General features: G+C 45.4%; 3 protein-coding genes and 2 long non-coding RNA genes across 14 annotated transcripts; 4 read left to right on the top strand and 1 right to left on the bottom strand.

Annotated features, from left to right (window-relative positions):
• Positions 1-547: 547 nt before the first annotated feature.
• Positions 548-79,341, bottom strand: NCKAP1L (NCK associated protein 1 like). 4 transcript variants are annotated; one of them, XM_081851685.1, is made up of 31 exons: positions 79,189-79,341; positions 64,530-64,640; positions 63,022-63,114; positions 60,530-60,586; positions 57,039-57,181; positions 55,976-56,066; positions 53,861-53,998; positions 52,700-52,748; positions 52,138-52,294; positions 51,044-51,100; positions 49,787-49,883; positions 48,252-48,361; positions 47,061-47,193; positions 45,539-45,620; positions 44,434-44,492; positions 41,609-41,754; positions 39,570-39,702; positions 38,630-38,749; positions 34,142-34,281; positions 32,341-32,472; positions 30,785-31,003; positions 30,208-30,338; positions 28,639-28,736; positions 27,626-27,719; positions 27,127-27,209; positions 26,829-26,909; positions 17,570-17,663; positions 11,967-12,083; positions 11,162-11,271; positions 7,260-7,349; positions 548-1,877 (listed from the first exon to the last, which is right to left on the bottom strand). In XM_081851685.1, the coding sequence occupies exons 2-31, from the start codon at positions 64,632-64,634 to the stop codon at positions 1,752-1,754; spliced, it is 3,285 nt and encodes a 1,094-aa protein (XP_081707811.1). In that variant the 5' UTR covers positions 64,635-64,640; positions 79,189-79,341; the 3' UTR covers positions 548-1,751. The 4 variants fall into 4 exon arrangements, with proteins under 4 accessions (XP_081707811.1, XP_081707812.1, XP_081707810.1 ...); XM_081851686.1 differs by lacking the exon at positions 79,189-79,341 and adding an exon at positions 78,176-78,294; XM_081851684.1 differs by lacking the exon at positions 79,189-79,341 and adding an exon at positions 68,523-68,839.
• Positions 47,053-49,109, top strand: LOC309336247. The gene is made up of 2 exons (XR_014153931.1): positions 47,053-47,189; positions 48,662-49,109. It is a non-coding gene; the product is annotated as an uncharacterized lncRNA (long non-coding RNA).
• Positions 49,862-52,259, top strand: LOC309336266. The gene is made up of 3 exons (XR_014153962.1): positions 49,862-49,991; positions 51,321-51,495; positions 52,129-52,259. It is a non-coding gene; the product is annotated as an uncharacterized lncRNA (long non-coding RNA).
• On the top strand, positions 53,980-96,520 carry LOC309336223 (gametocyte-specific factor 1-like). 6 transcript variants are annotated; one of them, XM_081851871.1, is made up of 8 exons: positions 53,980-54,122; positions 57,905-58,028; positions 83,268-83,394; positions 85,004-85,130; positions 86,399-86,485; positions 87,768-87,810; positions 95,751-95,805; positions 96,297-96,520. In XM_081851871.1, exons 1-7 carry the CDS (start codon positions 54,029-54,031, stop codon positions 95,770-95,772), a joined length of 624 nt encoding a protein of 207 aa, XP_081707997.1. In that variant the 5' UTR covers positions 53,980-54,028; the 3' UTR covers positions 95,773-95,805; positions 96,297-96,520. The 6 variants fall into 6 exon arrangements, with proteins under 6 accessions (XP_081707997.1, XP_081708002.1, XP_081708000.1 ...); XM_081851873.1 differs by having other exon boundaries at positions 53,994-54,223; XM_081851872.1 differs by lacking the exon at positions 53,980-54,122 and adding an exon at positions 54,715-54,787.
• An 11,113-nt stretch (positions 96,521-107,633) lies between these two features.
• LOC309336227 (gametocyte-specific factor 1-like) lies at positions 107,634-124,860 on the top strand. Of its 2 annotated transcripts, XR_014153927.1 has the most exons (10): positions 107,634-107,762; positions 108,715-108,785; positions 111,138-111,213; positions 112,225-112,325; positions 115,331-115,457; positions 116,234-116,317; positions 116,637-116,700; positions 120,327-120,421; positions 122,869-122,992; positions 124,466-124,860. XR_014153927.1 is itself a non-coding variant. In XM_081851887.1 (9 exons), the coding sequence occupies exons 2-9, from the start codon at positions 108,774-108,776 to the stop codon at positions 124,477-124,479; spliced, it is 573 nt and encodes a 190-aa protein (XP_081708013.1). In that variant the 5' UTR covers positions 107,636-107,762; positions 108,715-108,773; the 3' UTR covers positions 124,480-124,860. The 2 variants fall into 2 exon arrangements, 1 of the variants encoding a protein (XP_081708013.1); XM_081851887.1 differs by lacking the exon at positions 122,869-122,992 and having other exon boundaries at positions 107,636-107,762.
• The last annotated feature ends 18,167 nt before the right edge of the window (positions 124,861-143,027 follow it).

The raw sequence follows: 143,027 nt of genomic DNA on the forward strand, positions 1-143,027 counted from the left end.
CACTGAGGATGTAGAATCATAGAACTGTAGAGTTGGAAGGGACCACGAGGGTCATCTAGTCCAACCCCCTGCAATGCAGGAATCCTTTGCCAAACGTGGGGTTCAAACCCACAACTCTGAGAATAAGAGTCTCATTTTCTACCAACTGAGCTAACCCAGCCATTGTGTTCAGCTGCCAGTAAGTCATACATACTAAGTTTTAAAAATTATATGCTAGTAGTCGTTACAAATAGCTGGCAAAATGAGTTGCATAGTTCATTATGCATTCTGTAAAAAAAAGTACTTGTTTCTTTGTCTTAAAAAAGCTGTTAACAATATCAGCACCTGTGTGTTCTCAAGGTGAGCGTGAGTCCCACTGCACAAGCCAACCTCATTCTGTGCACACAAGCTCAGTCGAATCCCACCCTTCACTTCCCCCCTCTTTGTTAGCTTTCCCCTTTTTCTTGTTAAATGTGCAAATAAAACATTAAAAAGGGATTTGTCATAAACTGTTTACATGTAAAGCACAATGAAGCACTGAGAAAACAGAGCAAGTGAGATAAATTGGTTCCATTAAAAGTATTTATTATTTCTTAAAACCAAGTGACTTTAAATGCATTTTCATATTTGAAAATGTCCAAAGGAAAAAATAAAGTCATATATGATAAAGGTATTTCAGAAAAAAAGATACAAAAGGGTTTAGACAAGGACCATTAGTTTATTTTTGCCCAAAAGAATCAGGCTGGACTTGATGAGCAAGGACTCTTCCAACTCAAAGGCTCAATGATTCTAAGTTATACAACTCTCTCACACCGCTGCCACCTGGTCTGGCGATAAGGAGAGTGGAGCCACTTTTTGCCTCACCCTGCAGGGCTCAGCATGGCACCTGAAAAACGCAGGCCTTACCTATCAGCCACACTTCTCCTGGTGGGGCTGCTTATTTGGCTCCATCTCACCTCATTGCCACTGAATGGTCCCCATGAAAAGCAAGTGTGCAGCAGAAGAAGAGTATTTTCCAGCTTTCACAAAGCTGCAATTCCCAGGATTTTTCATAAGGAAGGCATGACAGGAAAGCCAGCTTAAATTTCTGGCATGTGTATGTCTCAAGACATTTTTGAGGAGTTGTTGTTGTTATTGTTTATTGACATAGAGCTACTGAAGTTTGTGACACTTTGCAGAATGTAAGCTTTAATTTATGTTTTAAAGTTGCTTTTCTGCTGCTAAGGAGCTTACAATCTAAATTTTGACAGGAGGAAGACAGAAGCAAGAGGAAGATAGGAAGAATGTGAGCAGATATCTTTACTTAGGCTTTGTTGCAGGGGCAACTACTAAGCCAAAAGTGATGGCATGGGCAGTCCTGGGTTAAATGGGATCTCAACACTGGCAAATGAAATGTGGCATATTTTTAATAAAACCATGAAAGCCGCAAATGGCAGAGCCTGTGGCATCTCTGGCGCTAATAAGCAGCCTGACAGGGGCTGGCAACTGTCATGGAAGTGGCATACAAAATTAGCATGTTGCTGCCCACTGCTCAGCTTTGTGAACAAGCAATTATCTAAGCCAAAGCAAGCTCACCAGCAGCTCTTTTGCAGAAACATCTAGAAGTTCGACACTCTTGCCATTAGATCGTAATTTAAGGCACGTAAGAGAAGCACCAATTCTAACTATCCTCTGCTACCCTGCTTATCTTTTCTAATGTAGTTCTGCATTTATGTGGTGGTAGGGAGCTGCAGCTTGTGACCTTCTGAGTTATCAGTGAAGGGAAAAGGTTGTCAATGTGTAGGAAGCCGGCTCAAGGCTGAGCTCCTGGAGATCTCTCGGTAGGCATTGCGCAGCAGCACGTAAGGGAAGCAGGTCTCCAGCATATCAGTGGTCAAGAAGGACGACTCCTCCACAAGCTGAAAAAGAGGCAGGGAAAATGTGTAGGTGGTTACCTCCGACTGCCAGCTCGCTTAAGGGCCACGGCATGATGCATACTGGGTGCAGAAAATATCCAGATTCTGTACCCCAAAATATATTTTGGATGTTGCCTAATGACAAAGGGTGCTCATCAATGGTTCCTCTTCATCCTGGAGAAGAGTGACTAGTGGGTGCCACAGGGTTCTGTCTTGGGTCCGGTCTTATTCAACATCTTTATCAACGACTTGGATGATGGACTCAAGGGCATCCTAATCAAATTTGCAGATGACACCAAACTGGGAGGGGTGGCTAACACCCCAGAGGACAGGATCACACTTCAAAACGACCTTGAGAGATTAGAGAACTGGGCCAAAACAAACAAGATGAATTTTAATAGGGAGAAATGTAAAGTATTGCACTTGGGCAAAAAAAAAATGAGAGGCACAAATACAAGATGGGTGACACCTGGCTTGAGAGCAGTACATGTGAAAAGGATCTAGGAGTCTTGGTTGACCACAAACTTGACATGAGCCAACAGTGTGACGCGGCAGCTAAAAAAGCCAATGCAATTCTGGGCTGCATCAATAGGAGTATTGCATCTAGATCAAGGGAAGTAATAGTGCCACTGTATTCTGCTCTGGTCAGACCTCACCTGGAGTACTGTGTCCAGTTCTGGGCACCACAGTTCAAGAAGGACACTGACAAACTGGAACGTGTCCAGAGGAGGGCAACCAAAATGGTCAAAGGCCTGGAAACGATGCCTTATGAGGAACGGCTAAGGGAGCTGGGCATGTTTAGCCTGGAGAAGAGGAGGTTAAGGGGTGATATGATAGCCATGTTCAAATATATAAAAGGATGTCACATAGAGGAGGGAGAAAGGTTGTTTTCTACTGCTCCAGAGAAGCGGACACGGAGCAATGGTTCCAAACTACAAGAAAAAAGATTCCACCTAAACATTAGGAAGAACTTCCTGACAGTAAGAGCTGTTCGACAGTGGAATTTGCTGCCAAGGAGTGTGGTGGAGTCTCCTTCTTTGGAGGTCTTTAAGCAGAGGCTTGACAACCATATGTCAGGAGTGCTCTGATGGTGTTTCCTGCTTGGCAGGGGGTTGGACTCGATGGCCCTTGTGGTCTCTTCCAACTCTATGATTCTATGATTCTATGATTCTATGATACCACCCCAGCCCACCCCAGAGAGCAGAAGGCAGTTTAAAGGAGGGCTTGTGATATGCACACTCTTCCTGTTTTCATGTTTGCTGAACAGGTTTTGGCAGTTTTTAAAAACATGGTATCAAAACCTGTTTCACCTCAGAGTTGACACAGCAGGGCAAAAAATGTAGCAAAAGGGAAATGAAACCTGTGTCAAACCACTTTCAACAGTCCTAAAAACCATGGTAAACTCTGCAGTCTTGCTGTGTTATGATATCTGTTTCTATGACAATTCCACAGGTCCAATGGAAAAACCCCGGAGCCTTGGCTGGGGGCTGGCCAGCTGACATACTGCAGCTTGACACCAAGGAGGCAGGTTTCTGAGAGAGGCAAAGTGGGTGGGGAGAGACATCACGTCCCATGATGTGACCACACGTTTCTTCTGACGCACTTTCTTCTCTCCTTGTACAGATTACACTACTGGTTTATCAGAGGAAAAAGAGGTAAGAGTGTATATACACCACAAGCAGAAAGTCCTCTTTCAAACCTGCCTTCAACTCTGGAGAGAGGGGAAACCACCATAATATGATCTGCCTTTAGCCCAGGATGTTCAGGTTCTGAATTCCAAATAAATAACACAATGTTTACATTCCCACCTCTCACTGATATTACAAAAAAAGGTGCTCTTCGTTTGGACAGAATGTCAAACCTCAGGTCTGGCTGCTTTGAGAATCTGGAGTGGTAAGTTGCAACCTCTCAACTCCTTGTGATAGGTAGAGAACAGAAAATCAGGGGACGTAGAGAGCCCTTTGCATGTGGGAATAAAGCAATGAAGGTATCAGATAACTAGAAGTGCTCATACAGGTCAGATCATCTAACTCCACACCTCAAGGCATCCTGATCGAGGCCTGTCTGGCCTTTTTGTGAAAAGCCAAAACCTTCCATGGCAGGCAGATACGTATTGCAATAGCTATCTGCCTGCGATGGGAGGTTGGGGAATCTGTTTTCCCTGGAGCTTTTCACAAAAAGGCCAAGCAGGCTTGTGCTCTGTGGAATCACTTCCCCCACTTTGAACAGGTCAGAAGCTGGAACACCACTGACCTGCATTTCCAACACATCCCAGCTATCAGCCAAGAGCCGCATCCCCCCCCCCCCATCCTGCTAGCAAGCCCAAAGGCAGCAAGGTTCTGCCTAAGCCAGTGTCAGAGGAGCAGCCACCCCAGCCCTCCAATTGGGACAGAGAGTGAACGCCATGCTGGCCAGCTCCTTCGCAAGCTCCAGATTGAAACATTTGCATTTAAATTGCTTTGCCGCAAAAGCTGTTCGCCTGGCGAATATCAATCCCTCCGGGGAATCCAGGCACTCCCTAGCTGAGACGTCTCCTACCATCAGTAGAAGAATCAATAACCATCTCCTGCTGCCACGGGAGCTCCTAATGGAGATGCATCACCTGCGCTGCTTCAGGTACCAGTGTGTCCTCTTGCTTCTACAGATTGGATCTCTTCACCTGGCCTGAAAGCACTAGGCTCTCTCCTCACTGGAGGCTCCCCTTCAAAGGACTACATCTGTGCTGCCAGTTTGCAACAAAAAGCCAACACCACTGGCCTTCGCAAAATGAACGGGCCCACCTGTTCTCCGCAAAATCTTGAGGGTCCTACATCTATCAGCCACTTTCAAAACTGCACCCCACCCATGCCACATGGCTTGGCTCCCTTGCTTGAGCCATGGCAGTTGGCAAACTAGCAAGGCATATATTGGATCTGCTCCTTCACCTCCACCATGGTCCTCATCCAGCTGTAGCCTCAGCTTGCCCCCTCTGCTTGGAGGAGTCTGGCTTCCAGTGTCCAAGAGAATATTACCAGGCATACATTGCCTCACCTACACCTGAGCACGCCAGATAGGTTACCTACAGCATAGTCCTTCTCCGCAGTCTCCGCTATATAACCAGGGCCTTCACCTTTCCATCGCCCCTCCTGAGCAGCAGACTTGTCTATCTATTTCTTTAAAATGTAGTTTGGAGCGTTGTGCAAAAGAGAAGGAAATATAGAAGAAAAAGGAACAGAAAGTTTGCACCAAGGAGGCTTAATGTTCCCACTAGATAGTTATAACAGGATGTGTTGTAAGCATTATGGAGGCAAGGCTGGCTCAGAAGACACTTTGCACATGCACATAAGCAAGAGAGGTGGAAATCATGGGGCTCCATAATGAGAGAAAGAAGCATATTTCAAACATTGAGGCTAAATCCAGAGTAGGTATCATGATTTCTGCTTGTGGATGTTAAAATCTTGTGTGTGTCATCCTCCTCATTTATGTGTCATTTAATATGTTTTAAAACCCTACTTATAACGCAGTTTAATTTTGTCCTTTTATCAAAACAGCTCTGTCCCTAGCCAGCCTTGGAAGCATGGCAAGCCCTGATCTGCTGCCTCTTTGCAAAGCAGCTCCTCCTCATAGGCTGGAGAAGGGAGCCTAGAGGAAGGACAGTCTGACTTTCCTGCTTCTGGGGCCCCATTTATGCATCCGGACAAATTCCTGCAGACTGATAAAATAAGCTTCAATCAAGAAAATACTTATCTTCCACCCCTCAAAGCAGCAAAGCACGGTGATGACATGTCGCTTTGCTACTGAAGAGCCAGCCAGCTTGAGGGGGGCAGAAAAAGCAGGGGAGCCAGGAGCAAGGGAGAGATGGAGAAGCCGCTGTTTCTGCCAGACCATTATTATTTTATTTTTAAAGCAGGGTGGCAGTTGTTTTTTAAGGCGAAGGGTGTGAGGGGAAAGGGGACACACAGACACACACCTCAGGGGAAAGCAGGAAAATAAAGGGGACGGAAGGAGAGGGCAAGTGGGGGACGAGGGTGGGGGGTATGGACAGGACCCCCCTCCCCAGAAGCGGATCCTGGAGCCTGACCTGCAGCTACTGTAAATCAAAGCCCTTCCAATATTGAAACATCAATCCCACATTGGCCAACACCTTAAGACACAAGTGAGCAGCAAATCCGGGGGGGGGGGGGCGGAGAGGAAGGGAGACAGGCAGACAGACAGACGGGGGGGGGAGGGAGGGAGGGAGGTGAGCAGCAAGATGGAAGGATGCGAGGGCAGGCAGCAAACCTGGACAGGAGAGGCGGTGGCAGCTGAAGGCCCAATAGCCAACCTGACAGCTGGCAAAGACACACACACACACACACACACACACACACACACACACACATATATATATGGAGAGAGAGTTTCTACCTAGAAAAAAAGGTGCTGTACTGTGTACTGTTGTGTATCACCAGAAAAAAAGCACAGGCACCAATGTCTATAAAGCATTTTTTAAACATGAAGTGTTTAAAAATAAAGCTATTATTGTTTTTTGCAACATTCACTGATAATTAATTCCATTTTAAAGGTAGAGAAGGAGAGGACTGAGGTGTTGTCAGGGCGGGACTATGAAGCAGAATGAGCAAGAACACACACACACCAAAAAATTTCGCATGTTGATTCCTATATGGAAAGATGCAAGGATTTGAAGCTGCTGCAGGCCCTTCAATCCAGGACCCAAGGATTGCCAGGTGGGCATTCAGGTGGTTTGCTCCTACCCACCTCCAGCCAAAGGAGGGAACTCTGGGGCCATTTCTAAAGAGCTTTAAGTGTTGTGCAGAAATTAAAAACCAAGGCTGTTAGTACCCATTGGCTCACAATGTAAGGGACACAATTCAGAAGGGAAAAGGAAGGAGGGAGAGGGAAAATAGGACAGAGTGGGCTAGCTGATGCTCCCTGATCCTTATAATAGTTTCTAGATCATCATCAGGCTTTGCTTGCTTGTCCAACAAGTCTGTGCTCTTTGAAGCTTCTGTTGCTGGACATACACCTGCCTTACTTTGAACTCTAAAGGAGCTGGAACTGAAAAATTATATATGAGTATTCTCATAGGAGGCCCTCTTTTTTCTCATATGAGTGCAATTCAGAGGCAGGGGCGGAGCGGTGTGGGAGCAGGGCTAGTCGCCCACGCGGTGAGCTTCCCTAGCCGCCTGCTGCCCACACGGGGAGGGGCGCCGCTAGCCACCCGCGGCTGCATCGTCCCTAGCGGCCCGCCACCTGCACAGCGAGTGGGGGGGGTAATGCGGCGATGTCACCCACCCTCACGGCTGATACCCAGTGCGCACCGCACCCCCCGCACCTGCCTTCCTCCGCCAGTGTTCAGAGGAAGCCCCCCTCCTGTTCAAACTCCTTCCCCTATAGGATACTGACCAAGTGCATGAGGAGTGAAATGGATTCCCTGTTCTTGGTTTTCAGCCGGTCAGCTTCTTGTCCCAGCTGTAAGAGGCTAACAGAGGCCAGCTAGGAAGACAGGAAAAAGACAATAAAAGCCAAGTCAAACCGCCTGTGGTCAACAGCAGCTAGAGATGGAAAATCTTTCCAGTTTGCATCTGCACTGCAATCACTTTAAAGATTTTTTTTTTACTGATGTTTGCTGCCCTGGGCTCCTTTGGGAGGAAGAGTGGCATATAATACATATAATACATAAATAATACATAATAAATTTAACGGGTACAATTAATCAGAGTTTTACTTGTAGGTTGAAGAAGCATACTGGTGAAATTGGGGAAGTCTCCAGGCTTTGTGCCCTTCCAACAACCCTTGCTTAAACAAAGGAATATAGGGTCCAAAGGAAGAAATGTTTGTGTTCTCTAACATAAGCTAGCACAGTTGCAGGCAACCACTTTTTAAAAAAAATTATTTTAATGAAAAGCAGTGGGGGAGGCTGCATTCAAAAAAGAGGAAGACCAAAGGTATTGAGATTAGATGCTTAACCCCTGGAGCCATTTTTTTCTGCTCAAAATTGCCTTCCTCAATCTGTTTTTCTCCCCACTAGGAAAAAAGTTAATTCCACGTGTGGTAAAGCAACTTGGGAGAGAGCATGGGCACAGCCAGAATTTGTGTTAGGGTGGGAGCAGGACTTTTCGGGGGGGGGCAGAACCCACGTAACTGGTCAATTAGTTAAGTATTTCTATTGTTTTACTTGATGGGGGGCAGCTGCTAGTAGCATGCTTAGCTTTGCAAAGGTCCCTCCCTCCTCTACAGCCAGCATGAAAACACAGGCCGCTAGCCTTCTAAGCAAGTAAAAAGAGTGGGTGCTTACTCCTAGCCAAGGGGGTTGGTGGGTGAGGCATGGATCACTCCGTTCTGCCTCTGAGAGCACATTGGGCTTTCCATGCTTCTGGTGGTGGAAGAGACTTTTCTTCCTCCACAGCTAAGATGGAAACCAAACAGTCTGGCAGAGCTGAAATGGAGTGGACCTGTCTTCTGCCAGCCCTCTCTCTTGCCTGCATGCAATTCTGGGTCACCTATGACTACCAGATGAGTTGTTAAATACAGGGCTGATTTAAAAAACAGATTTAAAACAAACAGCAGTCAAATGCAGCAACCAAAGAGGGTCAAGGTGCATATGCCTCCCCATCCCACCAGATGTGATTAAAATAATGAAAATGGCTTTTCTTTCTTTAAAACAAAGAACCCTTTAAAAAAAACCCACTGTATTACATGCCAAACAGAAACTGCCGTTTTCCTTTAGAATCTTCATAAAAGCACCTTTCTTTTGTGCAATATGTAAATTTAATCAGCTCAAGTTAAAAGCTAGGGTATCTTTAATTGGTTCACAATCTCAGCAGGAGCACATCTAATTCTATATGCCAGAGCTAGTTGCAAAAAGAACATATCTTCCAGGTATTTTTTTGCCATTCCTGTTCTGATAGATCTCCTACACAACAGGCAGAAATTCAAACAGTGAAATGCTTCTCCATCTTTTCACCTCCAGGCCATGGGAAAAGCTATCCTTGTTGAATTTCTGCTTGCTGGGGGAGAGGGGAGGCGACATTATCCAGGTGCCAGTCCACTAACTTCCAATGCACCAGACTGCCTACTATGGGATTTCTGCTGAAATGAGCTGAAAGGAAACGTTTCACCTGGTGTGATGGTGCCGGAAACATGAACTGCCATTGCAGCTAATCAACAGATAAATCATACCAACTCCTACAGGCCAGAAATAAGAAAGTGATCATGCTTAGCAGTCCCTCTATCCATCACCCACAGCCAGCGGGATTGACTCTTCTCATACTGCCAGCCATGGGATAATACAGTTGCGTGATACACGAGCAGCCTTAAATGTTAGCAGGAAGAAAGCTATCTGTTGGCATCTGCAAGGCCTTGGGATCCATCCCCAATGGAGCACACAGGCAGTTAAAGTCCTTGGAGGAGCCAGCAGTAAATTGCAATCATATTCAATCTGGCGTCTCAGTGCTCCTGGGAGCAATGTATGTGTTGTCTGCCAACTCTGGAAAAATCCTAAGTAGATAATTTGGTCACACCTGTGAATTCGCAGACTGCTTTTTCCCTTTTTCCTTTTGCACCAAGTGGCAGCCCAGATTATGGGCATTCTCTGTTTCTGGCCAATAGGAGGCAAGAGGCTTGAGACCCTCCTTGCAAGGATAAGAAGGCAACAAGCTTTGTGTCTGGCTGTGGCGATGCCCAAGTGGGGTTTCCAGCAGGCCAAAGAGGAAGCGGAGAATGGTCTGTCAAGACCCCAGCAGATGTGACAGGTGAGTAGCAATGGATTTTCAGACACACACACCACAATCAGACCCATATGTAACATGTCCATGGTGACCACACTGGAAGAATACTGTATAATTAAAATCAACCAGGAGACTTCAGATCTGCCCACCATGTATAAGTCCACATAGTCTCAGTGTTGTTTCAGCAAATGAAAATGAAATTAAAAAGAAACTGCTTCTCAGTAATCAACAACTCCTCACTAGCAAGCAAAACTTCAATTTTCAGTAGGCTGAACAGCAAAAGCAAGGAAATATTTTTGTCTTATTATTAGGGCATTGAAAAAGACAGGTGGGGGGATCATCTAGTATACCACCTGTACCACTAATGCAGCATATTTAGCTGAATGGCACATTCCTGAGCATTTGTTCAGAACAGCAGAAGGCATCTGTTGCAAATGCTCCCCTTATCAGGACTCTCAAAAACCAGGCAAGCAACATTTTTATCATGCAGTCCCAGGGTGAGTGCTTTTCAAAGCCTGATAAAAAAGAGACAGATCTTACAGTATGAAAGAAATCCTTGCATCTGATTTTTAAGTTTAGTTCACATGACACAGAGTTCCAGCTTGCACAGGAGCATGCCGCTGGAGAGGAAGACGGCAGCTTTTGTTAATAACAGCAAACAGGCAATGATATAACACATTCAGATGTTCAGTGTTCAAAGCATTTCACCTGTATTCTTAATATTATTATTATATTATTATTATTATTATTATTATTATTATTATTATTATTAATCCTTACAACAGCGCTGTGAGGTAGTCCAGTATGAATAAAGGTAGAGGTAAAGGGACCCCTGACCATTAGGTCCAGTCGTGACCGACTCTGGGGTTGCGGCACTCATCTCGCTTTATTGGCCGAGGGAGCCGGCGTACAGCTTCCGGGTCATGTGACCAGCATGACTAAGCCGCTTCTGTCGAACCAGAGCAGCGCACAGAAACGCCGTTTACCTTCCCGCCAGAGTGGTACCTATTTATCTACTTGCACTTTGACGTGCTTTCGAACTGCTAGGTTGGCAGGAGCAGGGACCGAGCAACTGGAGCTCACCCCGTTGCAGGGATTCGAACCGCTGACCTTCTGATCGGCAAGTCCTAGGCTCTGTGGTTTAACCCACAGCACCACCCGCGTGCCAGTATTGCCCCTTTAATACTGCAGATGAGAATGCTGAGACTTGTTTAAGACTGCAATCTCATATCCACTTCCCTGGGAGTGTGTGCCATTGAGCACAATGGGCCTTACTTCTGTGTAGACATGTTATAGGATGGTACTGCAAAGGAGTCTGCAATTAAGCTGAGACTCGAATCAGAAGCTTGTAACATAGTCCATTCTTTTAACTGTTATGCTACACAAGCTTCTCTCCAGGCTTACTACTTTTGTCTTTGTTTATACAGCACGTCTCATAATTACAAGCAGTATTATACTGATCAAGGTTGAAGGGTTTGTCTGTGGACAGATAACCCCACCTATGCTGGGCCCCCAAAGCTCTACATGGTGGTGTTCAATGCATGTTATCGCCCAGAGAAAATCAAGAGCTTCACTTACCATCAGGAATTCCTTGAGATGAGTCTCAATGTTCTTGTTGTAGATTGTAAAGAGGGCAGCCGATACTTGGATGATGGCTTTGGCTAGGCAGTGGATGTTGTTGATGAAGCCTATGCGCACACACGGGGGGGGGGGGAGAAACTTACACCAATTCCAAACTTTTTGAGCAGCTAAATGGACCTGGAGACTGGCACTTGTCTATGGAGGTAAGTGCTAGCCTTGCCCCTCTCAGTTAAACACTGCCTTGAAGGTGGACACACAACAGAATGGACTGATGCAAACCAGATCCCTTTTCTCCCTGTTACATTCAGGTCTCCACCTCTCCCACTTTCCTGTGTGGCTCCTATTAAATGTTCCTGGTACCTATGCTTTTGAAACATCAGTCTGGGCTGCTATAAACTGTAGTGTGTGGAGCTATCTTTAAAGATGTTCCAGAAACTTAAAGTGGTGCAAAATGCAGCCGTGCTGGCTGCTTGGAGCTGTGGCCCAGAGCCGTCTGAAGTTCACTTGTGGGCTACCCCTGCATTAGGATGAGGGACTTCCTGCCCTGCCCTTTTATCTTGCATAGCCTTATCCTGAGTTCTTCTTTGTGATGAAATGCTGGCCTCCATAGAGATGCAGACAATGATAGCATTATATCGCAAATCACTAAGCAAAAGGAGGTGCTGATCAGGAAGCTATCACCGCCTGCAGTCGCTGTGACTAATACTTGGCAGGCATCTCTGGCTTGCAGATTTTCCATGAGTGAGTGGATCAATACTGGAGGTTTGGGGAGGGAGTTGTAAGCCTGCACCTTGCTTCTTACCGTCTATCTCGGTGGTGTAGACTGAGGAAGGGTCCGTGGCCAGCAGCGGCAGAGACACGGCTATGAAGACCAGCAGCAAGCAGGCAGCCTTGTAGTCCTCCTCTGTGGAAGAGCTGTCTATCAGGGAGGCAAAAGGAATGATGTATAGGAAGAGATTTCAGTAATAAGCCTGATTTACACTGTTGGTTCCTCTCTCCCCCCAGCTTGGCTGCTCAACAGACTTGACAAAAAAAAAAAAAAAACCTAGCAGAAAAAAGGGTGGTGGTTTTTTAGAATTGCAGCAGCTGTGACAGGCCAATAAATTATCTGACGGATGGAGCTGGTGAGCTGAACAGAACTGACACGGCTTGGCTCCGCTTGAATCGACACGTGTGTGTCGGTGAGACATAGAAGAAGAAACTAAGAGAAAAAGTTCAGCACTGGCAGTGGTGTGTGGGTGTGGGTGTGTGCAGGGACTCTGGACTACTGCACCTTAGACAGCCAGGCGCTCCCAGCAGCATGGACCATTGAGCGTCTGCGTCTGACTTGCTTGGATTCAGAGCCTAAGAAACGCCAGCTCACCCCTCTTCCAGCCAGGGAGGATCAGGACAGCACCACTCTTTGACAGCAGCCCTCTTGCATGGAGAGAAGCCTGGGCTGGTGGGGCAGGAGTGGCGGGGGGAGATATGGTACAACAATTGCCCTGGAAATGTAGCCAGTGACTAAGAGGTAGACTAGCTGCAGCCACAGAACTATGGCCTCCCAAGGCAGCAAGAAAAATAGTAAGCAAGATTTTTGAGAGGCTGGCCAGCCTTGTGAAAAACCTCTTTTACCAAGACAGGTTCTACAGAAGAGAGATTCAGGCCAAGGTTAGAAATGCGCCCCCTCCTGGCATCTCTATTCAGCCCTCCAGACTCTCCCCCAGCCCCGCCCCTCCCACCAGTCCTCCTTGAGTACTTTTGCCTTCTTGGAATGGCTCCTTGAGCTGTGAAAATGCTTCTCCCTTGCCTGGATGGAGAGATGTTCCTATCTGTGGACTCTGCCTTTTCCCTGGCTGCAAAAAGCTGCAGGTCATATCCACTACTAATCCCACTTTTGATTGTAGCCCCACTCATAGCATGCCTGCAGCTCTCAAAAGGATTCAGACAAGGAAATGTGCCCCCCAGCCTGGTCCTAGAGCATGTTAGGGGATAGCACAGGCTCAGTTTGAGGCCAGCACTGCAGGGAGGCAATTGCTTGGTTGGTTTTGCCCCAGCTAAAAACAAAACTCTGGAACAGACTCCCATGAGAGGTGGGGACTCTCTTTCCTTGAAGGTTTTTAAGCAGGGGTTGAATGGACATCTGTCATGGATGATCTAGTTGAGATTCCTGCATCGCAGGGGGTTGAACTAGATGATCTCAGGGTCCCTTCCAACTCTACAATTCTATGATCCTTAGTGATTGTAGATGCAAAGCTGGGAAGAGAAGAGGAGTGAAAGCAGAAACTACAAGCAACCAAAGACTGGAGTTGAGAGTGATGATACTTCCGGGTTAGCGCCTCCGGCAATGGCGGAATTCTCCTGATCGGGAGGAACTTGCTCCGTGGAATTCAGGGTCTGGCCGCCACGGCGAAGGCGGAGACCCACAAAAAATCGCAGGCGGGAGAAGCCTGTGAACGTGGGATTTGGCTGGCACCTTTTGCGCCTCCCCTACTCGCGGGGAGACCCGGGTTCGGGGATCTGGAGCGATGTGGGGTGAGTGGCGCGGTGCTTCGAATTGACTGCTTCTTTCACGGAGTGAAGCCGCATTGCTGTTGCCGGAGAGCGCTGACTTTTTCCTGTGGACAATTTGATTCTAAACAACTACCCATGAGTAGAACGGAAAATTGGATTTTTAAACGTCTTAATTTGGCACCGAAACAGGGAGGTTTCAAACAGGAAGTCCTGTTTGAAAATCTATTTGTAAATAGACTGAAGCAAAGAATTTGCAAGCTAAAGTCTTGGAAAGTCCTATGTAAAGGATTAAACTTCCATCGGCTTAAATCGTTAAACCCCCCTTGGAGGCAGGAGAAGAGGGGGGAAATTTGGGGTCGCGTAAGCCTGCAGGAGAGAGTGAAGAAAGTTGGATCACCACCGCTCTAAACCTGGAAATGGACTGCTAGTAAGACTGACGTTTTTGGGAAAGTTCATTGACTGTGACAGTTAGTTAAATAAGAGAAATACATTGCTTTCATTGTCTCCTTCTGCGTTTAAAAAGGAGTAAAAGTAGCTGAAAATTGAAACTAATTTTACTGCTTGAACTGTGCTTAAAAGGATTGATACAAACAGAAATTGTTTCCCTCTAGAGGGAGCCTTTGAAATTGTTACAAGAGTTGGGCTGGTGGAATCTCCAGCTGCAAGAGAAAACCGTGAGATTGACCTTGGATTCCTTGAGAATGTCAACAGAAGAAGCCTTAGTGATTGCACTATGCAAGATAAGTGAGTCACTGGAACAGCTCCACAAGAAGACGGATGTGATGAATATTAAAATTGATATTTTGGGACAAAAAGTGACTAATTTGGGACAAAAAGTGAACATCTACACAGAAACTATTCAGGAACCAATACAGGAATCTACTTTGACATGCCAAATGGTGGAGAAAGCGAGGGAGAAAGTTGTGGTTGTTGAACCTAAAGTAATACAAGTGGAGAGGGAGAGCGCTCCAGCCTTACAGAGGCAATTTGATGATTACAAGTTGTTGCCCTCTATGACTGAATTCAGAGAAAGTCAGATTGGAACACTGCTTGGACTGGAGAAGGAAAGTTGGATAGATCACCTGATGCAGGGATTTACTGACCTTTGGGATCTGGACCTGGGTCAGGAGGAAATTGGAGTTGTGGGGACCTGCAGATTTGGAGGGACTTTGAAACACGTCCTGAAATATCTTTTGGATTTTAGTTTTAACCACGGAGATGTGGATGACATGTCGAGAAGGAATAAAAACATTGTTAGGTTGGAGCTCCCCCGAAACCTACTCTTCAGCATCAAAGAAAGGAAATTAAGAACAAGATCAGCAGAAGACAAAGTAAAGTGCATGTATAAATACGAAGAAGACTTGCAGAAGGGACCTGGAAAAGAGTTAAGAGCCTCGGACAGAAGAGCACCAGGTTGATGGACTATATGGAATTGACGGAAATGACTGGCAGAATCCGAGACCAGGGAGAAGAGACGGTGGAAGAAGATTGGAAAAAGTTTAAAGTTTATTTATAGAAATAGGGTAAAATTAATGAGTGTTTGAAAAATGTTGGAATGAAATTATATGGCCTTAGTAGAAGTGTTATAAGGAGTTAAGCATAAATAAGTATTATAGTTTTTATGGAAATAAGGTTAAAATAAGTTAAGATATTTACATGACAGAAAATAGTGAAAGATGGAAAGGATTTGCTGAAACAATTAATAGAAGTGGAATACAAAAAGGGAGGTGAGAGGAAGTCGATGAAACAAGGGAATGAAAGATAAGGCATTGAAATGGTATGATGTATGTTTTTAAATTGTTTTTGTTCTGTTTTGTTTAGTTTAATGCGTTAATGTTGTGTGGTGTATTGTTTATATATTGTTTTGTTTTGTTTTGTTTTTTCTTTCTTTTGTTTTTTTCTTTTTTCTCCTTTTCTTTTTCTTCTTGTTTGTAAGGTTTAAAAGTAATAAATATATTTTTTTTAATAAAAAAAAAGACTGGAGTTGAGAGTGAACTAAAGAATGGAAGCCTCAAACCCCCATGATCTCAAGTCCCTGTGTCAGTTAAAACAGGGAGATTAAGCTACTGCCGTTCTTTGCTTTGCCATCATGCTGGGAAGAAACACAGCGGCATTCTGATGCATGAAAAATGGCACTGGTTTAGACAAGAAAGTTATGGGGCAGGGGCTGGAGAAATTTTTTAAGTCTCAGGTACCAACAAGAGTCTCAAAAGGGTAGAGAGGGAAGGGCTAGACTGGGGCACATGGGCCACTATTATTGCTGCTGCCAATACAACCCCAGCAAACCTATGACTGGCTAGCTGTGCTCTAGTGCTCCTAGGGCTCTGGCAATCTGCACCGGTGAAGGTGGTGAGGTGGCAAACTTGTTTGTTTATTCCTGCATTCATATTCCCACCTTTTCTCCAACGAGCTCAAGGTGTCTTAGATGGCTCTCTCCCTCTCCATTCTATCCTCACAACAACCCGCTTACAAGCTGGGAACAGGTCCAAGGTTACCCAATGAGCTTCATGGCCAAGTGGGTATTTGAACACTGGTCTCCCAAGTCCTTGTCTGAGCTCCACTCTGGGTTTCTGTGTCTCTTGTCCATGTTGTGGTAAAGGAAGAAGAAACGGTTGCCCTGAAGGGAATGGAGCACAGGATATCTCATCAGAGAAGCTCAGGAAAGGACCACACTTCACCTGCAGAAGGTCTCGAGTTCAATACCTGGCATCTCTAAGTAAGTCTGGCAAAGACTTTGGTCTGAAACCCGGAGGCCCCTGCACAATGACTGCAGACAGCACTGAGCTAGACAGGCTAATGGTCTGACTCAGTATAAGACGGCTTCCTCTGATTCTGGTCTGCTATTTTAAGAGAAGGACAGACTTCTAGGTTCCAGAAGAGGAGCTTTAGCTACTACAGTCACTTGGGATTATTCAAGGCCTCAATGCCTTTAGGAGGACAATGTCACACACAGATACCATCTGCCAAAACCAGGGCTGAGACACTTATTTGGCCCAGTGGGCCAGATTCTCCCACCTTCACCTCATAGGCCAATTTTGATAGATGGGCAGGGCCACCCACCTGTCAATTACCCAATAGGCCAACCAGATTCCCCACCCCTGGGTTTTGGCAGGTGGTACCAGCGTGATGTTATCCTTGTGTAGGCCTTGAGTAATCCCAGGCACTAGGTCACTGGGGAGAGAGCGGCTAAGCAAGAATGAGCTTCCTGTGCATCAGCTGACACACAGTGAGTTCAATCCTGCTTTGCCCAACTGCATCTCTGCCTGCTGCATACTAGACATCACATATGATATTAGGCGTTGGGCAGGTTGGCGTGGTTTGGAGGAAATGGCCTGGCAGGCCACAGCCCACCCTAGGCCTAAACTATCTGGATTTCGTGTCCAATGTGAAGAAAAGGAAGCAGCAGCACAGAGAAGCAAAGCTCTGGAGGAAGACAAATTGCATCAATTGTGTCTGTGGCCTGAAGCTATTAAATACATGAGTGTTTTCCAGGTAGGGGGATAGCATTCAGCCCACTGGTGAGATGCAGGTGTGCAAATGGCTGTGCATATGTACTGGAAGATCAAAAGCTTGCCACTGCCAACTGGGAAAGGCACAAAGCAAAATTCAGGAACGCTGAGATTCTTGGCTGAAGCCTGGGAGTGGGCCTTTTAAAACACAAACAAACCCGTGACAGCATCCAAGCAGTGACAGCCTCCTAGAGACAGAGTTAAATATTTATCAGTGCTGAGATGATGTACCACCTGGCAAGATTCCCTGTGCAGCTCCTTTGAAAGCAGAGCTTTCCTGATACCAGGAATGCTTGCCTTCTGGGATCTCTTGCCTGGTAGATAAAGGGAAGACATTTCACAGCCCTACAGCTCAGTCTTATTGCAACAGTACATGGAAACATGGGCAAGCCTTGGCTCTTACCTTTCTTGAGGCTGGAAAGGGCGGATACTAAGGCTGGGTCAATGTCGCAAGGGACCCCTGCAGCTGTGGCTAGTTCAAAGATGCTCAAGGTCACCTAAAGAGAAGGATGAAAGGGCAGAACCAGGTGTTAGTAATGCTGCTGCTGGGCCTTGGTCTCTTGGTCTCACCGCAACATATCAGACCTGGTTGGCACATGCACACAAAAAAAAAAAAATTAGGCTTGAATTTAATTAATTTTATAATGAATGATTTTAGAGTGTCGTTTGTGCTGTACATTTGTACTGTTTTATTGTTGTTAGCCGCCCTGAGCCCGGCTTCGGCTGGGGAGGGTGGGATATAAATAAAAATAAAATTTAAAAAAAGGTGGTAGGATTCTGCAGGTGGGGAATATAACCTTTTACTGCTCTCCATGTTTTATAAAACAAAACTGTGCACTTAAAAAAAGGAGGCAGCACACATAATGGAGAAAGGGTAGTACAGTGGTACCTCGGGTTACAGACGCTTCAGGTTACAGACTCCGCTAACCCAGAAATAGTACCTTGGGTTAAGAACTTTGCTTCAGGATGAGAACAAAAATCGTGCGGCAGCGGGAGGCCCCATTAGTTAAAGTGGTGTCTCAGGTTAAGACCAGTTTCAGGTTAAGAACGGACCTCTGGAACGAATTAAGTTCTAAACCTGAGGTACCACTGTACTGTACTTTCCTGCTATACTAGTTTACTAAGGAGGGCAAACAAAAAATCTTACAGGAGGACTCATGCAAGAGACAAAGCTAGCTAAGACATGGCATTTCACCTAATTTCAAGCTGAAAAAACACTGCACTAACAGAATTTCAGATATGGTAAATACATTACATAAGACATGCGAGGCCCATCAGGACATTTGCTCCATCCTGCTGCCTCAATGGCATATACAGACATGGAGACAATTCCTACTAAGCCCAGAAGTACCCAGCATAAACAACCAAATCAGGGCTTCTAGAATGGGAACACCAAGTAATATCATGTGTCAGGAATCAGTCCCACTGAGAAGAATCAAACGAACTGTGGAGCAAGGAAACACAAGTCCTGGTTTATTAATGGGGTCGGGGGAGGGAAACCTCTTAGGGACCCGCAGTTTTGAGCCTAGCTACTATGCTCCCTTTTATTTACCCATGTATTTATTTGATTTGGTCCTTCACAATGGTCAGCTGCTTTTCCAACCATAAAGCTGTTCAAGGCAGAACACAGATCCACAATAAAACAATAGTACAATATGAGCAAAACCATAAAGGATCATCTTAAGAAAAATCGTACCCAATATGAATAGCACTGGCAGCTGAAAAGCTGTCCCAAGAGTTCAAAATCTAAGTAAGTATCCATTCAAGGGCTGAGAAACTCCCCAGGATCAGGCACAGGCAAGCCTTCTTCGAGGACTCCTTACAAAGTTGGGGTGTCACCACTGAGAATGCTACACGCTGAGTCGCAGATAGCATAACCTCTTAAAGAGAAGAGACCTAGAGTGTCTGTATTATGGAGTGGTTCATAAAAGAGGAGATGCTCCTTGTGTTATTCTGGGCCTGGGCCATTTGGGACTTTTCTTTTGAAGTGTGCCTATGTATGCATATGCAATATTGCAAGGAAAAATGGCGTCTGGGATCCAGCAGTCACCGCAAGTACCAGGGACAAGAGTAAAAAGAATAAGCAGAGGCCTCGAACAGTGGTCAGAGAAGGCTGCCAGGTGCAATCTTGTCCAGAAGGCACTTAATTTAGGGTCCTCCAATTCCTTGCACTAGGCAAATGTGCTGACATAAAAATCTAGCTGAGAAAAATGCTAGGGAAGCGGGCATGATGACACTCCCTTCCTCCCACACTAGGATCTTTTTGACAGCTCTTCACCCCTATCATGCTTCCCTGGATCTGAGCAGTCAGAGAAATCTCCCTCATGTTCCCTCTCCCTGGCAGCAGCAGCAGCAGCAATGAATACGATCGATATGAAAGCTGGGGAACTGACACTCAAATCACAAGAGACATGAAACGAGACAACCGAAGGCTTAGGTCCTTGATTTCACTACAATCTCCGAATCCCCCTTTCAGGAATTTTAATTCACCTTCCTGAAACAACCTTTACTCCCTTTGCCATCTCTAGCACATCTCTACTGTTCACTGAAAAACCCTGCTCTCTCTCCTTTCCTGTGAATCATTTTCTTTGGCTTGTAAGTCCTCTGGGCATGGAGGTGGGATGCATCAACAACACCTACTGCACCACTGGCACAAAGGGAACTGCTAGACTGGTGTTTTTAGGCAAGTGTATCCTGCAATATGTTCTTCGCACAGTAATAGTGCACCAGTGGTGGATTGGTTTTGCTTTATTATCTGTTCTAAGGTGCTTCCCCAATGCTACCACATCATGGCTGTCTTCAGCAGCTATAGCAGCACAGCAAGGGGGGGGGGGAGAGAATGTTTGTGGTATGAAAAGTTACACGATTTCAGCAGGAAGTTACAGGATATGCTCTAGTTAGAAATTAAGCAGTATGACGGCTCCAAAACTTTTGCAGATGTGAATAGTATTCTGCTGAGTTATTTGGCTGGTGAGTCTCTGCATGTTTTACGGCAGGCACACTGACATAATGTAACATGCAATGCAGCGTGCTTCATGCAGAAGCCCTCAAGTGTGTAAACCCAAGTTGCATGACCTCCTTTCTATAAGGAGGAAGAACCATGTGAATCAGTCCTCTGTGTGTATCGGTTGATGCATGGCAGGCACACTTCACGTGTGGAGACAGGGGAGGTGGGGCCCATGACTGCTCCTGTATCACATAAATTGGGCCACAGTACTAGCCCTGTAAACTTATGAAATGGAATTGCATTTCTAGCTGCTTCCAGAAGAGAGGGAGTTGTGGGGAAAGAGAGAAGAGAAATTAACTAAATGTGAAAGGCTTCTGCAGATTTCATGTAAGTTGGCACAGTAGGCAGTTGGGGGTTGGAAAAAGTTTTAAAACATTTATAGTTGTTAAAAGCAGAAGCGACCAGCTACCGCTGCCTCGAGCCCACTCTTGTGCGCTATCTGAAGCATCTCAATGAAACACACTTCTCATCTTGATTCAAGAGGCTGTGAATGACAGAGCACGCACCCCCCTCCTTGGGCAGCCTGTGCCAATTAATCACCCTTGTGGTTAAACATTGCAACTTATTTCTAAATATTTTTCTAACTCTTAATTCCTGGCTGTTGCTTCACATTCTGTCTTCTCCAGCTAGTGAAAGATCAGAGAACTCTGCCAAGTGAAAAGGAAACTCACTGACAAGGCTTGAAAACAAGTCTATCTGGGTGTCCCTCCATCTTCCTGGAAGACAAATTTCTGGGGAGCAAGGCTAGCCCTACACAGCAGGGTTACAAAATGTGCGACTGGCCAAGTCCTTCTAGCCACATTTGGTTTTGGAATCAGCCAAACAAAATGGGGACTGAGAAAGGAGAGACACTGTCTCCTTCCTGCTGGGCACTATAAATCAGACCTTTGCAAGCTCCAGTTCCATATAGATGCTCAGTGGCCGATTTCCTGCATTGGCCTCAGTGTTCCGATCTCATGCATATGCAGCAGGCATCCCCATTCCCCAAAGCACATGCTGCATGGCTTGGCCTGATCTGTCACTTTTCACCTATGTGTGGCAGGAAATGTGTCCTGAGGGCATGGCAAATTAACAACAGCAAAAACAATCTGCATAGTGTCCGTGCCATTACCCTCCCTGCTGGTCCATCTCAATGCTATTTGTATACAAATAGCACGCGCACGCACACGTAAGCAACCAGAAGGCCTTACATGGGCAGATCTCCCACTGATCATTCCCCAACCCCCAGCTCCTCCCACCAAAAAGTAGCTTGGGCTCCCTTCCAATTTGATCCAGAGCCCATTTGAGTGAACTTGCCTGTTCCTACTTCTTCTTAAGGCCTGGCAAGGCAAAGGGGAGAGCACCCATGTCTTTGCTCCCAAAGGCATTTGCTTGTGTGGATGGTGATGAGGAATTAAGAGAGATGTGTGAAACAGCACCACCTAGTGACACCAGGATAAGCCAGGAAATACTCCTTTAAGATGCACACAAACGGCTTTTAAAAAGCTCTGTGGGACGTGGCCTTTTTCATTAGTGCAACAGTTGAGACTCTGCTGCCATTGCTTTTTCTTTATCAAAAAAGGTAGAGGAGGGAAGGAACATTAGAAAAAGCTTACTCTTCAAAGGGAAAGAGAAACCTACAGTGCCAGCTCTGCCCACCTCCCCTGGAGAAATGCTGCTTTGAAAGAAACCCAGAGAAGAGCTGATGTCTCTAAGCAGTTGAAAAGAGGACGGTGGCAGCAGAACTGCAGGGAAGCTAAGCAGGGCTGCATGTAGCTATGCAACAAGGGCAGCAGTTCCTTTCAGCTGGATTCCTGCACTCAGCCAGCGAAGCCTGCCTTGGGGACACCTGAGGCTGCCACAGCAGCAAGGATACAGCCTCCCGGAAGCCTCAGATGATGCTGATGTGGCACCACCACTACGGAGCTGGTCCTTGTCAGTAACAGCAAAACACACACACACCTCTAAGTTCAAGCAGCATAGCCGTTGCCAAGTAGTACATTCTAAATTTAGGCAGTTGCAGGCTGCCCGAAGTCAGCAGGTGTGCAGAACTGCAAGTTCCAAAAAACCCTCTTTCGATTCCAGCACAAACACAAAACATGCAATAGAAATCAGACACCCTCGTGCATGTGGTGCTGTATTTGGGTAATGGAACTTTGTGCAGGCTCTTGTGAGAAGAATTTGTAAAGGAGGAAGGAGCTATGTACTGGACAGTAGGAATAATAGAAGTTAAAAAGTGGGCAGGGGGCGACAAAAGCAAGATACCCCAAAAGTCCCCTAGGCTAGATACAACAGTGGGATGCCTATTCTCTGAGAAGGTAGCCCTCAAGATCAAGCCCACCTGAAGTAACACCCCTTTGGAATGGAAGCCCTTGCATGCATACATACACGTGTGAGCACATGTATGGTTCCTACAGGTCAGTTACTTAGGGGTAAGGAAAGAGGTAATATCTTATTTAAAATTCCTTTGCACAGCCCCGGACTGAGTCTTGGCATTAGAAGCAATGTTTTTTAATCTAAACACAGCACACTGCAGATCTTGCAAAGAGAGAGAGCTCGCATCTGTAGATACATAATCGTGATGACCAAGCTGTGGCTTGTGCATGTGCAGGAGTGATTAAGAACCACAGAAAATTAATCACTTTGTGTTTGTCCTTTTCCTGGAGCTTTTCACATCACCAGTGCTTGAACTTGGGGTGTGTGCGTGTATTAATGAAGTCCCTTTGCCTCCCTCCCTCCAGTTTTAGCCAAATCATGCCCTCCCAAGGGGGGCTAAGACTCCATTGCCCCGCTCTCCCAATTCAAGTACTGCACAGCAGCACACAGGTTCTCCACTTCCCCATTCTTTCCAGTCACTTGGCCATGTCCTTCTCACACTAGTCAGCTTGGAATCAGTGGAGGCTTACCACCAAGCCACCCCCCAGCCTGTAACACTTGGCCCTGGTCTTGCATAAAGGGCCTTCCATGTCTGCTGGAACCAACTCCTAAGGAAACAACCTGATCCTGATTCTGGTTTCCCACAAGCCTGTGTCTCTCTTGTTCTGGATGGCTCCAGACAGAGACTGATCGGTGCCCCCGCCGTCATTCTGCTCAGGAGAGATGTTCACCATCTCTCTGATACAATCCAAAATACCATTTCCCTGCAAGTGGCTGGGGATGCAAATCAGTCTTCTCTATTCATCCACAGGGCCTCACCACTAATAATAGTTGTAATTAACTTTCAGGCTGCATTGCAGGGCGGGGGGGGGGGAGGGGGAGGGAGTTGGGTAGGTAGAGAGCCCTAACTGCCCTGCATAGGAACTCATCAGCCTCCTCATGGACATTCTCCACACACATCCTGGCCTCACTATTGCTCTTGTTGAGGTAGCTTAATGATAATAATAATAATAATAATAATAATAATAATAATAATAATAATAATAATATTTTATTTATACCCCACCATTCCTGTTTCAGAAAACCAGGCTCAGGGCGGCTAACAACAAATTTAAAACACTTAATTGTGATACAACAAAAAACAGCATAAAATACAGTATAAAAGCATGAATAACAATAAATTCAAAGTTCAAAAATCAATTTAGGGGAAAATCCATCCAATAAAAATCAGGTGATCACCAGGGCTAGCCGGCTAAATTAGTCCTATTTGGGCCAGCAAGGAAGCCAGGAGAGAATTAGCTGTGGGATCCCAGAGCGGGTAATCTTCATTAAAAGGGGAGGGGGAGGGAAGGGGGGGGAATAAAAGATCAGGCTAAATTCAAATTGAAAGCCAGGCAGAATAGCTCTGTCTTACAGGCCCTGTGGAAGGAGATTAAATCCTGCAGGGCCCTAGTTTCATGGGATAGAGCACTCCACCAGGTCGGAGCCATCACTGAGAAGGCCCTGGCCCTGGTGGAGGATAATCTGACTTTCTTAGGGCCCGGGACCTCTAAACTATAGTTATTCATGGACCTTAGGGACAGGGATGGCACAGGAGCCAAATACTCTGGTGAACAGATGCCCCTAGTGGCAGGACCCAGAACAAACGTCATATTCAATGCAGGCAGGCAGGTGTGTTTGTGGAATTCATTAAGTTCAGCAATTCCACAGTAGGGGAATTCAAACTGCCAGAACTCCTGGCATGGTCATCTGTACACCGAGACACAAGGCAGCAAGAGAAATCTGGGTATAAAGTTCGTAAGCAAATGATTAAGAAGTAGTTTTCAACCATACCGTTGCTTTTCTGCATCCAGCGCCTCCATAAAACATGAGCTGCATGGCCTTTAGCAGGAGCATGCAGGAGCATGCATGCTAGAGTCCAAATCTCATCCTTCTGAGCCCACATGACCAACGGCCAGGGTTGATGGGAAATGCTGTCCAACAACATCTAGAGGAGCACAGGTGAGGCTCCCCACTCCAGCTTTAGTACATACTTCAATGCTCCTTGCGATTTCCAGAGGTTCCAATTACCTCTAGAATTTCATGAAGCAGCCCAGATAAAGCTACCCATGAAATTTTCACCCATGAAAGGAACTGCAGTTTTGCAACCTGGATTGCCCTAAACCTAGGCCTTTTACTCAGTCCTTGTTTTCCTGGAGCTGTATCCAACCAACTTATACTCTGAGTAGACCCACCTGTTAGTCATGCCCATTAATTTCAATTGGTTTACTCAAGCACAGTTTGCACTGATCAAAGGAAATCCAACCTTGGTAAATGTTGTGCTCCTTGACCTTCCCACCCCCCCCCCTTGGAGAAACAGGGCAAGTTCAACAATGAGAGCTGCAGTCCAAAGCATCCTGAAGGCACCCGGTTTGTGAAGCCTTATACAGCTCCTATTGTTGTAAACTGGCTCATAGACAACACCACTGTCATCAAATTATAGCAGGTATCAGGCAGAGAGAGAGACCTCTGCCTGTGGCCTTCAAGAGTCAGAGACGACAATCCTGGACTAGGATTGACAAGCATTGGCATATGACACTCACCTATGTTCCTTTGTTCCACTTGCACCTTGCAACTGCTAGAAGCATAATAACAGCAGAACCAGCCAGAAGGGAGCATACTGGCTATTCTTGCAGCCCCAACCCTGCAGCCAGGCCGCAAGCAGACCAATTTGCTCATCCGACACCCAAAGACCTCCACAAGTACCCCTGCTCTGCAGTGGGGTGGAGGGGTCTGCAACTGACGTATCACACACCAAGATGACACTCTCTGCGGGAGCCTCTCAAGGTTGCAACCTCAATGCCATGACGCAATCAACCATGAATGAGATGCTTAAGTCAGGACATGTCAAAGGATACTCCGCACCATGGGAGATCAGAGCTTCTAGGAGGGGAGGACAACCAGTCCCCACAGTGGCATATAGATAAATGAAATGGAACACCCTTGCCTCAAATGAAGATACACCCTTGCCTCAAATGAAGACAGAGGAGGACTCAAACAGTTTGACTAATGCAGAGAGATGAGCTTATGTCCTCTGCTCCCCAACCCCTCCCTACTATTTGCAGCAATGGCTTTCAATGTAAACTGTTCAGCCATGCAGAGTATGTGGAACTGGAATGATGGCACAGCATGAATCCTAAACCTTGAGCCTTCAGAACTGGGCTGAAATTATCTAAGGCAATGGATCCACCGGACTCCTGTGCAGGGCCTCCAATGGAATCATATTAGGTCACCCAAGCTTAATTGGCAAGCTCCACACCATAGCGCTTCCCAGTGCCATTCACTTCATGCCAACATTATTACATTTTGATTAGGAGGCCTGTAACGCTGTGCCACTTTTTAAACAAATTACAATTCACACTCTACCCCTTTTTATTGAGGAGGAGGAGGAGGGAGGTGTCACAGACCAAGGAAGAAAGTCTGGGGACTCAGCATAATTTAGGAACTTCCATCATTTTGTAACTAGAGCACATTTAAGTTTGTAAGGAAAGAGGGATGCAGCTGGAGATCATGCAGAGCAGCCCAGCTGTACCTTAGTTGTGTGCTTTAGCACATGTGCCAGGCAGGAAAATAGAATGTTACGTCTGTCTCTTTATCAAGTCTGTTTTGGCAGCAAGCAGCTTTTCCCATCATACTCAGCAATGACTTCACTTCATTTAGTCTTTCAATCCTCAAATTAATTTTCGCTGCCCCTTCTTAGATTGGGAAGGGGGAGCTTCAGACCCCAACTGTGGCTCCCGAAGCCTCTTTATCTGGCTCTCGGGACACTCCTGAGGCCACACCCCTTATCAGCCCTCTTCTGCATCTTCCTTGGGTGTTTATGCCTGGCTAGAATGTGTCCTCAAACTCTGATCATGCTTCTTGCTTGCCTGGGTGGAGGATAGAGAGGAATGGGCGACTGTGCATAGACACAAGCCTCCCCAAAAGTGGTAAAAAAATACATTTATTGTTCCACTGCCATGTGGGCCCCAGATGGCTGACCAAAAAGGGATGCAGTCCTAGGGGTGATAATGGTTCCCTACCTCCACCCAGGATAATGCCACATGTGAACCCACCATCTGAACACCGTTTGGGGCCAGGTAGAGGCTGAAGAGAAACAGTTTAGACATGCTAAGCCCGGGAATGTGGGATTCAAAGAACCAAGGCTACTGTCACAGTAGCATTCAGGAAGCACGCAGGAGAACTGACTCACCTGGCAGAAGCTAAGTTATATAACAGACTCTTCCCAGGCATTTTTAATACCAAATAGAGTTAAATTCACCTTTATGTCCATGTCAGGATCGACAAATTCCTTCAGGCACTCGATGGGGCCCATCAGAAAAGGGCAGTGATTGGTGAACACCTGCCAAGAGTCAGAATGCAAGAAGTGATGCAACAGAAAAGTGCTGATTCTTCTTGCTTGCTATAATGCTGTATTGCCTGCCCTTCCCATAAGTCCTGCTGCATAAAACCATTATACTTTATCATCCAGCATGATCAAAAGGAAATCAAGGAGCAGGAATGAATGCTTTTGCTCTGGGTGTGGCTGGGAATACATACACAGATTTGCGATCACTCACCTCTTGAAGGCCCTCTTGTGCCAGGGACCTGAACCACAGAATCTCCCCAATTATGGTCATCCTCTTCAGAACATTTTCGGCGGCTGTGGAGAGCACATGGTTATTGGTCCCAATTGTCTAGCAGCCACAGAATTCCTGGATGTGCATAACTTGCTTGGTTAATTCTATGGAAAACAGTGCAGTCCAACCCACTTTAGGACAGAAACCCCAGTAGGGAGGTGTAATGTGGTTTCATTATTTGGATCTTTGAGCAGGCATTCTTACAGCGCTACATCTTCTGGAGTGTTTTCTGAACTTTGCTGAGTTATACAAACCTACATTCATGAGAATTCCTTTGCCTATTTGCAATGGCTTTTTAAAAATCACTGCTCACAAGCAGCAAAGGACTATTTCAGCTATTGCTTCACTCCAAATTTAGCCATTCAGGTGGCTGTGTGGTGGCTTCTGGAGCAGAGAACAGAAGAACTGAGGCCGTGCGTAACCTTTGCCTGTCACCTACCAGTTAGGCGGGGTAGCAGTGCGGCCATCTGATCTGGCTGGTAGAAGTTAGATCGGATCTGAACCAGTACATCCATATTCTCTGTGACTAGTTTCTAAAAAGAAGAAAATAAAGTTCTATCATACCGACTTTGAAAACTGGCCATACAGATGATGTCCTGACAGGGCAGCTCAGCACCAACCATGGTCCTGATGTTGTGCATGAGTTCAAGAAATACCCCACCACCCCACACTAAGGTGGTGGTGAGAGGTGGCAAGAGAGGGTGGAAGGGGAAGGAGATAGGGGCTGAGCCCAAGGGGCCAACCATGAAGGAACAGCAACCCAGTCAGAGAGGCGATGGACACCTGTGTCTTCCCTGGCTGTCAACCCACAGGGAAGGAACTTGATGCTGCCACCCTTGTGGCCCCAAACACTCCCCAGACAAGAGAAGGGACTATGGTCTGCTTGGCTGTAAAGGCCCACTCACAGGAAACAGGAAATGGGTGTGGCTATACAAGAGAATGACATGCTGAGGAAGAAGGATCTCCAGAGCTTGTTTCAGAGTCAGAAACTAGGATGAGAAGGCACATGGTTGATAGACAACATAGTTGATAGACAACTTTCTGAGGCCTTGAGCAATTGGTTGACAACAAAGGATAGCCTTGAGTGTTCAACTGAGTGGTGCCTGATGCACCACCCTGAACACCAGGATTGTACTCTCATCAGTGGGTGACCAACTCCCTCAACCCTGTGGATCAGTCGCACAGAACTCAGCGGCAGCACAGCAAACAGCAAATCAGTTGGTTCCACTGATGCATGTGAATCAACAAAGGCACAGACATACGGAATATCCTTTTGACAAAAGCAGTCCAGCTCCAACCTGCCCATTCCTTCCCACAAAGCACAAGGACATTTATAACACTCAGATGCTCTGTTTTAATCAGTACCCCTGAACCACTGTTCACACGATATGGCAGAGCTGAGTTGCAGGACAGCAAATTGCAGCAAGCTCCCTTCTCCTCCTGGCCTCCTACCTTCAGCTCCACCATCTGTGAGGTGATGTGCCACATGAGGTTATCACTTAGGAACTTCATTCCGTAGGGCCCAAGGAGTTCTGCCAGGGCTCGCATCTCTGCAGAGGGAGGAAAAGGTAACAGCATACTTTGCAGACTAGCAGCAGGCACAGTGTGACCAATTCTTTATTGCTGTTCCCTGTGGATGTCTGCCAAGTGCTGGTTCCTCTCTTAGAATCATAGAATCATAGAGTTGGAAGAGACCACAAGGGCCATCGAGTCCAACCCCCTGCCAAGCAGGAAACACCATCAGAGCACTCCTGACATATGGTTGTCAAGCCTCTGCTTAAAGACCTCCAAAGAAGGAGACTCCACCACACTCCTTGGCAGCAAATTCCACTGTCAAACAGCTCTTACTGTCAGGAAGTTCTTCCTAATGTTTAGGTGGAATCTTCTTTCTTGTAGTTTGGATCCAATGCTCCGTGTCCGCTTCTCTGGAGCAGCAGAAAACAACCTTTCTCCCTCCTCTATATGACATCCTTTTATATATTTGAACATGGCTATCATATCACCCCTTAACCTCCTCTTCTCCAGGCTTAAACATGCCCTCCTCTGGACACGTTCCAGTTTGTCAGTGTCCTTCTTGAACTGTGGTGCCCAGAACTGGACACAGTACTCCAGGTGAGGTCTGACCAGAGCAGAATCCAGTGGCACTATTACTTCCCTTGATCTAGATGCTATACTCCTATTGATGCAGCCCAGAATTGCATTGGCTTTTTTAGCTGCCGCGTCACACTGTTGGCTCATGTCAGGTTTGATTATGCAGGCAGCAACAGAGGCCTACACCAGCTAGACAAACTGAGAGGCCTTGCCCACCTTTCTCTGCATTGTGCAGGACATCTCAAGCTCTCATTGGCTCCTCTAAGCCCCGTCTTCCGTTTGGCTGAACACTCCTTTCAGGACAGGTCAAATCCTAACCATGAATATTTTGGCAGCCAGATAAGGATTACTCTCTGCTTCCTCCAACTTCCTGAGCTCCAGCTTCTATACTCCTTTACTTGCTTCTCCACACCTTACTATGGATTGCTTCTTCAGTTTTAAACATCCACTATAATCCACATGACTGTTTGCCCAAGATAATAAAATGGGCTTGCTAATGGATTTTGTGACTTCTACTGAGTAGCAAAGTCACAGAACCATACAATTGGAGGGGCACTCATAGACAGTTCAGTCCATCCACTGTCACAATGCAGGAATGCACAATGCAAGAGCATCATAAACAGATGCCTGTCCAAAGGAGCAAGGGAGAGCCTACCACCAATGGTTCCACTGTCAAACAGCTCTTACCATTAAGGTTTTTCCTAAAGTAACATTAGTCCTGATGGCTGGGGCGGGAAAGAACAAGTCTTTGCTATGTGACAGGCACTTGGGTATTTGAAGAGTGAGATCATGACCCCACCCCTCTCCATTCCTGGACGAATAACCACTCATCGTGGCATCACTGTGGTCAGTCTTGTTGCCAAATTCAGCTCAAGAACCACTACTGCAACTAAGCCTTGGGTGCTCCAGACTGTGTGTGTGAGCACCTACCTGAAACATCAGAAAACTCTTCAGCACTGAAGGTCTGTTCCCCTTCTTTGGGTATACTGACAAAGGTCTGCATTGATGGGGAAAGGACAATGGAGCCCATGCTGGCTTGGCGCAATAGTGACTCCAGGTACCTGGGAGTGACAGCAAAGGAAACATGATATAATTTAGCTCAACAAAATGCTGCTGGAGGAGTCAGCTGATTAGGAGGTGGGGGAGGGGAGCCATGCCTATGGGAAAACCTCCTTAAACAGGACTTTGGCCCAGAGTAACAACTACCTGACACCTACCTGCCTCTCTTACTACTGCTACTGACCTTCTTTCAAAGGAGAGAGACAGAGATGACAGAGTTGAGCCATATCTGCTGAGCCTTTGTTTCCATATGGATGAGTGAGGCTGCTCAGTGCTTAGGGAAAGCTCTCTGCGTATACTTAGGAGAACTCTCTTCATTAATATCTGAAATATTGGCATTTAAAGCAGATTCAGGGGCTCGTCCTGGGGGGTCTTGAAACAAATTATATTCTGCCTACTATGACAGTATAATGCCCCAACCAGCCCCTCCATTTTCCCAGCCACATACCAGTTGGTATAGAGTGTGGTGAGGGTCTGTTCCCCACTTGCATCCAGGGGCTGGGTCTGCTGCAGAAGCACGTTGCGGAGGAGGCGCCCAGTATCCAGACCTATGCGATGCATCAGTGAAACCAGGAAAGTGGTATAGGCCTGCACACCTGCCAACGCTTCTGAGGGACGTGCCAGTTCTGGGGAGCTTGGGTTTGGCTTTGCCAGCCGCACCAGAGACCTGGGGGTGGGGATGTGAATGGTTATTGGATGTGCATTGGCCAAAAGAAAAAAGCACCCAAACACCACAGCCCCTACACAGTTGGCAGCTTGATGTTCATCCCTCTGCCTACCTCTCAAGCTAAAGTTTCCCAATATGTAGTGGTATCTTGAATAGCTTGTTTTCTTAATGAGCACTGAGGATCAGGTGATGTTCCAGGCAAGGAAGACAGGTCATATCTACTTGGATGTTTGGGACTGAAATCCGTGCTCTACTGGCAGCAGCGGGGGGTGAGGTAGATGGCAGCACGAGAAAAACATAAATGTAGCCAGTGAAGGAGACACAAGCCTGAGTTTTCCAGCTGGCTGCCAAGAAGCAGCCATGGGGAGAACTGCAAGGACTGAATGCTGTTGCTTTGGGGGAAATAGTGGTCCTTTGAAAATTAGCAAAGTTTGAGCATCTGCTCCCCATTGCTCACTAATGAGCCCAGCCCAGCTCCTGTCAGGGTGATGAGAATATCAAGTGCTTCGCTGTGATCCTGCCAGCTCTGTTCTGGGACTTTAATCTTTGCAGCAATCACTTGATTTGCTGACTGCTCTTTCTCCATACAGTTAGCCATAAGCACTTTGCCACAAAGAATGACGAAACAAAAATTAAAATATGAAAACACCTACAATACATTGTTACCCATAATATTTCCACAAAGACAAATCAAAAGAGCTTCACAACAGATACATGCTTCTTTAAAAAAGCCCTCACTATCAAAATAACTGTGTCATTACTAAGGGGAAGAGAGCAACCTAGTAGGTGTTGGTAACTGAATGGGCATTTTAAAAGAGCAGAAGACAGTCCCCAGAGGAAACACCCTTTGGCTTAGATGGTAAATGGCAAAAATTCTCGCCTCCGGCATGGCAGTCAAAGCCTGCTGTCAGAACCTGCTGCAAAACCTAACCTCAACAGCTTTGCCGATTAAGTTAAGTTTTGCTAAATACGAGGTCAGCTAGCTCAAATTGTGAAATCTACCAGCACATGTTCAGGAGATGCAGTCACCAGGTCTGAAGCACTAAGCCAACAGAAGCAAGTGCATGGGACAGAGGACAGCAGCAGCACTTTGGGGGCAGCCAACTTAATTACACATCAGTGTAATTACACTTCAGTGTAATTAAGCAAGACTCAAGTGTTCATATCTAACAAATCCACCCCACTGCCACCTTCCTGCCTCTCCCACATAATCGGCACTACTGAGCAAAAGCTGTAGCACATGCACCATAGCTGTGTACTTCTATGGCTTCTCTCGAGAACAGACCGATAATCAATAGAGACACATCACTTCCTGCTGCGCCCCTCACGTCCTGTACCTGCTAAGGCGTGTCTCCAGCTGGCTGCTGAGGTACTCTGCTGGAGTCACGGTGTGCTCAAAGACAGCAAAACTGGTCACGTTGTTCAGGCTCCAGCAGATCTCAGTCAGCGTCAGGTGCAGCTTGTCCAGACTGGAAGTGGGGGTGGGGAGAAGATGATAGTGGGTTAGAGCAATTGATACCGACTGCCTGGTTTGCAGGAGGCAGAGAAGTACTGGCCAGGCGAGAACCTCATCAGTCCAATTCCAGAAGCACTTCGCAGCCAAGGACAGAAGGAGGGGCAGTAGGATACACTGTCTTCCCATCCCCTGCTCTTCTTATCATGTCTGTTTACACACACACACAATATACATATGAAAATGCAACCTATTATAACCAAAATGCCCTATCTCTGGTCAAACAGGCCCAATTATATTGAATATTCAACATGTAGCAAGTCATTTAAAGCATAAAATGCCATTAGTTTATCGATCACCCACTCTCCCAAGCCTGCACTCCACCCCAAAAACACAGAGTGTAGCTGGTTTGGGTCCTCCCATTCATTCCGTCCTCTGGTTCCCTAAGGACACCAGAATCACATCTTGCTGCCACCATTCTAGTTCTCCCTTCAGGGAAGCACCCCACCCCACAAATACACATTAGGAACAATGGATGTTCGCAGTGTCAGACTCACTGCTGGGAAAATTGGAGCTCATTCATTCCACCTCTGACTGGCAAGTCTCTAGTTCAAGAGACCCTGCAATGGCACCACCCTGCAGTGTTTTGTGGGAGAATATTCCAGTTTTTTTGGGTGGGGGGCAGGATAGCTATAGGCAAGCTTTCTGCCATGGGCAGGGGAAACATTGTCCACCTCTGGCTGCTTTAGCCTTATTTACAACTAAAGGGCAAAATAAGACGTGACTGATCTTCTGACTTTAAAACAAACTTCAAAAAGAAGCTGGGGTGGGGGCCAGGAATGCTCCAATTTTGATTGGAGCAGCAGTTTTGGAGGGCCCCTCCCACATGCCCTGCATAGGAAAGTGGGCAGGAAGGAACTAGGGATGTCATCCTTTCACCCTGGGTGGAAACAGTAGCCTAATTTGCAGAGTCCTGCAACAACCCATTTGAGGATCCCTCCTCCACTGCAGAAAAATAACCCTTCCCCCTGTACTGTTTTCCTGACCAAGCTTCGCCTCTCCAAAGCTGCTATTAGCCCTGCTGGGCAGGAAATACATATACCATATTATGCCTGTCTTATTTCTGAAATTATGAATAGCTTCGGGTCAGCGAGCAATTTCAGCCAGGGAAAAATGGTGGGAAGTTTAAACATCCCCTCTCTTGCAGCCATTGCTTCAATAAAAAAATGGAACTGCCATGACTGCTTTTTAAGTTAAAACTCCAGAACGCAAGGAGATGTGAGAGCATGCACCTTCCACACATTTGTTTTGACCCGCCCCCTAGTTGGAGCCATAGAAACACCTTGCAAAACACCTAGGATTAATGGCATTTTCCATGCTAACCACCAGACAGATCTTTGCATGCTTGACTGGTGGGGTGGTATCATTTTAAGTGCACCCTCGGTCCTGTTTTAACCGTATGGCAGTGTTTCTCAAACTTGGGTCTCTAGCTGTTGTTGGACTAGAACTCTCATCCTCCCTAGCTAGCAGGACCAGTGGTTAGGGATGATGGAAGTTGTAGTCCAACAACAGTTGGAGACCCAAGTTTGAGAAACACTGCCGTAAGGCTTCAATCGTGCTGGTATGAAGAAGTTTAAGCATTAACGTTGCCCATGACGTGCTGCATGGGTTCATTGTGGCCTTACTTGGTGACCAGGCTGCGGTCTTTCCGGTGGCTCTCTGCACCAGGCTTGTCCCTCTCTGGCTCTCCCTTCTTGGATGATGCTTTTTGGGTCCTCTTGTTCCGAGCTTTGCTGATGGTGGCAGCACAGTGCTTGGGTAAGAGCTGGGAGACATAAAAGAGGCGAGGGGGTTATGTGTGGGTGGGTGTATTAAGAAAGGGTCTGCTGCAAATCACAAGGTGTGTTGAACCAAAGGGGAAATGTTCTGGAAGGCCTGCAAACACCATCTTGGTAGTCAAGATGACCCCCAAAATAATTGATAGTTGCTGAAATAATGAGCTTGTCTATATTTACATTTTCTTGCTTTGATATATGCCAATTGGCTTGCTTTGATGCTGTGCTTATCTTTGGCCTTGCTTGGGATGCTGGGCTCTAAGCCGAGAATGGGGAGAAGCTTTGGATAGCTGTCATCTATGGCAGTCAAAACAAAACAAATTCCTTCCAGTAGCACCTTAAAGACCAACTAAGTCAGTTCTTGGTATGAGCTTTCGTGTGCATGCACACTTCTTCAGATACACTGAAACAGAAGTTTCCAGACCCTTCTATATACTAGCTACTATGGATGTGGAATCTCTGTATACCAACATCCCACACAACGATGGTTTACAAGCTATAAGGAACACCATTTCAGATAAAACCACAGCGGACTTTGCCACCAAACTCTGCCAATTTGTCCTTACCCACAACAACTTCAAATTCGGTGATGACCTGTTCCTTCAGATCAGCGGCACAGCAATGGGCACCCGCATGGCCCCACAGTATGCCAACATCTTCATGGCAGATTTAGAACAACGTTTCCTAAACTCCTACCCACTCAAACCTCTCTTGTACCTGCGATACATTGACGATATTTTTATCATCTGGACACATGGTCAACAGACCCTGGACACCTTCCACCAGAAATTCAATGATTTTCACCCCACAATCAACCTAACAATGAATCAATCTATGCAAGAAATACATTTTTTGGACACTACTATAAAAATACAGGATGGGCACATAGACACCACCTTATACCGTAAACCAACTGACCGACAAACATATCTACATGCCTCTAGCTACCATCCCAAACATACCAAACAGTCCATTGTATATAGCCAGGCACTACGTTACAGCCGCATCTGTTCCAATTCTACAGACAGAGACTCTCACCTAAGAGATCTACAGCAAACCTTTTTAGAACTAAAATATCCAACAGATGAAGTTAGACAACAGATCAACAGAGCCAGACTGATACCCAGAGAGAACTTGCTGCAAGACAGACCCAAAAAAGAAAATAACAGAACACCACTAGTCATCACACACAGCTCCCAAGTTAAAACAGTACAACGCATCATCAGAGATCTACAACCTCTCCTGGACAATGACAGTTCTCTTTCTCAAGCTCTGGGAGGAAGACCTTTCCTTGCCTACAGACAGCCACCCAGTCTTAAACAACTCCTAACCCACAATAATACTACAACCAGACCTAACACGGACACTGGCACCAGAGCCTGCAATAAACCCAGATGCCAACTTTGCTGCCACATACACCCGGACAACACCATTACTGGCCCCAACAACATCACACATACCATCTCGGGACTATTTAATTGCTCATCGTCTAACATTGTGTATGCCATAAAATGCCAACAGTGTCCTTCAGCTCTCTATATTGGACAAACAGGCCAGACCTTACGCCAAAGAATAAACGGACATAAATCGGACATCAGGAATCACAAGACAGAGACAAAACAAAACAAATTCCTTCCAGTAGCACCTTAAAGACCAACTAAGTCAGTTCTTGGTATAAGAACTTATAACTTAGTTGGTCTTTAAGTATAACTTAGTTGGTCTTTAAGGTGCTACTGGAAGGAATTTGTTTTGTTTTGACTATGGCAGACCAACACGGCTACCTATCTGTAACTGGAACACAAGACAGAGAAACCAGTAGGAGAACATTTCAATCTCCCAGGACATTCTATACAAGATCTCAAAGTAGCTGTTTTACTACAAAGGAATTTCAGAAATAGACTGGAAAGAGAAGCTGCTGAATTACAACTTATCACCAAACTCAAAACCATGGAGAAACCTGGTCTGAACAAAGACCTTGGATTCTTATCTCATTATACATGACAAAGCCATTTTTCACCTTTTCACCCCTTGCTTTTTCCTGTAAGACCTATTGCAGTCGTTAAGAGTCGTCAACAGGCTCATCACAGCTATCTGCCAATCACCCATTCCCACCACCCTTCTGAGTAATACCCCTCCCCACCTTCTCACTATATAGAAGGGTCTGGAAACTTCTGTTTCAGTGTATCTGAAGAAGTGTGCATGCACACGAAAGCTCATACCAAGAACTGACTTAGTTGGTCTTTAAGGTGCTACTGGAAGGAATTTGTTTTGTTTTGACTATGGCAGACCAACACGGCTACCTATCTGTAACTGGATCTATGGCAGTGTTTCCCAACCTTGGGCCTCCAGCTGTTTTTGGACTACAACTCCCATCATCCCTAGCTAGCAAGACCAGTGGTCAGGGATGATGGGAATTGTAGTTCAAAAACAGCTGGAGGCCCAAGGTTGGGAAACACTGATCTATGGCCTCACCAGCCATGTGTGATGGGAGGTTCTGGGGAAACTGACATATGCTGCTTTGCGCAAAAGGCCTGTTTGCTTGGGCGCAGACATGTCATGAGGACCTCTCACTGTTGTGGTGCCCCTCTCATGTCTGTAAAGCCAGTGAGGCCCTGCACGCTGTGTTATAAGTTTACATCTTTCCTTAATAAAGTGCTAGAACTGGCTATTCTGGCATTCTAGGCATCCATTTTTGGTAACCCTGCACCAAATCACTTGCACAAGGCTTCCTTGGGGTCTGTGGTTCAGAACACAAGGGTAGCGGGGTCAGGTGGGGGCGGAGAAAAATTATTCCCTGGGGAAACCTTGCTTCAACAGCCAGGCATGGTCCCTGGTTACCAGGAATCTGGACAAGGCAGATATTCTGATAAATCCTTTGCAGACTCCTCACTCCGGCTGCCCCCTTTTCTGCATTCTGCCTACAGCCACAGTGAACTCCTCTTGCATGTGGGAGTGTTCGCTCAGTGCCAGAGAAGTGTGCAGTTTTTGCTCCTTCCCAAACTATCCAAGACTTAACAGGAGCCACTGAGAACTGAGTGAACCTCTTTCATCATAGCTACACAGCCTCATTGGCATAACTTCACCCTGGGTTCCATTCCATTAAAAGTGTGGAGGATCTCATTGCCTGGGAGAGTGCTGTCTGCTGCACTGACAGAAGATGGAAGCACTTTCCCAGAGAGAAGATGTCATCTGTCACAGGGCTTGTGCAGCTCTTTCCGATATTTTGATTTACAGTGGTACCTCGGGTTACATACATTTCAGGTTACAGACTCCGCAAACCCAGAAATAGTACCTTGGGTTAAGAACTTTGCTTCAGGATGAGAACAGAAATCGTGCTCCAGCAGCGCGGCGGCAGCAGGAGGCCCCATTAGCTAAAGTGGTGCTTCAGGTTAAGAACAGTTTCAGGTTAAGAACGGACCTCTGGAACAAATTAAGCACGTAACCAGAGGTACCACTGTACCCTGACATTATTGAATTGGATTAATTGTTTTAATGAATTTGTTGCTGTTGTTGTTTGCTTCGTTCATATGCAACTGTGTTTGATAATACAGTGATTGCAATGTTATGATGATTATCGTGAGCCACTCTGAGCTCAACATTTGTTATTGGAAAAGTGGAATATCAAATCAAATCCTATCATTCCTTTGTCCTGCCCAACAGACTGCAACCAGGATTGTAAGATTTTAACTCTGCTTTTGATGCTTATTTGAATGTGTTCTAGAAAAGATTGGATTATCAACCTGCTATGCCAGTAAGATTCTTTGCACATCAATGCTCAATCTGCAGATCAGCCAAGAACAAAATACACAACACAGGCCTCATGCAGAGAGGAAGAACAACCAGATTCATCAAGCCAACAATCCATGCAGTTTTTTTGTTTTTATCTGCTCTCATATGATTTTTATACCATTTTATTGTAGTTTTGCCTCTTTATGAGACATTGGATTTTACTGTGAGCTGCATTGGGTGGGAAATAAATGTAACACAATAATAAAACAGGAGGATTCAAACTTGTCATTCAAAGTGCAAGATATCTTCAAGTTTCCAAATCAGATTTTATCTACCTGGGTTTCCCTCTTTCATTCCATTTTGGCCAACCATCATTTCTGAGTTCAACATGCCCAGGAAATGTCTGGCAAGCTGAATTAGTCATACATTCTGCCCGATCTTCCCCTGTCCCCTGCCCCATATGCTCCAATCACAGAATAGTGATTGCGCTATCCTATGCTGCACAGAACTCCACTAGGATACTGCCACTTTCCCCACTCTCTTCATGCCAGTCCCAGATCTGCCTCCAATGCCCATTGCCCAGCGTCCACAAAGGAGTTGGCTTCCTACCTGCTCACTCAGGTTGCGCTGTTCAGCAGAGGCATCCAGGATACAAGTGCAAGCCTGTTTAGCCATCTCTTCCAGGAAGTTGTTGCACAGACCCAAGGCACAGCTCTGCAGATGAGGATACTGAACCAGGAAATGAAAGAAGTGCCTGAGATCTACAAGGGAGCTTTAGGTGCCATGCTTGCTGCAAGTCTCTGCTGGCTGCCCCTCTCAGAGGCCGTGAGTGGGCACTTTCCTTGTTCATTGTCACAAGACAGGGTTAAAAGAATGGGGCTCCAAAGGCCTGCTGTCACTGTAGCCTCCAGGAGAGCAAAGCTCTCTGTCCACCGACAGTGGGATTTATTCTTGAGTAAAGTGAGCATAAATCTGCAGGCCTACCAGCTTAATCCTATGCATTTTTTAATCCAAAGAAAGGTCTGCCGTGTTCAGTAAGGCTTACTTCCTAGAAAGTTGCAGCTTAAATTAAACAAAAGTAAGGGTGGAATTCAGCGTCACACAATTATGATCCTTCCGTCTGCAAAAGCATTTTGGCTTGCCAGATGGAACAATTTCCCCTCCCCTCCCCATGCTATTTGGGGGTTCTCCTGACCCTCTGGAGGAAATGTGAGAGTCCCATTGCTTTCATGGGAGTCCTTGTACTAGTACACCAGGTTACTTGAATCTGGCCCTGTATTTTCAAACCCACACAGAATAAATTATTCAAATAATAAGCTTCATTTACATAAATGAATACAGTGGACAAAGTTCTGCTTTTCTGGTTATCTTGGTGCAGGATTTGACATTTGTATCTCAAAGTAGACCCGGCTCTGACTACAAGGCAGAGGCATGAAAGCCGAACTCATATAAGCCCAGTAAGGGCACTCTCAATGATTTGACACTTGGCGTCTTTGCTCTTTCAGCTCCAGCTGCTTCTCCTTGCCCTCCCCATCCCATGCATACGCACCTCCTCGGGGCACAATGGATGGGAGGCATGGCTGAAGTCGGCACACAGAAGCGGGAAAGCAATGGAATAGCGCAACATTGATGGCTCCTCCATGGTGGATGCAAAGAGTTTCTCCAAGAGGCGCACATAGAAACTATTAAAGAAAGTGAGACGTCATGAACCAGGGCAAGTGGGAGCAATCAAGGGCACATATGAAGTTGCCTTACGCAGAGTAAGACTGTAAGTCCATCGAACTCAGCACTGCATATAAATATTTTGGGGTGGGGAAGGAGTGTTTCCAAAAATTATGTACAAAGTAAGTACTGTAAATAATTAAAAGTCACAAAATTTCAATCCATCAGAAAACTCAAATAAAATAATTAAGGAAGCCAGGTTCAAAGTGTGTGTATGGAATGTCAAAGTTAGCTAAAGGGGGTCATGGGTTTTTAAAAGTTGAGAAACCATGGTAGGGGGGTAGGAGAGCTGGGGGGGGGGAATTCATGTCTGAAAACCAATGCACCCCTTTGGTTTCAGATAGCACATGGATAGACGAGTGTAAAAAGCCCAAGACACAAATTTTCACAGCTCTCTAGCGGATACGTGGCTCATTACCAGAGGTAAGGTATTTAACTCTGGAAGTGTGTACAGTGGTAACTCAGGTTACATACGCTTCAGGTTACAGACTCTGATAACCCAGAAATAGTACCTCGGGTTAAGAACTTTGCTTCAGGATGAGAATAGAAATCGTGCTCCAGCGGCATGGCAGCAGCGGGAGGACCCATTAGCTAAAGTGATGCTTCAGGTTAAGAACAGTTTCAGGTTAAGAAAGGACCTCCGGAACGAATTAAGTACTTAACCCGAGGTACCACTGTACTCAATTCTGACCAAACTAAGCCTTCTAGGAGGCTTTTCCCTAAACACATTACTTCTGGTAAATAAACTACCATAGTCGCTAGAGGGCTGTGAAAATTTGTGACCTGGGCTTTTTAGACTCATCTACCCAAGTACTATCTGAATCCAAAGGGACACATTGGTTGCCAGATGTGAAATATCTTGGCTCATTCACACTTCCACTTCTCCCATGCCTAGAAAGCAAGGGTCTGGGCAGTTTCTGCTTGACCCATGCTTCCTAAGCATGGGTCTGAGTGGTTTTCCCAGGCCCTGCTCCTTTCCCAGGGAAAATCCGCCCTTTAATGTTAATCCAGAGATCACTCAAATTGCCCTTTGCTCCAACTGAGTGCCATAGAGTGGGTTTTCCCACGGAAAAGCAGCAGGAGAAGAGGAAGTGTGGATAAGCCTTGACTAGAGCAGGTCAACGGAATTTCATAGGTCATTCCCAGCCATACCTGGAGATGCCAGAGACTGAACCGGAGACCTTCTACAAGCAAGGTGGATGGTCTACCACTGAGCTATGGTTGTTCCCCATAGAAGAATAGGTGCTTCTATATGCACCAGCTTTCACCTTCATCCCCATGTCCATGCCTCCTCCTCCCACTCCTTTTGAGCAACCCCTCTTCCACACACACCTACAACCTTGTGCTGCAACTATGAAGCACCCTTTTCCCCTTCTGCCCAATGATGAAGCCACCATTCTCTCCAATTCTGCAGACCCTTTCATATCCCTGCTTTCATCCCCAATACCATTCCCATGCCTCCTACTTTGCACCACCATTTTCATGTTTATCTCCTTTTTCTTAGTCCCTCCTCCTTATTTTTCTCAACTCACACACCCATTTCACACACTTGCTCATCACCTCCTTAGCACAATCTGAGCTGGCAACAAACAGTACCACACTGAAGCCAGGATGGTTGTGTGAATTGGCACCCTCTTTTCTTCATTCTTTATACCCAAAGAACCTGCCTATGTTGGGGCCTTTATTTTCTAACCTTCCCTTCAAAAAAAACCCCCATTTGCCACATAAAACCAAACCAGACAACTATGCAAATTAAATGCATTGACTGCATTTATGCCAGGATGCATGTGTTCTGGTAGCCGACACCCTGCGTGCCCCAAATCTGCTCTGCTGTCACTATTCCCTTCCTCCATGCCATATACACACCAGAATATAGAGAGGTCCGATGTCTCGACCATCAAGTCCTCCACAGAGTCCAGCATCTTAGTGTGAAAGACGATGAGATTCATCACCTTGGCAATGTCATGATTCTCCCGCAGTTGCAAGGGAGCCTTACTAACACTGGTGTATGCCTAGTGGAAGGGGAAAAAAGATATTCCTTGGGAGAAAGAACCCATTCTCTCTGACACTTCACCCTAAACACTGAAAAGTAGTACGTTGCTGTTGTTGGCATCCCTCTGTCTCGAGACAACGGGGTGTTTTTCCAGGAGCGAAGCCAAACTGCTGGAGAATCACAGCACCTGCTGTGGCTGTAGAGACCAGCAACCTGTAATTGCTGCCTTCCACATTAGTTTTGCTGCGTTAGCAACACTGAAGTAAGTGACCTTTCCAGGGCACAAGCCTGGGCAGCGTGTGTAGAGGTCCTGGACTGCCCAGACAACAAGACCTCTTGGCCTCACAGATACAGTCCAAAGGAAAGCAGAGTAACACATTTGGTACCAGCTGGACTGTAGGAGTTGCTGGAAGGAGGCATACAAAAGGCCATCCAAACATCTTAGGGAGTCAAGATTTGTGTAGAGTTTACTCCTTAGTCTTTGCTTCTCCCAAACATGTCCCACAAGGCAGGGGGTACAGATTTTTCCTTGGGGAATCTTCTTCCAGGATTTTTCCTTGGGGTTTACTCCCAAAGCCTTTCTCATGAATGAGTATAGCCGCTGGGCAGCAGAGGCTTAGGATCAGAGTTTTTCTTCTCCTGGATGGGCTACCTTCCCAGGTTGACAAGCCCCAACAGCAAGATTGCTCTAAATTACAGAGTGACAGGGCCAATTCACATACACATGTACATCATTTGATCACACACTTGACTCTTCTCAACTGAACATGTGACTGTCTCAAATGAGCAATATTACATTTTGAGTGTTAATCAAAAAACAGTAAAATTGTACGTGTATCTGTGATGGCTCATTTACACACACACACACTAATGCTGGACTCAGTCATTATGGAATATGCAGGTTCAGTCCTCAGGAATGTGGAATCTACTTTTGTTATTCACTAGAGCCTTGAGATCCACCAACAAGAGGCAGGTCCAAAACAGCGACTTAGCCAGGCAAACACATGTTAAGTGTTAAAGAACAGGATGCTCATCCCAGGAATTTGTGATCAGTTCCCCCACCAAGCTCACAAGTGCTATGCAGGGGACTCCCCACTTCCATGGAGGCTTCTGCATACATAAGTGGAATCATGTGAAGTGGGGAGCACCCTCTACACACCCTCTCTGCCGCTCTTTCTCCAATACATACCAAAAATACTGCATCCAAAAATATCCACAACTAGAACTGAAGCTCTGGGGCCGGCAGGAGGCTGGTGGACATGCAGGAAAGCGGTGGCGGCTGCGCTACCCTGCACATCAGCAGTCAGGCAGGGAGGCTGGGCAGCCTGAGCAAAGCCCCGCTGCACCCCCAGTCTCTTCAGGGCTTCCTCCAGCCTCACTGACATCCTCTTTGGGCCTCGGGGTGGGTCTCCTCACAAGTTATGAGGACTCTCCAGCTTTCTCCCACCATTTGCGGGTTTGAATTGAATTATTTTTTTATTTCCCGATGCCGCACATTCCTTTGACTGCACGTAAGTTGCGGGGCACCTGAGGTGTACTGTACCACTCCTTTGGATACCCCCCAAAGCATTCTTTTCTGGCAACTGAATTTAGGAAAGACTGGAGGTTTTTTAATTGTTGCCACTGTTAAGACAATGGCAGAAGTCAGAAAGCCAATCCACTACCAGATAAATCAGAATACACAAACAGAGAGAGAAACAGACTGACAGACAGAACTTTAGCTAAAGCATCAAGAAATGCTTCTTGATGACAGGAACAGCATTTGTCAATAGACAGGCCACCTGAGGTCTTCAAACAAAGGCTGGGCAGCCTTGATGCACCTAAGAGGGATGTACTGTATATTGAAGCTGGCAAAGGCTGAAGGGCCAACAACTTAGACTTTGCATGGTTACATGTCTTTAGCCCCAGGTGAAAGCCTTCCTCTTTACACTGGCCTTTGGTCATTAAATAATCTATGGCCTGTTAGATGCGGGGGGGGGGGGGTGTTATTTGGATTGTTATTATTATGCTATCTATTATTATGCTCTGTATTACTTTTTTTAAAATGCTCTGTAAATTATGTTCTTAATGCTCTACACCGCCCTGGCTTCTTTAGATAAAGGGTGGTATATAAATCAATCAATCAATCAATCAATCAAATAAATAAATAAATAAATAAAAATAAAATTATGTATTTCCAGGCTAGCAGCACAGGCAAAAGACTCTTTAGCCCCTACTTCCTCAGTGTGTGAACTGCAACACAGGGTTTGTCATGTGAGAGAGATTCACAGTTATACCTCATTCAGAGCCCTCCCACATGAAAGCAGCCTGGCCCCATGGGGTATCTGCAGTCTCCCAGGACCAACAACAGAGAAACAGGAAAAGGTTTAAATACACGGGGAAGGAGGAGACTTGGGCAGCTTGTTTTGTCTGTTGTTTACCTCTTCATACCTCTCTCCTTAAGCAGCTAATTTTCCCTGCTTCTCCTCCTCCCAACTTCTAGGAAAAATAGATTTCAAGTGGGGATAAACAAGACCAGCCAGCACTTCCCTATGTGTTTGACTGTGATCCCCTCCAGATACCCCAGTCCCTCGGCAAAGCAGGCAGCATGCAAAGTCCTAAGAGGCAGCAAGGGTTCCCACTGCACAGGAGTCCGTCTCCTCCGGCATGTTGTTGGCGCAGAAGAGGAAGAGGAGCAAATCCTGGCAAGGAATCTTACCTGCAGCCTGAACCAGTCCAGCCGCAGCCCAGAAAATTCAAATTTCTTCTTCTCTTCAACTGCAAAGAAGAAAAGTATTTAACAGAGGCAAAGCTGCTAGAAAGAGCCACAGGGGTCTCTCCCACCATTCAAAGGCCTTACAGATGAGAAAATTGCAGTGGGAAGACAGGCCTCCTCCTAGAAAAATGATTTGCCTTTCGACAGCCATTTCTAGAGGAGTTTATAAGGAGTTTAAGTACCATCCCTTTGTTCCTGGATGAAGTGGGTTCCGTTTTTACTCGCACCTACAACCTGTCCTTATGGGACGCAGGTGGTGCTGTGGTCTAAACCACAGAGCCTCTAAGGCTTGCTGATCGGAAGGTCGGTGGTTTGAATCCCCCGTGACGGGGTGAGCTACCATTGCTCAGTCCCTGCTCCTGCCCACCTAGCAGTTTGAAAGCACGTCAAAGTGCAAGTAGATAAATAGGTACCGCTCCGGCGGGAAGGTAAACGCCGTTTCCGTGCGCTGCGCTGGTTCTCCAGAAGCGGCTTAGTCATGCTGGCCACATGACCCGGAAGCTGTCTGCAGACAAATGCCGGCTCTCCCAGCCTATAGAGCGAGATGAGCGCCACAACCCCAGAGTCATCCATGGCTGGACCTCACGGTCAGGGGTCCCCTTTACCTTTTACAACTTGTCCTTACACCAAACGCCAACAGCTTTCCTCTAGGCATCAGGACCCTGTCAACTCCTCGTTAGTACAGTGATAAGTATCCCCGCTTGTCACACGGGAGACCAGGGTTCATTCCCCAATGGGGAGACCATTGACCTTTATGACTCACCAGGAACCCTGTCAAATCATAGCCTTGAATGTGGGTCAGCCTCCGGGTTCAACTCTCAGAAGCCAAAGCCGGCAGAGCTTCCTTCAGTCAGAAAGATTTTCCCCACCCCACTGCTAACACAAGCAGGATTCAAACAAAACCACACAAATTATGCACAACTTGCCAAATATATTCCAATCACAAAGCCTAACCCTCCTTTGGCACTCAATTTGAGTTACTCTTGTACAGGAAGGGTTAAAATGCCCACATCCATCCATAGCAACCTCCAGCTGACACAATAATTACCTTGCCTGATGGTTAGGGATGAGAGTGAGTTCACAAAGGATGACATAATCACAGACTCCTCTTCAGGGCACACGGTCAGGTCCTGCAAGAGGCAATAGGGCTCAGAGACGGGGCCAGTGCTTTATTTGCATTTATATACAGTAGCTTGTTTGCAATGGATTTCAGTGAATGTGATTATTTAATGAACTGATGTGCCAGTTTTAAACCTGTACATCCCTTGAGTGTCTTTGGGCAGTGAGGCTACTCATAAACTCAAGAAATGATGGCCTCAGGACAAGGATATAATCCCAGAGTGCCCCCTTTGTTCTCTTGTATAATTTCTGACTTGTGAATTGTGGGGAGGCCTGGGATTTTTGTCTCCGTAGGCAAAACGTGTTGCCCCCCCTCCCAGCACATCTGGCACCTCTCCCTGCACCACCGTTGTGTCCACACTGCCACCATGACACAATGGCAGGGGTGAGGGCGTGTTAGTGCTGAGGGCAAGGGCACTGTGGTGGCAGCAACAGTGGCACAGGTGAAGCTGTGGCATGGCTGTTAGCGGTGCAACACCAGGGGCAGGGGTTGCACTGTCCACCCAGGGCAAATTGCTTCACCCTACTTCATGCAAGCACCCGCCCTGTGAACAGGATTCTGTTCTACAGCATCACAGCAGACTGTGTCAAGCTGCTTTATACCATGCCAGCCTGTTGGTCCATTTCAGCCTTGCCCAGCCTGATGCCCCCCAGAATAGATGTTCTTGGACTAACACCCATCATCGCTGAAGGGAGCTGTAATTCAAAATATCTGTAGGGGACTGGGTTGAGAAAAGCTGCTCTTTTTTGCATTGTGAAGGTTCGACAAGATGAGGCTTTTGGACCCTTCCAACTCTACAACTCTTAGATTTGTCGACTCTCACTAGCAGTCTGCTCTAGTATCTGCGATCTGGGAATCTGGAGATTGACAGGGACTATTTGCATGAGGGGACGCGGGTGGCGCTGTGGGTAAAACCTCAGTGCCTAGGACTTGCCGATCGTATGGTCGGCGGTTCAAATCCCCGCGGCGGGGTGAGCTCCCATCTCTCGGTCCCAGCTCCTGCCCACCTAGCAGTTCGAAAGCACTCTTAAGTGCAAGTAGATAAATAGGTACCACTTTATAGCGGGAAGGTAAACGGCGTTTCCGTGTGCTGCACTGGTGCTGGCTCGCCGGAGCAGCTTCGTCACGCTGGCCACGTGACCCGGAAGTGTCTCCGGACAGCACTGGCCCCCGGCCTCTTAAGTGAGATGGGCGCACAACCCTAGAGTCGGACATGACTGGCCCGTACGGGCAGGGGTACCTTTACCTTTACCTTTATTTGCATGCAAAGCATGCACCCCTAACACTGATATATGCCTAATTTGCAGCATTTTTATCATTCTCTGTCCATTCTCTCCTTTCTCACTTCTGTTTGGTACTAAGGAATCTCACTGGAATTGGGAGCTCCTAGAGACTACCACACATAATCCCACCAACCACACATCTTCCTCCTTCCTTGCAGCTCCCATACCTGGATAATGTTGCTGAGCACCTGGGCATCGAAGTGTGACAAGTACTGTACATGGTAGCGCTGGAGGACATTTTGGTGCCGTCGGACGAGGCGACGGAGCTTTTCCATCAGAAAAAGCAGCTCAGCCAGGTAGCTATTGGTGAGAGGCAGGACAGAATGTTTGTTTGCTTATTTAAAACATTTGGAACCCCACCTTTCCTTATAAAAAGGCAGCTGACGAATTTAAAAAAAATGAACACAAAAAATAGTGGGGTAAGGAAGAATACACAGTCCCACAGTACACCTACAGAATCATTTCAGCAGATTAATAAACCAATACAATAAATAAAGCAGTTAACTACAACCCAAATGCCTTCTTAAAAAAGGAGATTAAGACTAACTTTCAGAATGCCATTGAAGTCTCATAGATGAAACTTTGGATGAACTATAGGGAGAGGGTAGCTCGGTTGGTTAAGAGTGTGGTGCTGGTAACGCCAGTGTTGCAGGCTTGATCTCCATATGGGCAGCTGCAAATAATCCTGCATTGCAGGGGGTTAGACTCAATGATCCCCAGGGTCCCTTTCAACTCAACAATTTTGTGATTCTATGAACTAGGTGTCCTAGTATGCTGTATGTGTGAGGTTCCCTTGGCTGTTAACACCCACAAAGACACACCTCTGACCTGCCAGCCTGGATACAATACTCCCCAAGTTCATGCCAGAGGAATTTTACCTAATTCTGACAAGCATTAGCTTCTTCCCTTCCCTCCATTCTCACATGGCACTGCCCCAAAATGTGAGACCAAGGAGAACGGTTGTAATCCCCCCTTCTAGCCAGCTCTTAGGGGTACAAAAGCTGCATCCTCCTTTTCACGGGTTCACTCTGCGCTACATGGTCAAGAACTGGAGGGGGGCAAGATCCATCTGTGCTCAACATGCTGGGACCCATCTCCTCCACCCCCCACCCCCATTCTTGGAACCCACCCGATCAGTACATGTCATAAAAAGATTTGTGAGAAAGAAAAAACATCACACAAAGAGACATTTCAGGGGCAGGAAAATTGGACTCTAATTCTAGAACAGATGCAGACATAGAACTTTTTAATATCGGAATGAAATTATGATTTGTGTATTGGTTTTGTGTTTCAGGGTCACGTGTATATATGATGATTATTCATTAATAGTTTAAGCAAAAAAACACCCAAATCAGTACCTGTCAGTGAATTCCTCTGGGTTCTTGCTCTTGCTAACATGTTCACTGTGTCGGCAAAGCCAGGTTACCTCATCACGGCAGAACGACAAGGCCATGAAGACATAAACAGCCTGTTGTGGGGGAAAGAGGGAGAAGGGACTTTATGAGAAAAATATTCCCTCCCTTCAAATCAGTAAGGCCAGCTCAAGAAAGGGACGTTCAATATGGCCCAACACTGCACAATAACTTTTTAAAAAGCTATTGTATTCTACTTAGCCGATGTCCTTGAATTGTGTATTGCATAATGAGAAGCCTAAAACGGGGTGGGGGGTGGGCGGGAGATCCATCATGCAAATTAATGACATTTGTTGATTGCAGCTTGTTCTGGCTTATGTTTTCCTGTGCTTCAAATTTTCCTTTTGCTACTATAGTGATGAAGGAGAAAGGGAACATAGAATAGGAGAGACCTGAGAGGACCATCAATATGCAAAGATGAGAAAAGCAGAAGGGTAAAAACTGGAAACATAAATACTTATGCATGAAATAGATCTACATAGATCTATAAATACATAAATGTTCCTATACAGGATTTCTTTCCTCACACACGCAACACACACACACCCTCCTGGAAACTCTCAGTGCCATTTTCCCTCAAGCTCTGCCTGACTGGAAGAAAACCTGCTGGAAGGAAGAGAAGCAGTGGGGAGGGGAGCTGCCTTTGCCATTTAAATCGCACTTTTCATTTTACTCATGACTGGAGCAGCCAGTGGTTAAAAGATGCAACCCGCTGCATACAGTTTGGCTTGTAGTGACTGCTGCAGATGCCCTCAGGACTGCTCAGATACATTATAAAGATAAAGCAACCAGGAAAGCTGGAAATAGGATGGTTTGTTTTTAGTAAAAGCTTTGATTCTCAAGAGGCAGAAACTACATGAATTTCAGGATAAAAACAGGCACTGCTTTTTGGACAACCCTTCCTGCCCTACCCCTTTCTACTGTGGTTTTGTATGATGTCAAAAAATAAGCCACTATAGGTAAGGACCACATTTGTATCAAGTCAGACTCGAATACAAGGTCAACACAGCATTTGGCAGCAACATGGGGTAAAGGGTCCTCAGTGCTGGTGCCCCAGCTTTGGGACAGTTTCCCTGCTATGACAGGGGTCAAGATTGATGAGTTATCAGCGTCAGCTGAAGACTTGGCTGTTCACCCAGGCTTTGCTGGAGTTTAACGTCAGGTGCATGGTTGTGATTATTCAGATTGAAATTCACCTTCTTCTGGTTCTGCACTGTTTTTATGCTGTGGTTTTATGTTAACATTTCATTATTTTAATTTGAAAATTTATCCATAATTGCTTGTTTTCAATTAACAGGTAATAAATATGTATACACACCCTTACATTTGGCTTCCTCTTCCCAGGCACACTTACACAGGCAAATGCATAGAGGTGTGCGTGCGCACACGCACACACACACGTGTTTGCCCACTTGCCCAACTCAAACACATCATGCATGCAAGACTGTCTTCTCCCACATTCCCAGCTCTTGTCTACTTGCCTTTGGCCCCAAAAGCCCTGGCTCGTTGGCCAGAATGGTCTCCATCTCCCGTACAGCATTCCTCAGGAAATGGCGCCGACCTCGATGCAGCTGCCCACTGTCAAGACACCGCTGGAAGGTTCACACATGAAGATGACAGCTCCCCCATGCCCATCTGACACACCACAAGCAGCAGCAAATGACAATGCCCAGATACTCAGTCAAGGTACATAGTACCCAAAGCTGGTCAAGTTATTTTGGAACTAGAGGCAGAAAATTGCAATAAAAGCACCATCATCTATTAAATGACGAACAACTGGATGCCCTCGCATGATGCCTAGAATTGTCCACCAAATGCTCAGGCTGGGCAGACTCCTAGATGTGCTGTGCAATAGATGAGGGAGCAGGTAGATGGCAGGACCTCAGAGGTAACATGCAGGAGGAGCTGCAGAAAAGTGGGGCTACCTTTCCCCCTTCTCCAAAGGAGATTTATGGTGCAATCCTTTACATGTCTATTCAGGAATTAGTCCTACTAACTTCAGTGGCGCTTCAAAGTGGGAGCAAGTGCATACAACAGTGGTGGCTAACCCCTGTTTTGGAAGTCTGATCCAGTCCTCCAAGCAGATTTTACAAGCCCTCCAAGAACTGATTGATTTTGGTAGTGGTGGAAGAAACATACGGTATATAACAAAGCAGACACAGCTAGAGGGTGGGCAGAGTTCAGTTTTTCCAATGGGGAGTCAAACTGTCCCCTTCCTGGCCACTAGACCCATCACTGGATGAGGTGAGCAGAGAGGGAGCTTGTGTCTTAACAGCTTCTTTGCACAGATAGCTGATGTGGGCAAGTGTCTGTGTGTGCCTGAGCGTGTGGGATGGATACACCAAGTTTTAGCCACCCCTGCCCCTGGCCTGCTCCCCCACCCAGAAGGTTGGTCATGGCTGAAAGCAGTGAGATGCCAAAAAAGGTTAGTCACCCCTGATGTACAGGACCACAGTCTTAATGGAGGACATCTAGTTTATACGGCAAAAGGTGGCAACTTCAGTAACAAAGGGCAGCTGCTGGAATACAATGAAGAAATAGGGATGATGGGGACATTGGTCAAATGGGGCTGGGAAGCAAATTTCAGACATGAGGGGAAAGGTAAAGCTAGTGAGGCAAAGTATTAAGCAGAAAAGACCTGGTTATCTACTAGGAAAACCCTGGAGCAGACAAAGTGCAGACTTAGGCAGTAACACGGCAGACAAAGCAATGAGCAAGAAAGCAAGGGTCATTCCTACCTGTTTGCTACAGCGTGCTCTTTGCATTCTTTGATATCAGCTATGCGTTTTCCATAACTGTGCAGAGAGAGAGAGAGAGACACTGAGATCACAGCCAAACCCCTCCAAAACATTATGTTGTGTTCTGTTGCTTCGTCCATCCAAGCAAAGCCAACTTTGTGCAAGGACAATTTTTCTAAAAAACTGAATGATTTTTAAAATCCAGTGGCACACTGGCAAACCCTTCACTTTAAAATGGCTACACCAAAGCTTCCTTGTCTCTTGTGATATTTTCCAGGGCAAGCTACAGCTCAGGAGCAGAGAACATACTGTACATGCAGAAGGTCACAAGTTCAATCCAGGGCATTTGCAGATAAAGATGTCAGGAAGAAAGTATGGGAAAGGCCTGCATTTGACTCTCTGGACAGCAACTGCCAGTCACAATCAGCAGTACTGGCCGTGAAGGACAGAAGGTGTGACTCAATGGATGGCAGTTTCACGTATACAGAGGGTGAACAAATACAAAACAGGAGGATGCTCCCACTCATAAGCACATTTATAACTTGCCTTTCCTCCAAGGAGCTCAAGGTGGTATGCACAGCCCTTCATCAACCCTCACCCCCATTTTATCCTCACAACAACCCTGTCAGGTAGGTTAGTCTAAGAGTTGGCAATTTACCCAAGCCTCACCCAAGTGAGCTTCATAGTCAAGTGGGAATTTGGATCCAGGTCTTCCCAGTCATAGTCTTCACAACTGCACCACTGCACTGCACGAGAGCCAGTGTGGTGTAGTGGTTAAGAGCGGTAGTCTTGTAATCTGGGGAACCGGGTTCGAGTCTCCGCTCCTCCACATGCAGCTGCTGGGTGACCTTGGGCCAGTCACACTTCTTTGAAGTCTCTCAGCCCCACTCACCTCACAGAGTGTTTGTTGTGGGGGAGGAAGGGAAAGGAGATTGTTAGCCGCTTTGAGACTCCTGAAGGGGAGTGAAAGGCGGGATATCAAATCCAAACTCTTCTTCTTCTTCTTCCTGTGCTTCTAAGATTAGTGTACAAGAGGGGATTCAAACCTGCCAAAATGTGCCTGTGGGTCTATCTCACCTCTACAGGTCTCTTACCCTTTGATGCTGCTGAAGGCCTCCTCTGCCACTTTGTGAATAGAAAGCACTTCATCCCGTACTAGAGCAATGTAGAGAGAGCCACGGAGAGCTGCCCGCCACAGATCCAGACAGCTTTGGGTAGAGCCCAGGCAGCTGTGGCACAGCAAGAACCCAACTGCAGGGGTAGAAGATGGTCAAAGGCAAGGATAAGGAAGCAATGGACACCGACCCTCCCTGCTCCGTACAGCAGCTAGCCCCTCCCTGCCACCCACTTCCAGAAGCAAAATGAATTGTGCAAATCAAGCAAATGCATTACAAACCATAGCGTTTCTTGCCCTAGAATTTACCTGGGTGCTAGGTTTGTGAGGCAGGGGGTGGGGAATCCAGAGCGCAAGCATATGTCTGCCTATGCCCACTGCGGCCAATGAAGATGATCTTGGACAATTTCTGCACCTTTTGGCTATGATTATCCAGCTCTGGATAAGATTTCTTGCTATACTGAGTCAAGGTTCCAGGTTGACCATCCAGCCTGGATCCTCCCCAGCCTACCAGATCAGCAAAGAACAATGTGGTGACTTACTCACAATCCATCGCTCAAGAACCTCCAGAGAAAGGTATTCACAGGCCATCTGGGAACAGGAAAGAAATATGAGTTTTCTGCCTACAGAAATCTGGTATCATCATCTTCCTTCCTAAATACTCAGTGCCTCTACTAAGGTTTTTTAACGTGTGCAGCATAATTTTCTACGAGGTCTGGAGTAGCAAGGCCTCACTGGGTGCACATGGGAACCATTTGGTAGAACAGCCAGCATTACAGTCTGCTGCAGCAGTTCACTCTCTTGCTTAGAGGTGGGGGGAACTCAGGCCTGCAGCACTCCAGACTCCCTTTTTGCAGCCTCTGGGACTCTCCCCAAGCCATATCTCTTCCCAAGGCCAAACCCCTTCTCTCTAGGACACCCCCTTCACTGGCCCTGCTTCAGGCCTTTTTCAAGTGCCCAGAACCGTGGAAATACCTCTTGCTTGCCCACATAGAACCTTAACTTGTCTATAGGTGGAAAGTAGCCCACTGTACAAACTGAAGATTCACATCCATTACCCTGCTCTCTTTTCTGTCTCTGTGGCCTCACCCTCTGGTGGCATCATGATTGAGGGGGCCGTGGCCGTGTTTGAGAGGGCCAGGGCCATGCAACATCAGCGCACCCTACAACATGCACACATGACGCCAGTGCCCTCCTGCAGCCTGCACAAGTGATGATGTGTCGTGGGGACACCCCGTGGCTTACTCCTGTGACATGAGCACACCCCACAGTGTGTGTGCACGGCTGCTGCAGAACTTTGAGGGGCCCAGCCCCTTCACTGAAAATCCCTTGGTGCGCCTGGGTGGCATGTGCTCACCCCCACCCCGCAGGCTGCCCACAAAGCACTGCCATCAAACTGGTTCCGCATCCCTGTTCTAGCTCAACTGCCAATAGTAACAGAACTTGTCAGCATTATAGCCTCAATGACATCACAATCAGCTTGCGCTGCATGCTGGGAAACAGTGACTTGTCTCACTGAAGTCCGTTGAAACTCAAGAAACATCTACAAGAGGGCAGAGCCTGCATATATGAGCTCTGTAAAAGGTAGCACTGCTGATCCAAAATGCAGGCCTCTGATTTTAAGATGCTCCAGAAAGCCTGAGTTTGGGCTGTGCTGGAGAGGTAGCAAAAGTGTCACTGTCTCTATACACGGACATGCTCACCGTGTCTGAACTGGCAGGAGCTAGCATGTTCGCGGGGTTGCTGATCAGACTGAAGAGTTGGTCACTTCGCCACTGATCAGCTGAGTGGTTTCTACGGGCGAAGAGGAAGTGCAACGAAAGAAGTGCATTGCTCACAGCCTGGAAAGAGAACTCTGTTAGCAGCAGGAAATGACCAAACACAGAGAGACAGACAGAGAGAGAGAGAAGAAAGCAGAACTACATGTTACCCTTGGCACACATGACATGAAGAAGCATCAAGCAGGTGGGAGGAGCACTTAAATCTTCCCATTCTTGCTTTTTCTCTCTTGCAAATGCTCCCCTGGAGGAATTTCCCCCACAGCTCAGCTTCAGCCAGATTTACAGGTATTTACAAGGGAAAGTTAAGTATCCACTGATCACCCACTACTTCTCCCCTACAAGTGCCCCACACTTATGTGTTTTCCTCAACTTGTACTCTACCCACAGATGGCAAACTATCATCCAAATATTAACCGAAATTTTTAACTGGATTGACCAATTCTGAAACACAGACACATTCACCTAGCTCCTGCTTGCTTTGGGATCATCCAGTGTTTGCTCAAAAGCTGAATAAATTTGTCCTCCTTCCTCCCCTATCCCTTCTCTACCCCGCCCCGCCCCCCTCCAGCATGTGGATGACTTGATTATTAGCTTTTCTGGTTTTGCAGTTTACCTACTTCCCTCTTTTTTACTTCCTGTTCCAGTCATGGCTGCCACCAAAACTCCCCACACATTTCTCAAAATGTTATTTGTATATACTTGTGAAGCAGCAAAAGAAAAGGGAAGAAGCTCACAATAAGAATTGTAACTGGGCTACCTTCAGCCAACACCATGAGAAATTGGAGCAAAGAATGTTCATTCTCTCCAACTACAGAACCACATTCACCTCCAAGGAACCACAATTCAGAGGTACAGCACATGCTTTGCACACATCACTTCCCACGTTCTGAGGTGGTGGGCTCTCCTTCCTTGGGGATTTTTAAGCAGAGGTTGGATGGCCGTTTGTCATGGGTGCTTTAGTTGAGATCCTGCATTGCAGGGGTTTGGAATAGATCCCTTCCAACTCTACCATTCTATGATTTGACAAGGTGTGACCGGAAAGTTTGGTGAATGGTCACAAAAATCAGGCAGCGAGAAATATTTGAACATACATACGTTACAGGCGTTCAAAGTAGGCCCCCTCTGATACAATGCACCATTGACAACATTCGTAGAACTGTTAGAAACTTCTGGAGGAGTCCTCTTTTCGTATGGCTTTCAGTTCCCTTGTCACAGCAGCTTGGACATGTGAAATGTTGGAAAATCTGTGCCCTTTCATAGCAGATTTCAGTTTTGGAAAAAGAAAGAGATCTGATAGGGCCAGATGGGGAGAATATGGAGGGTGGGACAACTCAGTAACCATTTCACATGGAATATGCAATTCTTCCATCATCATTCGGATGGACAAACGCTGATCCCACTTCAATAACTCACGAACTCTGTCAACGTTTGCCGTCGTTCTGCTCATCAACCGTCTGCCAGACCAAGGGTCATCTTCAATGGTTGCCTCCCTTTATGGAAACACTTAAACCACTCATACACTGGCTTTTGAGTTACAGCTTCATCTCCGTACACAATTGTGAGCATTTCGTGGGTTTCCGATGCCGACTGTATGTTCGAATATTTCTTGCTCTCCAATTTCTATGACCACTCTTCGAACTTTCCAGTCACACCTTGTATGTTCAATTCCTCACATCTCTAACAAAAGGTATCTCACAGGACCAAGCACTGGGAAAGATCTCCAAGATGTTGGAGAGCCACTGCCAGTCAGACTCTACAATTTGACAAGACTAGATGAGCCACTGGTCTGATTCAGGACAAAGCAGCTTAAAGATACTGCATAGAAACCAACACTCCCATTCTTGAGAACACAGCAACACACGCAGGAAGAATGCATGTTACAAAATCATAATGTGAATCTGGATGTGCTAAGAAGTTAATGGAGATAGAGTCTAATGCTGAGACCCCAATGCCAGGCCTGTGGGCACCACACTGTCCTCATACACTTTCCTTTGGTGCCTCCCAAGCCTCCCACTTCATTCTTTATTTTAATCTCACCTTGGAATGGGGCCCAAACTCTTCCATCAGCTTGCGCAAGGGATTCTCATACTCCAGTATCATCTGACCCAACCAAGGGAAACTAGCATCACTATAGCCAGATAAGGAATGAGTCAGAGGTGTTTGCCAGCAACAGAAGCCCTCCTCCATCACTGATACTGCCCACCCATTTCACTGCAAAACATGACAAGAGTGCTCCAATGACAGAAGCCCTGGGCTCCAGAGAACCTTATTGGGCCAATCCAGGCAACAACACAAAATACAGGAGAATGCAACACCTGATCTCCAAAAGTGTGGGAGGGTGGCCTTGCAGGAGAAGGGATTCTCATGCTGTGGTGATTACAGGATTATGGGGTGGGGTTGGCCTATTTCACTGCTTTCTTCTTTCTTTCCTTCTTGAAGAAGATGTGTGCTCCCATACTGGTGGTGGGGTGAGGGGAATAAAGAAAAGCAAGGGGATTGCTGAGGAGGAGGTGGAAGCCTGGCTGCTGTTTCTCCTCCAGGATAAGAGACGACTTGAGTGCTGCTGGTGGAAAGGGGCATCAGAGAGTGCCCTGTTTCTAGAAAATTTGCAGAAACAAATCAAAAGCATTGTTTTGTAAATTTCTCAAAAGGGTGAAGGCATGGCAGAATGAAATGTGTGGGTCACCACCAACAGCGGTGTCACAGGTATCTGTGACATTTGCACAAGGACATTCCACGCAATCCTCTTGCTAAGGAGGAAAGCAGAGGGAGGAACTGTGTTTTCCCTATCAAAATACTGGTGTTTAATGAACTTACCTTTCAATAGATGGGCTAGCTTGGGGGGCATAGGAGTGGGGGGGGAGTGATTTGTTTGAGAAAATGGTAGGTTTCAGCTACAGATGGCATATTTAGGTTAAAAGTTAGGAATGGTCTTTTAACTAGAATAGCATACAATAGCAAAATAGCTGTTGGGGTGGGGGACGTGTTACCTCCCCCTCAATACTTGTCAAGAGAAGGCCAGACACCCACTTGTTAGGGACTGCTATTGGCATTAGGAATGTACTATTGGGCCAAGGGAGTGGAATATATGGACACTGACCCTGATCCATGGATCATCTCATGGGCACACTGGTACAGGCCAATCAGGGCTTTGCGGTCATCAATACGAGAAAGGAGTAAGATGGCAGATGCATAGGTGACAATCAGGTCAAGGTAATTCTTGGTGAAGTCATAGTTTAGATGCTGCAGAAGGAAAGAAAAAAATCAGTTTTATTTATCTGATAAAAAGGGAAATGTATTGAGATCTTCATCAACTCTGGGCAGATTCTGACTCCTGGCAGCAGCACTTTTCTTAGAATCTCAGCACAATCTGCTCAGATAAGGAATGGTGGACCTGTAGCTCTCAAGATGTTATCAGGACTATAATTCCCATCATTTCCAGCTACTGGCGATATGGAGTTATAGTCTCAACAACACCTGGAAGTTCACAGGCTCCCCATCCCTAAGCAGATTGTGATGGGATTGTAAGGCATTCCTCATTCCCTGTCTTAGACAATGGCTCACTTTGTGTGAGTCTCCAAGCCATGTTGGAGGATTGTAAATGAGCCTAAAGGCTGCATGAACCCCCCTCCTCTCTGACACACAGCTTCTCCCTTACTTTCCTTTTTTAGCAGTAGCCATTGTTTGCCACAATGTACCAAGTGTCAATCACAATTAGTATTTGCCTTCCACTGCCAGAATCAAGAATGCATTTAAATTCTAGTTTCCAATTCTGTTCCGGAGGAAAAACACTAAGCCATAATTTGCCAGTTCAGACACTGGGGCAAACTATGGTTAGCACTAAACAGGCACTAGGTGGAGTCCTGCTTCCGGCTGATGAATTAAGTGCTGCTTTGAGGGCTACCAAGTTAGTTAGTTGTGAAGAACTGGCAATTCAAAATTCAAAATACTTTTCTTTTATGGCAGAAGGAAGAGGAGATCAGTCCCTCCCAATGAGTGCAAGACTAGATGAAAGGGGAAGGTGGAGCTCTGCTAAGTCTAGAGGGGAAACTTCTATGCTGCAAGATCAGTTCAGCAACAGACTTGAGAGGTAATGAAATGAAAATCTCTTACTTGGACATTTTAAAAAAATGTACCAGAGAACATTTATTCATCTCCTTGCCCAGCCCTTCCAAACCTATGATTCATGGAAAAAAGACACAGTTCCTCAAGCATTCATGTGTTAGATGAATCATACTGACAGTTCAGTTAGCAAACTGTCAATAGCCAAAAGTTTGAATTGTGGTCCATTTGCACCTATAGCAGCTTCCCTACGAAGTCCAACAAGAGCTTTCAGGAAGTGGGGTTTTCATCAGAAAAAGGAATGGGAAGAAAGGTTCCATTTTCCTCTCCACATACTGAGGACATTCACTTCCTGTCCAGAGCTAGAGCCGGGAATTTAAGGATCCATGCTTGGGTGCCCCTTGTGGTAAGTCACTCAGGAAAAGGGCTCTAACTTCCTTCTAGGCTCTGGTAAGACTCTGCCCAGCCAGGCAGCCCACTGATTTATCCTCACCTGATAGGGATCTATCAAAGCTTTCAGGTCAGGCTTGAGCTTTGCTTGGGCAGCAGGAGCAGTGACGATTTCTGCTATAGCTGGTTCCTATCGGCTCAACTCCTTGCTGCCTTGTTGCCTCCTTATTCCCACCCGGCTGACTTTTTTTTTCTTTTTTAAAATAATTTTTATTAATTTTGAATTACAAAAATCCAATATAAGCCTTATAATATCAATACCAAAATACAATTACAATTCAAATACAAATCAATCACATGGCCAATTATAAAATTTAGGTGGCTCCCTGCATGCTGGACTTCAAGGTCTACTAGTTCCCTTTAATTCTGCTTACACACTATTGCTCAATCCAATTACAATCCAGTCCTGATAAAATTCCTTACACCACAGCTACAATGTTTTAACTTCAATTCATATTAACACATTTAGTAATTTATAAGTTCGCTAGTCAAATTCTCCTTTCTTCTTCCTGTGTGAGGTATTAATCTTAATCCATTGTTCCTTTATGTCTTTGTCAAATATTATGTCCATCTTGATTATTCCCGACCTCTGTCGTGCCTTGTGGAGCTGTTGACTTGGTGTCACTCTAGATAGATCTCTCCTCTTTTGTTCTCCAGCCCCTCTGATTGCAGCTGCAAAATTCCATTGCCATTACTTCCAGTCCCAGGAGGGGAGTCACCTGGCACCCTGCCACATCCCTGGCAAGCCTCCAAGTTCTCTCTTCTCCGTCCAACTGAAGAAATTAGCTATAATTTCTTGTAGAAGAGCGATCTAGTGCCCCACCAAAGCCCTGGCAAGTCCTCAAAGTCCAATCCATCCTCCCCTCAGCCAGGGGAAAAATAAAAATTAACTTCATAGAGATTCCAAGTCTTTTAAAAATTATTCCATACTATTATGTTTTCCTCACACAGTTCAGTTTGTTATTGTAATCCATATCTATACTCCCGTCTCCCTTCATCTTCACCTGCTATATGAATTTATTTATTTTTTGCATTCTCAGGGGGTTTGCCAAGTCATTTATGTAACAAAGCATTTATAATGAAGCCGTTGGCTCCTCCCCCCCACATACTGTTTTTTAGATTGAATGAAGTCTTCTTTCTGATTCAAATTTTTACAACCTTGTAGCTGTTTCAATTCGGCAGTTTTTGATCTTGTCCCATTATTTCCAGCACGTGTCTGTACATTAATCCCAAATAATCTTTAACGAACAGAAGAACCTCTGCTCTTAATGGCGTCGTTGGACGCGGGTGGCGCTGTGGGTAAAACCTCAGTGCCTAGGACTTGCCGATCGTATGGTCGGCGGTTCGAATCCCTGCAGCGGGGTGAGCTCCCATCTCTCGGTCCCAGCTCCTGCCCACCTAGCAGTTCGAAAGCATCCCTAAGTGCAAGTAGATAAATAGGTACCGCTTTATAGCGGGAAGGTAAACGGCGTTTCCGTGTGCTGTGCTGGTGCAGGCTCGGCAGAGCAGCTTCGTCACGCTGGCCACGTGACCTGGAAGTGTCTTCGGACAGCGCTGACTCCTGGCCTCTTAAGTGAGATGAGCGCACAACCCTAGAGTCGGACATGACTGGCCCATACAGGCAGGGGTACCTTTACCTTTACCTTTAATCTTTAACGAACAGAAGAACCTCTGCTCTTAATGGCGTCGTTGGAGGGTTACCAAGAGGCGAAGTGCTTTTGCACTCAGTGCCTCCCTGCCTCCCGCATTCTATGCCAGAGCGGGAGCCAGGTACTGAGATGATCTGTGAGTGTAGCCCGTTCCCACCATCCCTGGGGGGAATTTCCACAGATAATTATCCTCAATCATCCTTGATTAACCTTTGCCAATGATCTCCCATTGTCGTGGGAGGTAACTCCATTAAGGCAGACAGGAACCGGAAGCCCCAACTGACTTTCTAAGCTGCCAATGGCCCAGCATCAAGATAAAAATATAAGGCATAATGTCCACAGTTGCATTAAACTAAAAGTAATGCCCATCTGCCTTTAATTCTCAGAAGCCAACACTTTACAATCCATACTTTATTCAAAAGATACTCACAATGTCAAAATGGCACAGGCTGGCGTCCATAGTGTTCAGCAGCTCATAGACATGGTCCTAAAGAAGAAATATTAGCATTAATGAAGCTATTGGGGTAGAGAACTGGACTCCACACACTCCATTGCTGCATATCATTCATTTTTATTATTGCATTTATAGCCCACCTTTCCTGCAAGGGCCTGTACTTGGTTCTTCCCCTCCCCACATTACTACAGCAACTCAGTGAGGTGAATTAAACTCAGAGAGAGAGAGAGAGAGGGTGAGAGGAGAGAGAGGGAGAGACTGACTGGCCCAAGGTCGCCATTATAAAATTTTAGGGGACACACACATAGCAGACACACACACTTCACATAAAACCTATCTTTACTCTTCAAAATGTAGGAAATATTCCCTGAGAAAAGTACACATTATTTTAGCACACAGAACAATCGAAAAGGCCATCTTGGTTCTCCTAATGACTATAAATAATTTCCTCTACAGAAGGAAATAACTTGGTGACACCTTTCCCAGTAGTTCTTTCACTTACAAATCCTGTCTTAAGGGCATATTTGATATATGGATAGGGTGGGCTTATGACCAGGATTCAAGAACTAAGGTAGAAAGGCCAGACTGCCCAGGTAATACAATCAGTAAAACATTATCAGGTATCTTGGCACACAGGAGAACCCACACACTCAAATTTCTGTGATGTATGTATGGTGCTTTTAGGGTCTTCTTTGGCTAAGGGGTTGGGAAATGTCTGAAGTCTTTAAAGGTTTCTGCACACTTTGTTCTTGGGCTCTCTCACCTCCTTGGAAGGAGGGGGGTGGGACTCTGTTGCAACAGAAAAATAAAGATCTGCCTTGCTTTCACTGGATCCTGTTTCCATCCATTCTTCTCTAACTGATATAGGGGACTCAGAGTCCTTTGGGGAGTTGGGCAGCAAAAGCCAACCTCCAATTTTATACAACAGTCACCCACACCAATTTAAAACAGTCTGGTTGCAAAGATCAACCCAGCATGAAAAAATTTACCTTTCCCCATTCCATGCCCCCACAAAGCTGTATGAATCATCTCAGATTTTTCTAGAGACTGCTGCTGATGACACTGACAGATGTTTGTGTTTCTGTCCTTGGACATTAAAGATCTACCTGATTATGAATTCAACTGTAAACTCTGTGTAGAATTAAAACAGACATGAACACTTCATCTTTCTCTTTTAAAAAATTGTTGCTTCCATTCTTGAGAGGCTGGCTTTCTTATTAAGCATAAATGTGTCAAGATTATTTATTTGGCTGCTATTTTTGCTTATTTAGCAAATGTCCTCTGTCCACAGATGTGACTGCTTTTTCATTTTAATTCTATTTTTGTACAGTAGAATCTGTTTTCTGGTTTAATCTGAACAGGTTTTACATTGCCAGGGGGTGCTGCTGTGCCTCCACCCCACCCACCCCTTGACTGGTCTAACTGGGTAATCATGCCTAGCCTACATTCCAGTGTTATTGTGAGGAAGGACTGGGGAATAAAATGTATTTGGAAGGAGAACTGGATAAAATACTGTATCTACTATATATTTTGGAAAGTTGTTTGTTCACCATACATTTAAGATATCATAACAAAATTTTGCATGATGGTTCTTGGGATCAAGAAACAGATTTTCATTTATGTTTAGAGGCCAATGGATGCCATTTCAAATCAAGATGGCAACTGAACCTTTCAAAACTGCACTGATTTTAGCCACTGATTTAAAATCTGCATGGTTTTTTGGTTTCTTAGAACTCCCAAGCAATAGCAAGTATGAAACGGCTAATATAAAAATAAATAAAGTGTCCAAGTTAAAATTCACCTAGAGATAGTGTGGCATAGCAGTTAGAGGGCTGGGCTGAGACATGAGACCAGGATTCAGTTGTGAAGCTCACTGGGTAACCTTCGCCAGCCACTGTCTCTCAGCCTAACCTACCCCACAGGGTAGGTTGTAAGGATAAAATGGGGAGGAGGAGAACAAGGTACCCCACCTTGATCTCCTTGGAGGAAAGGTGAGATATAAATGTAGTAAGATACAAATGTGATGATGATAATAAATAATAAGAAGAATGTAATAATGCAGAAACCACTCACTCTGACAACAGCCATGTCCCAAATTCTGCAATGCCAAAGTGGGAAATGCTCTGATGACCTTTTTGGCATTATGACTATTATTTCACTTTATTATAACTTACCCATCAGCTGAAATGACCACTTTTGCACAGCTATTAGAAGTGTAGGAGTCTTCTTTTTCATCTGGTCAGCCAAAGTTATTATATGCAAGGAGAAGACTTCTGGCCTAGTAAAGACTCCACAAAGGCTTAGCACTCAACAGTTGCAGTCATCCCTGTCATTCACACAAAGAGGTCAAGAAAAACTACAGAACAACTGCTCTCCTCTTTCAAAAAGGTAGAAGGCTTTTCGAGTCAGACCAGGGCAAACCAACAGCAGCCTCAAAAGCAGCATCTCAAATCCCTACTAACACTCACCCGGAATTCCATTACATCCACAAAGGTTTGATAATAGGAAGTGAGTGCCCGGAAAATATCTGCTTTCTCCTTGTATACTGGTCCCAAATGTTGCTGTAAAGAAAAGCAAACAAAGCATGGACAATTATGACTGATCACCAGCAACCTCATTCCTCTGGGAAACAGAGCAGAGCTTTTTCAGTAGAGGCTCCCTTGCTAGGGAATGGACTCCCTAAAGCTATCGATCTGGCCCCTGATCTTGGTGGGTTTTTTCCCTACCATCATTTTAAAGAAATGAGCTTGTATTTCTTTTAATTTCAGAAGGATTTTTGCAAAAACAAATTATATTCATTGAGTTTTATTAAGGCTCCATATCCAGATATACAGGTAACTCAAGTGACAAAAGCAATTGACCAAAAAACAAAAATGAAACATCAAGAATTCAGGTAAAATACTTGATCTGAAAACTATTGGATTCCTTTTAATCACACTCTGGCTACGTTTAGGCTTACTCCTTCTGTTCATTTTTTTAGTGTCACCCTAATTATTATCTTTTGTATGTTTGACACCACAATCCTGAACACAATTACTAGGCAATAAGCTCCACTGAACACAGAAAGAATGAATTCAGAATAAGCTTGCATGGTTTTAGGCCTTACTTGCTTCCAGGCCACAGGGCAACAGCGCCAAGTCTTTCCAGACTGGAACAAATGCACAATGGCTACCTAACATCTCCATATCACTGGGAGGAGTGGCCCAAGTCCTTCCTCCCCTGCTTGACACTTACCATTTATCTATTTTTTTAAAGAGACTGATGAACTCATCCAGCTTTACAAACGTTTCATTCCTGAAGAGCAATTAATATCATCTAGGCCTTCCCCAATATATACAGGGAGATATAGTGATAGCACACATGTTTACAAGGAAAAAGTCCTATGTTCAGCCCTTGCCAGCTCCAGCTGAAAGGACCTCAGGAGGTATCAGGGCTAGAAAAGGAAAGGTCTCCTTGGAGAGCAATTGGAAAACAGCCCTTGACTAGATTCATACGTTCATGTGGATTATGAAGGGCTGGAGCTCCATGGTCAAACACATACTTTGTATGCAGAAGGTCCCAGTTTGAATTCTCTGCATTTCAAGATAGGATTGTTAAAAGCCACTACCTGAAATCCTGCACAGCTGCTGCCAGTCCGCATGGACAATACTAGGCTAAATAAATGGGTTGGTGGTGTGGCTCAGTAAAAGTCAGCTTCCTACTACTCAGGGATAGAACATATTTCTACCTATGCTCTATCCTAGTTAATATAATGTAATTGGAATTTGGGGCCATCAAGAAAATGCCTCCTGACTCAACCCCTAGAATACACCCAGGATGGCAGCAGTTCTTCTCATGCAGAAGTTACTCTTCTCATGCAGAAGTAAGTTACTTTTCTCATGCAGAAGTAAGCCAGGAGAAGAGCAATGGCCACTTTCTGTTCCCAGAGAGTACAATCCCTCCAACTCCCCACTCCAGCTCTGACATGGGGTCTCACCGTGCCGCTCCGTGTGTCCAAGTTGGGAAACTTCTTGTTGATGTATTTGATAGAGGATTCCATGGTCTTCTCGGTGAAGAAGCTTGGCTTGGTCCGGGAATCCATACATGTCTGCAAAAGTCAACAAAGCTGCATCAGAACTGAACAATATGCAATGCCAATTGTGCTGCTCTATTTAATTTCTAGGGAAAGCGGGTAGCACTGTTCATCAGGAATACAGCATCCAGGGAGAAGAAAGTTTAACCCTTTACCCTACTGCAGTTGCAACACACACACACACACACACACACACACAGAGTGCCTTTTGGTGGCAATAGGACCTGCCTATAAGCATAACAGCAGAGCATGGGGGATGTTACAAAAGTTGGATGCCACCCGTGAACACTGCAGTCTCCCAGAATATCTAATTTCTGACCTCACTAAACTTAAGCAAGGCCCCATCTGCACAGCACAGTTAAAGCAGCATCATGCCACTTGAAGCAGTCATGGCTTCCTGCAAAGAATCCTGGAAAGCAGTTTGTTAAGAAGCTTGGAGTTGTTGGGAGACCCCTGTTCTCCTTACATAGCTATAATCCCCTGTGTTCCCTGGGAAGAGATTGTTAAACCACTTTAGGAAACATAGTTGTAGGAAGAGAATTCAATGTGATTCAATCTGACTGGTTGATCATTGATTTCATGATGTTGGTTTGGGATTCCTAGCTCTTTGCATGTAAGAAGGGTCGGCATTCGTGTCCAATCCTCCAATTGACACATTTTTTCCAATTACGGATTTTTATCCTATGAGCAGCTGCGTTAAAAGCTGTACCCACTTCCCTTTCCTCTAATAAGACCAGATATTTAATATGGCAAGATCATAACCAATAGCAACAGTCACTTTATTAATAAGTGGAGGTAAACAACAGGCACTCCTACAAATCAGCAGATCCATAACTTCACATCAGATCCCCACAGAGACTCCAAATCCCATACAAACCATACAGAGCATACAGCCATACAGTCAACTCTCAACTCTCTCTGTAGCAGTAATAGTAATAGCAGCTTAGCTAGTCACTGTCATACTGAATCTGCCAAGGTCAAGCATTCACCTCTCAGATCATACCATCCCAACCTTGTCAGTGAACCACCCATTCAAAGGACCATTCACAGCCATTTAAGAAAATAATATTGTTTTGTCAAATCCAATTCAAGAGGCACTTTAAAGAAAAAACCACAGGCCCATCCACGGTAATCAGATAGCAAGCTCAACTCACTAAGGTAAAATGCAAGTGATGTACATGTGGTGGAACCTGCGACAGCTTGCAGTAGAGATCATGATCAAAACCGGAAGGGGAAAGGAGGTGCCGCCTACAAGACAAATTCTGTTGTAAGCTGTGATCGGATCTGCTGTTGCCCCTACAGAAAGAGGAAGCTTCAGAGAGTCCTCAGCCAACACTCACATGCAACAGGAAGAGGAACCACATGCGTGTGGTATCTCCTTGTCTGCTAAAATGCTTAGAATAGCTCCAAGGTTTCAGCTAGTGGAAGATCTGTTTACGTCTTTTCAGGCCTTCTACTGAGACATGTTAAAGAGGAGCCAAACAAATGGCTCAGTTCAAAAAGTTAGATTAGCACACTTGGGTTCAAAGCCCCATGAAGATCACTGCATGACTTTGGGCCAGTTTCTCACACACCCAGGTCTAACCTACCTCTTGTTGTGATGATAAAATGTAAGCTTCCCTGAGCTCCCCAGAAGGGAGGAGGGCAGGCATATGCAATTTATATCTGCTACCACATCTTCCTCTGCCTGCTGAACCTTTCTACAGCATTAATGCAACAGTGATCAAGATCACAGATACGGAGCAGTTGCCACTCCAACCGCTGGTGATATGTATTCGATGGACAAGACTAAGATGGGCAGACAGGAGATGGACAAAGGGGGATAGTCAGGAGCACCCAAGGTTGCAGTAGATATGTGAACACTAAGGTGGCTCAGGAAAGGTTTGTGCTGGTCAAAAATGAGTCTTGAAGAGAGGAAGGAATTGGCTGGACAAATAAAGAAAACTCTTTCTGCTGGGAGTTGAAGAAACGGCTTGATTAGCACCGATGAAAGCAAAGAAGTAGGACTGGGAGCTAGAGAAAATTGAGACCGATTGCAGATCCAGAAAAAAGTATTTTCTTTTTTTTTAAATGATATTTTATTAAATTCTACAGAAAATTAACAATCAACAAAAATCACAAAAACAACAAACAACAAACATCAAAAATGCAAACAAGACGGAATAAAAAAGAAAACATAAAAAAGATTTAACATAAAAATGGAAAAAAATTAAAAAAAACTCTTTTTCAATTTAATAACCTTCAAAACCTTATTTTCTTTACTTCCACCCGCCTTCCTTTCTTGTATTCCACTTTAAAAATTATTTCAGCAAGCTCATGCATTATTCATTTTCATCCTTTATCCCTCCCTTTGTACTCTTATTTATCTTAGTCACTAGAACCCCTTCCTTTCATTTTCAATGCCTTCAGCATTCATAAATTTTACAATGCTTTTGTAAATACGCTTTAAACTTCTTCCAGTCTCTTCCACCTGCTCTTCTCCTTGATCTCGGATTCTGCCGGTCATTTCTGCCAGTTCCATATAGTCTATTAGTTGCATCTGCCATTCTTCCAAGGTGGGTAGATCTTGCGTCTTCCAGTGCTTTGCAATAAGTATTCTTGCTGCTGCTGTCGCATACATAAAAAATGTTCTGTCCTTCTTTGGCACCAATTGGCCGACCATACCCAGGAGAAAGGCCTCTGGTTTCTTCAAGAAGGTATACTTAAATACCTTTTTCAGTTCGTTATAAATCATTTCCCAGTACGCCTTGATCCTTGGGCACGTCTACCAAAGGTGAAAGGAAGTTCCTTCAGTTTCTTTACATTTCCAACATTTATTATCGGGCAAATGGTAGATTTTTGCAAGCTTGACTGGGGTCATGTACCACCTATATATCATTTTCATAATATTCTCTCTTAAGGCATTACATGCCGTAAATTTCATACCGGTGGTCCACAACTGTTCCCAGTCAGCAAACATAATGTTATGGCCAACATCTTGTGCCCATTTTATCATAGCAGATTTTACCGTTTCATCCTCAGTGTCCCATTTCAACAGCAGATTATACATTCTCGACAATATCTTAGCATTGGGTTCTAACAGTTCTGTTTCCAACTTTGATTTTTCCACCTGGAAACCATTTTTCCTATCCAAGTTATAGGCCTCTCTTACTTGAAAATAGTGTAATCAGTCTCGCACCTTATCTTTAAGTTTCTCATAACTCTGCAATTTCAAATTGTCTCCCTCCTGCTCCAAAATTTCCCAATATTTTGGCCAATTAGATTCCATATTAAGTTTTTTCAAGGCGTTTGCCTCCATAGGTGAAAGCCACCTTGGGGTTTTGTTCTCCAAAAAATCCTTATACTTCATCCAGACATAAAACAGTGCTTTCCTGACAATATGATTTTTAAATGCTTTATGTACTTTAACCTTACCGTACCACAGATATGCATGCCACCCAAACGCATTATCGTATTTTCTTTCAGAGCAGCAGTATGCAAGAATCCCTAGTTTCCTCCATTAACCCACTAGATCCACTGCCAGCCGCTTCTAAGAAGGCATCAGCAGTTGACTGAGGAGCCATGAACTCTTCCTTGGACCTTTCCCAGTTCATATTCGCTGGGGGGTGAGCATCATGCTTTCACAACTGGGATCAAAATAGGAGCTGTGTCTTGCCGCGTCTAGGACTTCCTCAACCTAATAAAAGTAACTAGCAGCCCTGATCTCTAGCTACCTGCACCCATGGCTGTAAGAGCCATTCTCTCCTCTTGCACCAAGCCAAGAGCAGAGCACGGCAGAGGACCTCACCACCCCTTTTCCAAACCACTAGACCCTATGACTTCCTTCTCAAAGTTGGCCACAGATCTGTTTCCCTGCAGAGAACACGAAGACCTGCCACTGGTCACATCAGCTCCTACCTTCTTGATGTTGTACATGCGAACAAGGACCCCCTTGCCCCTCTCATTGAGGATGGTCAGCTTCTCCGCAAACTTGTGCTGATACACAGAGGGCAGAGACATCTCCCTGTTGAATTCTCAGTGCCCTCTCAGTCTTCACTTGAAGCAAGACCTCAAAACTAGAGGCACAATAGAGTGCCGTGATCTCTTCAAGGGGAAAATTTAAAAGGGGGGCAAGAGATCTGGGTGCCATGCAGTGGCCACACCCAGCAACACAAGCTGCAGAGGGCCTGCGTTGCTGCTTTCGCACTGGGGCTGGCAGCTGCACACAAGCTTGTCTCCTGACACTTCCCCCTTGAGAAGCGATGAACGCTGCTTCCCCTTGGGGGCTGAGACTTCCTGTGGCTGGAGCGCTTAAGAAGCACAGCAGCTCTGTTGCAAAGCAGATCTGCAGATCATGCTAGTTTTGTTCTGTGGAAGCAAACCTCTTCCTGCTAGACAGTTAACTCTGCTGCTTCTGCCAAACCACACCTATTGTAAAATTAGAACTACCCTATTTTCTCCTGGTGCCTTTTTCAAGCTGGACAGCGGATAGAAATTATGGAGGTGAAGCTTGTTAATGGAGAAATCTGATGGCTCCCTTGGACAAAAAACGAAGACACCAGCCAGGAATACCAGAGCAAAACAGCAGCCAGTAGGCTTGGTCTTTATTGAAGACTGTCATGACAGGACTCCCACCTGCCACAAGGAGGAACAAGATGGAAGCCCAGAACAAAAGAAGACTCCAACTTTTATTAGTTGCTAATCCCCCAAACTACACCCCTAAAACTACACAACTACATCACTGATACATCACAAAAAGGAGGGGTTGCGGGAGGAGTTTGTGGAGGTAACCTGAGTATCTTGTCACCTGGCTGGTTCCTCCTTTTCCCCCTCCCCATGAGTACTTTCCAGAGGACAAAGGGAGGTGGCAGTTTCCTGCCCCAGAGGGAAGAGCTGATCATTGTCCTTTGTTTGTTTGTTTGTTTGTTTGTTTGTTGAATCCACTCCCATATGCAAGTTCTTTGTGTCCTTGATGGTCTTCTGTCTAGGACCATCAAAGTTGGCAGGGCTCCTCAAACCATCCCCTTTTGATAGTCCTTCCTTCATGGAGCAAAATAAAAGTGGACCGGTGTAGATCCGATGTACGGTTGATTTTCTATGAATTTATAACAGAAACATCGCGGATGTCAGGTGTGTGTGTGTGTGTGTGTGTGTGTGTCGAGTTTGTACAAACTCGATTCGTATTCCACCTTTCCTCCAAGGCACTCAAGGGTGGGCAGTTGTTGCTATTATTTACCGTATTGGCCTGAATATAAGCCACACCCAAATATAAGCCACAGCTTTAAAATTCAGGGGGCGGGGGAGAAAAAAAATACAATACCTGAATATAAGCGGCTCTCTTAAAATTCTGCAGGCACTCACACCCGTTTCATTTTACCATATGTCTGGTTCAGCAGCGATATCGTAAAAGCCCATTTTTGTAAGGTCGCAAATTTAAGCCGTGCTTTAACTTTTCACGGTCAGAATTTGAGGGGGAGCAGTGAGGCTTATATTCAGACCATTACGGTATATTATTTTTGTATCTTTTTTTAGATCTCAGGATTTGTGTTGAAATTGTCCAATGTGTACTTTTTGATGTTTTATTTATTGTTGATGGCTACTTTTGTTAAGTCTGTAATTATGTAATTTTTTACATGTTGTAAGCTGCCTTGAGCATGGTTTTAGCTCTGGAAAGACAGCATGTAAATATATATTTTTTTAAAATATTCTTTTTATTAAGTTTCCTTTACAACATACATAAAAAGAAAAAACATTCAACAAATAAGATCCATTAAGTAGAAAAAAAATAAAAGTAGAGATAAAGAAATATAAGAGAGAAAAAAAAAAGAAACTGATAGACATGACAAAAATCAATTCGAACACACAGATTGACTTCCTTCCCTGCTGGTTTCGGGTTTCTTAATTAAAGACTCCATTTTGTGCAGCTGGTATTGTTACTGGGTTATACATCATAAGATTTATATCAGACCTGCTATAGTTGGTAAGTTTCTATAATTTCCTTCAATATAGACCATAAATTTATTCCAATCACCAATAAACTTTGTATTTTTTTGATTTCTAATTTTTTGCGTCATTTTTGCCAATTCAACAAATTCAAATAATTTTGTTTGCCAATCCCTCACCGTTGGTATATTTGTGTTTTTCCAATTTTGTGCAATTAGTATCCTGGCCGCTGCCGTCGAATATTGAAACAGAATTTTGTCTTCTTTTTTTTTTAAATAATTTTTATTGGGTTTTTACATTTTATAACAACAAACACACACACAAAGACAAGAACACACAAACACACAAATACAATTACATACCCTAATTTTCTTTACCCACTTTCATTGACTTCCCCCCACCCCCTCCTCTTACATCCCAGTTCCAAAATTAATTCAGCAAGTTCTTACCTAACCTCTTAAAGATATTCATATTGTTTTTAAAAATTAAATTCTTTTTGTTTATCTATATTCAACTTATCCAATTCTCTTATAATCATTAATTTCTTTTTTTTTAAGGTCGATCTAACTTCCCCTCCACAAATTTTCCCTTTATTATATTAATTATAGGTCACATTGACCAAGTAAAACAAAACATAACATTTTATAGTTCTATTCTCTCCCCCCCCCGCCCCGGTTTCTGTCCCTTCCCAGACAAATGTCCAAAAAACAAACAAAAAATAGTTCTTAGCCCGGATTCCTCACGTCCGAGGCGTCTGATTCTCTATCAGTCCCTCTCTGCCAACTATGTTGGTAGTCCTCTTTGTTGGTCCTAAGACCCCGAAGGAGTTCAGTCAGAGTCACATCATATTTTCTTTCATCCAGAATGTTAAAGAGTGTTTGCTGCGAAAGACCATCTAGTTTTCCATACTCAAGAGGAAAGTCCCAATCATGTTGCTTTATTCTTTTTAGTTTTAATATTCCAAGTACTCCAGGGACTTTTGTCTTCTTGGAAAGACAGCATGTAAATAAAAAGAATGATTCATTGATAAAAAGCTTCTCCTCTCTCTGATTTATCCTCACAACAATACTGAGGCAGGTTAGGCCAAGAAACGAGTGACAGACGCAAGGTCTTTCAGGAAAGTTCACGGCTGCTAAGTGGTTTAGGCTGAGAGGCAGGAATTGGTACAAAAGCTGTCAGCACGCATCATGGCTAAACTGGGATTTGACTTTAGGTCTCCCTCAGCCCAAGACTGAAAGCCAACACAAACCTACATGGTGCAAGTAGGTCCCACTGCACTTCGGAAGAGATACTTCCGAATATTTCTCCACAATACTTGCTAGTGTGGCGTTAGACCTGGGAGACCAGGGTCCAACTCCCCACTCATCACAAAGCTCACAGAGCAACCTTGGGCCAGTCACCATCTCAGCCTCACCTACCTCACAGGGTTGTTTTGAGGATGAGCTAGCTAGGAGAACCATGTACGCCCCCTTGAGCTCCTTGGAGGAAAAGGTGGTATATAAATGTAAAAATAAATTAATAAATTCTGTTACACCGCACACACTAGTCAAACAGGAAACAAGAAAAAATTGCCTTTTATCACCAGGTCACAAACATTAGCTAACGGGTTCCATCTGGCATTTCAAACCAGGGTGAATAAAAATCAATGATTTTTTTAAAATTATATACATATATAAAATTATATATTTTTATATTTAAAATTATATACATATATATATAAAATTATATATATGTATATATTGGATTTTTTAAAAATAAAATGCTTTTGGGGGGAAAACTTTCTAAAGATAGTTTTCTATTTAAGTTACTAGTAAGTGTGAAGCAGTAAAAATGAAAGTGCAAACCTTGTGAGCAGAATACTCCACAAGTCTTGGGATCTTTGTGTAATGATTGTGCAAGTCAGTTGCATGTCCGTGCAACTCGGACTTGAGGCAAGTAAGTGCTGAAGGCACTTCATTTTTTTTAAAAAAAATGATATTTTATTCAATTTTCACAATGAAACAATAGATAAAAAGAACACAGGAAAAAATACAAAAAAACACACAAAAATACATGAAATACAGATTAACATAAGAAGACAATAAGAAAAAAGGAAAAGAGAAAAAATGAAAAATCTTTCTTTTTTAATATCTCTTCTTTAGTTAACATATTTTCCTGACTTCCTCACGCCTCTCTTTTTTGTATTCCACTTAAAAATTGGTTCAGCAAGTTCATCTAATAATTTATCCTTTATTATTTTTCCTCCCATATTTTAACTTCAAAATTTTCATCTAATATTAGTCCATTCTTGCCTAATCTTAACCTTGTTGCTAGAACCCCTTCATTTCATTTCAATGTCATCAACATTCAAAAATTTTACAATGTTTCTGCAAATAGATTTTAAATTTCCTCCAATCTTTTTCCACCAACTCTTCTCCCTGGTCTCGGATTCTGCCAGTCATTTCTGCCATTTCCATGTATTCCATTACTTGCATCTGCCATTCTTCCAAGGTGGGTAGATCTTGTGTCTTCCAATGCTTTGCGATGAGTATTCTTGCTGCTGTTGTTGCATACATAAAGAAAGTTCTATCCTTCTTTGGCACCAATTGGCCGACCATGCCCAGGAGAAAGGCCTCTGGTTTCTTCAGGAAGGTATATTTAAATACCTTTTTCGTTTCGTTATAGATCATTTCCCAGAAAGCCTGGGCATGTCCACCAAAGGTGAAAGAATGTACCTTCCGTCTCTTTACATTTCCAACATTTATTGTTGGGCAAATGGTAGATTTTTGCAAGCCTGACTGGGGTCATGTACCACTTGTACATCATTTTCATAATATTCTCTCTTACGGCATTACATGCCGTAAATTTAACCCCAGTGGTCCACAATGCTAAGATACTATCTAGAATGTATAACCTGCTGTTGAAATGGAACACTGAGGAAGAAACGGTAAAATCTGCTATGATAAAATGGGCACAAGATATAGGACATAATATTATGTTTGCTGACTGGGAGCAGTGCTGAAGGCACTTCAGGGCTGGCAGCCTCTTCCCAATCCCACTGGGTTCCATCAACTGCACTGACACTTAACTGTACAGAATAGGCACCTGAATGTAGAAGCAAATCCAGAGGGTGGAGGAGGAGGAATTAGTAACAGGGATCTGTAAGACCTTGGCGAGACCTTGAAGTGCCTGCCAGTCGTAAAGATGGAAATGAGACTGACAACAGCTGGAACCTTTAGATGGAGAATGAATGACACCCTTTTTGGAGATGAAGCAATTTGCAAAAAGGCCCAAAAGACACTTAAAGACTACTTCGAGATAAATCTGAGATCAGATGTCGAAAAAAGAGTAATTTGGGACGCAAGCAAAGCCGTGATGCGTGGTTTCCTAATACAACAGAATTCTATAAAGAGGAAAAAACAGAATGAGAGGAAAGAGAAAATTTGGAACCTAATAAAAGAAGGGGAGAAGAAACTTAGATCTAAACCTAAGTCTCATGAGATTTTAAGAGAAATAAAGTTTCACCAAACACAATATATGGAACTGATGAATCAGGAAATAGAATGGAAAATAAAACAAATGAGGCAAAAGACCTTCGAGTCAGCAGATAAATGTGGGAAGCTACTGTCATGGCAATTGAAAAAGAGACAAAAGTTGAATACGGTGACATCACTCGAAGCAGATGGGAAGCTTATTAATAAACCAAATGAGATAAGCAATTGTTTTCAAAGTTTTTTCAAGAAACTGTACAAACAAGGGCCAAAGAATGAACAAGAGATAGAAGAATTTATTGAAAAATACGGCCTGCCAAAAATTTCGGAAAAAAACAAAAGGAGCTTGAATGAGAAAATTACAGATCAAGAAATAGAGGGTGCCATTCAGGATATGCAACTAGGAAAATCACCAGGACCAGATGGGTTGACCGCGAGATACTACAAAGCATTGAAGGAATGGTTAATACAACCATTGAAAGAAGTTTGTAACCAAATCTTGGAGGGGAAAAAGGCTCCCGAATCGTGGAAAGAAGCATTCATCTCACTTATACCGAAGTCAGAACTTGAAAAACATCAAGTCAGGAACTACCGCCCTATATCACTTTTGAATGTGGATTACAAAATTTTTGCAGACATTTTAGCAAAAAGATTTTTAAAAGTTTTGTTAGAGGAGATTCATAAGGACCAAACAGGCTTTCTACCAGGCAGACAAATGTCAGATAATGTGAGGAACATTATAGACATTTTGGAACTCTTGGAAACTGACATAAATAGAAAAGCTGTGTTGATTTTTGTGGATGCAGAGAAAGCCTTTGACAACATTTGCTGGAGTTTTATGAAGAGGAATCTTCAAGGGATGGGGGTAGGCCAAAATTTTGAAAACGGTATAGGTGCAATATATTCTGAGCAAAAGGCTAAACTAATTGTGAATGGTATGGTCATGGACGAGATCCCAATTGAGAAAGGGACACGACAGGGATGCCCAATATCCCCCCTATTGTTTATATCGGTACTGGAGGTCTTGCTGAATATGATTAGAAGGGACCAGCTGGTTAAAGGAATACAGGTCGGAACTAAACATTATAAGTTAAGAGCATTTGCAGATGACCTAGTTTTGACATTGCAACAGCCAGAAGCCAGTACAAAAAGAGTTCTGGAATTAATTGAAATATTTGGTCAAGCAGCAGGTTTTAAATTAAATAAACATAAGACAAAGATGTTGGAAAAAAATCTAACGATGGGGGAAAAAGATAGTTTCCAAAGGGAAACCGGTTTGGAAATTGCAAAAAGAGTGAAATATCTGGGGGTGAATTTAACATCTAAGAATGTGAACCTATTTAAAGATAATTATGAGAAATGTTGGTTGGAAGTGAAGAAAGATCTTGATATATGGTCTAGGCTGAGACTTTCCTTGTTAGGCCGAATTGCTGTTATCAAGATGAATGTATTGCCGAGATTGTTATTTTTGTTCCAGACATTGCAAATTTTAGACAAGATGGACTGTTTCAAGAAGTGGCAGAAAGATATATCTAAATTTGTCTGGCAGGGCAAAAAGCCCAGAATAAAATTTAAGATTTTGACTGATGCAAAGGATAGAGGGGGTTTCGCCCTGCCGGACTTAAGACTTTATTATGAAGCAGCAGCTTTTTGCTGGCTGAAACAATGGCTACTTCTTGAGAATACAGATATCTTGGATCTGGAAGGCTACGATAATAACTTTGGTTGGCATGCATACTTATGGTATGACAAGGTAAAGGTTCATAGAAACTTTAAAAACCATATTGTCAGGAAAGCACTGTATAATGTATGGAATCGATATAAAGATTTGTTGGAGAGTAAAACCCCCAGGTGGTTGTCACCAATGGAAGCTAAGGCGGTAAAAAGACTGAACATGGATTCAGACTGGCCAAAATATTGTGAAATTATAGAATATGATGGTGAAAAGTTGAAACTACAGAGTTTTGAGAAATTAAAACCTAAAGTCCGAGACTGGTTACATTACAGTGGTGCCTCGCAAGACGAAATTAATTCGTTCCGCAAGTCTCTTCGTCTTGCGAGTTTTTCGTCTTGCGATGCACGGTTTTCCATAGGAATGCATTGAAAATCAATTAATGCGTTCCTATGGAAACCGCCTTCCCCCGACCTCTTCTGGCGGGCGGCATTTTAAAATCGCCCAGGACAGCAGAGGACTTCTCCGTTGTCCGGGCGATTTAAAAGCCCCTGGGAAGGCAAGCAGGGGGGACAAAGACTTTTGCCCCCCGCCTGCCTTCAGAAGAGGTCCAGGACAGGCTTCGCGGACCTCTCCGCAAGCAGCGGGAGCGCTCCTTGCGGAGAGTTGCCAGCGCGCCCAGGCTTCGCGGCCCCGCCGCCCGGCTTCGGGACATCGTTCCGATGCCAGGCGGCGGGGGGAGGCTTTCTCGCCCCGCCGCCCGGCATCGGGACGATGCCCCGAAGCCGGGCGGCGGGGGGAGGCGTTCCCGCCCCGAAGCCGGGCGGCGGGGGGAGGCTCTCCCGCCCCGAAGCCGGGCGGCGGGGGGAGGCTTTCCCGCCCCGAAGCCGGGCGGCGGGGGGAGGCGTTCCCGCCCCGCCGCCCGGCTTCGGGACATCGTTCCGAAGCCGGGCGGCGGGGGGAGACTTTCCCGCCCCGCCGCTCGGCTTCGGGACATCGTTCCGATGCCGGGCGGCGGGGGGAGGCGTTCCCGCCTCGCCGCCCGGCATCGGGGCATCGTTCCGATGCCGGGCGGCGGGGGGAGACTTTCCCGCCCCGCCGCTCGGCTTCGGGACATCGTTCCGATGCCGGGCGGCGGGGGGAGGCGTTCCCGCTTCGCCGCCCGGCATCGGGGCATCCTTCCGAAGCCCGGCGGCGGGAGGAGGTGTCCCCGCCCCGCCGCCAGGCTTCGGAGGAGGTCCGAGGACAGCGGGGAAGACGAGCTGCGCTTCCCCATTGTCCCGGAGATTTCCCTATGGGCTGTCGTCTTGCGAAGCAAGCCCATAGGGAAATTCGTCTTGCGAAGCGCCTCCAAAACGGAAAACCCTTTCGTCTAGCGGGTTTTCCGTCTTGCGAGGCGTTCGTCTTGCGGGGCACCACTGTATTACCAGATTAATGAGACCTTTAAGCAGGACACGAAACTAGGATTCCAGAAGGAGAGGTCAAAGCTAGAAACAGAATTGTTAGAACCCAATACTAAGAATCTGTCTAGAATGTACAATCTGCTGCTAAAATGGAACACACAGGATGAAACGGTCAAATCAGCTATGATTAAGTGGGCACAAGACATTGGTCATGATATTATGTTTGCTGACTGGGAGCAGTTATGGACCACAGGTATTAAATTCACGGCATGTAGTGCCTTAAAAGAGAATATAATGAAAATGATCTATAGGTGGTACATGACCCCAGTCAAGCTTGCAAAGATATATCATTTGCCCAATAACAACTGTTGGAAGTGTAATGAATGCGAAGGAACTTTTTATCATCTTTGGTGGACCTGCCCGAAGATTAAGGCCTACTGGGAAATGATCTATAATGAAATTAAGAAAATCCTTAAGTGGACATTTGCAAAGAAACCAGAGGCTTTTCTCTTGGGCATGGTAGGCCAAATGATTCCAAAGAAAGATAGAACATTTTTTATGTATGCAACAACAGCAGCAAGAATTCTTTTGGCAAAGTATTGGAAGACTAAAGAACTACCTACTCTGGAAGAATGGCAGACCAAGGTGACTGAATTTATGGGACTGGCAGAGATGACCGGCAGAATTCGTGACCAGAGGAAAGAGACAGTGGAAGAGGACTGGAAAAAATTTAAAATTTATCTTAAAAATTGTTGTAAAATTTCGGAATGTTAAGATGTCAAGGGATTTGATATAAAGAATTACAGCTGTAAAAATTTAAGCTTAAGAAAATTTTAAAGAGAATTAAATATAAAAATGGATGAAGGATTGCTAAAAAAATTTAAAACAAGGATGCAGTGAAGGGGAGGTATGGGGAAGTCGTGTTATGTTTGTTTGTATTTTGTTTATGTTGTAAAATTAATAAAAATTATTTTTTTTAAAAAAAATGAAGTGCCTGCCAGTCAACTAGTAAGAGTTCACTGGTTCCGGGAGGCCCTTCTTCCCAGAGCTCGCCTGAGGTTGTCCAAACAATAAAGACTATACCTGGAACTTCAGTCCTGACGTTCTCTGCTCCAGTCCTTGGTTCCCCTTTTCCAGCTTTCCACCAGCCTGTTTCTCCTCGGCCTGCTCTTTCTGCAAGCCTCTTCCAGCCCAGGCCTACCAACTGTATCTCTCCCCCCCCCCCTCCAGAAAAAGTACATCAGAACAGCTGTCCAAATATACAGTAATACCTCTGCAAACGTCCGCCTTGTCTAGCGTCCATTCTAGAAAATGTCCACAGCAAACCCAGAAGTACCGGGTTACTTCCAGGTTTGCAGCTCACACATGCACAAACACGCTAAATTGCGCTTTGCGCATGTGCAGACGCGCAAACCGCTCCATGCACGTGCACAGACACAGCGCTTTGCCCTGCGTCCTTTTTGGCTAGCGGCTGGGGCTCTGGAGCAGATCCTGCTGCAAAACAAGGTACAACTGTAAACAGTTAACTTATTAAGCCTTGCAATAATGTATTTCTAATGGTAAAACCAAATTACTAATTTTTGATATAACTGTAAAAACTACTCTGAAATTTATTATTCCAAAAATGAAACCTTATACCAGCAAGAATAAGTCTTTCTGTTAAAAAAAAAAATTACATCAAGTCTTACTGACTAGTGATTTAAATAGATTTTATTTAAATCAAATCCACTGTTTCAAACGGCAAATAACATGGTAACTGTTGGGGAAGGCGGAAAGAACTCATATTTCTGCTATCAAGCATGGTGGTTTATTTTCTGAGGAAATATACCATGCCAAAAATCGCTCCCACGGCAGACCAACAATGCCACTCGCACACACAACAAAGCAAACTATCCTCTGTCCCCTCCCCGACAAGAGCAGCACATCGCCCACTGAATTGCCGCAAGGACAGCAAATCAACACCAGCCCCTGCCACAGCTACCAATAACAATCTCCGCCTCACAGCAGCAACCAATCCCATGTTCCCACAATGCACTACCCATATATGATGACCCCAAATTTTGAACATGATTTTTGAATTAAAAGAATAGTCTTACACATGGAAAAGTACAGAAGTCTTCTATCTGACTAATGTGCCAGTTCCCACCAACTGGCAAGGCACGGCTGCCCAAGGTTGTAGCTTGGAATGGCAAGCATGCAGATCCATGTGCACAAACTGCTGCTCTTTCTTAATGAGAGGAGAGGGCCAAGGCCATGCGAATTCCCTTCCATCCCGACAAGACTTGCCTTTAGAGAAAGAGTGAAATCTATCAGGTATCTATGGCTTTAATAGGTGCCTTAGTTACAATGATGTCACAAAGTTCTTCAGAAAGCCACCATCCCATTGGCTGGATTTACAGTTAAACAGCAGGGCAAGTTAAAACTTGAGTCACTTTGGATTCAGCAGCTGTTGAAGCCAGCCAGCCTCTTTGATTTGGTCAGCCCCTTATCTCAAAGCCAGCCAGTCAGCTGCAGACAAGGCAAGTGCTTCCATGTATTATCAGCTAATGGGATTGGGGTGTAGAAAAGGCTATCAAGGAATCTGCCTCGAAAGTAAGGTGCTCTTAATTTGTGTTTGTGGAGGTAAGCTGAAAGACTTGGCATTATTGTTGTCTTCCCTTTATCCCTTTATCCTGGAACCCAAAGTGCTGTGCATGTGGTTCCTATGGTATACCCTCTCTCACCTTGGGAATGACTTGACGCAGCATTGCTTAACTTTAGCAAGGAGTTGCTTTCAAACTGCACCTTGGGACACTGTATGTGGTAAGGCTTTCTGGTTGTGTTTAATTTTGTATGGTTTTAATTGTGGGAGATTATCCTGGGACTGTGAGGGGACCTGATGGGGTGAATCAAGGGTTAATTCCAGCCTGTGGAAATGCATTGAGATTCAAGGAAATGACTAACATGGGTCTTCAGTGGGTCTAACCTTAATTTGGAGACAACCCCATGAGTTTAAAATCTTCATATAGAGAAGAAAAGTAATTCATTACTATGGTTAGTGTTTAACCAGAGATGATGGCAGGATGTTTGATAGTGCAGAGAGGATTGCTAGCATTATTATTCCTGCTGCTGAGTTGGGGGATTCCAATGCTGAAGGAGCCAGGCAAGTTTCTAGGTGAGTTAAGGGGCCCAAAGTGCAATTTTGAAACTGGTTAGCAGTTCCTTATTTGTACAAGTTCAAAATGGAGCACAATCAGAAAATTTAACAAGGAACCAAGAGTTTATAAGCCTCTAATCTGAAAAACAGAAATTAATCCTACCCCCTGGGAGTGAGAACTTTTTTTTAGCCCCCAGGCCAGATTCCTTTGGGCTGCATTCCAGGGGTGGGTGGCCCAAGGCAAAAGCAGGTAAAGCGTTAAAGGTTACTTTTCTCTCTGTCTAGTAAACTAGTTTATTCACACTTGCACACCTCTCTCTACCCTCCCTCCATCCATCCAGCAAGCAAGCAGCATTACTGTATCAGAGTTCCAAGGGCACATTCCAGCCAGGAACAAGCACTAAAGGAGGCCACTAGCAGGGCTGGTTAGGGGTGGGTGTCACACACATCTGTGAACATTTTACAAAAGAAAAAAGAGCATTGTTAATCTTGAAGTGATCAATCTGCCAAAGATATAATATGTGGTAGGTCAAAGCTGGGATTCAGGAGCACACAACTACCACTCAAAAAAATCTGAACTAATCTGTAAAATCTTCAGTTTGTGGTTAAACCATGGGGCCAGCATGTTTTTAGCTGCTTGGTTGAACAAATTAAAAAGCTGAATAATTAATGTGACTATTGCACAGGAACATTACAATTAATGTATGTTTACTCAGAAATCACATTGCATTCAGCAGACTGTACTCCCAGGTTAAGTGTCAATAGGATTGCAGTTTGCAGAACCCTGAAATATTTTGTAGCATTTATTATGCCACTTTGGGGCACTAGTGCTGGAAAGCCAGGATTAATATTTACTGAAGAAACATCCCACAAAAGTCATTGGGGTATAGGCTCTGAATATTTGATGTGGTTCTTGCCTTGATGCATCTGAGGAAGTAGGCTGTAGTCCATGGAAGTTACGCCGTAATAAATTTGTTAGTCTTTAAGGTGCCACAGAACTCCTTATTTTGTTTTGTTGTGTTTTGCTGTAAGAGACGGAAGGGTACTCCTGGCAGTCCTTGCCTCAGTGACTTCAAAAGATCTTTGCTGCCTTCTGAAGTAGGCTTTCTAGTAGTCTGGGAGGGGAATTCTAATCAGGATTTCTCTGCCACTATTGCTTGAGAATGTTTCCTGCTGAGCAGAATTGTTCTGCCCAGTGGGATGCCCAGACTGTGTTTTCAGAGTAACTCATAAATCCTCCTTGTCCAAGGACAAGTAATTAGCAAATGCTTTGTTATCTGGAGATTGCTGCCTTAACTGTGTGGTCTCTACACACAGCAATGATAGCTGACTTTTGCTACTGAAAGTAATGCTGGGTCCTCCTGTCATATTAGTATAACTCCAACAGGCCTTATATAGTCATTCTCATTCTCATTCTCTCTCTCTCTCTCTCTCTCTCTCACACTCACTCACACACACTCTCTCACACACACACACTTTATTTTTATCTACTGCATTGTAGTCCTGACATCCCTCCATAGACAGTGAGGCAGCACACATTCTTCTCCCCCACAACCCCCTGCAGCAATCCTGTGAGACTAGGTTGTGTTGGTGCCAGGTTTTTTTGGGGGGGCTCTTGGGTACAACTCCCTCCCATAGCCTGTCTACCTCCTTGCTGAAAAGCATAAAGAGGAAGCCCATATCACCAGGATGGTGAAAGCCAAAGCAGACTGTGGAGCAGCTCCAAAGTAATTTCTTCCAGCTAGGTGAATGGAAAATAAAATGGCAGAGGAGGATGTTGCGTGTCACTTAGCACGATGTCACTTTACTCTTTAAAAGGCAACCCCAAATTTCCTTGTAACAGCAATGACACAGACCTTAGAACAAGGGGTCAACATTGAGCTATCAAGAGTGTGTTCTGCAATGGCAAAAGCAAAATCCATGCTTTGTAAGGGGGAGTATTGGGGAAAGTATTGAAAATAAATCGGACGGGACTGTAATGCCTACTATGCTGAAATATGATAATTATTATTGTATTGCTCTGTACTGTGAGGTTGGTGCATTCCCAAAAGGGCACAATACAGCTGGAAAAAATGCAAGAAAGGGGCCAATCAAAATGATAGTGCAGATGCTTATGGGGAAAAGCTATATTGTTTGAAGATTCTTTCTTTAGAAAATAGGACATATAGTGGAGGCTTGAGTTATGAATGGTAGCAGAATGGTTGGCAAACATATTCCCTTGCATAATACTAGAAGTTGCCCAATTAAACTGGCATAAATATAGGAGTGACGAAGGTATTTTTCACAACACATAATGAACAGGGATATCATTGCCAAATGTGGTGATGTGATGGTTTTATAAATGGGACAAGACAAACAGAAGTGTATTTAGGGTCCCTTGTGCCCTTGGTAAAGAGCTGTATCAATACCCCCCCCAAAAAAAAACTTTGCTGTATGCCTTTGTGCTGTGGTGCAAGGAGGGGAAGCTGCTTCTGCATTTGATCTCCCCATTATAGCAGTGGCATGTTGCCATATATGTCATACACTCCATAGTAATAGATGAATTTTTTGGTGCCCCCCCCAGCCTGTGGCCAGTTTATCCACCCACTAGGTACACCTCTGTACACTCTTACAGAGGACTAGTGGGTCAACAGCACTGGCATCAATATAAATGTAATCTCCGAATCTTTTAAGCAATGATTCCTCCGAAAACTTTGAGGGGAAGGGGCAGCTAACATGGAGGGCTGTTTGCCTTCATATCCTGGCGGTTGATTTTGAATCTGGCCATCAACTGCTAGAAATGGGATGCTAATAATAATAATAATAAATTTATTTATACCCCATCCATCTGGTATAAATGGGCTAGACTAGGTTGACATGTTGTTTGATAACCAGGGTTCTTGTGCTCTAAACTAATGTCTGAAATAAGTTCAGAAGCAGCACTTCTGAGCAAATAAGCTATCTCAGCAGAGGGTCAGATTCTTAGGCTTCAGACCATGTGTCTCTCTTGTATGGTTTTGCCCTCATGCTTTGTAACATCTCATTCTTAAACACTGCTAGGAGCACAGTACGCAGCCAGTCCTATATTAATTCCATGGATCCTGAACGGCTTGTCCAATGCCCTTATGATAAGAACCACCAGATCAGAGCCTGCAGGTTACCTTACCACTTGGTGAAATGCAGAAAGGTAAGAGGAGGGGAAAAAGAAGGGCATTGGTAGGGTACCACAATAACTTCTCTTCTTAAAATGGTCTTGCCCATCTTGGATTTGTAGGAAATGGTTGAAGTGTGTTAATTCACCACAGAAGAATGAGCTACCCTGGCTCCTATGGGTGAAAGCAAGCAGAAATCTAATTGCCACTTTGTGCATTGGCTCCCTTTTCAAAAGCAGAGTACGTTAGCTCTGATCTGAGGTTATGTGACATGTTGAACATCCAAACAGATGTAAACAAGTTCAAACAAAATTGCACAATGAAGCCATTTGAGCAAGTCTAGAGTCTCCTGTTTGGTACACATGTTCTTCTATTGGAAGGACTCTTAATTTTAACAATTTTGTTTTTGTGACCTTGCAGTGAGATATTGTGTGGTTTTTAATTCTGATAACATGCCCCGTGATAGCATCTTGGTATCACACCTATATCAGTGTGATCACCAGAGTTGCACAGCACCAGCAGAGTAGTCTAGCAAAGCTTCAGAGTTTTCTCCCTTTCGAGCGGTCAGCCTTTCCAGAGTCAACAGTGAAGGAAACTCCTTGACCACAACACAGTTCAGTGTAAAGTGTTTTATTGCTTCAAGACACAAGACAATTCAAACACACTATATACATGAAGTTAAGAGATGCTCGTGCATCATAAACTATGCTATAGTAAGTTGATCTTAGAAATTAAACTGAAGAGATTCAAATATACAAAGAGGTCCACATTTGAGGAGAGATGCACCACTGCCTTTTGCTGCTGAATGCAGCCTTGGCTTTATAGCTGGCAATGCACAGACATACATTCTTTGGAGAAAGGGAGATGGATGAGTCCTGCCAAAGGCCTGTGGCCTTGAACTGTTTCCAGAGGCCCACCAGAGCTGGCATCCTAACTCTGAACAGAAATCAGACATGGGGGAAGACGCAAACCAAGCAGTTAGTGCAATTCTGCACATATTTGCAAATTACACCAGCATTAATCCTTTCCTAAGTAAAGTCAATACAGATTTAGATATTCTAGCCCTCTAGAGAAAAGCAGTCCTAAAAATAAAAAAGGAACTATTCTTCACAAAGTCCACAATGGTTTTTCTGGGGTGGGGGCTTACTAACTGGCACATCTGTTCATAGTGAAAGGACTTGTCTAAGTGGGATGTGGAGTAAAGAATCATTAACTTAACTGTTGTTGTTTTTTTCAAATATACACCCTTTGTTTAGTCCAGGAGTGGGGAACCTGTGACCCTCTAGATGTTGCTGGACTCCCACCATTCCTGCGCATTGACCAGTGGCTGGGGCTGATGGGAGTTGAAGTCCTGCCACATCTGGACAGCCACAGGTTCTTCACCCCTCTGTCTCCTTTCTGTGAATAGGACTGACCAGGTAGCAAGGTCTTCTAGGAAAGCCATGGTGGATCCAGTGAAGAATGCTGGGTTCAATTATTCTACTACTCTTCTCTAGAGATGAATAGATTCTATAATCATCCCATATGAAGCCAACATGGATTAAGTGGGCATGTTATCATAGTAGAGAACATCCCCTTTCATTCTTGAGTGCTGGGTGGGTTTGATGGAGGCCTAGCTCTGCACTGTTAACATCTTTTTCCCAGAACAACCAGAAGATCGCCAGAGAGCTCGCAACATGCCCCTACAACGCCCGTCACAGAGTTCCAAAGCAGGAGTTAAAATTGCACATTGCAACTTGTGAGAACAAAGTTTCTCCAGAGGTCTTGGAGGGTAAGAGAATTGCTCCTGTCTGCTCTAAAACCCAGTAGAGCATGCTGTGTGTATAATATTGATGCTGCTGGTGTAAGAAAACTTAATAACTTGCTGTCTGTAGCAAAGCTCTGGGCACTCTAGGCTGGAGATACATGCTCTGATTGCACTGCATACTGAGCATTCAACTGGTTGTAAAAGCTGGGCTGAAAGAAGTAATGAATGGATGATACTGAGCAGGGTGGGCGTAACAAGCCAGTCCATTTTCCTGAAGTGTGTGATGTAATGGAAGATGGGATTAAAATTAAAAACTAACTTGATTGAAGTACTTACTGGTCAAACAAGTGAAGGGAGAAGTGCTGTAAGGTAAGGATCTAGGCATTATGTCACAAACTATAAAACAGGAGGCTGCAATCTATACATGAAGTAAAGGCAGGCCTGTAGAACTACATTACAAAATTGAAAAAAAATGAATATTGAAGGATGTCTGTGTTTCAGTTCATGTAGCATTTTTGAAAGTGCAAATTGGGTAGATTTGCCTTGAAATTCAAACTGAATTGAATTTATCACCTCCCTAGCCTTTATGAGTGTGGGGAACAGATATGTTCCAGCTTAAAACTCTAGTATACAATGTATACCTTCCACTAAAAATGGTTGGTTATACTTGATAGCCTAAAATAAAACTTCATATATGAAAACTGGGATATTTTGGTGGTGATAGCTATACACACAAACCACTGGTATAGCCATAACTCGCTGTAGCCCTGTTCATGCATTCAAAAGAGTCGGTGAGGGTTTAACTTGGGGAGGGGCACCAGGCGTCTTTACCCTAGGCTTGGGCCCTCGGTTATGGGTGCCCAGTGTGCATGACGTCATGACATCATGTGCAGCGTGATGTCATGATGTTACATGCGCACGCCCCGGCCTGGGAACCTGACTTCCAGTGCCACCGGAAGTCAGGTTACAAAGCCTCTGAGATGCTGTTTGAGGCCTTGCGTGACCTCGGAAGTTGCATCAGGAGCCCTGAAGTATGGGTGCTAAGCACCCACAACAAAACTTTTGTGGGTGCTCAGGCACCCAGAGCCCCCTACAGTTGGCAACCCTGACCCCAGGTATGCTGACTCCACCCCTGGCCTCCCCATGTTTAAGCAGTAAAGTCTGAAAAGATGCACCTGATGTGAACACACAAACACATTATCAAAGCATGGAGCAGCAGCCATCTCTGAAACTAGAACTAACTTCCAAAACCAAGATGCCTTAACTTTTTTCTTTTCTTAATACTTTGACAGTCACTTCAAGCAGAGGTGATCCAAAGAACAGAATCAAAGAGGTGACAGCCTGGCAGTGCCCCCCTCCAGAAGAAGACTGGGAGGCTGGTGAGTTGTTGTTTTTCTTCCACTTGTGCAAAAACACACTTTCCAGGTTGCACCACACCCTGGCTGAATTTGAGTGTGCTTGGCTTACTAAAAGAAAACTGCATTTAGAATATCCCCTCCCCCCCCCCCAACCTTCTAACATGCTTAACCTGGAGGCACCAGCTTGGCGCTTTTGTAAGGAACTGAGCCTCTTCGGCAGAATTATCATGCATGAAGAAGCCCTGCTGAATCGGACAAAGTGTCTAGCATCCTATTTCAAACAGCGGCCTGCTAGATGCTGCCGGAAATGATGACAATGGCAACTCATCCAGTGTCTGTCACATGTTCTGCCTCAGAACATGAAAGTTTACCAGAGGAAGAAATTGCAAAGTTCATTGTCCTGGTCAGATTGTTCCGAATTATTCTAGTGGTCTGCTGCTGAGGAGGCAGAATGCATAGCTTCTTGTAACTTTTATTAAAGCATCGGAGCAGTTTATTACATAAGGGCAATATCATAACAAGACGGCCCCTGGTCCATGGGCTTGCAATCAAAATGACACAAGTTATAAGGAAATACATGTGGACTCCAGAGGAAAACAAATAATATAATCTCAGGCTTAAATTTTTACCGTATAGCATAAAGGTAAAGGGACGTCTGATCGTTAGGTCCAGTCACGGACAATTCTGGGGTTGAGGTGCTCATCTCGCTTTACTGGCCGAGGGAGCCGGCATACAGCTTCTGGGTCACGTGGCCAGCATGACTAAGCCGCTTCTGGCAAACTAGAGTAGAGCATGGAAACACATCGTAATTATTAAATGACCAGCTGGAATCAAAATGGTTATTGGAAAGAGGGTCTCAACAGGGCTGGTCTCCCCAAAGAGCTTAATACGAGTAGCCCTGTCTCCAATGTCTGCTCTGGTACAGCCTAAGAACTGAAGTCTAATTTTGTTTTCTTCTGTCCTCCCCCTTACCTTGTTAATCGCAGTATAGTACCTGCAAAAGTGTAGCTGATTTATAAATAGAATAATGGTGTAGTAAGAGCAAATGAGGGTGTTACAACCATTTGCAGTCCCAGAGCAAATCTGTAACTTTTCTTCAAGAAAACAATTCATACAGGTATTCCAAAGAACATCAGAAGAAACCCACTGCTCTGAAGTGTCACTTGATCCAATTTAGACTCTCCTGAAAGCCCATCCAATCTGGCGTCTGAGTACTCCTGTAATATGCGAGTGACTATGGCAAGGGGGATGAAGTGCCCCGTTATCAGAACTCTGCCTAATGATTTTGTTACTCTCTCCTAAGATGCTGATGAATATCCTGCTCCTCCTTTTGTTTTTGGCACCAGGTAAGACTACATAGGTTCCTTTGTAGCCTCATGAAAATCTAATTGTATTCAGAGCCTGGCTAGCAAACACCATGGATACAAATGCCAATGGAGCAAAAATGCCAACAAAAAATGCCTCTAACCTCTGGAGGCACTTCTTAAGACGCATTCACTTCCAAGAGTAAATAATCACCACTCACTTTTGCTATTAATAAAATAGGAATCTACTCAAGTAACTTTGCTGTTGTGCCTGTTTCCCACTTGGCAGCGTAGGGAAAGTCAATGTAGTAACCATCGTATGTTCTTAGACAGGTGTTTTGAGACTACAATTCCCATTATCCCTGACCACTGGTCCTGCTAGCTAGGGATCATGGGAGTTGTAGGCCAAAAACATCTGGAGGGCTGAGGTTGAGGAAGCCTGTTAGACTTCAACTCCCGTTGGTCCCAGCCAACATAGCCAAAGGTCAGGGGTGATGTGAGTTCTAGTACTACAACAATTTGGAGGACACCACATTGGCTACATCTGCTTTAACACATAGGTGGGCTGATGTTACTTTTTACACACTGTCAGGCTGTAGTACAAACCTAAAAAACATTTATTACTGGAAATTTATCAGTTCAGCTCTCAAATATATTTCATCAGTGGCTTTGCTCTCTGACAGAACTGGCTTTTGTGACTATATTTAACACTTATCTTGCCTCTCCATACACTGAAGAGGACTTGTTATTTTAAGATGAAGAGGACTCGTTCTTTTAAAATAAATGACTAAGGACACTATACACATAAGCCATGGAAAGGTTTAAATGGTTAGCTGGGGAACTTTGACAGCGTTAGTTACTGAACACAGACTCGTAAACAGATGTGCAACTTTAGACACATAAACATAGAATTTCACCTACAGAGAACAGCAACAATCAGTATGTTTTTACCCCTTTCCAGCTCCGCAACTAGAGGTGCTTCCATAGTAATCCCTGTCTATGGAACTGCTGCCTTTTGTTTACTTTTTTGAACAGAGGATCCACTTCACCAATTTTACAGTGGTACATCTAGATGCGAACAGGATCCGTTCCAGAGCCCCGTTCGCATCTAGAAGCAAACTTAACCCGTGTACACGTGTTTGCGCGTGCCACGTTTTGGCGCTTCTGCACATGCACGTGACATCATTTTGAGCATCTGCACATGCGCAAGCAGCGAAACCCGGAAGTAACACGCTCTGTTACTTGCCATGGAGCGCAACTCGGAACGCGCTCATCCCGAAGCACATTCAACCTGAGGTATGACTGTAGTTGCATTCCAGTGTTCTTTTGTTGTCCCCTGCATGGTTCCTCCATCTCTCAAACCTGATTTGTGTCACTTTTTATGGTAGTTGGATTAGCTAGTGTTGCAGTGTGGATGGGTAAAGTTCTATTAAGGCTTTCCCAGTCCACAGTGCCTTTATCTGAAAGCTGCTGCTTTGTAAGTCCTGGCCATTTCATTGCTTCCTCCTCCCACAGCCTGGAGGATTACAGGTAGAATGCTTCTCAGTACCCCAAATGTCAATTCCTGTTTATGCAGGAGGAGTGTAAGACTTTTATGCAAGAGAAATAAATAATGCCCCAACTCTTATCCTGGTCACCCCAATTCTAATCCCCTGCTTGCAGGAGGTGTCAGAATCTAGGAATTGCGTGCCACTAACCCTGGGGGTGATTGCAGAAATAGAACTTTGATCTATTTTGAGAGACTTGGGTTTATGAGAATGCTGAGCTTCCTAACCTCTCCCCCTCCCAATGAGCTGGCAAATTTACAGCACCTGCTTATCTAGTTCACACCATTGTCCAAGGTCAGTCTAAAACTCCAGCAGTTAGAGTAACATTGTTCAGCTGTGCCTTCATAAGACTCTCCACTAGGGCTGGGCGATATCTGGTTTTCAACATCACAATATATCACCAGCTAAATATCCCGATATCTCACAATATATATTTGCGGCGACAGGGGGCCTTGCTGTGCCTCCCCGCGGTGGCAGAGGGCCCTGCCGTACCTCCTCACAGCGGCCGAGGGCCTTGCCGAGGCTCCCTGCAGTGGTGGAGGGCCTTAAAATGGAAGGAAGTAGTAGATTTAATAAAAAATATTAAATAAACTTCCATACAGTGGTGCCCCGCAAGACGAACGCCTCGCAAGACGGAAAACCCGCTAGACGAAAGGGTTTTCCGTTTTGGAGGCGCTTCGCAAGACGAATTTCCCTATGGGCTTGCTTCGCAAGACGACAGCCCATAGGGAAATCTCCGGGACAGTGGGGAAGCGCAGCTCGTCTTCCCCGCTGTCCTCGGACCTCCTCCGAAGCCTGGCGGCGGGGCGGGGACACCTCCTCCCGCCGCCGGGCTTCGGAAGGATGTCCCGATGCCGGGCGGCGAGGCGGGAACGCCTCCCCCCGCCGCCCGGCATCGGAACGATGTCCCGAAGCCGAGCGGCGGGGCGGGAAAGTCTCCCCCCGCCGCCCGGCATCGGAAGGATGTCCCGAAGCCGAGCGGCGGGGCGGGAACGCCTCCCCCCGCCGCCCGGCTTCGGGGCATCGTCCCGATGCCGGGCGGCGGGGCGGGAACGCCTCCCCCCGCCGCCCGGCTTCGGGGCATCGTCCCGATGCCGGGCGGCGGGGCAGGAACGCCTCCCCCCGCCGCCCGGCTTCGGGGCATCGTCCCGATGCCGGGCGGCGGGGCAGGAACGCCTCCCACCGCCGCCCGGCTTCGGGGCATCGTCCCGATGCCGGGCGGCGGGGCAGGAACGCCTCCCCCCGCCGCCCGGCTTCGGGGGATCGTCCCGATGCCGGGCGGCGGGGCAGGAACGCCTCCCCCCCCCGCCTGGCATCGGAACGATGTCCCGAAGCCGGGCGGCGGGGCCGCGAAGCCTGGGCGCGCTGGCAACTGTCTGCAAGGAGCGCTCCCGCTGCTTGCGGAGAGGTCCGCGAAGCCTGTCCTGGACCTCTTCTGAAGGCAGGCGGGGGGCAAAAGTCTTTGTCCCCCCTGCTTGCCTTCCCAGGGGCTTTTAAATCGCCCGGACAGAAGAGGTCGGGGGAAGGCGGTTTCCATAGGAACGCATTAATTGATTTTCAATGCATTCCTATGGAAAACCGTGCATCGCAATACGAAAAACTCGCAAGACGAAGAGACTTGCGGAACGAATTAATTTCGTCTTGCGAGGCACCACTGTATAATAAATCTAATATTTTCAACTAATTTAAAAGCCCCACTGAGTTCAACTAAACTTACTTCTACTTTCCTGGGAGCAAGCCTCATTGAATTCAGTAGGGCTTGCTTGTGAGTAGAAACACATTTGCTTGCACTGCTTACTGAAAAACACCCTCTCCCATCATCTCACATAGCACCCAACCTCGCATTTCAACATAAAGCAGCCTGCTAAATCTTCTCCCCTCCACCCCCCCCAGGGCCCCATCCCACCAATCTCTCCCTTTTTATCAAAGGGAGGGAGGGCAAGCAAGCAAAAGGATAGTTTCCTTTAAATACAGTGGTGCCTCGCAAGACGAAATTAATTCGTTCCGCAAGTCTCTTCGTCTTGCGAGTTTTTCGTCTTGCGATGCACGGTTTTCCATAGGAATGCATTGAAAATCAATTAATGCGTTCCTATGGAAACCGCCTTCCCCCGACCTCTTCTGGCGGGCGGCATTTTAAAATCGCCCGGGACAGCGGAGGACTTCTCCGCTGTCCGGGCGATTTAAAAGCCCCTGGGAAGGCAAGCAGGGGGGACAAAGACTTTTGCCCCCCGCCTGCCTTCAGAAGAGGTCCAGGACAGGCTTCGCGGACCTCTCCGCAAGCAGCGGGAGCGCTCCTCAGGCTTCGCAGCCCCGCCGCCCGGCTTCGGGACATCGTTCCGATGCCAGGCGGCGGGGGGAGGCTTTCCCGCCCCGAAGCCGGGCGGCGGGGGGAGGCTTTCCCGCCCCGAAGCCGGGCGGCGGGGGGAGGCGTTCCCGCTCCGCCGCTCGGCTTCGGGACATCGTTCCGATGCCGGGCGGCGGGGGGGACTTTCCCGCCCCGCCGCTCGGCTTCGGGACATCGTTCCGATGCCGGGCGGCGGGGGGAGACTTTCCCGCCCCGCCGCTCGGCTTCGGGACATCGTTCCGATGCCGGGCGGCGGGGGGAGGCGTTCCCGCCTCGCCGCCCGGCATCGGGGCATCCTTCCGAAGCCCGGCGGCGGGAGGAGGTGTCCCCGCCCCGCCGCCAGGCTTCGGAGGAGGTCCGAGGACAGCGGGGAAGACGAGCTGCGCTTCCCCACTGTCCCGGAGATTTCCCTATGGGCTGTCGTCTTGCGAAGCAAGCCCATAGGGAAATTCGTCTTGCGAAGCGCCTCCAAAACGGAAAACCCTTTCGTCTAGCGGGTTTTCCGTCTTGCGAGGCGTTCGTCTTGCGGGGCACCACTGTAATAAAAAAGCCTTCCCTTTTAATATGGAGGAAAGAGAGCCAGTGTGGGGTAGTGGTTAAGAGCGGTGGACTTGTAATCTGGTGAACCGGATTCGCATCTCCGCTCCTCCACCTGCAGCTGCTGGGTGCCCTTGGGCCAGTCACGCTCCTCTGAAGTCTCTCAGCCCCACTCACCTCAAAGAGTGTTTGTTGTGGGGGAAGAAGGGAAAGGAGAATGTTAGCCGCTTTGAGACGCCTTCGGATAGTGATAAAGCGGGATATCAAATCCAAACTCTTCTTCATTTAAGGGGAACCAACAACATAAACACCACCAGAAAACTCTTCCCCCTCTTTTTTTCACTGGTGGGGGTGAGTGTGAGGAAAGGAAGAAGTGCTTTCCTTTTCTTTGTTTAGTTCTGTGGGAGGTCCCTCCTGGATTGTCAGCAGGCTCTGCAAAATTAGCTGAGCTCTAAATGGAAAGATACCCTGAAAACGAAAGAGTTCCCTGCTTTGTGTGAGGGTTTATCCTCAAACAGAACTTTTGTTCCCTGTATATTGCCTTGTTGAAATGCTTATCACAGGACTTCCGGGTTGGCGCCATCGCCGAATGGCGGACTCCCTCCGAGCTCCGGAGGGAGCCTGCTCGGCAGGGGCTGGGTCCTACCGCGCCGGCGACGCGGGGACCCTCAAAAACCATGGGCGCTGAAACCCATGGACATGGTGACTCGGCGGGCACCGTTTGCGCCCCCCCGACCCGCGAGCGGGGGACGGGGGGTGGTGTGGTGCTATGAGTCCTCCGCTTCCCCTGCCGAGCGAAGCCTCATGCCATTTGACGGAGAGCGCTGACTTCTTCCATTGAAAATCTGGACTAAAAAGAACAACCCGTGAGTAATCGGAAATCGGACTTAAAAGGGGGGGAATTTTTTTTTTTAAATTCGGAGCGAGCGGGGGAGGTGCAAAAAGGAAGTCCGTCTCCCCCCTGTTGTAGAGGATTTAAAGCAAAGGATTTGACAACTAAGATCGAGAGCCACCTTATATTGATAAAGTTATTAATTTCACGATGGAAAATTATAAGACTGTGCTGGAGGAGAAAAGTGGAACGTATGAGCTAAAATGCAACCCCCCCCAGGAACCGGGAGCGATCCGCGAGAGCGCCTGGTGAGGAGAAATAGAAGCTTTGACAGCTGTCAAAGGAGCTGTCAAAGTTGAAGAATAAAAAGAGAACTTTGTTACGAGGGCTTTGCCGGTTACATTTGTTACAATTTGATATAAATTGTTGAAAACAAGGGACAACAAGTTACTTCGACTGTTGGGTGTGATCTGGAAGGAAACTGAGTTACTATAATCCCTCTAGAGGGGCTGTGGAACACTACAAGTATTGCTGGCATGGAATTTGAATAGGACTTTTTATCTCCTGGGAAAACTGCAGAAATGGAACACTATTTTGTCTACAGAGGTCTCTACACTAAAGGAGACAATAGATTTATCTACTGAAGAATGGAAGGGACTTGACGTAAGGTTTTGTTCCTGAATAACAAAGCCTCTGTAGAGGAATTAGAAGCTTTTGGAATTAGAACATTTTTGCAGTGGAGCAGGAAAAGAAACCAGAGGAAAGTGAGGAGAGAGAACAACAAGAACAACAAGAAGTGGACAAAGCTGGAAGTGGGAACATTTGGGACATCCAGATTTGAAAGGTCTAAAGAAATAAAATTGGAGTTTTTACTCTTAAATATAGAGATCTGGATGGAAAAAATGGACCTTCTTGAGATAGAGTCCTTCCAAGATTGGATGTTCGAAACTAAAGACGACCAAAAAGACGGCAAAAGACTATTAAAAAGACGGCAAAGTGGATTTGTGAAGGATTTCGGCCTAGATGTGGGATCTCCTGGATGACAGCAGACATTGATGGACATTGGGGAACGCAACCGGGAAAGGGGGGAGAGAAATTTGGAATCCAAAGGGTGTAAAACTATACTTTATTTTTTATTCTTATTTTCCTATTCTGTTCTGCATATTAAAGAGGGGAACTCGTGGAAGGGAACAGGGATCGATTTTAGGGGATGGGAAAATATCTTTTAACATTGGGTCGATGATAATAAGTCCAAAATTTGGGGTAAGAACTTGCTGAATCTATTTGAAGGAACTGGAATACAAAAGGGGGTGGGGTGGGGAAGTCCTGGAAAGATGCTAATGAAAATAAGGTTTAAAGTGGATGTTTTATTTTATTTTTTATTTTTATTTTTTTGTTATATTTGGAAATTTTCAATAAATATTATTAAAAAAATAAAATGAAACGCTTATCACAATGTTATTTCAATACCAGTATAGCGATTTATCACACAGCCCTACTCTCCACCCCCTCTTACCATCACCCAACCAGAACTTTTTTTCTGGGGGGACGCAGGGGGACGCATACCCCTAAACATTTTAATAATCTTTGTACTTTTGTTCATTTACTGTATTTATTTTCCCCGATTTGAACCATAAAATGGTGATTTTCTTGAGTCAAAATGAGAGTACCCTTAAACATCTTTTTTTAGAAGAAGAAAAAAGCACTGGTTACAGCTAAGGAGTGGCTGGCCTGAGACAACAGTGCTGCCAGGCCCCAGAAGGATAAAAAACCCATTTGCCTCCTTAGCTGTTTCTTGGGGGGGGGGGGATGGTGGTAAAGTATTAAGATTAGGTAAGGCAGATTTATTCTTTAATGATGCCTGCATTATGGGGTGGGTATTTGGCGGGATTTGCCCCGATCTGAATGTAGTGCCTGAGACACTTGGAATACCATGTCATATGGGGATTAACAGAGGATCCTGGTGGTGAAGAATGAATTCTTGGCTTCAACCCTGGAATCTCCTGATAATTGGGGTTTATTGATTGGTCTTCCCCCAAGCCACCCTAAACCCAGGTGGTCATGGCAGCTATGGCGGGGGGGGGGGGGAGGAGAGGAAGTGGTGGTGGAAGAGAACTGATCTGGGAAATCGGGGGCAGGGCAGCTTGCTGCAGCAGGAGGTGGAGACGCCCTGGCTTCTTCACCAGCCTGACTTATCTCTGCCTCTTGGCCTCGCTCCTCTCCTGCTTCTGGAGTTCTCTCTGCCACAGACTCTCCCTGCTCACTAAAGCCTGCTACCTCTTCAGCTTCCGACACCACCACCTCCCAGTCTTCTTCACCTGACCACTCATTTTCCCACCACCAAAACCCTGGGCTCTGGGCCTTCCTCCCTTAGGGGGTTCCCCAGCTGGTGCCTCACACCATTCCTCTGAGTCCAACCAGTCCATGACAGATCAGGATGGAGTTTACTGTCCCTCCATGACCATCAAATAGGAAAATCTGATTACCAGGGAGGAAACAATTAGCATTCCCAACAGAGCTGTGTCAACCTTTTTTCTTGCTGCCACTGCAGAAATATTTGCAGGGGCAGCGGCTGATCTGGTATCCAGACCAAGTGTTAGCCACCCTTGCCTTGAGCTAAGTACACCTGTTTGGTCAGCTAAATAAAGAAAAGTCCTCTTTGAAAGCTGCAGGATTTGTTTATAATGGGTATGTCTTTTCATTTTCTTTTTCTTTAATATAGCTACTCTGGTGAGAGGAGCTAGAAATTTACATCTTCCTTTTTCCTTTTTTGAACGGTAAGTATTTTTTAAGTACAGTAGAAAAAAAGTAAAACTTTGAGGAACTCATCTTTTGGAGTGTTAAACCTGTTCAATTTGGCGAGTGAGAACAGTTGATTAACCCTTGCTGTGCCCGGATGAGAAATCCTTGTATTAATATCTTGCTCTTATGGGACCCTTCTCCCTTCCAACTTCATCAAACTTGGCACAACTGATGCTACATGGATTCAAGAATGTATTAGGGTACTTGTGAGATCGTCTTATCCCATATGTGCTTAATCAACTGCTTTGATCTGCAGTTTTTTGTTTAGATAAGCCTACCCAGCTAGGTGGAATGTTTGCAAGGTGCTTTGATCTGTTTTTAGCTTATCACTGATTTTAATTATTATTTGAATGTTTTAAATAGCTGTTAACTGCTTTTAATGATGTGACTTTATTCTTGTTGTGAACCATTTTGAGGTGCTTACAATTACATTTTATGAAATATTTTTTTTTGTCCTTCTCTCCAGAGGCTCTCCTATATTTTATCAGCTCTGGAAATCTACTGCAAAGGTTTGGGGACCATCCTAATCTACTCTGTCAGGCTACCAATGGCAAAAAAATACTCAAAATGTTACTGCAAGATCACCACAGGGATTCTCCAGAAGGAGCAGCAGAATACATACCTTTTTAAAACGCAGCTTCCTAGAAATGCTTTTAAAAATACTTTTCCAATAAAATTTCTATAAATCCAGTTGCCTGCAATTTCCCCCTTATTCTCTTCCTCCAAGTGGCTAAGCATGCAAGCATGGTCCTTTTATCCTCACAATGGCTCCATGATATTTGGAGTGACTGGCCCAAGGCCATCTAGTGAGCTTCATATATGCATGAGATTTGAACTTTTCTCACTCATCCTAAGTTCAACACTCTAACCCAGGGGTCAGCAAACTCTTTCAGCAGGGGGCCAGTCCACTGTCCCTCAGACCTTGTGGGGGGCCGGACTAAATGGGGGGGATGAATGAATTCCTATGCCCCACAAATAACCCAGAGATGCATTTTAAATAAACGTACACATTCTACTCATGTAAAAGCACCAAGCAGGCCCCACAAACAACCCAGATGCATTTTAAACAAAAGGACACCTTCTATTTATGTAAAAACACGCTGATTCCCAGACCGTCCGCCGGCCGAATTTACAAGGCGATTGGGCTGGATCTGGGCCCCAGGCCTTAGTTTGCCTACCCATGCTCTAACCAATATACCACATTATTCTGGCACTCCCTTACTTAGGTAAAGATAAAGGGACCCCTGACCATTAGGTCCAGTCGTGACCGACTCTGGGGTTGCCGCACTCATCTCGCTTTACTGGCCGAGGGAGCCGGCGTACAGCTTCTGGGTCATGTGGCCAGCATGACTAAGCCGCTTCTGGCGAACCAGAGCAGCGCACGGAAATGCCGGTTACCTTCCCGCTGGAGTGGTACCTATTTATCTACTTGCACTTTGACGTGCTTTTGAACTGCTAGGTGGGCAGGAGCAGGGACCAAGCAACGGGAGCTCACCCTGTCATGGGGATTCGAACCGCCGATCTTCTGATCAGCAAGTCCTAGGCTCTGTTGTTTAACCCACAGCGCCACCCGTGTCCCTTACTCCCTTACTTACTAGGAAGGTATTTCATAGCTGGCAGAACAAACTGGCTGTTCAGCAACACAAGGCAGTAAAGGGTTTGCTGTTTTATGCAACCACTCACTTTCTAATAGAGGTCTATGTATTTCACAAAGTAGAATGAATTCTCAAAGTGGTAATCCCCAACAGCAGGAAGCAGTATGAGAATGACCTAAAACAGGCATGTCCAACAAGTAGGGTGTGATCTACGATCCAATATAAAAACTGGCAGTGATCTATCACCCAGGGATGGGTGTAGGGTGGGCAGGTACACACCACCAGCTGCTCCCAATGGGTGCAGGGATGGGTACAGGGTGGGCAGGTGGGTGCTGGCTGCTTCCCCCGAAGGGGCAGGGATGGGTGCAGGGTGGGCAGGCGATGCCAATCCTGCCTCTCTCCTCAAACCAGCTGGGCTGCAGAGCTTTCTTCATGCTTTGGAGCCGCTGTCTTTCTGCTTATTGAGGAGCGTGCTGTGCTCGGGGTGCCTTGGGCCCGCCATCGACCAAGATCAACCCCCTGATCGACTGATCAATCAGGATCCACGGGTTGGACATGTCTTACCTAAAAGATTTGCAAGAATTGCTTGAGGCAGGCAAGAGAACTCCTGCCTCTTTCATTAAGTGCAATCAAGAGTAAGCCAAGACACATTTTAGAGCAGTGTTTCCCAACCTTGTGCCTCCAGCTGTTTTTGGACTACAATTCCCATCATCCCTTGCCACTGGTCTTGCTAGTCAGGGATGATGGGAGTTGTAGTTCAAAAACAGCTGGAGGCACACGGTTGGGAAACACTGTTTTAGAGATCTGTGATAGTTTGCAGTGACCTAGTACCTTTAAATACTTGGTATCTAGAAAGAGTCAGACTGTCATGACAAGCTGGGTATGGACCAAAGGAAAGACATACATGGGGCAAGCAGCCCTGGAATATACAATGGATCAGATTCAGCTAAGTAGTTGCACTAGCAGGAACCAGCACCGAATCTGCTAGCTTAATGAGACTTGCTTTCCAAATCATTTCTGGGGGTGCGGATAAGGGGAAAGGGGGGATCACTTTGTCAGGCAAGCAAAAATGCTTGTGCTAATGGAAAATTTGTGTTAGTGCAACACTGAATTCCTCCCAATATGTTTCTGTTAATCTAATCCAGCCATGATGGGTGATTGCAGAGGAAAAGCTTGGGTCTGTATAACTAACCTTTTTCATAACACAGAAACACTGAGGTGCTAACCACAAGAGGATAAGGAAGACATCTGTCTGGATAATTTAGCTGATGATGAAGCTGTAACAAAGTTGGGAGGTGGTATCTGATTGAGACAAGTGGAACTTGTAAGGGCACCAATTTGTGCTGTCCCTTAGAAAAACAGAGGAAACAAGTGTATGAAATTTCTTCACCCTGAAAACCTAAATAGCGCGCACAATGCTCACCCCCAATCTCCATCCCAAGATAATGTAAGAGAAAGGACCACTGGATCATGGTAGTGATGAAGTGCTTTGCAACTGAAGCTGTGTCCACACTGAGACATTAATGTGGGCATGGGTCACTTTTTCAGTGTGCATGCTTGTGCACCTTCACACACGAGTGCCTTCAACTGTGCGCCACCAAAATATGTTTCCCATTCTCCCACCACAGTGCATTATGGGATGCATTTGTTCTTCACCCCTCAATGAATGGTGTTATGGAAATAGGGGGGATCCACCTAAACACTAAGACCGAATAAATACTAGGATTTTGTTGATTGTGATATGGATTAAAGTACAAAACTGTCAGACAGGGAATTCAGGATATTCCTGGGCTGCTGTATGCAAACCAGCCTGGCTGGTTAGGGGAAGAGCAGACCTGTTAGCATTACAAAAAAGGTGTTGATGGGCCATAGAAGGATTCTTTGGCCTAGGGAGTCAGATGTCACAAAGGTTGCTGGGGTAACTATGTTTGAGGGACAGGAAAAGGGAGATTTGAAACAAGGGTTTCTGGACAGAAGAAGGAGGAAGTAAGGGGGAGATCCATTTTGGAGGAAAGTTCCCTGCACTTCTGTGAGCCATGCTGTAAGATCTGGACTCCATCCATGCAGACTGTAAATAGATCACTAAACCCTATTTCTTAAAGCACGCCAGTCTCAGACATGTCTTCTGTTCTCCAAAGGACACAAACTCTGTGTGTGTACCTGTGGCCTCATGAAATCTGGCCACTGCTTGGGGGAGAAAGGGGCAGGCTTTTGTAAGAGTACTTTCCTGCTCAACATGCGCTCCAGAAACCCAAAGTCCATTATGTGCACAGGCATTTGTTTACCTGTTCATATACCAGATTTGCACAGTAAAAAACCTTTAAAGCTATGTATACCTCCAAACCAGGAAACCTGAGGTCCATTGTGGGCATGTATTTGGGCCTTAAGGCAGTCAAAAACCTGCTGCTTCCTTTCCTGCCTGCTGCACTTGCAAGGGCAAATTTTAATTTTCAATACAACTGTTTTGTGAAAAAGAAGTTCTGCACAAAATAGCTGCTTTACGAATAAAAATAGTAAGAATGTACCTTCAGCAACAGCAGGTTAGAAAAGGGCAGGCTGCATCCTTTCTTTTGGGCTGATGGAAACAAAACAGAAGTAGGGGATATGACACTCAGAAGGCACCCAGAAAAATGTCACCACATGGGGGGGGGGAGTCACCCACACAATTTGCTTCAGTGCATCCACAGTCATGCAACATGCAATTTTATATTGGATTTTCTTCCCTTACATGATTATTTGTGGATGAGAAAAACCTGAATTTAATGAGGAGGGAAGTGCAGACTGTCAATCAGATGAGGGTGTCATATGGGTGCTGCAAAAAGACTAGCAGCTTCAAATCCACATTAAACTGCATTGAGGACGAGTGCTTAGAATTATTTAGCTTTTAACTCTTTCGAAGTATTCGTGTTGAAATGAAGATGTTTAGGAGAGATTGTATGTACTGTATTCAGTAGGGCTTCAGACTTCAGATATGTTCACATTACCACCTACTCTGCGCCCAGTGCTAGTTTTGAAAGCTGCATTCACACAACTTTAGCCGTTATCAATATTGATCCTATAGTTTGACCAATACTGCCATTTCTCAAACCAGCCTCAATTTAACATTAAACTGCATTCACTTCACAAATGTTTGAGACAGCTGCAGCACATGCCCAGGTGAACACACATGTGCAGGTAACAATAGAAGTTGGGGTGGTTGCAGGGGGAAGGATCAAAAAGGTCATTTGTGTTAGATGAAGACATCCCCCACCATGCAAAGACAGCATGAAATTTACTGTGTGACTTTGATGCATCTAAGCCGCTAACATGAACATACTCTTAATTAAGATTTAATTAAGTCTAAATTCACCCATTCAATCTTGAGAACAGAAGACTTTCACCAGACTCAGCCACCAAATTCTTCCCTGTCACACCCCCATCGCACCTATGGTCCCAATTCTGCTGCTGTTGCTGCTTCCATTTATCACATAAAAACTACCTTCTAACATCACGCTTTTGTCTTTGAACCAGTCACTTTTTTAGACTCAAAAGCACAACAAAAATCCCAGCAGCTTGTTCCATGTTGCCTTTTTAGCTGCAAGTCCCAACTACTTCCCATCCAAACTTGTGTTAGGTCTTGCATCCAGTTCTTGGCTATCTGAGAATTTAGAAACTGGGTGAGAATCTGCCAAACCTCTAGACAACACTCCCACCATGTGGCCAGAGGAAACTGTTTGTCATTGATTAATCAAATGTGAGTGGTCAATCTAATTCAACAACTCTCTAAAGTAAAAGACTTTTGTTTAAATGTAATTCTTCTTACAAAGTCCTCCTGTCTATGAGGCATTTGCATTTTTAAATTGCACCACCAGCAGGCTCTCTGCAAGAGAGAGTGAGCATTCTTAAAACCAGTGAAGTGGAAAAGAGGAAAATTACTGAACGCAGACAGCAACCCCCCTGTAATTTTACTTTGACGTACGCCTGTCAAGGTTCTTTCCCCGTTTCAGATTTTATTGAATTGCAACACAAGCCTGAGAGAAAGTGCACCACAGCAAGAGAGCAATTCACTCTCCACGGCCGATCTTTTCATTTCCTCAGGGGATTTATCTATAACCTTGAGAAGGTCAAAACAATAGCTCAAGAACAGCAAAAGCATTTTCACTTTTTGTAGGGCTGCTGAACTATCTAATTTTCTTACCTACCCTCCTTTGCCCAATGACCAAATCTCATGGCTGTACTTCTGCTCAGATTAAACATCTCTCACATGCTCCTTCATTGGTAACAGCACCTTAAGAAACCTGAAATATAGAAAGGAACTCAACACCACCCTAAGGCAATTTCTCTCTCCGGACAACCATTTCAGCTTACCAGATGGAAACATCCTTCCCTTGCCTGCTGTTCTGGGGACTCTCCTGACCCCCTCAGAGCCACTTTCAGGAGGTGTGGAGGGAAGCCTCAATGTGCCAGCAAAAGCCCTTGCAGAGGGCTTCTACTAACAGGACTCATTAGTTGAATTCCGCTCATAATGTTTATAGGGGTAGCTATTATACCGCTTGTATTGTACTGTATTGTATTGGGAGAAAAGCAATGACAAACCTAGACAGCATCTTAAAAAGTAGAGACATCACCTTGCCAACAAAGGTCCATATACTAAAAGCTATGGTTTTCCCAGTAGTGGTGTGTGGAAGTGAGAGCTGGACCATAAAGAAGGCTGATTGCCGAAGAATTGATGCTTTTGAATTATGGTGCTGGAGGAGACTCTTGAGAGTCTCATGGACTGCAAGAAGATCAAACCTATCCATTCTGAAGGAAATCAGCCCTGAGTGCTCACTGGAAGGACAGATCCTGAAGCTGAGGCTCCAATACTTTGGCCACCTCATAGAAGAGAAGACTCCCTGGAAAAGACCCTGATGTTGGGAAAGATGGAGGGCACAAGGAGAAGGGGACGACAGAGGACGAGATGGTTGGACAGTGTCCTCAAAGCTACCAGCATGAGTTTGACCAAACTGCGGAAGGCAGTGGAAGACAGAAGTGCCTGGCGTGCTCTGGTCCAGGGGGTCACGAAGAGTCGGACACGACTAAACGACTAAACAACAAATTGTACCGCTTGTGTGGTTGTAAACAACCAGCAAGGGTAGCCAGATGCAAGAGAGGAGGCTCTTACACCTTTGCTATAGTTGTGTCAAAGGGGATTTCAGCAGGTGCTACTTCTGTCATACAAATTATAAAAGGTGTAAGAGTCTTCCTCTTTTGCAGCTGGGTAGTCTATTGCCTTTTCAGCAAAATTATTTTCCCAATCATTTTTGCCTAAAGAAGGCAAGCTTCAACTTCCAGCAAAGCCATGAATTCATTAAGTAGCCTTTAGTAGCCACCATTTTGCATCCTTGGTATCAGATGTGAGCACTGGATATAATAGCAGTTTCTCATATAATTAAGAGTTGTTATCCAGGTATCTGCGCTCTGCATTTAAGTTTTTTTGTGCAGCAGGGCACAAGGAATTTCACCACTTGTGCAGCATAAACTGGAGACTTCCTAGCCAGGGAAGCCAGCATTTTTGGACCCGTGAGCATTTGCAAACTGAAGAAACTGGCATGGACATCACACACACAATTACATATTGCACCTCTATTTTATTGGCTAAAATGATTCTTTCAAGCTTGATTTTAGGAGACCCTGTGGGTGCAAGGAAAGGGCTCTGTATGTCCTCAGGCACCATGTTGGCAGCCCTTGTTTTACCCAGAACAGATGGTTGTCTTGTCTCCCTAGTCCCTACCATCACATAATTTAAAGGCATAAAATGTATCTCCAGACACAGGCTAGAAACCTGACATAGGGTTGCTGTGGGGACAACATGGATCTTTAACACATTAAATACTATTTCAGCTGAAAATAAATAGAAAACCCTCCATGGTCTTTACAATAGACATTAGTCAGTAACATTCAGCCTTAACCTAATCCTTATTTTACATACAGTGAAACTTGGCCAGGGCCAATGCTCTTTTCCTTAGGAAACCCAGGACTAAATGTTTTCACCTAGTTTTGTTTTTCACATTCTTTAGACTTTGCTATATCTATTATTTAAGGAGATGGCGACAAATCCTAAGGTGAGAAAACATGGATATAATTAGGTAAGCATGATCCAGGCTTCAATTATTAGGCATATCTCCTCATGACCTGTTTCTTTTGTGAAGACTCAGGGCCAGAAGGCACAGCCTACAGCCTACAGCCTAGGCTAGGGGCTGCAAAGCAGCTCCTCTCCAGGACCATTAGAGCACAGAGCACTTGAAAGCCCAGAACCACAAAAGCAGAGGTTTTCCCAAAGGGCAGCCATCTTACTCTCTTGCAGCAAAAGCCATCAAATGAGGATTGTGGCACCTTGAAAGACTTGCAAGTGTATTATGGCCTAATTAGCAAGCCTGGCCTAATGTACAGACATTATCAAGTGATAAGGCTGATTTCAGAAAATAAAGCAGAGCAAGCCATCAGTTTCATTCCTGCCTCCTCTGGTCAGTTAGCATACTTAACAGATGAGATGTTCCGCAGCACAGGTGTTACCACAAAAAAGAGATTGCTCCTTGTCCTTATGTAAGGTACAAAGTTCTGGGTGCAAAGTGCAAAGTGCAAAGACAGGCCAAGGAATGATGCATGACATTTTGTTTGGTTTTTTCCAAACTAGGGGCTGCCACCCCTGCTCCCTCAGCTTGCGTACTTGGCAACCACTTTGCCAACCCCTGCTTGTTTACATCTCACTTAAGGTTGCCATACATCCAGATTTCCCCGGATATATCCAGAATACCACAGTTGGCAGCAGTGTCTGGGTGGAAATCAGGAAAATGTCCGGAAAAATCCAAGCGTGTGGCAGTCCATGTAGGTAGTGCTGCTTATACCATTTCCCCATAAAAATAGATCAAAAACCGTATTTTTAAAAAGCAATTTTGCCCAAAAACAGTGCGATGCAGCAGCAAAAAAACTAATGCTATTCTAGGCTGCATCAACAGAAGTCTAGTGTCCAGATCAAGGGAAGCCATAGTCCCACTCTCTTCTGCCATGGTCAGAATACTGTGTCCAATTCTGGGCACCACAATTTAAGGGGGATGTTGACAAGCTGGAAGGTGTGCAGAGGAGGGCAACCAAGATGATCAAGGGTCTGGAAACTAATCCTTATGAGGAACGGTTAAAAGAGCTGGGTATGTTTAGCCTGGGAAAGAAGAGACTGAGAGGAGATATGACAGCCATCTTCAAATATCTTAAGGGCTGTCACATGGAGAAGGGAGCATGCTTGTTTTCTCCTGCTCTTGAGGGCAGGATCCGAACCCATGGATTCAAGTTACAGGAAAGGAGATTCTGACTAAACATCACAAGGAACTTTGCGATGGCGAGAGCTGTGAAATGACAGTAAAACAGACTCCCTTGGAAGCTGGTGGACTCTCCTTCCTTGGAGGTTTTCAATCAGAGTTGGATGGCCATCTGTCACAGATGCTTTAGCAGAGATTCCTGCATTGCAGGGGGTTGGACTAGATCCCTTTCCAACTCTCAGATTCTGTTATTCTAACTTTGGGCAAAACTAATAAAAGCTCAACAACTTTTCTGTCTGTAGTTTCACTGTTTGAAGCTTGGCAACCCTATCTCACTCAATCACTCACCTACGCCTTCACTGCTCACCCGAACCTGCCCCCCCCCAGCTGTGTAAAATCCGCCAAAAATGAGTATTTTACCAAGTCATCTAATGTTGGCACTATGGTTACTACTCTTTCCTCTAGAAAGGTTGTTCAACAGCAGCAAAGCAGGCAAAAATTCAAGAGCAGCTGTTTTGCCAATACTGAGATGAAGGGACCTGTAAAACATTCACCCATTGAATGTCTTTTGTGCAATGAAGCTGTCAAACGCACAATACTCCACTACAATAATAATAATCGTGGGACCTGACAGCTAGAATTCTGAATAGAATGTATGGTTACATCATTGTAGCTAGTTTCTACTGATGGAGACTAGCCTAAAAAGGAGCAGGAAATAAGCCACTTATTTTAATGGAGGCAAAGACTTGTGAACTGTGTCTGAGCTAGTTTCACCTTCAACTGACAGGTTTTCAAAGGACCAAACAGAACAGTTTACACACCAACAGCCCCTCCTCACAATAAATGAAAGTAATGAATGAAGGCTGAGTTAGAGCTGTTCTCTTGAAAAGCTCTATCGAGTCTTTGATTGAAAATTCTATCTATTTGAGATGTGAGTTAATGATATTTACGGGCCATTGAGTAACACTGCAAGCAATTTTACTGTGATTATTACAGCTTTAAAATGGATCGGGCATTTTGACGTGTCTGAAACAAATGGGAGGCAGGGATACTCTTATACAAAGCAATCAGAGAATGGGCATGCAGTAAACTAAAAAGACAGCTTCACACACACAGAAGTTTAAAGAAAAAAAGGTGCAGGTGAGAAGACAGATGCAGCTGTTCCAAGAAAAGTACTGTACAAAAGAACTCTTCTATATATGTGTGGCTGTCTTACATTTTACTTATGGCCAAGGTTTTTCTCCACTTACAGAACAATTCTATGCCCGTTTCCCCAGAATTCTAAGTCTTCAGTGCAATTTATTCCTGATAAACATGTGTAAGGCTGTTCCAACAAACCCTTGAAACCCTTGTCCATATCCTCAGAAAAATGTCTTTATCCCTCACATGACACATTCAGATCACCCCACTTGGACTCCTAGGAGTGACCTTACCTCCTTTTCAGTCTCCATTATGCTCCATTTTTTAAACCTTTTGCCTGTATTCCCAGACTGACCCAACTTACTGCATTACTTCTGTTTTCTGGATCCCTTGACCATGTTCCTAAAATGCTCCTCTTCACCCACACCCTTGGCCATACCCCTGCTATGCACTCTCGAGTGCAAATGAAGGCCAGCCAGGCACATTTTGCACCCAAGGCTGGTCAAGTTATACCCGAGACAAATCTTAGGCTGCCTCCCTAACCAAAATATTAGAAAAATGCTCATCTGGTGGTCTCCTTCCCTTCCCCACCCCTGGGCTAACTTTGTATCATTTAAGTATTTTAAACTTGTAGAATTGCCTCAGCAGAAAGGATTTAAGCCCAACAGCTAACTGAACAACTAGCCCTTCGCCTGCTGCCTTTTCACGGTGCCCAAAATGAGACATAGCCCCAGGGCCGGATTTATGTACAGGCTAAGTAGGCTGAAGCCTAGGGCCTCTAGATGAAGACTCAAAAGAATTAAAAATGAATTAAGGGCCACAATGTCTCAAGAGAGGTTGTCTGCACTGAGCATTCTGTACATTGAAAGTGACAAACTGAGACAAATTTTGATGAAGTTTTGGATGATTTTGCTATGTGAGGAAGGCTAGGAAAAAACATTTTAGCCTTACTGTATTTGATGGTTGTAGTTTACTTCCATTTTAAAACTGACTTTTTAATGACAGCATAAAGTAGATTCTAAAAGTGCCACACTGTCAGGTAATCATGATCATGTTATTTACACTTCCCAGGCAATATAATTTGTAAACTCAAGGTTTGTTTTGAAGGATGACATTACAACTTCGTTTTCCTAAAAATGTATGCTTATTCCACAACAGGTTTACAAAGTTCAGTAATTGCAAAAGTTTTTCAGTGTTAATTCTATGCATTCTTGAAAATCACCATGGTATTTAAGTTAAGAATAACATCTTATGTCCTTTAGAGGAGAAATTGAGAATTTCAGAATTTTAAATACCCATCATCATCCTTCTCATCACTCAATTTTGTTTATAACACTTCCACGTTCTTCTAGTCGTGAGGGTGGGGGAGGGGGGAGGGCCGCTCTCCATCTAAATCCGGCCCTGCACAGCCCCCCCCCCCCGCCCAGGGCTGCCCTCAGGCGATGGTGGGATTTCTATGGGCCCCCCCCCCGGCCCGCCTCGTGACGGACGGAGACCCGCTGGGCGCTTCCCTCAGGCGCCGGCTGCGCTCTGCCCATGGGACCCCCCCGCCCCGCTTCACGGCCCCCTCAGAGCATCCACGCCTTTGATGTCCCTCCAGCGAGTTAGGCAAGGAAGCCCCCCACGAAGGGCCGCTTCTCCCCTCACATCCCTTCCGGGCATCAGCGGGAGCAGCCTGCTCAAAGGCTCCCTCCGCCTCCGGCGCCCCCTTCCGCCGGGGCTGCGCGCGAGCCGGGCGCCCGAGGCCGGGGGGGGCGGGGGGCGGGGGGGGGCGGAGCCCAACTGGCGCCGCGAGGCGCGCGTTCGAAAGCAGCGGCAGAAGGCAGAGAGGCGAGTGCGCACGCGCGGTGGGGGCGGGAGAGGAGCGGGAGAGGAGGCGCGCGCCTGGGGAGGAGAGCGCCATTTCCCTGGCGAGGCCGGCGGGTAAGGCGCCTCTTTCAAGGCCTGCAGGCCGCGGGGGGGGGGGGGACACCCCTTGGGAGGGAGACCCTGTAAAGAGGTGCAAGGGCGCTAAAAGGGCCGGGTGGAATTTCTGTGCAGTGGTACCTCAGGTTACAGACGCCTCAGGTTACAGACTCAGAAATATTACCTCAGGTTACGAACTTTGCCTCAGGATGAGAACAGAAATCGTGTTCCGGCGGCGCAGCGGCAGCGGGAGGCCCCATTAGCTGAAGTGGTACCTCAGGTTAAGAAGTGTTTCAGGTTAAGAACGGACCTTCGGAACGAATTAAGTACTTAACCTGAGGTACCACTGTAGTTGCTAACTCTAGAATAAGCTATGGTGGTACCTCAAACGTTTCAAAAGAAATCGAAATGAACTGCTGTCCTGTAATGTGCAAGCCTTTTCCAGGCAGGGGCAAATCCAGCAAGTATCTTATGTTTTAAGTTGCTGCCCCTGTGCTATATAGATCACACAGGATTCTTGTCAGGACATGATAAAGTAAAAAAAAAAAAAAGACCGCGTAACATTGGGTCCTCCAGACTGGGATGCCTACTTGAATAAAATATTGGGACTCTTCATAAACAATCACATGACATGGCGCGCGCACACCCCATATGAATGGGAATTTTCTTCAACTTAGTGGGTCCCAGCCCCCTCAAATATTTTATTGGTACAAAGGGATCTCAGCCCCTACCCTAGGAATGGGCTCTTAGGCCTTCCTATTATCCTGGCCATTGCCCATACTTGATCAGGCTGTTAGGAGTTGTAGTTCAGCAACACACCTGTAATAATTAGTCTTGAATAGAAAAAGAAATTGTGTGCCTCAAACTCGGTTCTCCCTCTGTTCATTGTCAGTTTTTAAAAAGTTAATAGATGAACATACATGTTTGGTTTTCTTGTCTGTTCTTTTCTTGCTGTTCCTGATCGTCCCAGCTGTGCTAGGAATAGAATAATACTCTGAATTCAGACTGAGAAGAAAACGGAGACCAACAATGAGTCACAAGGTATATTTTAAACAGTTTTAAAGAATATTGGTGATTAATGCTGCCAGGGCAGAGCAGGACTTTGGCAGCTTAGTTCCTCTTTGATCAAATTTTTCAGCTTTCTCTAAGGTGTATATTGAGTTTACATAACTGAGGTAACTTAAAAATCTTTGGTACTAGCATCTTGGTTTTGATGATCATTAAAATGCCACTTATATTTAGATGTCCAGACTTTCCACAGTGCTAGTGGTATTGGGCTTAATGAGTTGAGGAACTTGAGCACAATGTGTGACGACACATTCACACACAGTAGGATGTTACCGTAGATTCCGGCATATTAGACGACTTTTGAACCCCAGAAAATCTTCTCCAAAGTCGGGGGTCGTCTTTTACGCCGGGTATGGTTGTGGCAGGTGGCGGCGGCGGCTGGCTTGGAACAGCGACGGGCAGAAGGATGGTAAGATCCACCTCCCGAAGCAGCAGCAACCGCGGCAGCCTCCCCTTCGGCCGGGGCCCGCCTGCCCTGCCACCATGGGGACCGCCGGATTCCCGGGCGGAGGGAGGGACTTCCACGCACTAAACACCTCGCCTTGGGTGCTGCTGCTGCGACGGCAGAGGCAGTGGAGGGGTGCACGCTCTGCCCCTGGCGGCGCTTGGCACCCTTGCACACTGGGGACAGGAAACAGCTGTGCAAGGAGGCCATCTCAATATGGGATAAATCCTGGGGGTGGGAATAGGTCTGCCTGCCTCTCTTTCCACACCTATTTATGGAACCCTGATTTTGTGTATGTGTCCACCTGCCTGGAGAAACAAAATGCAACGGTGCTGAACCCCCGCAGCCTAAAGGCAGGAGTTGTTTGTTGCCCATTCCTGGGCATTTCCTAACTTTGTGCCTTCTCTCTTCTCTTCCCCCTCTCCCCCATGCTGGGATGATCAGCTCCTGACCCCTGCGCTGTGCCCACAGTCTTCCTCTTCCATCTCGGCCCGCCTCCCGCTCGTCCTTACCCTCCGCTCGCCTCCAGGGTGGCGGGGGACGCAGAGAGCTCTGCCGCCCCCTCCTCCCCACCCTGGACAGCACCAGCCCTGTTGTTCTGTCACTGAGCGCTTGGTGGGCGGCCAAACTCTATAATTTAACAGCAAAAGTTGGGGGGTCGTCTTATACGCCCAGTTGCCTAATACGCCGGCATCTACGGTACCTTCTTTGCTGAGGCCTAAGGTTTACCTTTAAGGTTGCTAGAAAACCTATACTTAACATAAGCATCCCACTTGCTGGCCCCACCCCGAAAAATTGCAGAACACAGAAGAGTTGCACTTTTCTGTACTCCTTGTTCATATGGCTTAATTGTTAAACCATGTGGGTGAGAAGTGTCTGTTCATGAAAGTGGTATGAAAGTGAGGTTTTCCGCACTAACTGAATTTGCAACCCAATCTTGGTAAGTATACTGCAGACATTGGCTGTGCATTCAGTGTAAACACCCACCCCATTTAAACTGTCTTTCGTAATAGTTGATCATATTATTGCATGACAAGTAAGACTTGCTACCAGGCAGGGAAGCTTTACAAAAGCTGCAGTTTGGGGGGTTTTGTTTCAAACACATTTAGCTCCTAGGAAGTGGGTCTTCTGTGTCTTCCATTGCTACAGCCCTACACCGTCATGTCCCCATTGCAAACCCCACTGAATTGAAAAACAGATGGTGGTGTGATGGGGAGAAACAAGGTGAAATCTGGTGTGTACACAAGCCCTCATATACACAAATTAACACAGCCTTCCCAGTAGTTGCACCTGCCCTGTGCAATGCCCTCCCATCAGATGTTAAGGAAATAAACAAGCATTTAAATTATTATTATTATTAGACAGGAAATTGAAAAATCCCGTTATTTTAGGGAAGACTGGTGGCCTGTAATGCCAGCTTTGGCAAAAGTATAAAACTGTTTAAAATAATTGCCTCAAAATATCGGCTTTTGTGCAAAGTGAAGAAAAACAAGCCCATTAGGAAGGAAATACTAATTATTTTTGTTATTTGTAGGGAAGACGGGGTTCATTATTGGGTTTCTGTATTACCCATTATGAAAACTCAATAAAGCAATAAGGTGTATGTATTATTTTTTTAAGTTTCCCCTGTTTTTTCGTAGCATTAGCCAGGTGCTTTTGTGTCTCTGATGGGAATGTGCTATAAAAGTGTATATGCAGATAGGAGATTATACATTTGCTTTTTGGTACAGTCATTCATGAGCTTTTAGAATCGAGGGGAAATTGAGGGGGAATAACTGCTCCATATATATGAGACTAGTTTATGTACATCTAATCTCTGTATGACTGAGTTTGCTTTTAACCGAAATGGTTTTTGTTACCTTCTGGTTTCTGGTCTTTAGGGCAGATATTATATCTCAGAGACTCAGCAGCATAGTTACCATAGCTTCTCTAATCTGGAGATGGAAGACAACTATGGCAAGTACCAATTTTTTCTTTCTTCATTTTGTGCTGATAACCGTTCCACAGTTTTGACTCTGTGTGGGAGACTGTTTCAAATATTCAGCTGTGAAGCTCACTAGAGGAGAAAATGAGGCAATAAAACATTGTGATCCATACAAAACTCTGCCGTTGGATAAATGATTTATACTTAAGCACAGCATACATTTACTTAGCAATATACAATATGTTATGAGCGTGTTTTATTACTAGATTTGGTAGTTACGGTAGTTATTTCTCAGTGCAGCTGGGGAGATTCAGCACTGGGTGCCACGGGGGCTGGAGGGGGGCACTTCGGCCACCGGTGAGATCTAGTTCATAGAGGATATTGCTGGTAATAATGATATAGAAGGAAAGGAAAGCAGTTTACACCTGATGACTAAAAGACCAACTCCAGACCTACTAAGAGGCTTCTCCAATCCCTTCTGGTTTTGACAAATGTAAGACTATTGCCAAACTCCGTGTGGGTTTCTTTCATAACTGTGAAGACCAGAAATAGGATTTTCATGTTTTCTGAAGTAAAAGCACAGAGGAACCTGCAAAATCTGTAATATGATGCTCTGTAGCAAAGTCTTAATACAAAGGCACTCAAACCAAGACCCACTTGTCTTATGAGACCATTGGGGAAAATGTAGCCATACCTCTTCAATTTCCTTGAAGAACTCTTTTAATTGGACTGCCTAATTGAGTAGCTTCAGGGATTCAGTTCCTTGGAACTTGCGCTTTATTTCATAAATGTGCTCATTAACGTCTGCAGCAGTCTTGCACCACTGAATACATTTTCTTTGTTTAGTACCCTAATCACCTAAATCTTACAAGTGGGTGTATTTAGCCACTAAACCTGAAGTAATTCTGCGGTTATGGAATACTGAGAACCAATAGCTTTTCTTAGTTATCTGATTAATTTCAATATATTAGTGTGTTCCCACTTTTTAACTGTGATACATCTTTTAGACCACAAAGCATGCTTCCATCTTTGTTTTTTTCTAGTTGATCCTTCAGATCCTGATAAACTAATGCAGTGTCCATATGACAAGAATCATAAAATCAGGGCATGTAGGTTCCCCTACCACCTTGTCAAGTGCCGTAAGGTAGGAAATGTAGATTCTATTATTGACTGTGTGGAGCCTGTATCTTGTGGCTTTATAGTTGACTTAAGAACATAAGAGCTTGCTGAATCAGGCCAATAGCCAATCTAGCTGGAGGGTGTCCGGGAGGGACACAGCTGCTCCGGCAGCAAACCCCACACTGCTTTTTCAGGCAGTACTGGGCCTGCGCATGTCAGCTGCGTTCCTCTCAGACGCCCTCAGGACACAGTTGCTCTGGCGTGCACCCCGCCCCACAGTGTGCCCCGCACCCTAGCGCGCACATGCACACCCCCCCAGGTGCCAGCAGGGCTTGCTACACCCCTGGAAAGAGGCAGCCCACCCCACTTGCTCAGATGAAGGCAGACAAGCAGGCAAGCAGAAGAAAGAGCACTTTCTCAGGCTCCCTCTGCCAGGGCCAGGGCTGGGCTGTGGAGGGAGTGGGCAGGAGCTCCTTCGCCCGAGCAAGTGGGCAGCCACCTTCCCTTCTTCCTGGTCCCTCCCTCCCTCCACAGCTCAGCCACTTTTTCAACCTTTTTCAGGGTTATTTCAGACATCATGATGCATCACTGTAGAGTGGTACATCAGGTTAAGTACTTAATTCGTTCCGGAGGTCCGTACTTAACCTGAAACTGTTCTTAACCTGAAGCACCACTTTAGCTAATGGGGCCTCCCACTGCTGCCGTGCCGCCGGAGCACAATTTCTGTTCTCATCCTGAAGCATAGTTCTTAACCTGAAGCACTATTTCTGCGTTAGCGGAGTCTGTAACCTGAAGTGTATGTAACCTGAAGTGTATGTAACCTGAAGCGTATGTAACCTGAGGTACCACTGTATTTCAATGCTTAGCTGGTGATACGCCATATTTACTCAAATCTACTTCTCACCTTTTTTGGCCAAATTACATTGCAAAAATTAAGGTGTGCATTAGATTCTTTTTTTAAAAAAAATATTTTTTATTAATTTCCACATAAAGAATACATAACACATCACATTTTCCACTTTAACAAATTTTTCAGTTTTGGACTTCCTTCAGCCTCTCTGACAATCATCCAAATTTAATTTTTAAATACACAGTTCTTAAATTCACTATTGCCTTTCGAAAAACCATTTGAAATCTATTTTTCTTTTTTACAATATTTCTTAAACTTTTACAGAGCTTCTTTAAATGCCACTAACGTTATTTCTCTATCACTTATACCTTCCCAATAGTCCATCAACTTTCTCCAGTCCTCGATAAACTTTTGGTCTCGTATATATCTGATCTTCCCTGTCAATTTATCAGTTCTGCATAGTCCATCAATTTTATTCTCCACTCCTCTAATGTTGGTACTTGTTCTTGTTTCCAATTCTGGGCCAGTAGTATTCTCGCCGCTGTTACTGCATATTGGAAAAGTTTACAGTCCTTTCTGTTTATTTCGTTTCCTATAATTCCTAAAAGGAATTTTAGGAAGGTGTGCATTAGATTCAGTGGCACATTAAGACTCCAGTAAATATGGTTTTACAACATTGGAAAACCAGATATCATCCAGCCCTACTTGGGGCACTTCTACTTTCCACATTCCTCTTTTGGAAGAAATGTCCATTTATTCCTCCTCTCTGCTTCCTGTTATCTAACCAGTTTCTGATTGAGCTAAGTGGATTCATGAGTCTTTGAAAGCTTTGTTGGAAAGCTTTTTGGAAGTCCAAGTATACTGTGTCAGCTGGATCACCTCTGTCTATACGCTTGTTGATGCTTGGGATGTGTCAGTGCTGTTACTCTTTGCAGTTTGTGTGAGATGAATTTTATCAACTAAAGGACATTTTTAAAAAAGACAGTGTGGAGATAAACTGAAACCGCCCTCCAGTTAAGTGCACACCAGCCATCTGACCTGATGCTCATTTTTTCAATATATCTCCAGAACTACATAATGGGTAGAGAAATGTTAGCCCTACAGTACTTGGTACTAGGATATATAAACCTTCCAATTGCAAGGTGGACTCTCCATCCTTGGAGGATTTTAAGCAGAGATTGTATGGCCAACTGTCATAAATGCTTTAATCAAGATTCCTGCATTGCAGGGGTTTTGGACTAGATGATCTTCAGGGTCTGTTCCAACTATACAGTTCTGTGATTCTGTGAAGGACGTTTTGGTCAGGCCCAGTGGAAAGGTAGATATTTCCCAGGCATAAAGGCCTGGTTTGTGCATAATACAAAGCAGTGTTTTCTTTGAATGTCCAAACCCAGCCCAGCAGGCTAACCATGAGAGTGCTTGCATGTCTAAGCAACTCTTCCTGACTCTTTTTCTGAAAAAGCCCTTGTTTCTAACTTTGCCTGAAAGCAGGCTCTTCTCCCACCCCATTCCTCCAGGGGAAGCCCTTGCTTACAAGCTAGACAAAGCCACCTGCTTTGTGAAGAGAAAAACTGCAATGGACCATGCTGCTGTCTTTAAGTAACAGATACAGTGGTACCTCGGGTTACATACGCTTCGGGTTACATACGCTTCAGGTTACAGACTCCATTAACCCAGAAATAGTGCTTCAGGTTAAGAACTTCGCTTCAGGATAAGAACAGAAATCGGGCTCCGGCGGCAGCAGGAGGCCCCATTAGCTAAAGTGGTGCTTCAGGTTAAGAACAGTTTCAGGTTAAGTACAGACCTCCGGAACGAATTAAGTTCTTAACCTGAGGTACCACTGTATGCTGTTAGTTAAGGCATTGGTGAACTGATACCCAGCTAGCCTGATTGTTTAATCTTTTTACAATAAAATAATTAACACTTCATGGAAAGAAAAACACCACTGACCTTTCACAGCATGCATACACAAATCAAGACTTCAAGGTGCTAGGACAGAACTCCTGATTTCCTAGTTCCATGTTTGTGAGCCTGTTGGTGTGTTGTATTAGCTTGTTCTACAGCTAATAACTTTTGCCATGCACATAATCAGGGTTGTCTGAAATATACGTACTGTATATAGTTTGATAGTTCTGTATTGCATAGCTTTAAAATAAGATAGCCATGTCTTTGTTTTCTAGAACCATCCTGATAAAGTGCAGCAACTGGTCACATGCCCATTTAATGCCCGTCATCAGGTGCCCAGAGAAGAGATCAGTCAACACATATCAAGCTGTGATGACAAAAGGTGCATTGAGCAAGACATTGGTAAGAAATTTTTCAGTATGAATTAATGGCTGGCAGCTGCCTCTTACCTTGACTTTTAACATTTCAAAGGGATTGCTCTCAGTCTTCTATAATTCCTTTTTGAATCTATAACACATGTTTGTGGTGCCTGTTTGATTGTGATTTGAAGTAGTATGGGTAGAATAATATTTTTTTTCTTGCTGAGCTTGCAAGTTTTTCCAGCACCTGGCTTCATCAGGCTAGTGACTTTTATTGTTGAATATTGTATCAAAAATTACTCACATTAAGATGAAACCTACTTGGCATTTGAGTTAATACAAGACAAGAAGGGCCAGGGTCATAAAAATTGTGGGTAACTCACGCCTCCTGTTCACTAGATGTTTGAGGTCTCTTCTCCAAGCAGGTAAGTTTGGCTATGCAAAGATGGACAAGATATAAAATAACCAATACAGCTTGGACAGCTTTGAACACAAAGATGGGTTCAAACCCCTAATCACAGCCATGAAGAAAACTTGTCCTTACAGGGCCAGCACAGGCATAATTCTGGCCGACCTCTTGTTAGACTCCTGCCGCCCACCACAGCTTTGCTGCTCAGTTTACAAAAATGTTACCTGTGCTTGGTCATTAAAGAATTGGGCAGATTAAGATGAGGGCGTTGGGAAATTAGGTCCATTTTTCTGTCACACCCGTAGCCAAGGAAGGGCTGTGCTGTTCTAGAAAAGGCAGGCTTGGTGCCCAGCACTGCGTTAGGCACTTCATACAATGCTTTTTCTCACAAATAAACTTCTTTCATTTAGCAATCCATGGGGATAGCCGCAGAAGAGAGGTTAGTGTGGTAAGCTCCTGGCAATCTCCTCCATGCGAAGAAGACTGGGACAGAGGTGAGACTCTGTGTTTCTGATACTTCTGATACTTTGCTAGAACATCTGCAAGACCAAGGGCCTGTCCCCTCCTGAAACTGTAATGATCTTAGTAAGAAGGAATGCTTTTTTCAAACACCTGTTCTGCCCGAGCCATTATTTTCCATCACCTGTGCTGGAAAGAAAATGATATGTTGTACAACTTGAGGTAAATTACTTTATTAAATGGCTGTGTTTGCTCAGGCAGAACTGCATCAGTTGTATTCTCCTTAGTAAAGTCTGGTGTTTATTCCATGCTTCTCATATGTGGCTTCAGTAATATTTTTGTTTTACCTGACAGACGTAGCAGGCCAATCGAACTCTGTCTTCATTTGGGGCACAAGCCACCATGGTGAGGCAAGCAGGTAAAGTTGGGTTATCCGGCACTGCAAAGATGAAGGTTATCTTCATCTTTTCCTTCCTTTGCGCTTGTTTGTTGTGGACAGAGAAGTAATTCTTTTTTAAAAAATTATTTGGGGAGTTATCATGAACAATGTAAGCTTTTGCTTACACTTGTGGGGGATATGCCTCCTTCAGATCTTTGCATAGGTCTAACACATGAGGGAGAGTTTTGATGAGTGTTGTGTCTCTTTTTCTGTATTGAGAATGGCAGTGTGCAGTACAACCTAACAGTAAGTTGCACTCCTCTTGCTCTGTGCAGGATGGCTTCTCTCCTTTTTTGGAGGCACAAATGATAGTGATTTCTTTCACTACTCAGGAAGGACAAAGCTTGTCTTTCCTCCATTGTGTTGTGTGGGTTGGCAGGATGACAGCTCTCATGATACTGAGGCTTGTTTCATGTAAGCTTTTCTTGCTGTCTGCCCCTGCCCCCCCAAACACTCACACACACAGTTCAACCTTCCCCAACCTGGGTCAGATGGGAGTTGTAGTCCAAAGTTTCTGGGGGTGCCAGGAATACTGGACTGGGGAATACTGGATTACAGTGGTACCTCTGGTTACGTACTTAATTCGTTCCAGAGGTCCATTCTTAACCTGAAACTGTTCTTAACCTGAAGCACCACTTTAGCTAATGGGGCCTCGTGCTGCCACTGCACGATTTCTGTTCTCATCATGAAGCAAAGTTCTTAACCCGAGGTACTATTTCTGGGTTAGTGGAGTCTGTAACCTGAAGCGTATGTAACCTGAAGCGTTTGTAACCCAAAGTACCACTGTATAGCAAACTGGATAACTGTGGAAGCTTCTGGACATCCTGCACACTCACAAGCAGCACAATTGCATAGCAGGAACCAAATCCAACCAGGAACTTGCAGTGAGCCATGACTTAGCCTGAAGTTTCTTCCCAGTGGGTGAGTTATAAACTCCCAGGAATCTTCACCCTCCAATCCAATTAGTGTTACAATAGCTGCCTTCCAATCACGCAGTTGGTGCTCAGAGGGCAATGCAGTAATCCAAGCGGGAGGGCATTGGAACATGGACTGCTGAGGCCATGCTATATTGACCCAGGAACAGCCACAGCTAGTGAACTAACCTAAGCTCGGACATAAGCACTCCTAGCTAAAGCAGCTACTTAAGACAGATTGGAATCCAGGGTGGGATTCAGCTAACAAGCCCCACTAGGGATGAAGCACAGCACAATTGCTGGAACAACACCCCCAATTTGGACCCGTGGGAGTATAGTTTCTGAGACAAGACACTGCACCTTCTGAGAGAGCAGTCCTAACAACAACTAGAAGTCTTGGTTGATAACCACTGTCAGACAATTTTTCGATCCCTGGGAAAACTTTCTACTGTTTCCTAGCAATGAGCCTTGGGGGGTGCTCCTCCTTGGCATGAGAACTGCATTATGTTGTAGATCCAGTACCTTATAGTGGCATTACTCTCAATCTTCTGAGTCTGACAGTCCCTAGTCATAATGGACTGTGGCAGGTAGGCGGTTCCATGCATCTCCTTCTCCCTAGCATTGTTTCAGTTGCAGTGCTAAAAGACCTACTGCCAAGCAGCTGTATATAAAAAAAACCCTGGCAACATGTTTAGTTTGTCATGACCCATCACAAATAATCCTTTTAGCAACTTGGAATCTGTAGACTATTAGTGCTCAGAGTTGGAAATAATATTGTCACCTGCAAAGTGTAATCACAATTTAAAGGTGGAAAACCAGGAGTAATGTCTGGTCTGTCTCAGCCTTATAAATTGGCTGCTTCCATTGTATTAACTGGATAAGCAGCAAGTGGTTTTTATCTTTGTCCCTTTTAAGCACATAACAAACACTCAGCATGAATGTGTTTCAAGACTAGTTAACAAGTTGCTTTTCACTGTTTTAAACCTTGTTATTTCAGTGACCAAAGCTTTTACTTTGTTTACTGCACTTTATCTTAGCCTGAAGAGTGAAAAGAGCATTTATAATCTGCCCTTCACCACCCAAAGGCCCCAGGGCAAAAAATGCATACACTTTAAATTAACATGAAGCTAAAACAAAATGCAGCAACAATATAGGTAATTAACACAAAAAATCACAGAACAATAAAACTACAAAGCAGCAGTTAAATCAAAGCACTCTCAGTGCACCTCATCCCTGTCTAGAAGCCTGTCCAAAGTGATCTGTGCTTCTTCACCTGACTGTAAAATGTGTTGAGGTGAGATGGACCTCAGAGGGGAGGTCATTCCAGAGAAGTGAAGCTGCCACAGAGAAAGCTCTCCCATGGGCCCCCACACCACGAACCTCATTGGGCATGGAGACACCAAAAATGCCCCCCCCCCAAAAAAAAACTCGTAAAGCACAGGCAGGTCAATGTGAAAGGAGGCATTCTTTCAGATGTCTGGAATTAAATCTTTCAGAGCCTTCATTCTCATAGGCACCTTAAATCAGGCCCAGAGGACAGTTGGCACCCAAAGAAGTTGCTTCAAATAGGTATCATAAGCAGACCATCATCCACACCCATTAACAACCTGTCTGCTGCATTTTGCACCACTTGCAACCTCAAGACTGTTTTCAAGGCCTGTCCATGTAGAGTGAATTGTGGTAGTCCAGCCTGGAATTTCTCAGGGCATGGATAACTAGCTGAGCTATAGCTGTTCAAGGAAGGCCTTAGCTGGCAAACCAACCAAAGCTCAAGCCGCCTAAGCTTCCAGTGACATAGGTGGCTTCAGGACAACTCCCAAGCTACAAATCTGTTGTTTCAAGGGAAGTGCAATGCTGTCTAGAGCAGGACATCTCTCCAAATCATGGACCAAGGAACTCCGCTTCCACAGTGCCTTCCATTTTTTAGTCTCTTAGCCTTCACCCAGCCCATCATATTTATCATAATTATTTTTTACTTCTTCCTTTCCCTTCACCAGGACAGCTTAAATGAATAAAAAAATAAAAAGTTAAAAAACAGATTACAAGTATATATTTCAGGTGTCAAAGACCAGGGTTTTATTTACAGGTAGGTAGCCGTGTTGGTCTGCCGTAGTCGAAACAAAATAAAAAAATTCCTTCCAGTAGCACCTTAGAGACCAACTAAGTTTGTTATTGGTATGAGCTGTGCATGCAAACGAAAGCTCATACCAATAACAAACTTAGTTGTTCTCCAAGGTGCTACTGGAAGTAATTTTTTCTACAGGGTTTTATTTGTCACCCTTCTGTTTAACACTATTGAGATATCGGAGAGCTGTTGCAGTGTAATTATTAGGTGTGATCTGGAAGCTCCCAATTGACTTCTCTGCTATGTATTTACTGAGTGACCTTCAACAAGCCACTCTCAGCCTTCATTCTCCATCTCTAATATGGGAATGATACTGCCCAAAGGATTACTGTATGTGTGTAGTAGATGGCACTGGCAAATCTGTTTTTTCAAATACATATTTTAGAGCAGGTAATGCAGGAGTGGCCTGTATGGTGGTTGTGGTTTGGTTTGGTTTGGTTTGGTTTGGTTTGGTTTGGTTTGGTTTGGTTTGGTTCTTAATGGATTATGTTTCTAAATTACTTCACATGTGTGAAATAAAAAGGAACACATTAATTTTTCATTCCTTCCCCTCCCCTGCCCCACAGTTCTGGATCAAGCCCAGCCGTGGGACTTAAGAACCAGCTAGCTTCAGGACTACGAGCTCCAAGGTCCCTGCCACATGTACTACCATGGAAGAACAGTAAGTGATGCTGGAACTGTATCCATAGTCTACATTGGACCATGAGGTCCCCTGTCACTTTAGTGTGGCCCCTTGACTTGCTAGGTGGGTGGAGCCAGAGCAATAGATGTAAATTTGACCGTAGTACAGTAAGCTACTTTCTATACCCCCTTGCATACCCCTCTCTGTCTTCCATGCAGACAAGCAAGAGGCATCATCACAGCTCAGTATCACATTCCAGCCTGGCAAAATCACTCCAGGTACAAAGCAGGGTCAATGAAGGGAAGAATTCTGAGGGCCAGAGTGGTCTGGAGGGTTACATTTTAGTCTGAGGTTTCCCACCCTGGCTTAGTGTTAAATCTAAAATCAGGCTTATCTCCCCCAGTCAAGCAGCAAGTGATAAGTCATAGAAGAAACAGAACACAGGCTTGTGAGTTTTGGGTAAGACAAACCATGAGGCCAGGTTCACACATAACTAAGATAGCACCATGGCTTGGCCCCTGTTAGTTCAGCTGCATTTTGCCCATTGATTGTATATATGAATGGGAATGTTGAATGAAGAGTTTTAGTTTTGCTAGTCTAACTGGACAAGAGAGGGCACTGTTTGCCTCTGCCTCCTGACAAGCAGCTGCCTTGAAATACAAGTTTAGGAGTGCTTTGGAAGAAGCCTGTCTGGGAGCATAAATAGTATCTGGTATTTAAGTGAGCCCAAAACAGTTGTGGGGGTTTTCAGTATCCCCTCCTGCTAAATTCAGTGGCAGCTTTGTGGTGAACAGCTGCATTAGGTTTACAAAGTCTCCCCCTCTTCAGATCTCATGTGCAGTAACAACCAGGAATGTGTTTGCATGGAATTATTTTTGTCCCCTTCCCGGGTGAAGTGGCTGAGCAGCTCAGCATTCCTCTCCCCCACCCCTTGTCCTATCCCTGTGGTGACAAAATGCCCCTTCCCTCTTAAGGGTTGTGGATACAAGGAGAAGTGTGAAGGTCTTTCCATTCTTCTGTTTCCAGACTTCAGCTTCTTCCCATGGAATACCGTATTTTTCGCTCTATAAGACCCACCAGACCATAAGACGCACCTAGTTTTTGGAGGAGGAAAACAAGAAAAAAAATATTCTGAATCCCAGAAGCCAGAACAGCAAGAGGGATCTGGCTTCTGGGATAGCCTCGCGCTGTTCTGGCTTCTGGGATAGCCGCGCAGCCTGCATTAGCTCCATAAGACGTACACACTTCCCCTTTACTTTTTAGCAGGGGAAAAGTGTGTCTTATAGAGCAAAAAATACGGTATGTGTGAATGTACTATTTTTCATGGAAGACTAATAAATATCGTGGCAGCTCCTATGCTAACAGCTGCAGTAACTAAATTGGTGGCAACACGCTGTAGCTTTCTGCAGTGACTAGTGAGCTTTCCCCAGCTGTGCCCTCTCTGTGCTGAGAGTAGAGGCAGTGCTCCGTAAATGACAGAAAAAACAGAGAAATTAATTCTTGTGTGTGTGTACATCTATCTATAATAATTCCTTATGCAAGACTTCCTGCTTTGAAAAAATGGCTATCACTTAATATGGATACATTATCCTTTACACCCTTTAATTATCATGCAATCTAGCCTTCCCCAACATGGTTGCCTTCAGCTGAAATAAAGAAAAAATGCTTTGTTCCTCCTCCCTTCCCTGGCCCCATTTTGCCTGATGAAGACAGGGATGGGGAAGTGTGGCCCTCGAGGTGTTGGCAGCTCCCCTGGTGCTAATTACCATTAGGGTCCAGAGTGTTGAACTACCCAAGAGAATCTGCAGTACTGCACTTGAAACCCAGTCTTGCTAATGTCAAAAGCTATTGGCCCTAAGAAGTTTTACTTTCCTGCTGTTTGCTCATGGGAGGCTGATAGAGGATGGACGGAGCACTCCCATCTATCCAGCTTACATAAGTAATAATACAGGCTGGCAAAAATAAACATTTGTAGGCTGGAAATGCAGCCAGCTGGCAAATACGAATAGGCTACTACTTTTTAAGTTGCTCAGCAACATTCATGTTAAAAATACCTCTGGGGGTACATTCACTTTTTATAATAAAAAATGTGGGAGTTAAGTACTCCTGCTGCACTTAATCTAAGCTTTTCCTTAAGGCTAAGGGGATAGGAAGGATCTGCAGCTGCCCAAAGGTTTTAATTTAAAATTTAGAGGTGTGCCCTCTCTAAATTTGTCACTCTTTAGGTTATTGAGAGATGGAACTCCATGTTGCAGCTTCTGTAATGCTGCCCTGCCTTTTCCCTTCTACTCTGTTGGAGCAGCTGACAACAATGGAGCCTGGAAATATTTTTTATTTGCCCCAGGCCAATGACTAATTCTGAACACACTTCATTCAAGGGACACATTCTTTCCTTGTCCACCTGGAGGGAATTATGACAATGAAGAGGTGGAAGAACATGAGTTCTGCTTTCTAATATGAAATTATCCCATCTTTCTTGACAATAGCTTTATAGGAAGAACTGGGAAATGCTATGAGCAAATATTTGAGGTATATGCAGGCGTGGTCAAAGAAAGGAGCAGGAGCTTGGCATAAACAGGAAACAGTTTTCCTTGGACCACCTTCCTGAGGGTGAGAAGTGGCTTTTGAAACATACAGAAAGACTAGAGGGAGACACCTCTGATTTGAAGCTGGGTAAAGGTGAAATCAGAACCGGCCTGACCTACTTGTTGGTTCATAAGACCTCTTAAAACCTCTCCACATTTGTTTAACTAGTTTCAAATTCTGCAAAGTGCCCTTTAGCTTGTCTTGTGGTGTGTGCACACAAATCACCTTCTGCTCTGGTTGTGTGGAGCCAAGTTAAGTGAAAGGAAGTGAGAGGCATTAATGTAGTCTTAAGTTAATCAAGGAGATAACATAAGCAGCTGGGTTGAGTCATGGTGCAGTTGAAAGTACCTTAGAGTAGTTCTGCATTTTAAAATGCCCCATTAGGCACACTGTTTTTAGAACAGCAATTCAAACATCCCTTCTTTTTCTCCTTTTTCCCTTTTTCAATTCATAAAATTTAATCATCTAGAAAAGAATTGCCTAGCAGGACTCGTGTTTGTAACACATTTTGTCCACATTCTTTAGGAAAGCAAAACTCAGTACTGTAGAGTACAGTATATAAAATTTTAAACCTCTAAGCTATTGTCAACTTTTGGCTGTCACTAATTCTGCATTTTCTTGAAGGATGGAAATAATAAAGATTTCCATGTGTTCAGAGGATTGTCAACTTATTCCCAGATTCAGAGGATGGAAAATATCAAAAACCTCCACTCTGCACTGATAAATCCCATTGGCCTGCTGATAATCTAAGCTTGATGAGTGATTGGCAGAGTTAAATCTCTTAAAATAGATGGCTTTGAAAGGAAGATACCTCAAACACAGTGGAAAATTCAGTAATTCAATATCAAACTTTCAGAATCCCAACTTTGTAAATATGGTCATTTAGGTAGTCTGAATACATTGGTCAGGATAAATCATTGGTGCTCAGAGATAAAGCAGTTAAATATATTGTGATGTGCTTGTTTTTGACCCAAGAAGATGAATTTGCCTCTGGATTTCACTCCTCACATGTTGTTTAGTACCTGTCTCAGTTTGATAGCCTTGCTACCATCATATGGCTCTTTTCTTGAATTACTCCAGAACTGCTACTGCAATTTCAGTTTAGCAAGAACTCAGAGAATGCATTCTTTGCCTGAAGTTAAATACAGGAATAGTGTGACAGTGCTCATTTTGTTCAAGTAAACAGCAAAACCCTTCCCCAGCTCCTCATATGGCTGTAAGAAGGTATAAACTCTGTTATCTTGTAATGCATATCAACAAAGAGTGGTACAGATTCTGTTTGCTTGCAGTTTGAGTGTTTAACCTGTTGTGATATTTTTGCCCTCCCTTCATATCTCTGGGAGCAAGTAAACTATGAGAAGGATCGGTGGTGCTGTTTTGAGATAATGGCCTTTATGTTAGTGGGATCACAAAGCCATTTTGCCTGACACATTGTGCGTGGATTATCATGGCTTCTATTTTAGGGCCTAAAATTGCTTGCTTTTTATTTAATTGCAGATGCTGCAAATTGAGGACTGTGGCAGAAGCTGTCCCTTCCAATGACTTATCAAGAATTTTGGCAAATACACAATTTGGCCACTGATAGTTCCTTCAGTCAGGGTTACTTCAATAGAAGGGGCATGTTTAGTTGCTGAATAAAAATTAGAGGTTTATTTGGAGAATTTAAACATTCACCCCAAACAGTTACGTTGTCAAGTTTAAGCCCCCAAATACTTCCCAGCTACCTTTGTAGATTTTTTTCTGTTGGCGTGGTAATTCTAGATCCTGAGGAAATGGTTACTTTGATTTCTGTTGAATAGTTAAATTTATCCCTTTTTTCTGACTGCGTTTCTGCAAAAAGAAATTGGCTGTAAATAATTTAAAAGCAATTATTAAAGAATTCTAGTTAATAATATGTTGTTGCCTCATTGATCTCTAATTCAAGAAAGACCGCTTACTCTGAAAACTGTAAAGGCTAGTGGGATCAGTGTTGCTATTAGGACATTTTAGAGTTTGGACTGCCCCCACTTTTATTTTAAAGTGTTAACATGTATTGCTTCATTTAAATTCAAAACGTGGCAAGCAGGCCCTGCTGCATTGGGAAGACCCTCTTGTTCACTCTTCTGAGTTGGGCCCTGGACAGACCTTGGCCCCAAAGTCCTGCTCTGGCTGCCCCGCAGGGTGGTATCCTATAGCCCTCTTTCAAATGTTTTCAGGACTGGCACTTTGGGGAATTGGTGTTGTGGAGCCTTAGCAGAGAGAGGAGGGCTGCCAACCCACGCTGCCTCCCGACCCTCATGTTCTTCCTTGTTTTAAGTGCTTCTTCCCTCCCCTGAGTGAGCAGGCAGGGAGTCACAGAAGCAAGCAGCACTAACGGCCAGAGAAAATGGGCCAACCAGCGAGCAACAGAGGTGTGAAGGTGGTAAGTCCACCGAGGGCATCTTGCCCAGGCACCCTCTGTTTGCTTGGTACCTAAATAGGTCGTCATTCAAGCTTCCAGCCCATTGTATCTTGACAGCCTGTAGTAGGTTTAGCTGTTTGTTTGGGAAAGGGAAATTGTGAGGTGGGGGAGGGACAAAAAGAGCAGCATGTGCCTCCAGACAGGGACAGTTCAGCAGCCCCCAATTATTGTTCAGCTACAACTACAGTTTCCAGGATTCTCGGGGGGGGGGGTGACTGTTAGAGCAGTAGAGCCAGTTAGTATTCATTGATGGTATTAATGCAGCTTTTATGAATTCTTGGTTGATCTTATCCTTGCATGTTGCACTCTGCCTTGGTATATTTTTATGAAAGTGTGGCTTATAGATTCATAAATAAATACTGTGCTTTAAATGCATGGTGTAGATGTGACCTCAGTTTACCGCATTGCTCTTTGCCACAGTTTTGTAACTGCCAGCCCGGAGTTTGGTTGTGATTTCTGAGCTGTGAGACACATCAGATTGCAAGAGCCTCCTTCAAAGCCTCTCTAAGAAATTCCACTTAGAAATGCTTGTAATTTGCCAGGCAGCATTCAAGAGGAATGTTGTGACAATTTCTGAGGGAGTTGGCCTGCTTTTTCAGTGCAAAACCCTCTCCTGTTTGCATAAAGTAGGATGCACTAATCTTTTTGTTATCTTTAGCTCCCCTTTCATGGCCCCTACAATGTGATTGACTTTCTGTTGTGTTTACCTTGTACTAGATAAAAGTCACTTCAGGCAGCAGAAGTGGTTGGTTGGTTGGTTGGTTGGTTGGTTGGTTGGTTGGTTAAGGAGTTCATGGGGGGGGGGACGTGTAAGTCTGGCTGCTTTTGTTCAAAGTATTATAGATTCTGACCATGCATGATTTCAGACAGAGAAATATAAGCCCCCCAGATACAATGTTGCTGCTTATTATTTTTGAACATAGAGTCACCTACAGTCCACATGTTTTGGTTGCCATTTCCCCCAACATTCCTCAGATGAAAATTTCTCACTCTCCCCCCCCCCCACTGACCCTCCTTGATCCCCCCACATTTTTTGCCATCCCCCTGCAGAGCATTTCCTACCCCTTGCCTGCTCTCCAGCAGCTGCTGCAAGTTGCCCAAGGGAGGAGGCCGGCAGTGGCAGCCACGGAGAGACCAGGGAGAGGCAGCAGGGTGCTCCCTCACAGCCGCCATCGTTCAGGACAATCCCTGGCTCAGGTTCCTCCCTGAGCTCGGCTGCACTGGGGGGGGGGGAATCCAGGATCAAATCAGAAGCTGGGATGTCTTCCGTAATTCTGGGTATGTCCCTGGAAAATTGGGAGACTTGGGTATGTGGTACTGAAACATGTTATTCTGGTTTAACTAAAAGTTTATTGCACTTAATGAGGCTTCCATATTTGTATATTACATACAGGATGTTTGATTAACATAACGTGCTCCAAAACTCATTGACGGCTTCCAGAAATGAGCAGCCATAAAAGGAGGTCATGTTTAACATTTGCTCTCAGTGTGGCCAGTCAGCTGCCTGTGGGAAGGCCAAAAGGGGGACCTGAGCCCAGCAGCACTCTGACAGCGGAGGCAGAACACAACCATTGTGGCTCATAGCTAGCGATGGCCTTATCTCCCATGAATTGGTCCCACTCTCTTTTGGAGCCATCAACAGTTGGGCTCTTAGGCTGCTGAACGGAAAACAATATAGTGCAACTGACTTTCAGGGTTGGTGTGTTGTGCAACAAGCACACAGAGTGCAATGGGGGTGGGGAGGCTCGGTTAATTTCATTGTACACAGGTTGTACATTGACAATAAAGGTATTATTATTATAATGATAGCCATCACCACTTTGGTGCATGAAAAAGGGCCTCTGTCTGCCCTGAACCTTCCCAGGTTCACCTTTGTTGGATGTCCTTGAGTTATGAGACGGGGAGAAAATGTTCCTGTCCATTTTCTCCACATTTTGCATAGTTTTATACACCTAAATCATGTTGTCCTCTCATCACCTTTTCTCTAGATTTAAGCCCCCAAATGTTGTAGCCTTTCCTCCAAGGGGAGTTGGGTATAGAAAGCATTAAACAGACTGTAGCCAGGCCTTGACTACTGGCAGTTTCTGGAACGTCCCGGCCTCCTATTTGCAGTGCCCCCCCCCCCAGCCCATGAATCCCCAGGCACGGATGCTTTGGCCATGACTTCACCAGATGACGCTGCTTTAATACTGGTGGTTCTGCATGTTTACAGGTCTCACCTGTGGCATGTGACTGACAGTTTCTTACACTCTCTCGCACACCTTGCCATGCCAAACAGCATGAGGTAATTGCATGGGAAGAATTCACACTTCTTCCCAAGCACCTGGTGGGATCGGGTGTAAGTCTTTGGATGTTTAGTTTGTATGATACAATGAAGGCCATTCTGCTGGAAGTGGAGCAGCGCCAAGAGAGCAGCCACAGCCAACCCATGGTGTGTGTGTGGGGGGGGGGGGGAATTACCCTTTGAAATATTTTGCCCCTTTTCCAATTTTCCATTATTATTATTTTTTTAGAAAGCTTGCTTATTGGCAGTGAAGGATAATGGCGCAAAACGTACTCTGTTTCTGAGCAATGAGGTAAACTTGCTCTTATTTTCCACTTGTTATAAGAATTCTAAGGTCCCAAATATAAAATAAATGTTCATAAAAGTACAAGGCCGCATACATAAGTATATAAACCATGTGTTTGAAATAGTACAAGAGAGCAATCCTGAAGCCCTTTTGACTCTCCCAGTGACCTCAGATATTCCTCTGCAGTGAGGAAGGAAATGGGAAAGCCTATTGTCTCTTTGCTCAAATCCTATCTTAAGGGCATATTTGTGTATGAATAGTGTGAGCTTGTGACCTGGATTCAGGAACTAAGTATTTAGCATCTCAAAAGGAATGGCCAGGCAACCCAGGTGGAGCAGTCAGTGACCATTTTCAGGTATCCTGACAAAACAGGATTTCTGTTGTAGACCACCCCCTTTGATGTATTTCTGCTGTAGCCCGCCTCCTTCTGTGATGTATGTATGATGTTTTGGGGGGTGGTCTTGAGCTACAGGGTAGGCAGTTTCAAAAGTCTATATAAGGGCTTGTGCACTGTTATTCGGGGTTCCTGTCCCTCCCTCCCTGTGTGGGGGTAAGCAGGGAACCCTGTTGCAAAAGATCAATAAAGATCAGGCTTACTAGTTGCTTTGCTTCTCAATATTCTCTGGTGGGCCTCTGTTATTTTCTCCTACCTAGAGGAAAACAACATACGGGCTCCTGGATATCCCATAAGGGAAAAGGAGCTGTTTTTTCTTGCCAATGAGTGCAGAGACACTATGACAGACTCATAGAACTGTGGAATTGGAAGGGACCCCAAGGGTCATCTAGTCCAACCCCTTGGGATGCAGGAATCTCAGGTGGCCATCCAGGCTCTGCTTTAAAACCTCCAAGGAAGGAGAGTCCACCACCTCCCGACATCCACTGTCACACAGCTCTTACTGTCAGAAAGTTCTTCCTGATGTTTAGGCAGAATCTCCTTTCTTGTAACTGAAATCCATTGGTTCCTAGCCTTCCGAGCAGCAGAAAACAAGCTTGCTTCCCACCCCCATGTGGCAGCCCTTTGAAGATGGCTCTCCTGTCTCCTCTCGGTCACCTCTTATCCAGGCTAAACATACCCAGCTCTCTCACCCATTCCTCATAAGACTTGGTTTCCAGAATTATTATAATCCGTTCTAATCGACATTGAAGGTCATTTGACTGAAAGGTGGGATATAAATCCTCTAGATAAATAATGAGAGCCCAGCCCAGTGTACAGTTAAATGAAGAAAAGTTCAGCGATAACACAAAGGAAGAACCATCACCTCCTTTCTTGAAATGTCTGTCCTTGTCGCCTGGCAGACTTCCAGACTCCATCTCAAGTCTGCAGAGCTACTGGCCTCGTGTGTGGTCCTGCGCGTATGGCTATGACTTCACCTCAATTTCTCCCCGTTTATAATATAACCATCAATAATAGTGGTTGCCTGTCAAGGTGAGAACCATGATCACACAGAAACAGGGCTGATAATTGTCTTACATATCGTAGGCACATCCCACAATGAACAAATATTGGGGAAAAGTTCAACTTCCATTTGAACTCCCAATAGTTGCATTGAGTTTTTCTGGAAACAAAGTTTAGAACTGGATTAATAGCCAGAAGGGAAGCTCTTCTAAATGGAAAAAGAAGGGACTGTATTTTTGGACAGCTGGCTGAGAAGGTTATGGAATATTGGCTTGCAGACTTAAGTGACATTTTTAGTCTGGCGCATAAGGAGAAATAAAAGCAAATGTTGGATGAATTACGTTAACTATCAGAATCCCTCTTGCAACTAATGTCCAATCAGATATTCTGGATATGTTAAATCCAGTGGGAAATAGTGGTGGTGATGATAATAAATTGTTTGATTGCCTCCTTTAGCAAGATTTTCTTTCCCATCTTTACAATCTCATGGATCAGTGTTACTGAAAAAATATTAAAACAAATTAACATTTCCCCCCCCCCAAAAAAAAACCAATAATGCATCACAACTGCAATCCTATGCATTGCTTAAAGGTAAAGGTAAAGGTACCTGTGGTAGGAATTTTGATGTCTTAGATATATGTTAAATGTTCATAAGTGTACCAACCAAGCACGTACATTGATCAGCACAGGAAGACCGACCTGGAACCATTTTTGATTCCCAAACTGTCCCAAACTGACCAAATGTTTTCTCTGCAAGGTCAAAGGAAAATGGAAATGCCTCCCCGTTGTCTTTTCCTTCACAAATCCTGTCTTAAGGGTATGCCTGTGTTTGAATAGGGTGATCCTGTGACCTGGCCCAGGAACTCAGTATTTATCATTACAAAAGACTGGCCAGGCTCCCCAGGGTATCCAGTCAAGTAAGCAGGCAATCCAATCAAGTGACCATTAAACAGGTAACCGGTCAGAAGAGATAAACAAGTCACTCAGATTTCTGTTTTAGACCGCTTTTTCTGTGATGTAGGTATGATGTATGGAGGGGTGGTCTTGAGCTCCAGGGCAGGGAATTTCAAAAGTCTATATTGAGCGCCATTGTTCTGGGTTCCTCTTCCCTCCTGTGTTGTGGTGAGTGAGGACCCTGTTGCAAAAGATCAATAAAGATCAGGCTTACTAGCTGCTTTGCTTCTCAATATTCTCTGGTTGGCCTCTGTTATTTTCTCCTACCAATAGGGAACCTATGTAAGGACTCTATATGGGCTCTTGGATACCCCGTAAGGGAAAAGGGCAATTTTGTTTACAACATACCCCTGACCATTAGGTCCAGTCGCGGACAACTCTGGGCTTGCGCGCTCATCTCGCTCTATAGGCCCAGAAAGCCGGCATTTGTCCACAGACAGCTTCCGGGTCATGTTGCCAGCATGACTAAGGCGCTTCTGGTGAACCAGAGCAGTGCACGGAAACGTCGTTTGCCTTTCTACCAGACTGGTACCTATTTATCTACTTGCACTTTGACGTGTTTTCGAACTGCTAGGTTGGCAGGAGCAGGGACCGAACAACAGGAGCTCACCCAGTCGCAGGGATTCGAACAGCCGGCCTTCTGATGGGCAAGCCCTAGGCTCTGTGGTTTAGACCACAGTGCCACCCATGTCCCCCTATCAGTAAATTGCATTGAATTTCCTGGGACTGACTTCTGCTTTTGAGTGTACATAAATAGGATTGCACAGCAAGTCATGCTGGCAGCCATTTCTGACTTTTACGGATATACCTGAATGATATGCATGTTTCTGAAACAGCAGTTTGTCACAATCTCACTTTGAAGTCTTCAGAAATGTAGCACATGGAGAGAGGTTGGAACTTGTAGCTTTCTGAGCTGGTACATCCAACTGCTAACATTCTGCAACAGACCTGAGGCACAGCAGCTGCACTGGGCGCTTCTCTTTCTCTCAGTTGGTGCAGGGAGGTGTGATGAAAGATGAGATGGCAACAGCCACAGAGTCCTAAGTGGGGTTGTCATGTGTCCTCTTTTCCCAGGACACATTCTCTTTTTCAGGGGTAAAATATCTGTCCGAGTGGATTATTTAAATTTACCTAAATTTCTTTGGCTATACTTTCTGGATGAGACCTAGCCATAACAGGTGGCTGAAGACTTGCTTTCCTCTTCTCTTCTCCTGCCCCCCTCAGTAATATATCACAGCTTCTTTAGCCTACGTATAGTAGGGGAATAATAATAATAATAATAATAATAATAATAATAATAATAATAATAATATATTATTATTTATACCCCACCCGTCTGGCTGGGATTCCCCAGCCACTCTGGGCAGCTCCCAACAGAATATTAAAAACACAATAAAACATCAAACATTAAAAACTTCCCTAAACAGGGCTGCCTTCAGATGTCTTCTAAAAGTCAGACAGTTGTTCATTTCCTTGACTTCTGAGGCCATTCCACAGGGAGAGCACCACTACCAAGAAGGCCCTCTGCCTGGTTCCCTGTAACTTCCCTTCTCACAGTGAGGGAAACAACAGAAGACCCTTGGAGGAAGACCTGTGTGTCCAGGTTGAATGCTGGTGGTGGAGACGCTCCTTCAGGTCTACTGGGCTGAGGCCATTTAGGGCTTTAAAGGTCAGCACCAACACTTTGAATTGCACTATGAGAGTCATCATAGCATCCTCTTTTTTGCTCTTCAAAATATGGCAACCCTACCTTTCTGGATCTGTTTATAACCCCTGGTCTTTGATTCCCTTTCCTGCTTCCCTGTTTCCTTCACCCAGGCATCTAAGGAAGACTGGCTGGGGTGGGTGAGCAGGGCTTCAGCAGCAGAATAATTCCACCCTGTTTTTGCAAAGAGCCTTTTCCTTGGTAGTGGCACTGCCCTCCTCCTCCAAAGTATTTAAGAATTGTGCTTTGATTTCAACAAAGAATAATCAGTTGGCATTGTGGGGGGGGGGGAGTCTCTGCTCTGCTGATGCTACTCTTCTGTCACTGGGTGCTGGGAGCTGCATCTGGAGTCCCCTTGAACAATTGGTGCTATTGCAAGGAGCATTTTCATGTGTTGCTGCCTTTGGCAGATGGATACATCTTGTGTTTGGCCGCGAAATTGAGCTGACCTTCTGGGAGCATTTCTGCTGCATCAGTGAGTCAGAGAGGTCAGTTGGCATTAGGGAGCCACGGTGGGATAAACGTTTCCCCAGCCACCTCCACTCCGTTTTCCCTTAAGAGCTTCACTATGCATACATAATATTAAATACATTGTACGAAAGGGAAAAGGAGCTGAGAGGAAGGCATGTTTGGCAGATCCGCACCATGATCAACTCCCACCTAGAAACCTATGTCCCCATTGTAGAAGGACATGTGGATATTCATGGAAGACAGTCTTAACTCAGCTATGGGTGATCAACAAAGAAGAAGGAGCAACATTGCTATATCTAATATAGAGGTCATTTGAGGCCAGCCAGGCCCTTCCAAGGATATTCCATTCCATTCCATTTTCTGTCTACCTCCTCAGTTGGTATTCAGTGACCACTGAACATACTCATTCCTCACTGGACTGTTATGGTGGGGATCCTTCCCTCGGTAGGGTTCTCCCCCCCCCCCAGTGTTTTTTAACCACAATCTGCAAACCTGGGGGTTCCTCCAAGCCTAGTGGTACCTTTCTTTTGTGCATGGATGTTGCTGTTTTGGCTACATATAGAGATCCACACTTAGGGGCTGATTTCACTATTAGTACATGGGAATGGGGTGGGTATTTATATTTTTGGAGCTAACATTTCACATGCCTTATTCATTATGTGCTTCTCCCACGTTTCCTCCGTAGGGCTCAAGGCAGCCTGTGTGGTCCCTTCCCCATTTTCTTCCCACAACAATCCAGCGCAGCAGTTTAGGATGGAAAAGAATGGCAGGCACAAGGTCTGTGCATTTTGTTGCTGGGAGGGGATTTGATCCTGGAACGCTTGGATCACACTGGCTCTTCCAGAGTTTGGGGTGCATTATGCCAGCCATTGGTTCCCCATGAAGGAGATTTGTATAAAAACCTGCACACATACGGGGTCTGTGCCCCTGCATCCACAAGGATGTCTGGCTACTGCTTTTCTAGTGCCTGTTTTGGCCGCATTCGTTTACCTGATGCTCAACTGCTCTCTGTGAATATTCCTAGAACGTTTCTTACTTAAATGGCCATTGCTCCCTCTGGCTTGTAGCAAATAGCTACCGTAACAGCAGCTGACTTGCATCTAGCAACTCCCTTTCTACTGTGGGGCAAGGGCATTCCTTTCAGCCCTCTCCTTCCCCTCCAGGTACATACACAATTTTATTTGTATGCCACCTTTCCATAGTTAAAACCATGCTTAAGGGGGCTTGCAACATGAAAAAGACTTAATTTCAACATAACGAAAGTAGTTGTAAAAAAAACCATCAACAAGTACACAACCAAACTGAGTAATTTCCGCATAAATCAGAATAAGATCTAAAAGATACAAAGAAAATTATGGTGCCCCTGCCAACAACGCCCCCCCCCCAGCAATCCCCCAGCCCATGAGTGTGTTCAGCAGCCTCAGCTGCTGCAGCTGAAGTCAGTTGGGGCCTGGCTCTCCCAGGCCAGGTGGGGGAAAGCCTGCAAGGCAGGGAGGAGGTCTTCAAGACTCACAGCCAAGATGCTTTCTGTGCTGCTACATGGAAGCTTTGTTGGGGAGGAGGGACAAAGTGTTCCAGGCTGCAGCAGGCTGTGCCTAAGCCAAAAGTCCGATACTCAAGGTTCAAGTACCCAAGGCTGCCCAGAGGTGGCAGTGTAACCCTGTGTGCTGGACTCTTGAGCAGGCGGCCAGAGCGCTATTGCTGGAAGGCTCTGCAGGCCTGCATAGGAGAAAGAGTTATGGGGAGTGCCTGCCTAGAGCTGGCCTATCCATTGCAGCAGGCCAGGGTCTTTGAAGCTTTCTCACAGGGTCCTTCCCCAAGTCTCCAAGCCAATCCAAGTTAAATAAGGCCAGTGCACAATAGCTCAAGGGAGAGCTGGCACAGCACAAGGGCAGCTTTTAAAAGCAAAATCCTCTTTGTTGAGGGGGTGGGAGGGACGGGCTCATATATGTCAGGGAGAGGTGGGTGGGCTATGGTTGCTGAGTAACTGGCACTTTGTGCATGCGCAGAGGTACTCTTATTACTGTACAGATTTGAAAGCAGCATCCTGCCAGTGGAAAGGTACGTTCTGGAGATGAATGGCTGTGGCCAAGGCCGGCTCTAGCATTAGGCAGAGTGAGGCAATGCTGCTTGGTGGCAGATGCTGGAAGGCAGCAGTGGTAGCCCCCCCCCCCCCGCGTATTCTTGAGCCTGCTAATCCCCACTGCTAGAGATCAGAGCTGTGAGAGCTGCAAACCCTCAGGAGCAGTAGAGGATCCCGTCACACTGCTAGGGAGGGTTGAAGTAGAGTTGCTTTCTTGAGCAAATCAGTGTATTTTAAAATGCTCAGTCTGCCATATTGATTCAAAATGGCATTCAATTGTAACTGAATATAGACCAAACCTGCTCCTGGATCTTGGGAAGCATTGTGCAAAATTTGGTTGCGATATCTTAAGTTGTAGCAAAAGCATAGAGAACAGACAGAAAGACAAACAACTTTCAAAATAAACAGTAGATTTATTAATAATTATTAAATTTATATACCACCTTCATCCAAGGATCTCAGAGCAGTTTACAACATCCTGACTTGTTTGCAAGGAGATTGGCACCCACACCATCTGTTTAAAGCATTCTGATACCACATGAACAGCCATGGCTCCCCCCAAAGAATCCTGTGAACTGTAGTTAGTGAAGGGTGCTGAGAACTACATTTCCCAGCAACCTGAACAAAACTGAGGTTCCTGGTTGGCATGGGGGAGCCTTGACTGTTAAAATAGTGTAGGAGTGCTTTAGTCACATGGTGTGGATGTGACCAGTGTTTGCTCTTTATTGAGCATTCATTCTGCTTTATTTGTAGGTTGGTAAGATAGTCATGCAACTGTTATCTTTCACTTACCAATGCATTTTCCCATCAATTTGCTTTGTGGGATTGTTAACGCAGGAGCACCATATGCGTGTCAATTATGCAACTTGAATTTTCTGAAACATGACTGAATTGCACCAGAGAAGTGTAAGTGTCTCTGGAAGCATCCTAAGAATCAGCTGCCAGCAGTGTCTGCTTCTGCCCATGGGGTGGGGGTGGGTGGGCGCTGCGTTGCCCTTCATCTCTGGAAGTAAAATGTCTTGGGCTGGCCCTGGCTGTGCCACCAGAGGTGGTTCCATGGCAGCACTTGCCCCGGGGATAGGCATATGGCTGGCTGGGCGGGAAGGGGGAGAAGAGGCTCCTTGGCCACGCCAGGGCTCTTCAAAAACTGGGTGAGGAACTTGTGGCCTTTTGGATGCTATAGGACTCCAGCTTCCACCATCTCTGTCTGGGCTCGGGATGATGGGAGTTGAAGTCCCAAAAGGCCCCAGGTTCCCCACTCATACTACAGCGAATGCAAGGTGAAAGGGGTGGGATGGTAGTGGTGGAGGTCTGAGCAGCCTGGTTGTTAAGGGTCCCATGCCAAAGGGTGCAAAGACTGGCAATGTCTGGAGGGAAAAGAGAGAAGGAAAGTGTGCACAAACTTTGCCTCTTCGCATTGGCAGGAGGTTTGCTCCCCTCCCCTCTCCATCCTTAGCCCCAGCACTGCCTTTAATCTAGCTGCCTATTACAGCTCTGATGACTTAAGGCCAGGATTGTGGCTCCATGCAAAGGGCAAGAATGTTTGCCTTCTGAATCAGGGATACAAACTTTGCCAGCGCATATATTTGGAGAGGGGAGGAGGGTGTCACGCAGCCAGTGGTAGATCTATGACACAGCATTTTTCTGCATGTCCACAGAGAATTCCCACAGTGACCTCACTAACTGGACAGCTCAGTGTGTAGGTGGTTCTAGCTACCCACAGAAAAGCGTCTGGCTTGGACCTGTGGGAAGATCCCAAGCTCTTCCTTTTCAGAGCCAAGCAGCTCATCGGCTGGGGAATTGACTAACTCCAAGACCGTGGACTGCGGCTGCTTCTTTCCCCTCTGCTTTAAGAAGGCATCTATGATTTCAAAACACCCTGGCTGTTCAGAATCAAATGGGTTTCACTGCGCTGCTTCTGCTCTGGCTGAGCTGAGAGAGCAATCCAAAATCAGGACAGGAACCCTGAACAGGGGCTGGGGGAATCGTGTATACAAATAGCAAGCTCATTTTCTGAATGTGGATTCTTAATACGTAGCAAAAACAGCACCGTCCACACAGGGAGAGGTCAGGCTCAGGAAAAACCCAGCTTTGGCCCCAGTTCTGTGCCCAGGCTGTCTCACTTGGCTGGGGGTGTGAAATATGTAATTATGTTGGGGTCCGGAAAGCACAGAACAAGGGCTGGCATGAAACGTAACTTTGAATCCCCAGAGATAGTCCACAGTTTTCACAGGTGTCCCAGGCCTGACTCTGCTCCAGCAGCTTCCTCGTGACCTTAGAGCATATCTGCAAGTTACCATCCTAGCAATTATGTGATATCAGGTGCTACCAGAAAGTGCAGGCATTTCCACTAATTCACATCAAGTCCCTGAGGACGCATTGGCAAGATTCCATTATATAATTGGGCAACCTGTGAACTACTTGGTGTTGGCTCTCAGATCCCAGAATGTGTCCTCTGGTGCGCAGTGACCCACATGCATCGCATTTCTGTGTCCAGACCATCATAGGCCTCTGTCCTCAACCCTGACCCTCTTCAACATTTATCTCAATGACTTTCATGGGTAGAGAGATTCCTTACAAATGGGTGAAGGATACCTCAGAAGACAAAACTAACATGATGCTGAAACTTGGCAAAATGAAATGTGACAGGAAACAAAAGCAACTTTACACATTTTGGAGCAGGGTGGAAAATTAATATTAGGCGTATAACATTAGGGACACGGGTGGCACTGTGGTCTAAACCACTGAGCCTAGGACTTGCCGATCAGAAGGTTGGTGGTTCGAATCCCCGTGACGGGGTGAGCTCCCATTGCTCAGTCCCAGCTCCTGCCCACCTAGCAGTTCGAAAGCACGTCAAAGTGCAAGTAGATAAATAGGTACTTCTGGCGGGAAGGTAAACTGCGTTCCGTGCGCTGCTCTGGTTCGCCAGAAGCAGCTTAGTCCTGTTGGCTTAGTCCCTCGGCCTACAGAGCGAGATGAGCACCGCAACCCCAGAGTCATCTGCGACTGGGGTACCTTTACCTTTAGTATAACATTGAAGCAATATATGTGAATATGATATTGGGATTGTTGATCCACAAGCTGAGCATGAGTCAGCAGTGTGAAGAGGCAACAGAAAAGGTCAATGCAAATTTTAGGATGAATTGATAGAATTTAGTTTCCAAGTCACTGCTCCCGTTGGGACTTCACTATACATTTAATTCACTTTAAATAGCCATGGCTTCTCCCAAAGAATCCTGGAAAGTGTAGTTTGTTCAGGGTGCTGAGAGTTGTTTGGAGCCCCATTCCCCTCACAGAGCTACAACTGCCAAAATCCCCCTCCCCAAGGAACTCAGAGAATTGTAGCTGTGTGAGGGGAATAGGGGTCTCCTTAACAAAGTAGTTTCCAGGATTTGGGCAGGGGGAACATGACTGTTTCAATTGGTGTGAATAACAGGAAGGGAGATTTTCGCTGAATTACTTGACAGTAAGAACAGATCAGCAATGCAGCCAATTAATAGGGAGGAGACAGCAGAGGGAAGTGGACCCAGGAGCTTTTGGAAGTGGCTGAGACAGGACAATGTGGGCCAAGGTAGCATTTCTGCAGGGAGATAGCGGCCACTGTGGTTTGTTCAAACCAGAGTCAAGCAGTGACTCCACTAACCACTTCCAGCCCCAAACCTGATTTGCTGAGGGAGGAAATACTGATGTGTTTAGGTGGGAATGTCTGACTAGAACTGAGTGGTCATGAAGTGAGCAGGACTGGTTTTTTTGTTTTCACTAAAGTGGAATAGTTGGGAGATTTTTGCAGTTGGCCATAAGCAGGGGCTCCATAAACATGAATTTAGTTGACATTTTATATCCTAGTTTAATTTTAAAAGTGAAAGGTGGCTTATTTTTCTTAAACAACAACACAACATTAACCTGGGTCTCACAGGTTTAGCATTATGTGTGACCTCAGCAGCTTAACTAAGCTTTATTTACTGCCATCAAATTATCACCGTTGTTTGTTGTTTGCTTACGAAACTTGGTTTGTTTTACCTATGGTTTCCCATGGTGGGTGGACCCAGCACTTTTCCTTAACCATAGTTTGTTTGGCCACCCTAGATTCTCACCTAAAACTACAGGGTGGCCCAAAAGTAGGTGCACTGCTTTAGAATCCACTTTCTTTGTTCTTGACTCAAGTTCGCTATCATCATTCACAATATCAGTAAAGAAAAATAATCCTTTCATCTGACTTTGCTATTCTTTCCGACTGCCATTTTGTTGTGTGCCAGTTATGTGTACCTATATAATCTGTCGTGATGAATTTCATTGATTCAACTGTGTACCTACTTCTGTATATCTATTTTTGGGCCATGCTATAGGAAGCACAGGGCAAGAGCAGCTGGAAAACAAACCAACCTCCGGAGAAACAAGCCACGGTTTGTCTGATTGCCTTTGGTACAGTTTGTGGCTGTTTGTTAAACAAGCCATGGCACAGAGCAGGTGTGGGGGACCTTGGCCCTCCAACTGTTGCTGAACTACAACTCCCAACAGCCCCAGCAAGCATGGGCAATGGCCAGGGAAGGTGGGAGTTGTAGTCTGCAACATCTGGAGGGCTGCAGGTTCTGCACACCAGACTTACAGAGTTATTTGTGAACCAGGAAAAAGTCTGTTGAAGCCAGAGAGCATGGCAGGCATGTCTCAGGATGGAGTTCCAAGGCAGCTACAGAGGATGCCCCCCCCCTCTCTCTCTCTCTCTCTCTCTCTGGTGCCAAGCCAGAATACTGCAGGGCCTGATGGGATATGCAAGAGTACCTCTGCTTATTTCTTTGGAGAGAAGGAAGCACACCATTCCAAATACCATGGCTCCCATTTTTATGTGCCCCACCCCCCGTTAATGCTTGCAGGTCTCATGATTGTGGGATCCTGAACTTCATCCTCTAACGCTCACCTACCAGTCAAAACTTTGGGTGCTACTGTGTTCATGCATGTCACCCATTCAAAATTATAACTAGTTATGCTGCCTGGTCCATGTTGTACATGCACAAACCAGAGAAAAATGTGCAAAGGGAAGCGGGGGGGGGGGGCAGGAGAGAGAGAAAGAGAGGCTAAAGCAGGGGTCCTCAAACTTTTTAAACAGGGGCCAGTTCATTGTCCCTCAAATATGGTCGGGGGCCGGACTATAGTTTTTTAAAAATATGCATTTACGTGGAAGTCGCACCCCTATTTTTTACTCAAGAGTAGATCCGTTGACATGAGTGGCCATGTGTAACCCAGGTCCATTCATTCCAGTGAGCCTGCCCTCCGCATAAAAGTTAAGTTGACATCACATCCCACCAGAGCACAACAACTCCTGGGTAAGTGCACACCATGCAGTGGTCACAACAATATTGTGGCAAGGTCTCTGTGTGCGTGCGTAATCGCCGGCTCCACACAAATCTTCTTGAAATGTTCATCCCTGCCACTTTGCACGCCACAGAGAGACGGAGAGCAGCCCCCCGCCTGAGGCCCAAGCAATGGCGGCAGCATCTCTTTCTTCCTCATATCCCACCCACCCAGAAAGGGGGCACAGCATCAGTGAGGAGGAGAAGCAGCAGCAGGAGAAGCAGCAATGGCAGAGGAGGAGGCGGAGGCGTCGGAGGAGGAGGTGGAGGCCCAGGGGAAGCCAGGGGCCCCTGCCAAGCACGCACCATCGTCATGGGGAAAACCCAGCTCAGGTGCTGGGGGCGGCAGCGACACCTCTGCTCTGCTCCACGCCGTCACCTCCCCTGTGCGCAATTCCAAACGTCGCAGCTTCGGATTGGCTGCAGGAGCTTTCTGAAGCCATGCCAGCTTCGCCACCCACCCAGAAGCCATGCCAGCATCGCAGAAGTCAGTCCCCGTGCAGCAAGGCTTCCGCAGCGCACAGGACTGACCAAGTGGGAGGCAGGGTCTGTGGGCCAGATTTACGAGTCAGGGGGGCTGCATTCGCCCCCCCCCCCAGGCCGTAGTTTGCTGATCCCTGGGCTAAAGGAACTGCATGTTTGGAGTGGGTGGAATATATAGGCATCATTCTCCCCCTCCACTCCCCTTGTGGCTATGCCAAATTATCCCTGTGTACCAGAAGGAGTAAAAAGCCTCCTTAGATTCTCCTGGCTGCAGATGGGGAAACTGTGGTCCTCCAGATGTTGGACTACAACTCCCGGCTATTCCAGCCAGACTGACAGGTGGTCAGGGATGATGGGAGCTGTAGTCCAGTAACATCTGAGGACTTGACAGGAGCCCCACCACTGCTGTAGTCTCTATTTCTGGCTCCTCAGATTACCCTCCTCCATAAAATGGAACTGCAGTGGACCACGAGTTCAGGACCCAGCCCACTCCTGCAGCATTTCTGGAAAGAGGCCTGTATGGAAGAAGCAGTCTGATTTGGGCAATTTGCCCTCCACTCCCTAATACTCAGTTGCTTCCCTGAAGTGAAAGAGATGCACTCTGTACTTGCTCAGAGGTCCTTTCCTCTATTCTTGCATGCAATATTATTCTGAGATTTTGAACCCTGGCAGTGAAGTCAAAGACTGAGCCCCAGAATGCTCAAGCCCCCCAATAAATGCTCCTGATTATTAACATTGAAGACTGGTCCATTAAGGCAAATTTGAAGTTACCCATACTTACTGAGCATAACATCATAGGAGGCCTGCCAGGTCAGGCCAGTGGCCCACCTGGTCCTACATCCTGTTCTCCAAGTGGGAAGCCTGCAAGCAGGACCTGAGTCCCAGCATTCTGGGACTCAGAGGCACATTGCCTCCAACATGGGTAGAGGAGCACAGCCTTCCTGAATTGGTCCAGTCCTCTTTTAAAGCCATCCAAGTGGGTGGCCCTCACTACCACGTGGGGGAGCGAGTTCCATAGATCAGTGTTCCCCAACCTTGGGCCTCCAGCTGTTTTTGGACTACAATTCCCATCATCCTTGACTACTGGTCTTGCTAGCGAGGGATGATGGGAGTTGTAGTCCAAAAACAGCTGGAGGCCCAAGGTTGGGGAACACTGCCATAGATTAATTATGTGATCTGTAAAGATGTACTTTATGTTATCTATCCTGAATCTTCCAGCATTCAGCTTCATTGGGATGTCCACAAGTTTGAGCGTTAGGAGAAAACACATTTCTCCATCTGCTTTCTCCTTGCCATGCAAAATTTTATAAACTTCTGTACGGTCACCTCTTCATTGCCTTTTCTCGGAACTGAAAAATCCTAAATGCTGCAACTTTTCCTTGTAAGGGAATTGTTCCACCCCTTTGATCCTTTTGCTTGCCCTGTTCCGAACCTTTTCCAGCTCTGCAATATTCTTTTTGTGGTGAGTATTCCACATGCCTGCCTGCCTGCCTTCCTACGTACAGCCATTCCAGCGAGTGGCACCTTCTGCCAGTTTCCTCCTCCTTGGTCTCTGTGCTGCCTCCTAGAACTGAGCAGGGAAGAAGATGGGGACAAAACAGGTTTCCCTTAGCTCTGTTTATCATAGGCTCTACCTCTGCCTGTCCTTGGCTCTGGCTCCACCCAGCCTGGGCCTCCCATCTTCCTGCCCTAAAGGCACCAGCCAGCATGACTTATTGAGCAAGAGAAAGGAGACGAACACCCCCCACTCCCCATACTTCTTGCTTCCCTTACCACTTTCTGCACATTCCTGTGTGGTGTTGCAGAGCACTCAGCACCTCTTCTTAAAATGGGAACATTGTCTGAAGAGATGTTTTCTAGTCCGCTGGGTGGGCACCCACTGGCTCTCCAAGCACGCTTGCTACATCTGCTGGCTATTTACGAGGCCAAGGAAAGCCACTGTTTCCAGCCAGGGGCATGACAGGCTGGATTTATGCTCCTTGTTGTGCCTGGGAAGTGCAAACCAGATGATGAGCTGGCAGCCTGTTCCTTTTGCCGCATCCAGTTCGCTGCACCCCTTTAGCAGAAGGCTGTCCTTCCTGGGTGTTTTTGCAGAAATGGCTGTGAGGGGATGGAGAAGCAGGAACCTCAGACACCACACACACACACAGAGAGAGAGAGAGAGAGGGGCGGGGGGTTTCTTTATTAACACAAAAACATCTCAGGAACCAGGAGGGTGGAAGAATGCATCTCTTTGGAACACATCCTCACCACCTCTCGCTGAACAACCATAGCAAATCCAGGTGCTGGAGGAAGCAGCCTGGGCCAATAGGGAAGCAGCAAATAAATCTTCTCCTCTGGGGGATGGAAAATTGCACTCTCTTTTCCAAAAAATGCAGTTCCTCCGTCTCACACACAAACTGCTCTTTCCTGACTCCACTTCCATAGCTGCCAATTCTACTCATGGGTTGGCAAGCCATTAACAGTGATGAGACACTGAATGTAGGACTTGCACAGCATGGATGCGGTGTGCCACCAGACCAAAGACAACAACAATCCAGAGTCTTGTTCCTCCTAAGCAAAACTGCCCCCGCCCCGAGTCTTACACTGGACTAAACTGTGTATTTTGC

This window comes from Podarcis erhardii (assembly GCF_964252035.2).
Source record: "Podarcis erhardii genome assembly, chromosome: 2".
Classification (NCBI taxonomy): domain Eukaryota; kingdom Metazoa; phylum Chordata; class Lepidosauria; order Squamata; family Lacertidae; genus Podarcis; species Podarcis erhardii.

Excerpts from the sequence above, each read along its gene's own strand:
- LOC309336223 (XM_081851876.1), top strand. The coding sequence starts at position 54,029 with ATGACCAAACACAGAGAGACAGACAGAGAGAGAGAGAAGAAAGCAGAA. Across the intron at positions 58,029-83,267 it reads TTCAGCAACAGACTTGAGAG|GAGCACAGTACGCAGCCAGT; the intron begins GTAATGAAATGA and ends AAACACTGCTAG. Across the intron at positions 83,395-85,003 it reads ACTTGGTGAAATGCAGAAAG|AACAACCAGAAGATCGCCAG; the intron begins GTAAGAGGAGGG and ends TCTTTTTCCCAG.
- NCKAP1L (XM_081851684.1), bottom strand. The coding sequence starts at position 68,624 with ATGTCTCTGCCCTCTGTGTATCAGCACAAGTTTGCGGAGAAGCTGACC. Across the intron at positions 38,750-39,569 it reads ATCCATTGTGCCCCGAGGAG|TATCCTCATCTGCAGAGCTG; the intron begins GTGCGTATGCAT and ends TTCCTGGTTCAG. Across the intron at positions 11,272-11,966 it reads CTACACCACCGAGATAGACG|GCTTCATCAACAACATCCAC; the intron begins GTAAGAAGCAAG and ends GTGTGCGCATAG.
- LOC309336227 (XM_081851887.1), top strand. Across the intron at positions 111,214-112,224 it reads GGAGATGGAAGACAACTATG|TTGATCCTTCAGATCCTGAT; the intron begins GCAAGTACCAAT and ends GTTTTTTTCTAG. Across the intron at positions 116,701-120,326 it reads CACCATGGTGAGGCAAGCAG|TTCTGGATCAAGCCCAGCCG; the intron begins GTAAAGTTGGGT and ends CCTGCCCCACAG.